Below are 144,179 nucleotides of genomic sequence, written 5' to 3'. Positions count from 1 at the left end.
AATTTAAATCAATGATTAGGCTTGCTAGTATAGTTGTTTAATTGAAGGTTTGTCATGAATCATAATTTAAGTTTCCGTTCGTAAGATTTCTGAGACATAGAAGGGGCTTCCCTTGAAACGTTGTAAGATGAAAATCTGATTCGATGCAATTAAAAATCTCTAAAAACGGTTTATATAAGATAATTAATAACATGCCTCGCGATAGTCAATCATGGCATTTTCCAGGCAAATATATGGAAGTTTATCTGTGTTTGGGGCAATTACGCAACTAGTCAATCATGGTGGTCGAAAACTATTTTCAAACCTCGTCGTAGCTCAAGGTTAGGTCCAGGCCTTTGAGTATTTCTGGAAGTGCTACCCACGGGATAATGGCCAACAATTTTAGTTCTCAGCTTTTTAATATATTATTTTATTAATCATATTCTTTCTTTGACTGTTCGATGGTTTATACTGTATCAGTGGTAGCAATGTGAATTATATTAATATTCAAAACACATACTGTAAGAATCTTAGAATTTTCTTTTTTAATTCATTTAAATATTAATATCTCCTTTAACTCTTTGACTTTTAACATAAGTTCTATATTTATTATTTCTATATATGTTATATTTATATGCCATCATTTTTTTCTTATAAATCTTAATTTAGGATAATTCTATAATTTTGATTTAAAGATTTAAAAATAAAAAAAAAAACAAATTATTCAGCTTTACATTAAACTTTACTTACTTGTAAACCAGTCATCCAAAATTTCTAATTATTTTTCAGCATAATTTAAACCAATAGCATTAACACTACCACAAAATCTATGAATACAACTAGAAACACGGACCACAATTTTTCTATCACTAACTCCGTTGGTATTTACCGATGAAAATATGTCATCGGTATGTACCTAAGAAATCCTAGTTGGAATAGAAGAAATTAAAAAAAAAAAAAAAACAGTACGATGACATGTAAGTTTTTATAGACATTGTTACCGACAAAACTATTGTTAGATTCAAATAGTCAAGCTATACAGTGACATGTCACTTATACTGATAAAATTGCCGATGTATTTATAGACAGAAAAATTATGTTGGTAAATCCATCGGTAATATTTAATATATGACCTAGCCCTCTCCCCTTCCCTATTTTCTTTTTTCTGCACAAAATAATATATATATATAAAAAAAAAAAGTTAAGATCCAAGAGTGTTAGGTCTATCTACAAAGCTAAACTCAACAACCTTGGGTTTGACCGCAACGTTTGGCCCAAAAATAATATTTATAATATTAATTATAATATCAATAATAATATTTTTAATAATAATAATAATATTAAACTTGCATAACCCAAGTTTAAGTGAGTCTACCTACAACGCTAGGTCTTAGAGCTTTGGACGTGGGTCTTGTTAAAAGATCATGTTATGAAAATGTTATAACTAAATAGAAAAAAAATTAATATTATAGAATGAAATTAAAAAAAAAGGTTAATTGAAAAGGAAAAAACAAAGAAAAAAAACAATAAAGCAAAACACTATTCCAATGAATAGTGCTTTGTGAGGAGGGGTACAGTAAAATACCCTTATAAAATCAATAATCTAATGAAAAGTAAACAAAATAAATCACGAAGTTTAATTCTCAATTAAATTGATATTAAAAGATGAAATTGAAAAAAAAAAAACTACCTAAAAAAAGGAAAAAAAATCTAAATCAACCGAGTTAACTCATCAAACCTGAAATCCTTGTCATAAGAGTGTGATAAATATATAGAAAAAAAAAATATTAGCGAAGTAAATTAAACAAAAAAAAGATTAATTTAAAAGAAAAAAACAAAGAAAAAGGCAAAAAAAAAATACAAACCTATAACTAAAAGCATCTGTGTTTCACTGTGGATTTACACAGTGCAATCCATAGTAAAAGGTTGACATCTTTTAGTTATAGTTACTATATTAAAAGATGAAATTGAAAAAAAAATAATGAAGAAAAACAAATATTAATCAACTATGTTAACCAGCCAAACTAGGTTAACTCGTCACACCTGAGATCTATGTCATGAGAGTGTGATAACTAAATAAGAAAACAAATTAATATTAACAAGCTAAATTAAACAAAAAAAATTAATTAAAATGAAAAAAAAAACTATCGGAAGAAAAAAAAAACTAATTATGTAAAAGAAAAAAATATGAATAAACGGGGTTAACCTATCAAATTAGGTAAACCCGTCAAACCTGAGATCTAAGTCATAAAAGTATGATAACTAAATAGAAAAAAAATTTTAATATTAACAAACTAAAGAAAAAAAGGATTAAATGAAACAAAAAAAAAAACAAAAAAAAACCTTATAACTAAAATTGATCAGCCTTTTTAGTGTGGATTGCACAGATAGTGAAAAGGCTGATCAGTTTTAATTATAGATAATAATTAAAATGACAATAACTTTGTCGTATGTTTGCGGCATCGCGGCGAAGAAACATCCACCCTCATAATTTATCTAATAAGGCAAATGTGGGGAGATAAGGAATTCTTTTCTTTTATTAGTGGAAAAATGGAATGGGAGTCGCCACCTAGTATTTTGGTCACTAGAAACCCTAACTGGTCTCAGAGATCGGGTATGGGGACTAGTTACGTAAAGAAAAAGTATTAGCACCCCAAATAAGAGTAATAAGAGTTTATACTATACTTATTTAAAGTACCATTAGTGATCCTCTAACCTTGACATTTGTTTTTTTTTTTATCCTTGTTTAATCCTCACATTAATCTTACATCTCAAAATCCTCTTTATTATTACTATCATTACTACTACTACTACTACTACTACTACTATTATTATTAGTATTACTATTACTACTATTATTATTGTTGTTGTTATTGTTATTATTTATTGTTGTTGTTGTGTTGTTATTATTTATAATTTATATAGTTAACCTCCTTGTGGTTCGATCCTAGTCTTCCCGGGTTATTTATTACTTCGACACTCCTGCATTTAGGAGAAGACATCAATTTTTTGGTCGTGTCAAGTTTTTGATGCCCTTGCCAGGGAAGTAGTTGACAAAAAAAAAAAAACTAACTTACGAATTGTTTTTGCAATTATTAAAACCATTTGACAAAATTGTTATTAGGATGGCAGAGTAAGGAGGAAATTTTATTGACTCTTGAGACACATCTTAGTAAGTATCATCACCAAGGTCTATCAGAATACTTCTTGAAATATTCAGGTTTACAAACTCTCACATTGTTATCACTTGATCATGCTCATCTACTCATTTAACAAGTATTCTTAAACCTTCATTTTCACACACACATTTTAACATATGATTGTGGGTTGCATATTGGATTATTATATTATTTATGTTCTTTTGTTAAAGGTAACAACTAAGGGAAATGGATAGTATATAATTTGTAAAAAAAAATGATGATAATAAAAACATAGATAAGTTTGGTTTCGTAGCCTCCATAACTTAAGCAATTAAGCCTAAAGGGTGTTTTAACCACCTAATACCCTAAAGTCAACTGACTTGGAAGCTATTGGCCTAAAGCTTGTTATATAGGATAAGGAGAAAAACTTAAGGGAATCAAACATTGCACTATCTACGTATCAGTATCTGCAACCTGAGCTTACTAAGCTTGTAAGGGTGTCTCAACACCTAATGCCCTAAGACCAACTGGTTTGGGAGTCATTAGCCGAAAACTCGTTACATGGGTTAAAGATGCATTGTGTTTTAAGTTGTATGTGTATATAAATAAATAAATAAATAAAGAGAAAAAAAATAATAATAATAAAATAATTATCTCAACCTAGGAAAGTTAACCTTAAACATTAGAACATAATATTGTTTTCTTCCAACAAAAACCCCCATCATCTATGTTTTCATACGTTGAACACATAAAAAGAAGGTTTATTAATATCTTGTTTAAGAAATATGAAGCAAAAATATAAATTTAATGAGAGTTTATTTATCTAGATAGATTAATGAAAATTGAATGATGAATGCCTTGCTTTGTGTAATTTGCAAATTATTTTTCTATTTTAACATTTTGATTACTAGGGACTAGTAATAAACTAGTTGGGGCTGTGATTAGTACTCAAAAGTGCATCTTTATCAAGGTTTCATATCATCACTTTGCACTTGAAGTATCAATAACCCCTTAACTAAAACATGTTTTATAATAACATACCTAATAAATATAAGATACATTTAATTTATGGTAAATGTTCATCTTAAATGCAGGCCTATCACATAAATGAAAGGATTGATTGATGAGTTTAAGTATTCAAATTGAAAGGACAAAGAGAGGGCCAAACTTAGAAAATAGATGTTGGTGCAATCCAAACAGGAACATTGTTCGGTAATTGGGTCATATCTCGAGTTCTAGATGTCCAAATGACATCTATTTTTTAGACAGATTCGGTAAGACATAGGCCTACAACTTTCATGTGGAGTTCAAGATTTAAAAAGGCCATTTTCAAGTCCAAATTACAGCAACAATGGAGAAGTCTGAATCAGTCTTGCAGCCCCAACACTGTTCAGTGTTCAACCTATATCTCAAGTTCTAAAAGTCCAAATGACCTTAATTTGTTTCCCTAGAAAGATAATAAAATTTCCTAGAAATTTCATGTGTACAGGTGGTTCCAGTTTTGATGTTAGCAATCATGTTTTATTTAGATAAGAAGAAAAAGATTTTCTCCAAGTCAAGAGTTGGCCACCCACTCAACAATTAGTTATCAAATAAATAGTTTCAAATTTTGGCCTATAAAAGGAGGCATTTGCCATGCATTTAGGCATCTTGGTACTCAGATCAAGATCATGCTCTTGCTCTCTTTCTTTGTATTTTGTAACGTTTAAGTTTTATTTTATGTTATATTAATATCTTGTTTATGCTTTTCATTTCCTTTCCTTTCCTTTACTTATATAACTATGTTCTTTTCTTGTTTATTTATGTTTCTTTCTTTCTTTATGTTTAGCTAAATCTATTATGTCAAGGTGAAAAGGTTACACTAATGATGTAAGAATAAGTATAGTATAAACTCAACATGGACTTTAATGCTTGATACTAATATGTTTTATATTTATTATCTTGCTTACTCTTAATACCTTGCTCATTAAATGGTTAATCTAGATTTGCGTAAACAAACCTTGGTACAACAAATGCTTGGTACTTTCATAGCCCAACCATATGGTATAACCTATACCTATGCTATGAAAAGAACTTGATTTGTTGTTAACATAAGCTATCACCATGAATACCTGATAATATTTACAAGTATTGGTATTACTCAAATAAGATAATTAATGTAATCATGTTAGCAATTTATAATATGATTGGAACCTCCTTTATGTGTGGTTTCCAGTTGAGTAATAAGAGTTTATACTATACTTATTTGAAGTAGCATTAGTGGATCCTCTAACCTTGACATTTGTTTTTTTTATCATTTTTTAATCCTCACATTAATCTTACATCTCAAAGTCCTATTTATTACTACTATTACTAAAAAGACACAAGGTTTCACAAATGAAGGCTCAAATCTAATCTAAGCTTTTTACGGTTGTTCTTAGTTGACCAATTTAGGCGACTCATGCAGGGATCAATGACAGGGATGAAAGATTGTAGTTGGTCAATCAATTGTTGAGTAGTAGCAGTAGAGATTATGATTTGTCGTGCTGAAGATGTTTGAAATTCCTGTTCCACAGCTTAATCAAGAAAAGACAACATTTTATCATAGAAACCATTAACATTTAACAAACCGATAGGTTTATGGTGAATGTGCATTTGGGTCCAAGAGGAAATATGAAAGATCTCTTTCAATGTGCCCAGACCACCTGGTAAGGCAATGAAGGCACCAGCATGGTTAAACATGGCATTCAGTCGATCAGACATTATGGGGACTTATAGTTTCTCTCAAATTGTTTTTCTAATGATGTCCTAATTTGCTAAAGTTTTGGGGACAACCCCCAAAACTTGACTACCTCCTAAAAATGCAGCCATTAACACACCTCCAATTAACCCAAGGCTGCCTCCCCCATACACTAAATGAATCTTTCTCTCAGCTAGTAGCTAACCAAGATGATTTGCTGATTCTAAAAACTCTTTTTCTTTCCCAGGACTGAATCCACCGAAAACACAAATATTTATGATGACTTGAGGAACCTGCCATTTATACACACTTCTATATTTCATGAATGTATGGGTGGAGTAGAAATGAAGGGAAGGAAGAGAAGAATTTATAGATGAGAAATTGAAAATGCAATCATACCACCTATATTTAGGCCATCTGTAGTCTCACACACACACTCTCTTTTTATTAATTATTTATTTTGAAAAAGTATGTGTATGTACATGTAGTTGTGATTATGGCCCACATCTTCCCTTGGTTTTACGTCCAAGAACGGCTTAGACGCCTCTATGGGTCGGGGATAAGCTTCCCATCCAATTTTCTTAAAAACTGGCAAACAGGGTCTTTTTTAGCCAAATTCTCAAGACTAAGTCGAACATTTTCTTTATGTAATTGTGGCCATAAATCATGAATTGCACGATACACATCTCCACTAGGATGCGTCTCAAGGGTCAACAGAAAATTATTTAAAGACCCCTTACTCAAGCCATCCTTAATGAATTGGGTGTGATCTTAGTCGGGATTTTTTATGAAAGAAAAATTATTCAGGATCAAAAAGGGATTGCAAGGGATGTACTTATTTCAGAACGTGAAAGGAATAACAAAGATGGCCTTTCCTCATTTCAAGCGCAAGCAGCTATGATCAATAAACTTTGACCTCATCCAGTATAATGGTTTGGTCTTTGCAAAGATGTATTTCATAAGTCATGAGCAACGAGTTCACTACATACCATTATTCATACATTTAAAAAAAACACATGATTCAAGAGTCATAGGGTAAGGGTGTTTATTCATTTCTCTTTTTCTTTTTAGAGCTTGGTCACCTCTATGAAGGAGTTGCTTGATTCACTTGTCATTTTACAAGTAGAATGCTAAAAATATCATTTTTTAATAAACATCAAATTATTTTCGAAATCAAAATGCAAGATCAATTTTTTTTCAAAACTCCAATAAGGAAACTGCTTTTGGTAAACAAGACGAATTGCGTCTATAAGATCGCACAAGGCTTTAAAGATGTGTTTGTGAGTCTTTATAAGAAAACTCTCTTAGAAAAATGAATAAAGCTTGGTCATAAACACGATTGAATGACTAACTCAATATTTTCATTGAAACTTTGGAAAAGAAGTTCAACAACAAAGAACTTATGACAACATCTTGGGCTATGAATACTGGCATGATAACACAAAAAGGGGCTAAACATTTAGCGATCTTTTCAACAATCAATTGAAATCATATGTAGATCATTCTCGACTTAATATCACCATAGCTTTATCTTCAAGATAGTTGATTTCTGGGAGTCAGATGAAACAATTAGCTATAGAAATGATAAGTGTCTTGGCAACCACCTTCAGTGAAACCATTTTTCTCAGTCAGGTTAGCAATTTTTCCTAACCCAATGGCCTGTTCAATCCTCTCAGCTATAACAACCAGGTCAGTGAAATATTGTGCAGAGCTTTTAACCAAGTATTCAAAGTACGGAGCTTTAAAGGTGTTGGAAAATAAACAAATCATCTCTTTTTCCAACATGGGAGGGTTAACTTGTGCAGCTACCTCACTCCATCTCCGGGCATATTCTCTTATAGACTCCTTGTTGTCATTCTCGATAGCTTGCAAGCTTAACCGATCAGGTCCCACGTCTATATTGAACTTATATTGCCTCATGAAAGCATAACTAAATCCTTCCATTTTTTAACCTTGGTATTGTCCAACCGTATATACCAAGTGAGGGCAGCGCCACTTAAACTGTCTTGAAAGAAATGAATCAGCAGTTTCTCATCCTCAACCATTTTGTTGCAGTATGCTTTGAGATGAGTTATAGGGCATTGAGTTCCCATATATTTGATAAATTCTGGCACTCTAAACTTTTTAGGAATGACAACGTTAGGCACCAAACACATCTCAGCAGCCTTTATAGGATCATATAGGTGAATTCCCTCAAATGCCCTCATCCTTTGCTCTAGGGCAATGAATTTGTTCAGATCATCTTTTTTTACCATCTTGCCTTTTTTATATTCCTTTTCTATAGAATCAATAGTGGATGAAATTCTCGTAGGGTATGCTGGCTGGAAATGCATAGCTTGTTGAAATTCAGATGACACCCTATTTTCCCCCAGATTCTATGGATCGAAATGAGTTACATGAATATCTTCAGGTTGAGCTATAAGTGTGGCTTTTCCGAATTTATTTCTCAAGGCCTGCTCGAGTAAACTAGTAAGCATTGCGACTTCTTCTTTAAGATTGTCCAACTCTTTTTGATGTTGGGCTTCCAACTGGGCTCTTTCTTCATTTTCTATTTTTCTTTTTCTCGAACGAGTGTTATAAATGGGTTTCAATGGGGAACCTATATTTCAACCTGCTAAATGTAAATCATGCAATTATGCAAAAAATGCTGAAGCAATTAAAAAAATATGTATGAAATGCAAACTCGCCCTTCACAGGATGACAACCTAATAGGAAATCCTAATTGTTGAGTGCATCAAAGGGTTGGTCATTATCTAGTTTCAAAGGGTCTCTCGCATGCTCAGTGATCGTCTATGAAAGGTCGATATAAGCCTTACAAGTAGTGTGAAAATAGAAGCCCTGAGTAGTATCAATATCAACCACTTCCAAGTAAACAATCAAGCAAGAGTTGGATGGTTTCACGAGTCTTACCCAGGCTAAAGCATGACAAACCTATAACTCTAGTAATCTAGGTCAAGCCAACCAGAGTCATCATGACAAACTCACAATCTAGGTAATATGATCGAGATAACCCAATAGAAAAGAAAATAAAAAAAAATCACAAAGTTATTTTTTAAAAATAATAATAAAAAAAAAAAAAACAATGTCAACCCATGTTAATTTCTCAAAATCATAACTCGTGCTATTAGACTAGAATCATCTTATCTGGAAAAACCATGAAACTTAATTCTCAATCAATTAAACATTGAAGTATGAAATTGAAAATAAGAATATCAATTATACAAAAAGATTAAAAAAAATTGAAATTAAAATAATAAGTATCAAAATTGAAATACAAAATAAATTTGATAAGGGTGAAATTCAAAATAAAATGCAATTTAACAAAAGGAAAAAAAAAAACATTCAAAAAGAATGAGGATTAAAATTGAAATGAGAGATAAAAAAAAAAAAAAAAAAAGTTCTTTATTGAGGGGTGAATTCAAATACAAAAGGCAATTTAACCAAAGGCAAAAAAAAAAAAAACAATCAAAAGAATAAGAATCAAATAAAAAAAAAATACAAATTAGGTTGAAGGATGAAAATGATAAAAAAAAAATCAAAGCTTTACAAAGAACTGTCATAACCCAATTTTTTGACCATTTTTATTTAAAAAAATTATTATTATTTTATTTATTGAAAAGGATAAAAATGATGATAAAAATAATAATAATGATGAAAAACAAGTAAAATGAAATAAATAAAGAATGAATTAAAATTTGGGTTAAGGGCAACATGATTAGAAGTTTTTGGGTTTAATTAAACTTTTAAATTAATTTAATTAATCCAATCAAGGTTTTAATTGGAGAATTAATAAGTTTTGAGACTTAATTGAACTTGGAATCTAGGGTTTAATTGGAGAATTGATAAGTTTTGAGACTTAATTAAGATTGGAATTAATTTAATTAATGAAATCAAGGGCTTAATTGAAAAATTATCGAAGTATAGGGCTGATTCTGGTAAATGTTGCAAGAAATTAACATCCAGGGACTGTTTTGTAAAATTCACTGAAATGCAGGGGTCCAATTAAAGTTTATCCAAGGGCTTGATTACAAAAATGTCAAAACTGCAAGGACCAAATCATAAATAGCAGCTGAATGGGAAAACGTAGCCGTTTCTTCGACAAAACTGTTCACCGTCTTCTTCCTCCGTTTCATCAGTTTCCAGCCAACGCTTAAGTTTCATCATTGAAGGCGCTTAAAGGGTCGGTTACAGGGCATTTAGGAGGCCGGCCGTTACCACTGATTTTGGCCTTATAAAAGGAGAGGGAATCGCAGCCAACAGGGGGGGATTTTTGGACTGAAAAGGGGACGAAAAACCAGAGAAAAAGGGTAGAACCGAGGGAAGAAAAAGCCATGCACGACAAGGGGGGTGAAGACAGACGAAAAAAAGAAGAGAAGGAAGGAGGAGGAAGACGCAGGGGATTTGAACGAGAAAACCAGAGAGGGGCAGAGGAACGAGCAGAGGAAACCAGCTAGAAAAGAACCGAACAAACCGAAGGAAGGCCAAGAACCAGAGAAGAAAACAGGAGGGACGCAGAGGAAAAAACGAACGCAGGAGACAGGGAAACGAGAGCAAGAAAACAGAGAGAGTGAGCGACTGGAAACAAAAAAAAAAAAACAGGGGACGAACAGGCCAAGAACCGGAGAAGAAAACAGGGGGGCAGAAGACAGAAACAAAAAAAAACACGGAGGAGGTGCGAAAGACGAAACAGGGGGAAGACGGACAGAGTGGAGCACAGAACCGTGGAAACACAGAGGAGGGAGGAATAAACAGAGAAAGACTAAGAGGGGAGGAACGAGCAGGGAAAACCAAAACAGAAGAGAAAAGGGGGGAAGACAGAGGGGGAACGACGATCGGGATCTTCATCTTCACCTCCGGCAGCACCAGAACCAGGTAAGTATTTTCTTCTCTCCTTTGCATTATAATTCACACAGCTACAGTAGCTGTGAATTATAATTCACTTGCTACAGTGGATTATAATTCAATTCTTCTTATTTTCTGTAGTTGAACGTAAAACCCGGTCACTGGGACCCAGCACAAATATAAATAAAAAAATAAAAAATAAAAAAATAGAAAGTATAGAAATAAAATATTTTACATGTTCATAGAAAGAATTTATTTTTATCAACTTATTCACTAATATCAGGATCAGGAAAAAAAAAAAAAAAGAAGAAAATATATTTGATTTTTTTTTTTTTGTGGCTACGAATTTTTACCAACGCCAGAGTTGGAATTATTCGTGGTGGAATTTTTACCAACGCCAGAGTTGAAATTATTTCGAGGTTGGAATTTTTTTACCAACGCTAAAGTTGGAATTATTCGAGATCGAATATTCACTGGCGTCAGAGTCAGGAATATTATAAACAAATCATCATAGCATAAGTGAATAAATGTTTAGCAATTTAAGACAAAATCAGCAATGTAGTTTGCCTTAGATAAAAACGTTTAAGGGGTGATAATATATTCCATTTTACTTAACAGTCCCGTACCAAAGAATCTCTGTTGACCAGTTAGGGTTTCCAGTGATCATAATAGTAGGTGACGACTGCTCAAATAAAAAACATTTTTTCTAAAAGAACAAGATGCCAAAAAATCTTCTTTAAAAAATAATCAAGTATTATTTTTTTTTTAGGGTCGCCTGCAATGTCGGGTGTGACAAAAAACCAAGAACAAAAATTAAAAATCAAAAGAAATAACAACCAAAAATAGAAATCTATATAAGTTAGAAGACAACTCTAAAATTTTGCATGGCCAACAAGAATTTTAAAAGGATGAGAGAGAAAAAAAAAAGTGATAATGGTAACAAAATGTCACCAGGGACAATATATGGTGCCAATAAAAAAAGAGGACATAGCATTGCTTTCAATGACATGATGAAAATGGTATTCAAACTGTCGAGAAGCGTCACACACGACGTTCAAAAAGCATTCGTGCCTTCACACATGCCAACCATTTTTTTTATTATTATTTTTTTTACAAATACCAAATTGCCCCTTAGTTGACCAAACAATAACAAAAAAATTATTGTGAAAAAACAAAAAATCCATTTGAGATAAGTTTTAATTTTTTTAACTTTCAAATGCATTTTTGATAGTTTACTGTTCTTTTTATTTTCTATATTTATGAAAAATACCAAATTTCCCCTAAAATGAACTGTTAATAATGAAAAAAAACCACTGTGAAAATAAATAAGAAAGCCCTTGGATGTTAATTTTAATTTTTTTTACTTTTAAGGATATTTTTTATTTTTTTATTTTGCTTTTAAAATAAAAAATAAAAATTATTTTTCAATCAATTTAAATAATATCTAGTGCGTCTTTGTAGAAAGATATCAACGTCCCAGTATTCAATTTAATATACAAGGAATTCAAGTCAATAAGTAAAATTAAAATGTAAACGATATGATTTAAATAATATGATTATTAATCTTAACTATTGGTTTGGTTGAAAAGATATGTTTTATTCGTTAACTTCATGGATTTATACTTTAGCATACCTTGAATGCACAAAATGCTTCTTTAAAGTGATTTATAAAAGCCATTTAAGCTCGATGGATGTTGTAAAATGGCTTCAGAAACTTTTTACCTTTACCCTTACCATTATTAAATAAATAAATAAAAGCGAACAATGATGCTCAAAGAGCATGAGAAATCTTTTTTTTTTTTTCATAGAAGTAACTCCACTAAAGTTTTTAACGTCCTCCTCCACCACCTTCACCACAACCTCCTCCACCAGCTCCTCCACAAACACCTCCACCAGCTCCAGGAAAGCCCCCCAGACTGTAAATAACTCCACTAAAGTTTTCAACATCCTCCTCCACCACCACCTCCACCAGCTGCTACTCCAGCTGCTGCAGCTGATGCAGCTGCTACTCCAGATCCGGGACTGCTGTGGCCTCCACCTCCGGCTGAATCACTATCACCACATGCGAAAATGACCATGGAAATAATTGACAAGGAAACCACAATCATGCATAACAACAGAAAAGCCTCAGAGGAATCAAGCAGGAATCCTGCTTCTGAATGGACACTGCCTTCATGAACTATGAACTCTCTCGCCATCTTAATTTCCTAAGATATATGCTCCTAACACAAGGCTTGCTATAGCTCTAATATCTTGTTACTAAGACCATTTTATATACAAACTTGCTGGAATATTGAATTGCCTTAATTTGCTTAAGGAAGAGGATAACTTGGTGGACTTGTCAAACGTTTTAGTATTACTAAAACAATTTAATTATATTCAAACTTGGTGGACTGGTCCATGTTTTCAGCAAAAAAGAAACAAAACTCAGATCAATTTTTTTTCTTTTCATTTTCATGTTGAGATGTTATCATTTTCTTCTATTATATTTGTTCAGTACTACCTTCAAAATTTAAATCAATGATTAGGCTTGCTAGTATAGTTGTTTAATTGAAGGTTTGTCATGAATCATAATTTAAGTTTCCGTTCGTAAGATTTCTGAGACATAGAAGGGGCTTCCCTTGAAACGTTGTAAGATGAAAATCTGATTCGATGCAATTAAAAATCTCTAAAAACGGTTTATATAAGATAATTAATAACATGCCTCGCGATAGTCAATCATGGCATTTTCCAGGCAAAATATATGGAAGTTTATCTGTGTTTGGGGCAATTACGCAACTAGTCAATCATGGTGGTCGAAAACTATTTTCAAACCTCGTCGTAGCTCAAGGTTAGGTCCAGGCCTTTGAGTATTTCTGGAAGTGCTACCCACGGGATAATGGCCAACAATTTTAGTTCTCAGCTTTTTAATATATTATTTTATTAATCATATTCTTTCTTTGACTGTTCGGTGGTTTATACTGTATCTGATAAGATTGTTTTGTTACGTATCCGTTGCAAATAAAGCTCCTACTATGTAGGAAGACTTTTTCTTTGTTAGACCATTTCTTTCTGGCTTTCAGTTTCTGTTGTAAGGCTATATAATACCCAAAGCTTTTTATCAATAACACAGTCATTCATCCAGTTTCTTAATTACATAGCTTTATTGTTCTGTTCCTAACAAACTGGTATCAGAGCCCCCACTAGGACTGAGAAAATAAAAGCCGCAGCTTTTTGAGTGATTTGAGTGACTTTTTTTTCAAACACAGAGAGATTGAGAGAGGACGATGACTTCTGAAGGCCATTTTGTGCAACCTTCCATCCCACGTTTTGATGGTCATTATGACCATTGGAGCATGCTCATGGAGAATTTCCTTCGCAGCAAGGAATACTGGAGTCTAATTGAAACTGGTTATGAAGAACCAGCACATGGAGAGCAACCATTATCAGAAGGACGACAGCGAGAGCTAGATGCAGTAAAGCTCAAAGATCTCAAGGCCAAAAACTATCTTTTCCAAGCAATCGATAGAAGTATCCTGGAGATAATTCTGGACAAAGATACCTCCAAGAAGATATGGGATTCTATGAAGACCAAATATGAAGGGAATGCTAGAGTAAAACGTTCCACTCTTCAAGCCCTGCGAAGAGATTTTGAAGTTCTTGAAATGAAGGTTGGTGAAACAATCACAAATTATTTTGCTAGAGTGATGACAGTAGCAAATAAAATGCGAGTCTATGGGGAGATCATGACTGATATCACAATATGTGAAAAAATCCTACGATCCCTCACAGACAAATTTAATTATATTGTCTGTTCTATTGAGGAATCTAGGAACTTGGATACCATCACCATTGATGAACTTCAAAGTTCACTTACTGTACATGAAAAGAAATTTCACAGAGGCAATGGTGTGGAGCAGGCTCTAAAAGTGACAACTGATGACAGAATTTGGGGCAGAGGACGTGGAAGAAATTCTTTCAGAGGAAGAGGACGTGGAAGAGGAGGAGCAGCATTCAACAAAGCTACTGTGGAATGTTATAAATGTCATAATCTTGGACATTTCCAGTATGAATGTCCAAAATGGGATAAAGAAGCAAATTATGCAGAAGTGAATGAAGAATGTGATATGCTGTTAATGTCATATCTTGAGTCACCTGACACCCAACAAATTGATGCTTGGTTTCTTGACTCAGGATGTTCCAACCATATGTGTGGCAATAAAGGTATGTTCACAACTTTGAATGAGAGTTTTGTTCATTCAGTTAAATTGGGAAACAATAGTCGCATGAACGTGATTGGCAAGGGGAGTATTAAGCTGTTTTTAAATGGAATCAGTCATGTTGTCCATGAAGTATATTATGTTCCAGAGCTCAAAAACAATCTTTTGAGCATAGGACAACTTCAAGAACGAGGCTTGGCTATTTTAATTCAAGGAGGAGTCTGTAAAATATATCATCCAGTTAAAGGTCTGATTATTCAGACAGAGATGAGTATAAACAGAATGTTTATACTGCTATCACACACTCCAGTATCTTTGACTGCTCCATCAGAAGGTTGTTTTTATACAAGTTCACCTGACCTTTTCCATCTTTGGCATCGACGATATGGTCACCTGAGTTACAAGGGATTGAAAGCTTTGCAGCACAAAGGGATGGTTCATGGACTTCCTCAGTTTCAAGTCTCAGACACCACGTGTATAAACTGCATTCATGGCAAACAACATCGAGGTATCATTCCAGCAAAGAGTACGTGGAGAGCAAGTCAGCCTTTGGAACTTATTCATGCTGACATATGTGGGCCGATTTCTCCTATTTCAAACAGTGGAAAGAGGTATATTTTATATTTTATTGATGATTTTAGTCGTAAATCATGGGTATACTTGTTGACAGCAAAGAGTGAGGCGCTGCTTTGTTTCCAGTTTTTCAAAAAACTGGTTGAAAAAGAGAAAGCATTCAATATCAAATGTTTACGGACAGATAGAGGGGGAGAATTCACTTCAACTGAATTCACTGACTTTTGTAAAGCAAATGGCATCAAGAGGCAGTTAACCACTGCTTACACACCACAGCAAAACGGGGTGGCCGAAAGGAAAAATAGAACTGTGATGAATATGGTTCGGTCTATGCTGTCTGATAAGCAACTTCCCAAAACATTCTGGCCAGAAGCGGTGAATTGGACATTCTATGTTCTGAATAGATGTCCTACTTTGGCAATGAAGAATGTTACACCGCAAGAGGCATGGAGTGGACAAAAACCTTCTGTTGAGCATTTTTGTATTTTCGGATGCCTCGCCCATGTTCATATACCAGATGTTAAACGAGGTAAATTAGATGATAAAAGTTTTCCTTGTGTTCTATTGGGAGTTAGTGATGAGTCCAAAGGATATAGATTATTTGATCCTATAGCTAAGAAAATAGTTGTGAGCAGGGATGTTATTTTTTAGGAAGATAAACAGTGGGATTGGGATGTGAGTTATGAGGGACAAATCTTATTAGATTTAGAGTGGGGAGACACTGCCGAACATGACAGTGAGGGAGACGATAGTGAGGGAGATGATAGGGTAAATGAAAATGGAGACAGTAGACAAAATGAAGAGAATGCAATAAGAGTAACACGGGGGGGAGAAGAAAATGATACTGAGAGAAGAAACACAGAAACACGGGGAGAGAGTAGTGTATCACAAGGCTGTGATGCACCGGGAGAAAGAAATGAAAATGAGAGAACACACACAAAAACATGGGGAGAGAGTAGTGTATCACGGCAGGGCTGTGAGAGTGAGAGAAATCCTAATGTTGGTTGTGATACGCAGGGCTGTGAGAGTGAGAGAACTCCTAATGTTTTTGTTGATGAGCATGCAGGGAGGGTTTATGAACGAAGAGTAAGACGTCCCCCTTCTTATTTAAGTGACTATGTTACTGCAGATGAGCTGACAGAAGATGAGGCATACATGGTTCAAAATGTTTCAACAGGTGATCCTATTTATTTTGAAGAAGCAGTGAGAGATGAGAAATGGAGGCAAGCTATGGACAGTGAAATTCGTTCCATTGAGAAGAATAAAACATGGTCCTTGAGTGAATTACCTACTGGAGTAAAAACAATTGGCGTCAAATGGGTGTACAAGACCAAATACAATGAACATGGAGAGGTTGATAAACACAAAGCACGCTTAGTAGCTAAAGGCTACTCACAAAAGCATGGCATAGATTACACAGAGGTTTTTGCACCAGTGGCAAGGATGGACACCGTAAGGATGATCATTGCGTTGGCAGCACAAAAGAATTGGAGGATTTTCCAGTTAGACGTCAAGTCAGCATTTCTTTATGGAGAATTGAATGAAGAAGTTTACACTGAGCAACCAAGAGGCTATGAGATGAAAGGTAAGGAACATTTGGTCTACAAACTACATAAAGCATTGTATGGATTAAAATAGGCTCCACGAGCTTGGTTTAGTCGAATTGAGGCACACTTTATCAAGGAGGGTTTTCAGAAGTGCGACAGTGAGCAAACATTGTTCACAAAGAAGAATGGAGCAGGAAAAATCATCATTGTAAGTATTTACGTTGATGATTTAATTTTTACTGGTGATGATAAAGATTTGATGTGTGATTTTAAAAAATCCATGTTGAGAGAGTTTGATATGACTGATTTGGGATGCATGAGATTTTTTCTTGGCATTGAAGTACTTCAAAGAACAGATGGTATTTTCATATATCAAAAAAAATATGCTCTGGAGATTTTGAAGAGATTTGGAATGCTGGATAGCAATGAGGTGAGTACTCCGATTGTTCCAGGTTTTAAGATAAATAAGGATGAGGATGGAATTACAGTGGATGAGACATTCTATAAGCAATTAGTGGGAAGCCTGATGTATCTCACTGCCACAAGACCAGACATGATGTTTGTCACCAGTCTCATAAGCAGATTTATGGCAAAACCAACCGAACTTCATCTACAGGTTGCAAAAAGAGCTCTTCGATATTTAAAAGGGACGGTGAACTATGGTATTCATTACAAGAAAGGTGGAGATGATGGACTTTTTGCTTTCACAGATAGTGATTATGCAGGAGATGTGGAAGATAGAAAAAGCACAAGTGGATATGTGTTTTTGCTGAGTTCAGGTGCTGTAACATGGAGCTCGAAGAAGCAACCTATCGTTACTTTGTCTACTACTGAAGCAGAATTTATAGCAGCTGCAATATGTGCTTGTCAAGCTATATGGATGAAAAGAGTGCTAAGGGAGTTTGAGTACAGTAATGAGACTTGTACTCTAATCAGATGTGATAACAGTTCAACCATTAAATTGTCAAAGAATCCTGTGATGCATGGTCGAAGTAAGCACATTGATGTACGATATCATTTTCTAAGAAATCTCACAAAGGAAGGTTCGATTGCGCTAATTCATTGTGGGAGCAAAGATCAGGTGGCAGATATAATGACCAAACCATTAAAGGTTGATGTCTTTCAGAGGCTTCGAAGCTTAATGGGAGTATGTGAGGTCATAAACTAACTGTTTGATGACAGTAAGTTTCAGGGAGGGATTGATAAGATTGTTTTGTTACGTATCCATTGCAAATAAAGCTCCTACTATGTAGGAAGACTTTTTCTTTGTTAGACCATTTCTTTATGCATGTTACCACTTTCTGTTAGTGCAGTTAGTGGGCTGATTTTCTGGCTTTCAGTTTCTGTTGTAAGGCTATATAATAGCCAAAGCTTTTTATCAATAACACAGTCATTCATCCAGTTTCTTAATTACATAGCTTTATTGTTCTGTTCCTAACAGTATCAGTGGTAGCAATGTGAATTATATTAATATTTAAAATACATACTGTAAGAATCTTATCCTAATTGAAGAATTTTCTTTTTTAATTCATTTAAATATTAATATCTCCTTTAACTCTTTGACTTTTAACATAAGTTCTATATTTATTATTTCTATATATGTTATATTTAAATGCCATCATTTTTTTCTTATAAATCTTAATTTAGGATAATTCTATAATTTTGATTTAAAGATTTAAAAATTAAAAAAAAACAAATTATTCAGCTTTACATTAAACTTTACTTACTTGTAAACCAGTCATCCAAAATTTATAATTATTTTTCAGCATAATTTAAACCAATAGCATTAACACTACCACAAAATCTATGAATACAACTAGAAACATGGACCAAAATTTTTCTATCACTAACTCCGTTGGTATTTACCGATGAAAATATGTCATCGGTATGTACCAAAGAAATCCTAGTTGGAATAGAAGAAATTAAAAAAAAAAAAAAAACAGTACGATGACATGTAAGTTTTTATAGACATTGTTACCGACAAAACTATTGTTAGATTCAAATAGTCAAGCTATACAGTGACATGTCACTTATACCGATAAAATTGCCGATGTATTGATAGACAAAAAAATTATGTTGGTAAATCCATCGGTAATATTTAATATATGACCTAGCCCTCTCCCCTTCCCTATTTTTTTTTTCTGCACAAAAAAATATATATATATATAAAAAAAAAAAGTTAAGATCCAAGAGTGTTAGGTTATCTACAAAGCTAAACTCAACAACCTTGGGTTTGGCCGCAACGTTTGGCCCAAAAATAATATTTATAATATTAATTATAATACCAATAATAATATTTTTTAATAATAATAATAATATTAAACTTGCATAACCCAAGTTTACGTGAGTCTACCTACAACGCTAGGTCTTAGAGCTTTGGACGTGGGTCTTGTTAAAAGATCATGTCATGAAATATTATAACTAAATACTAAAAAAATTAATATTATAGAATGAAATTAAAAAAAAAAAGGTTAATTGAAAAGGAAAAAACAAAGAAAAAAAAACAATAAAGCAAAACACTATTCCAATGAATAGTGCTTTGCGAGGAGGGGTACAGTAAAAATACCTTATAAAATCAATAATCTAATGAAAAGTAAACAAAATAAATCACGAAGTTTAATTCTCAATTAAATTGATATTAAAAAGATGAAATTGAAAAAAAAAACTACCTAAAAAAAGGAAAAAAAAATCTAAATCAACCGAGTTAACTCGTCAAACCTGAAATCCTTGTCATAAGAGTGTGATAAATATATAGAAAAAAAAATATTAGCGAAGTAAATTAAACAAAAAAAAGATTAATTTAAAAGAAAAAAAACAAAGAAAAAGGCAAAAAAAAAAAAAACAAACCTATAACTAAAAGCATCTGTGTTTCACTGTGGATTTACACAGTGCAATCCATAGTAAAAGGTTGACATCTTTTAGTTATAGTTACTATATTAAAAGATGAAATTGAAAAAAAAAAAAACTAATGAAGAAAAACAAATATTAATCAACTATGTTAACCAGCCAAACTAGGTTAACTCGTCTTACCTGAGATTTATGTCATGAGAGTGTGATAACTAAATAAGAAAACAAATTAATATTAACAAGCTAAATTAAACAAAAAAATTAATTAAAATGAAAAAAAAAACTATCGGAAGAAAAAAAAACTAATTATGTAAAAGAAAAAAATATGAATAAACGGGGTTAACCTATCAAATTAGGTAAACCCGTCAAACCTGAGATCTAAGTCATAAAAGTATGATAACTAAATAGAAAAAAAATTTAATATTAACAAACTAAAGAAAAAAAGGATTAATGAAACAGAAAAAAAACAAAAAAAAAACCTTATAACTAAAATTGATCAGCCTTTTTTAGTGTGGATTGCACAGATAGTGAAAAGGCTGATCAGTTTTAATTATAGATAATAATTAAAATGACAATAACTTTGTCGCACGTTTGCGGCATCGCGGCGAAGAAACATCCACCCTCATAATTTATCTAATACGGCAAATGTGGGGAGATAAGGAATTCTTGTCTTTTATTAGTGGAAAAATGGAATGGGAGTCGCCACCTAGTATTTTGGTCACTAGAAACCCTAACTGGTCTCAGAGATCGGGTATGGGGACTAGTTACGTAAAGAAAAAGTATTAGCACCCCAAATAAGAGTAATAAGAGTTTATACTATACTTATTTAAAGTACCATTAGTGATCCTCTAACCTTGACATTTTTTTTTTTTTTTATCCTTGTTTAATCCTCACATTAATCTTACATCTCAAAATCCTCTTTATTATTACTATCATTACTACTACTACTACTATTATTATTAGTATTACTATTACTATTACTATTATTGTTGTTGTTATTGTTGTTATTGTTATTATTGTTGTTGTTGTGTTGTTATTATTTATAATTTATATAGTTAACCTCCTTGTGGTTCGACCCTAGTCTTCCCGGGTTATTTATTACTTCGACACTCCTGCATTTAGAAGACATCAATCTTTTGGTCGTGTCAAGTTTTTGGTGCCCTTGCCAGGGAAGTAGTTGACAAAAAAAAAAAACTAACTTACGAATTGTTTTTGCAATTATTAAAACCATTTGACAAAATTGTTATTAGGATGGCAGAGTAAGGAGGAAATTTTATTGACTCTTGAGACACATCTTAGTAAGTATCATCACCAAGGTCTATCAGAATACTTCTTGAAATATTCAGGTTTACAAACTCTCACATTGTTATCACTTGATCCTGCTCATCTACTCATTTAACAAGTATTCTTAAACCTTCATTTTCACACACACATTTTAACATATGATTGTGGGTTGCATATTGGATTATTATATTATTTATGTTCTTTTGTTAAAGGTTACAACTAAGGGAAATGGATAGTATATAATTTGTAAAAAAAAAATGATGATAATAAAAACATAGATAAGTTTGGTTTCGTAGCCTCCCTAACTTAAGCAATTAAGCCTAAAAGGGTGTTTTAACCACCTAATACCCTAAAGTCAACTGACTTGGAAGCTATTGGCCTAAAGCTTGTTATATAGGATAAGGAGAAAAACTTAAGGGAATCAAACATTGCACTATCTACGTATCAGTATCTGCAACCTGAGTTACTAAGCTTGTAAGGGTGTTTCAACACCTAATGCCCTAAGACCAACTGGTTTGGGAGTCATAAGCCGAAAACTCGTTACATGGGTTAAAGATGCATTGTGTTTTAAGTTGTATGTGTATATAAATAAATAAATAAATAAATAAAGAGAAAAAGAAAATAATAATAATAAAATAATTATCTCAACCTAAGAAAGTTAACCTTAAACATTAGAACATAATATTGTTTTCTTCCAACAAAAACCCCCATCATCTATGTTTTCATATGTTGAACACATAAAAAGAAGGTTTATTAATATCTTGTTTAAGAAATATGAAGCAAAAATATAAATTTAATGAGAGTTTATTTATCTAGATAGATTAATGGAAATTGAATGATGAATGCCTTGCTTTGTGTAATTTGCAAATTATTTTTCTATTTTAACATTTTGATTACTAGGGACTAGTAATAAACTAGTTGGGGCTGTGATTAGTACTCAAAAGTGCATCTTTATCAAGGTTTCATATCATCATTTTGCACTTGAAGTATCAATAACCCCTTAACTAAAGCATGTTTTATAATAACATACCTAATAATATAAGATACATTTAATTTATGGTAAATGTTCATCTTAAATGCATGCCTATCACATAAATGAAAGGATTGATTGATGAGTTTAAGTATTCAAATTGAAAGGACAGGGAGAGGGCCAAACTTAGAAAAGAGATGTTGGTGCAATCCAAACAGGAACATTGTTCGGTAATTGAGTCATATCTCGAGTTCTAGATGTCCAAATGACATCTATTTTTTAGACAGATTCGGTAAGATATAGGCCTATAACTTTCATGTGGAGTTCAAGATTTAAAAAGGCCGTTTTCAAGTCCAAATTACAGCAACAATGGAGAAGTCTGAATCAGTCTTGCAGCCCCAACACTGTTCAGTGTTCAACCTATATCTCAAGTTCTAAAAGTCCAAATGACCTTAATTTGTTTCCCTAGAAAGATAATAAAATTTCCTAGAAATTTCATGTGTACAGGTGGTTCCAGTTCTGATGTTAGCAATCATGTTTTATTTAGATAAGAAGAAAAGGATTTTCTCCAAGTCAAGAGTTGGCCACCCACTCAACAATTAGTTATCAAATAAATAGTTTCAAATTTTGGCCTATAAAAGGAGGCATTTGCCATGCATTTAGGCATCTTGGTACTCAGATCAAGATCATGCTCTTGCTCTCTTTCTTTGTATTTTGTAATGTTTAAGTTTTATTTTATGTTATATTAATATCTTGTTTATGTTTTTCATTTCCTTTCCTTTCCTTTACTTATATAACTATGTTCTTTTCTTGTTTGTTTATGTTTCTTTCTTTCTTTATGTTTAGCTAAATCTATTATGTCAAGGTGAAAAGGTTACACTAATGATGTAAGAATAAGTATAGTATAAACTCAACATGGACTTTAATGCTTGATACTAATATGTTTTATATTTATTATCTTGCTTACTCTTAATACCTTGCTCATTAAATGGTTAATCTAGATTTGTGTAAACAAACCTTGGTACAACAAATGCTTGGTACTTTCATAGCCAACCATATGGTATAACCTATACCTATGCTATGAAAAGAACTTGATTTGTTGTTAACATAAGCTATCACCATGAATACCTGATAATATTTACAAGTATTGGTATTACTCAAATAAGATAATTAATGTAATCATGTTAACAATTTATAATATGATTGGAACCTCCTTTATGTGTGGTTTCCAGTTGAGTAATAAGAGTTTATACTATACTTATTTGAAGTAGCATTAGTGGATCCTCTAACCTTGACATTTGTTTTTTTTATAATTATTTAATCCTCTCATTAATCTTACATCTCAAAGTCCTATTTATTACTACTATTACTAAAAAGACACAAGGTTTCACAAATGAAGGCTCAAATCTAATCTAAGCTTTTTACGGCTGTTCTTAGTTGACCAATTTAGGCGACTCATGCAGGGATCAATGACAGGGATGAAAGATTGTAGTTGGTCAATCAATTGTTGAGTAGTAGCAGTAGAGATTATGATTTGTCGTGCTGAAGATGTTTGAAATTCCTGTTCCATAGCTTAATCAAGAAAAGACAACAATTTATCATAGAAACCATTAACATTTAACAAACCGATAGGTTTATGGTGAATGTGCATTTGGGTCCAAGAGGAAATATGAAAGATCTCTTTCAATGTGCCCAGACCACCTGGTAAGGCAATGAAGGCATCAGCATGGTTAAACATGACATTCAGTCGATCAGACATTATAGGGACTTATAGTTTCTCTCAAATTGTTTTTCTAATGATGTCCTAATTTGCTAAAGTTTTGGGGACAACCCCCAAAACTTGACTACCTCCTAAAAATGCAGCCATTAACACACCTCCAATTAACCCAAGGCTGCCTCCCCCATACACTAAATGAATCTTTCTCTCAGCTGGTAGCTAACCAAGATGATTTGCTGATTCTAAAAACTCTTTTTCTTTCCCAGGACTGAATCCACCGAAAACACAAATATTTATGATGGCTTGAGGAACCTGCCATTTATACACACTTCTATATTTCATGAATGTATGGGTTGAGTAGAAATGAAGGGAAGGAAGAGAAGAATTTATAGATGAGAAATTGAAAATGCAATCATACCACCTATATTTAGGCCATCTGTAGTCTCACACACACTCTCTCTTTTTATTAATTATTTATTTTGAAAAAGTATGTGTATGTACATGTAGTTGTGATTATGGCCCACATCTTCCCTTGGTTTTACGTCCAAGAACGGCTTAAACGCCTCTATAGATCGGGGATAAGCTTCCCATCCAATTTTCTTAAAAACTGGCAAACAAGGTCTTTTTTAGCCAAATTCCCAAGACTAAATCGAACATTTTCTTTATGTAATTGTGGCCATAAATCATGAATTGCACGATACACATCTCCACTAGGATGCGTCTCAAGGGTCAACAGAAAATTATTTAAAGACCCCTTACTCAGGCCATCCTTAATGAATTGGGTGTGATCTTAGTCGGGATTTTTTATGAAAGAAAAATTATTCAGGATCAAAAAGGGATTGCAAGGGATGTACTTATTTCAGAACGTGAAAGGAATAACAAAGATGGCCTTTCCTCATTTCAAGCGCAAGCAGCTATGATCAATAAACTTTGACCTCATCTAGTATAATGGTTTGGTCTTTGCAAAGATGTATTTCATAAGTCATGAGCAACGAGTTCACTACATACCATTATTCATACATTTAAAAAAAAAACACATGATTCAAGAGTCATAGGATAAGGGTGTTTATTCATTTCTCTTTTTCTTTTTAGAGCTTGGTCACCTCTATGGAGTTGCTTGATTCACTTGTCATTTTACAAGTAGAATGCTAAAAATATCATTTTTTAATAAACATCAAATTATTTTCGAAATCAAAATGCAAGATCAATTTTTTTTCAAAACTCCAATAAGGAAACTGCTTTTGGTAAACAAGACGAATTGCGTCTATGAGATCGCACAAGGCTTTAAAGATGTGTTTGTGAGTCTTTATAAGAAAACTCTCTTAGAAAAATGAATAAATCTTGCTCATAAACACGATTGAATGACTAACTCAATATTTTCATTGAAACTTTGGAAAAGAAGTTCAACAACAAAGAACTTATGACAACATCTTGGGCTATGAATACTGGCATGATAACACAAAAAGGGGCTAAACATTTAGCGATCTTTTCAACAATCAATTGAAATCATATGTAGATCATTCTCGACTTAATATCACCATAGCTTTATCTTCAAGATAGTTGATTTCTGGGAGTCAGATGAAACAATTAGCTATAGAAATGATAAGTGTCTTGGCAACCACCTTCAGTGAAACCATTTTTCTCAGTCAGGTTAGCAATTTTTCCTAACCCAATGGTCTGTTCAATCCTCTCAGCTATAACAACCAGGTCAGTGAAATATTGTGCAGAGCTTTTAACCAAGTATTCAAAGTACGGAGCTTTAAAGGTGTTGGAAAATAAACTAATCATCTCTTTTTCCAACATGGGAGGGTTAACTTGTGCAGCTACCTCACTCCATCTTCGGGCATATTCTCTTATAGACTCCTTGTTGTCATTCTCTATAGCTTGCAAGCTTAACCGATCAGGGCCCACGTCTATATTGAACTTATATTGCCTCATGAAAGCATCAACTAAATCCTTCCATTTTTTAACCTTGGTATTGTCCAACCGTATATACCAAGTGAGGGCAGCGCCACTTAAACTGTCTTGAAAGAAATGAATCAGCAGTTTCTCATCCTCAACCATTTTGTTGCAGTATGCTTTGAGATGAGTTATAGGGCATTGAGTTCCCATATATTTGATAAATTCTGGCACTCTAAACTTTTTGGGAATGACAACGTTAGGCACCAAACACATCTCAGCAGCCTTTATAGGATCATATAGGTGAATTCCCTCAAATGCCCTCATCCTTTGCTCTAGGGCAATGAATTTGTTCAGATCATCTTTTTTTACCATCTTGCCTTTTTTATATTCCTTTTCTATAGAATCAATAGTGGATGAAATTCTCGTAGGGTATGCTGGCTGGAAATGCATAGCTTGTTGAAATTCAGATGACACCCTATTTTCCCCCAGATTCTATGGATCGAAATGAGTTACATGAATATCTTCAGGTTGAGCTATAAGTGTGGCTTTTCCGAATTTATTTCTCAAGGCCTGCTCGAGTAAACTAGTAAGCATTGCGACTTCTTCTTTAAGATTGTCCAACTCTTTTTGATGTTGGGCTTCCAACTGGGCTCTTTCTTCATTTTCTATTTTTCTTTTTCTCGAACGAGTGTTATAAATGGGTTTCAATGGGGAACCTATATTTCAACCTGCTAAATGTAAATCATGCAATTATGCAAAAAATACTGAAGCAATTAAAACAATGTGTATGAAATGCAAACTCGCCCTTCACAGGATGACAACCTAATAGGAAATCCTAATTGTTGAGTGCATCAAAGGGTTGGTCATTATCTAGTTTCAAAGGGTCTCTCGCATGCTCAGTGATCGTCTATGAAAGGTCGATATAAGCCTTACAAGTAGTGTGAAAATAGAAGCCCTGAGTAGTATCAATATCAATCACTTTCAAGTAAACAATCAAGCAAGAGTTGGATGGTTTCACAAGTCTTACCCAAGCTAAAGCATGACAAACCTATAACTCTAGTAATCTAGGTCAAGCCAACCAGAGTCATCATGACAAACTCACAATCTAGGTAATATGATCGAGATAACCCAATAGAAAAGAAAATAAAAAAAATCACAAAGTTATTTTTTAAAATAATAATAATAAAAAAAACAATGTCAACCCATGTTAATTTCTCAAAATCATAACTCGTGCTATTAGACTAGAATCATCTTATCTGGAAAAACCATGAAACTTAATTCTCAATCAATTAAACATTGAAGTATGAAATTGAAAATAAGAATATCAATTATACAAAAAGATTAAAAAAATTGAAATTAAAATAATAAGTATCAAAATTGAAATACAAAATAAATTTGATAAGGGTGAAATTCAAAATAAAAATGCAATTTAACAAAAAAAAAAAAAAACATTCAAAAGAATGAGGATTAAAATTGAAATGAGAGATTAAAAAAAAAAAAAAAAAAAAACAAGTTCTTTATTGAGGGGTGAATTCAAATAGAAAAGGCAATTTAACCAAAGGCAAAAAAAAAAAAAAAACAATCAAAAGAATAAGAATCAAATAAAAAAAAATACAAATTAGGTTGAAGGATGAAAATGATAAAAAAAAAAAAAATCAAAGCTTTACAAAAGAACTGTCATAACCCAATTTTTGACCATTTTTATTTTAAAAAATTATTATTATTTTATTTACTGAAAAGGATAAAAATGATGATAAAAAAAATAATAATGATGAAAAACAAGTAAAATGAAATAAATAAAGAATGAATTAAAATTTGGGTTAAGGGCAACATGATTAGAAGTTTTTTGGGTTTAATTAAACTTTTAAATTAATTTAATTAATCCAATCAAGGTTTTAATTGGAGAATTAATAAGTTTTGAGACTTAATTGAACTTGGAATTAATTTAATTAATCCAATTTAGGGTTTAATTGGAGAATTGATAAGTTTTGAGACTTAATTAAGATTGGAATTAATTTAATTAATGAAATCAGGGGCTTAAATGAAAAATTATCAAAGTATAGGGCTGATTCTGGTAAATGTTGCAAGAAATTAACATCCAGGGACTGTTTTGTAAAATTCGCTGAAATGCAGGGGTCCAATTAAAGTTTATCCAAGGGCTTGATTACAAAAATGTCAAAACTGCAAGGACCAAATCATAAATAGCAGCTGAATGGAAAACGTAGCCGTTTCTTCGACAAAACTGTTCACCGTCTTCTTCCTCCGTTTCATCAGTTTCCAGCCAACGCTTAAGTTTCATCATTGAAGGCGCTTAAAGCGTCGGTTACAGGGCATTTAGGAGGCCGGCCGTTACCACTGATTTTGGCCTTATAAAAGGAGAGGGAATCGCAGCCAACAGGGGGGGATTTTTGGACTGAAAAGGGGACGAAAAACCAGAGAAAAAGGGTAGAACCGAGGGAAGAAAAAACCATGCACGACAAGGGGGGTGAAGACAGACGAAAAAAAGAAGAGAAGGAAGGAGGAGGAAGACGCAGGGGATTTGAACGAGAAAACCAGAGAGGGGCAGAGGAACGAGCAGAGGAAACCAGCTAGAAAAGAACCGAACAAACCGAAGGAAGGCCAAGAACCAGAGAAGAAAACAGGAGGGACGCAGAGGAAAAACGAACGCAGGAGACAGGGAACGAGAGCAAGAAAACAGAGAGAGTGAGCGACTGGAAACAAAAAAAAAAAAACAGGGGACGAACAGGCCAAGAACCGGAGAAGAAAACAGGGGGGCAGAAGACAGAAACAAAAAAAAACACAGAGGAGGTGCGAAAGACGAAACAGGGGGAAGACGGACAGAGTGGAGCACAGAACCGTGGAAACACAGAGGAGGGAGGAATAAACAGAGAAAGACTAAGAGGGGGAGGAACGAGCAGGGAAAACCAAAACAGAAGAGAAAAAGGGGGAAGACAGAGGGGGAACGACGATCGGGATCTTCATCTTCGCCTCCGGCAGCACCAGAACCAGGTAAGTATTTTCTTCTCTCCTTTGCATTATAATTCACAGCTACAGTAGCTGTGAATTATAATTCACTTGCTACAGTGAATTATAATTCAATTCTTTCTTATATCTGTAGTTGAACGTAAAACCCGGTCACTGGACCCAGCACAAATATAAATAAAAAAATAAAAAATAAAAAAATAGAAAGTATAGAAATAAAAAATTTTACATGTTCATAGAAAAAATTTATTTTTATCAACTTATTCACTAATATCAAGATCAGGAAAAACAAAAGGAAGAAAATATATTGATTTTTTTTGTGGCTACGAATTTTTACCAACGCCAGAGTTGGAATTATTCGTGGTAGAATTTTTACCAACGTCAGAGTTGAAATTATTCGAGGTTGGAATTTTTACCAACGCTAAAGTTGGAATTATTCGAGATCGAATATTCACTGGCGTCAGAGTCAGGAATATTATAAACAATTCATCATAGCATAAGTGAATAAATGTTTAGCAATTTAAGACAAAATCAGCAATGTAGTTTGCCTTAGGTAAAACGTTTAAGGGGTGATAATATATTTCATTTTACTTAACCAGTCCCGTACCAAAGAATCTCTGTTGACCAGTTAGGGTTTCCAGTGACCATAATAGTAGGTGGCGACTCCTCAAATAAAACATTTTTTCTAAAAGAACAAGATGCCAAAAATCTTCTTTAAAAATAATCAAGTATTATTTTTAGGGTCGCCGTAATGTCGGGTGTGACAAAAACCAACAAAAATTAAAAATCAAAAGAATAACAACCAAAATAGAAATCTACATAAGTTAGAAGACAACTCTAAAATTTTGCATGGCCAACAAGAATTTTAAAATGATGAGAGAGAGAAAAAAAAAAAGTGATAATGGTAACAAAATGTCACCAGGGACAATATATGGTGCCTATAAAAAAAGAGGACATAGCATTGCTTTCAATGACATAATGAAAATGGTATTTAAACTGTCGAGAAGCGTCACACACGACGTTCAAAAAGCATTCGTGCCTTCACACATGCCAACCATTTTTTATTTTTTTATTTTTTTTACAAATACCAAATTGCCCCTTAGTTGATCAAACAATAACAAAAAAATTATTGTGAAAAAACAAAAAATCCATTTGAGATAAGTTTTAATTTTTTTAACTTTCAAATGCATTTTGATAGTTTACTGTTCTTTTTATTTTCTATATTTATGAAAATACCAAATTTCCCCTAAAATGAACTGTTAATAATGAAAAAACCACTGTGAAAATAAATAAAAAAGCCCTTGGATGTTAATTTTTAAATTTTTTTACTTTTAAAGATATTTTTATTTTTTTATTTTGCTTTTAAAATAAAAAATAAAAATTATTTTCAATCAATTTAATAATATCTAGTGCGTCTTTGTAGAAAGATATCAACGTCTCAGTATTCAATTTAATATACAAGGAATTCAAGTCAATAAGTAAAATTAAAATGTAAACGATATGATTTAAATAATATGATTATTAATCTTAACTATTGGTTTGGTTGAAAAGATATATTTTATTCGTTAACTTCATGGATTTATACTTTAGCATACCTTGAATGCACAAAATGCTTCTTTAAAGTGATTTATAAAAGCCATTTAAGCTCGATGGATGTGTAAAATGGCTTCAGAAACTTTTTACCTTTACCCTTACCATTATTAAATAAATAAATAAAAGCGAACAATGATGCTCAGAGAGCATGAGAAATCTTATTTTTTTTTCATAGAAGTAACTCCACTAAAGTTTTTAACGTCCTCCTCCACCACCTTCACCACAACCTCCTCCACCAGCTCCTCCACAAACACCTCCACCAGCTCCAGGAAAGCCCCCCAGACTGCAAATAACTCCACTAAAGTTTTCAACATCCTCCTCCACCACCACCTCCACCAGCTGCTACTCCAGCTGCTGCAGCTGATGCAGCTGCTACTCCAGATCCGGGGGCCCCCTGATGACTGCTGTGGCCTCCACCTCCGGCTGAATCACTATCACCACATGCGAAAATGACCATGGAAATAATTGACAAGGAAACCACAATCATGCATAACAACAGAAAAGCCTCAGAGGAATCAAGCAGGAAGCCTGCTTCTGAATGGACACTGCCTTCATGAACTATGAACTCTCTCGCCATCTTAATTTCCTAAGATATAAGCTCCTAACACAAGGCTTGCTATAGCTCTAATATGTTGTTACTAAGACCATTTTATATACAAACTTGCTGGAATATTCAATTGCCTTTGCTTAAGGAAGAGGATAACTTGGTGGACTTGTCAAACGTTTTAGTATTACTAAAACAATTTATATTCAAACTTGGTGGACTGGTCCATGTTTTCGGCAAAAAGAAACAAAACTCAGATCAATTTTTTTTCTTTTCATTTTCATGTTGAGATGTTATCATTTTCTTCTATTATATTTGTTCAGTACTACCTTCAAAATTTAAACTCGGTGGACTGGTCTTTGTTTTCATTTATATTCAAACTTACTGGACTGGTCTATCATTTTCTTCTTTTATATTTGTTCAATGCTACCTTCAAAATTTAAATCAATGATTAGGCTTACTACTATAGTTGTTTAAATGAAGGCATGTGCTACCAGAAAGCTAGGGGCCGTCCACTCATTGAAGAGTGCATAGCAAGTACCAACATGTTTATTTATAATATGTAATAAATGGTCAACTATAATAATGTCCCCAATAACTTTTAAATTGACAATAAAATCAATATAAAAAAATAAAAAATAAAAAACAATTGACCCAATTGTTGCTTACTGGAAATTTGCTTATAGTATAAAAAACAATTTAAAGAAGGATAAAAATAGAAATCAAAATACAAACTATAGTGTCGTTTTCATTTTTGTTTGAAAAAAATTATTTTAATCCATAAAACCTCAGTTCAAAAATGTTTGGTCCCCTATAGTTTTTGTAATGTATATTTTTATTTTAGATTTTATTTTTTTTAATGGTTTAGTTCTTGAATTTAAAAAGAAGAGAGAAAGCCGCTGAAAATATATATATATATATATATTTATTGGTTAGGAATTTTCATCTTATCAAAAAAAAGTAGATTTGGGGTTGGGAAATTTTTTTTCTTTTGGTTTAATTTTAGGGTTGTTTTGTAGATTGAATAGTGCTTTGAGATTAGAAATAAGTTTAATGTGTTTTTATGATGTTTATCAAGTTTTTTCAAGTGAAAAGAGGTTGAAAATAGGTTTTCAAGGTCTCAAATTCAAATCTTAAATTTTCTACCAGGATCCTGAATTTTCAACCACAAGAGATGATCAAATATCAACCAATAGATAATGGATTATCTACAAATATAAACAATGTATTGTTTATTTTCTTAAAAAAAAACAAAAGACATGACCAATAACATTTCATCTACTTTGAAAAGAGTTAGACTCACGAGCCTTGCTTTCTTTTTATTAGGCCAGATGTTTGTGCTCAACCTCTAAGGCCTAATTGCTTGGACTTTTTTTAACGTAACTTTTTTCAAACTTTTTTTTAAGTCAAAAGGTACTTTTTAAGATTTTGATTAAAATGAACTCAAAATAAAATAATTAAAATAATAAGTATTCATTTTTCCATGATTTTAAATAATATTATAGGTTCTATGGTAATATTAATAATTATTTTTTTAAATTATTATATAACAAATATGCATAAACATTTTAAAGAATGTGCTAATGAATATTTTAATGAAAATAATTTTTTGTTATTTTTTAATATAATTTTTAGTTAATTTTATAATATTACTTAATTTTTTTATCTTTAATCACATACAAAATATCGAGGTATTATTTTATTTTATTTTTTATTAAAAACTTACTTTTAATATTTTGATAGGTTTTTATTTAAAAAAACATTGCTTCTTATTACAAAACATATTTTCCTTATAAAAAATTATTAATACGAAAATATATTTTAAATTGAGAAGATATAGTTTTTCTACTTATTCCAATCATTTAAAATTTTTACAAACCTTTATTTTAATTACCATCCCTTTCATTCAAAAATGTGTTGCTAATAAAAAAACATGTATTTTGTTCAAATCACAAAAGTTACGTGAATGAGAAAAGAACAATTCATCTAACATTTTGTTTTTCAGAATTTAAAACTATTATTTTTCATATAAATATTTATTTTAATTATAAGAAAAAAAAAAGAATAGTAATGAACTATATAGAACTTAGATTGATATATCTGAACCCTCAATGATAACCTTTTCTTAAAATGATGGCGATAAATGTATGAATAACATCTCATCCAAATTGTTTATTAGATTAATAATTTAATATGTTTTTAATTTCTAATTGAGTCAATTTTATCCCCCCCCACACACACAGATATATATATATATATATATATATATATATTATATATATATATATATATATATATATTGAATTTCTAATCTATTTTTCTAAACAAATTTTTAGACTTGGCACCAAAAATAAATCACGTGATTTATATGTAAAAACTTTATGACTTAGAAAGTTAACTACTATTCAAGTATAAATTTATTTTCACATGATTAATTTATTTTCATTGTATTTTAAACCAAATATAGTTGGATATGCAATTGCTGACTAAGACTCTATTTGTTTTTGCATTTTAAAAACGTTTTTGAAAAAATTTGAAATTTGTTTTTATTTTTTTATTTATTTCAAATTATTTTTTATGTGTTTTTAGATCATTTTGATGTAATGATGTTAAAATAATTTTTTTAAAAAATAAAAAAATAACTATTTTAACTCTTGAGAACGAGACTTGGCTTGAATACAGAAAAATTAATTAAGTAATTTTGAGAAAGCAAGGTGGGTTTTTTCATGGGATTTATGTAAGTTGAGGAGTCCTAATTGCCAAGAAACGAGAGTGCTTTCCTGTTTGTGATTTTGTGAACATCATAACTTGTAAGTAGACATTATTGCGTAATATCCTTGCTAATTAATTTTTTGCTCATCACAATGTACATTTAACAAACTTTTGAACTTCGAATTATTTCCGTTGGTTTCCATACTCCTGTACGTATCCTGGCAAAATCGTGCAATGATCCTTCATATTGTTTTTTTTATATATACTACATATACTGTTCTTCATATATTTAATCACCTCCTCTCATTTTTATTATGATTATTTGTGGTATACCTTATTAATGACTTAAATAAATAAAAAAATAGACTAGAAAAATAAAGTTTTCATGGATCGACTACATAGGCACGTGCACTGTCTTCGAAAAACGGAAATGGGCGTATTATGATGTGGTTTTGCGACTGAGGGCGCAGGTACTGGGATTTCAACTGGTATTCTTGGATAGGATTTTTATTATATTTTTATTTTAAAAATAATAATTTAATAAAAAACTTAAATATTTTTAGTCAGGTTCTTATTATTTAATTAATACAAAAAAATAAATATATATAGGGTTAAATTTGAATCGATTTCATAACGGGCTTGATAATATTTTAAAATTTATCTAATTATCCAAAAAACAACTCCCTCATTCGGAAAATTATGATCATGGGGTTTGTAGCTCGCAATGGCTTCATTCATTTAGCAAGAGCATCCTCTAGAAAGCATCATTCTTTCCTGGAACTAGCGTCTTATTCAAGTTTTTTTTTTTTCAAGGGGTGCCTCCGTCTTCAGAGGTTATAAAGGGCTTGAATCCATGCACAGAGGTTATGCCCAAGATCTCTCACATTCCTCTATATATGGTGGGATATCGAATCCACAAATGCAACTAATACTCGGGATGTATTTGTTTTTTTTATTATTTAATCAACTTTTAAAATACTTTTTAAACTATTTTTTATTTGAAAAATATTAATTTAATATTTTTTTTAGATTTTTTATATATTTTAATATGTAAATATATAAAAAAAATATTCTAAAATATTTTCCATTAAAAAATATTCTTACAAGCCACAGCATTATCAAATACACACTCCACCACGCATTTGGGTACTTGAACCGTGATGAAATCTTCATCCTAGCTGTGTATATGACTTGGAATCTTGCATGCCGATAAGTGATTATTGGTGGTTCGTAAATAACATAAACTAGGCAACATATCACATGGCAACCAACAAGTATGGATTTGATCACGTCTTGATCATAAACTGATTTCTACGCGATATTTACTGGTGAAATTAATTAAAAAATATAGGATTGAATTGTGAAGATTGAGTGGGTCAGCTCAGCTAGCAGATGGGATGAATTAATTTACTATATATATAACTCACCTACGGTGCCTTGCCTACAGCGCGAAAGCCATCACCTCTACTTCTAGCTACCTTCCTCATATATATATATATATATATATATATATATATATATATATATATATATATATATATATATGAGGAAGGTAGCTAGAAGTAGAGGTGATGGCTTTCGCGCTGTATCACCTCTACTTCTAGCTACCTTCCCCATTTATAAATAAATAAATTAATAGAGAGGAAATAACTAAATGCCCAACAATTCCACAACTTGAGCTAGCTAGCTTGGTTAGGATCACTCGGTCAATGTTCTTGCAGCCCTACGTACAGAGACGAATGAAGATTCAACGTAACCCTCCTTTTCTTTTGAGGAGATGAGAGAAATATTAGCATCATATTTAAATTGGATGTATCAATTCACTAAATATTGTGCTCCTAATAACCTGGCTGGGTCAGATTGAGCAAATTATATATATATACACGGAGAGAATTCTCTCAACTTTGGCAACTTAATTCAGAAATTAATTCCCGACCTGCCAAACTTATTATGATCAGTCATTAAAATTGCATTTTTTTATTTTTACTATTTGACCCAGCTGCTATGACTTAAATAAAGCATTAGGAAAATAATAATTAGAAATAATTAATGCATGTTTAATGTGTTTTCATCAATTCACTAATTAAAAGATGATCAAGGGGATGAAAGAGAGAGGAAGGGGGAAAACGAAAGTGATGCTGGTGACAAACTGTGTCACCATCAATCACATATGGTGCTTATAAAAATAAAAGTACATAGTATTATTTTTCAATGACACGGTGAAAATGATATCTAGACTGTCAAAAAACATTACACACGTTGTTCAAAAAGCATTGGTACCTTCCACACCTACTAGCTACTTTTTATTTTTATTAATTTTTATTTTTATACAATATCAAATTGCCTCTTAATTGACCAAACAATAACAAAATAAATTATTATGAAAATATGAAAAAACCCCTTAAGACAAGTTTTAATTTTTTAACTTCCAATGGCATTTTGATCGTTCACTATGCTTTTTATTTTCTTATTATTTTCTATATTTATGAAGTTACCAAAAAAATCACTATGAAAATTAAAAAAATCCTTGGACGTTAATTTTAAATTGTTTTTCTTTTAAGGATATTTTTATTGTTTTACTGTGCTTTTAAATAAAATAAAAAATATTTTCTCAATCAATTTAGTAATAACTAATGTGCCTTGTAAAAAGACATTAATATTGTCCCCAATAGTCAATTTAATTTTTTTTGCTTATAAGGGTATTTTTATTGTTTTATTGTGTTTTTAAAATGAAAAATAAAAAATTATTCTCAATTGATTTAGTAATGACTAGTACGCCTTGTAAAAAAATATCAATGTCCCCAGTATTCAATTTAATATACAAGGAATTCAAGTCAATAAGTAAAATTAAAATGTTAATATTATGATTTAAATAATATGATTATTAATCTTAACTATTGGTTTGGTTAAAAACAATTATGTTTTATTCGTTAACTTCATAGATTTATACTTTAGCATACCTTGAATGCACAAAATGCTTCTTTAAAGTGATTTATAAAAGCTATTTAAGCTCAATGGATGTGTAAAATGGCTTGAGAAACTTTATTAATTAAATAAATGAAAGCTAACAATAATGCTCAAAGAGCATGAGAAACCTTAATTTTTTTCCATAGAAATAACTCCACCAAAGTTCTTATCATCCTCCTACACCACCACAATTACCTCCACCACCTCCACCACAATTACCTCCTCCGGCTCCTCCACCACCTCCACCATCTCCAACAATACCACCTCCTCCATAAACACCTCCACCAGTTCCAGAAGAGCCCCCCCCCCCCCCCCCGACCGCCGCGGCGGCCTCCACCTCTGCCTCAACCACTATCACCACATGCGAATATGACCATGGAAATAATTGACAAGGAAACCACAATCATACATAACAACAGAAAAGCCTCAGAGGAATCAAGAAGGAAGCCTGCTTTTGAATGGACACTGCCTTCATGTACTATATATGAACTCTCTCGCCATCTTAATTTCCTGCTCCTAACACAAGGCTTGCTATAGCTCTAATATGTTGTTACTAAGACCATTTTATATACAAACTTGCTGGAATATTCAATTGCCTTTGCTTAAGGAAGAGGATAACTTGGTGGACTTTGTCAAACGTTTTATTATTATTACTGCATGTGGTTTCCTTGTGGTTTCTGGCTTCGATTCTTTTTATGAACTCACATGAAAAAACAAATCAAATTTCAGAAGTTTGACTAGTAGCAAATGAAAATATATATCCAGGTGTAATGCCTTTTACATCAAGCATTTGGGTATCGAATGGGTCTCGATATTTAAGCATTGTTGAGATGTTATCATTTTCTTCTATTATATTTGTTAAATACTACTTTCAAAATTTAAATCAATGATTAGGCTTGCTAGATTATTTGTTTAAATGAAGGTTTGTCATGAATCATAATTTAAGTTTCCGTTTTCAAAAGATAAAGAGGCCTTCCGTTTGCTGACTTGTAGGGTTTATATATATATTTGGTGAATAAGACCAAAAATATAGTAGTTTATGAATAGGACTTCCGGGTTAGATAATTGATTAATCAATTTCTCCTATCAATCTCATTCATTTTATTTAGCCAAGGTGGTTGATATGTTATATTTGATGTTTAATAAGCTAAGGTAACTTATGATTAGTACCTGTAAAAGATCCCTTTTAGTAGAGACTAGTTATATGCCCGCGCGATGCCGCGGGTCAATTATTTTTTGCATTTAAAAAATAATCAAGATCTAAAAGTGTTAGGTTTTTTTGTAAAGTTATACCCAAAAGTCTCAGGTTTGGTTGCAACGCCTGACCCAAGAGTAATATTTATAATATTAATAATAACATTAAATTTGGGTTAAGCCTTAGCATAAAAGTGTCTGGACTGCAATACCAGACCCAATAGCATTGGACGTGGATCTGGCTGCAAGGTTGTGTCATAAAAGTATGATAATTAAATAGATTAGTTAAAAAATAAAAACAAAGAAAAAAATCAACATGAAGAAAAAAAACTAATAAAGAAAAAGAAAAAGAAATGAATTAATTGGGTTAACCCTTCAAATCAGGTTAACCCGTCATACCTTGAATTCGTATCGCGAAAGTTTGATAATTAAAAAGGAAAAAACAAATTAATGGGTTAACCCAGAATTAACTTGGCTAACTCGTCAAACCAGGTTAACCTGTCAAACCTGGAATCCGTGTCATGAAAGTTTGATAACTAAATAGAAAAAAAATTAACATCAACAATTTAAATTAAACGAAAAAAAATAATTTAAAAGGAAAAAAAAAGATAAAAAATTACAGGTTAACTCGTCAAACCAAGTTAACCCGTTAAACTTTGGATCCATGTCATGAATTTCTGGTAACTAAATAAAAAAAAAAAAGCGAACATTAACAAACTGAACTAAACGAAAAAAATTAATTAAAAAGAAAAACAAATTCGGGTTAACTTGTCAATTCATGTTAACATGTTAAACCAGGATCTGTGTCATGAAAGTCTAATAAATAAATAAAAAAAATTAACATTAACAAACTAAATTAAACAAAAAAATTTATGAAAATAAAAATAAATAAAAAAATTGACGGGTCAACCCAGAATTAACTGGGTTCACCCGTGAAACCAGGTTAACCCGTGAAAGTCGGGATATGTGTCTTGAAAGTCTAATAACTAAATAGAAAGAAATTTAACATTAACAAACTAAACTAAACGAAAAAAAAATTAATTTAAAAAGAATAAAAAGCAAAAAAAAAAAATTATAGGTTAACTTGTTAAACCAGATTAACCCGTTAAATCTGAAAAACGTGTGTCATGAAAGTCTAATAACTAAATAGAAAGAAATTTAACATTAACAAACTAAACTAAACAAAAAATAATAATTAAAAAGAATAAAAAGAAAAAACAAATTTAGGTTGACCCGTTAAATCCGGAAAACGTATCATGGAAGTCTGATAACTAAATAAAACAAATTTAACATTAATAAACTAAATTAAACAAAAAAAATTTGTTAAAAGAAAAAAAAGAAAGAAAGAAGCAAAAAAAATAATTTCTCACAAGGCATAAAAAAAACATTAAAAAAAAAAAGATAACTTAAAAAAAAGAAAACCTTGGAATCCGTGTCATGAAAGTTTGATAACTAAATAGAAAAAAAATTAACATCAACAATTTAAATTAAATGAAAAAAATTAATTTAAAAGGAAAAAAAAAGCAAAAAAAAAAATTACAGGTTAACTCGTCAAACCAAGTTAACCCGTTAAACCCTGGATTCGTGTCATGAATGTCTGGTAACTAAATAAAAAAAATAAACATTAACAAACTGAACTAAACGAAAAAAATTAATTAAAAAGAAAAAATAAAAAAAAAAATCCGGGTTAACTCGTCAAATCATGTTAACACATTAAACCCAGGATTTGTGTCATGAAAGTCTAATAACTAAATAAAAAAAATAACATTAACAAACTAAATTAAACAAAAAAAATTTATGAAAATAAAAAAATTGACGGGTCAACCCAGAATTAACTAGGTTCATCTGTGAAACCACGTTAACCCGTGAAACTTGGGATATGTGTCTTGAAAGTCTAATAACTAAATAGAAAGAAATTTAACATTAACAAACTAAACTAAACGAAAAAAATTAATTAAAAAAGAATAAAAAGCAAAAAAAAAACTTATAGGTTAACTTGTCAAACCAGGTTAACACGTTAAATCTGAAAAACATGTGTCATGAAAGTCTAATAACTAAATAGAAAGAAATTTAACATTAACAAACTAAATTAAATGAAAAAAAATTAATTAAAAAGAAAAAAAAATTTAGGTTAACCCGTTAAATCCAGAAACCTATCATGAAAGTCTGATAACTAAATAAAAAAATTTAACATTAATAAACTAAACTAAACAAAAAAATTTTGTTAAAAAGAAAAAAACAAAGGAAGAAGCAAAAAAATAAAATTTCTCAAAAGGCATAAAAAAACAGTAAAAAAAAAAAAAAGATAACTTAAAAAAAAAAAAAGGCGTTGCTGAACAGGGATAGTGTTTTAGTATATTTTACAATGTGGACTCTCTAATGCCTAAGAGCCTATGTATTTTCACTTTTCAAAAGCGTTTTTGTAAAAAAATAATTTTTTTTTGCTTCAAATTAAGTTTTTTTTTCAGATCGTTTTGATCTACTGATGTCAAAAATATTTTTTAAAAAATAAAAAAACATATTATTTTGTTGCATTTCTAGAAAAAAAAAAAAAAAGTACTTTGATAAACAACCACGACAACACTGCACTCCCTAAATAAGTATCTTTTTAGAGAAAGAAAAATAAAATAATATTCTCGAGAGAGATGCTCTAAAAATATATATGTAGTGGAGAATGAAGATTGAAAATATTTGTTTTGAAGGTCTCATTGTGTATGTATAGCTCATTAGTTTTGTTCTGTTGTGAAGAAAATACGTTGGAGTGTAACTTCATTTTCGAGATATTTCGAGTTACATTGTCAACAATATTCCACTCATTTCATCCAATTAAAAGATGGTGATATGGCTGGCCATAAAAGACTTTTAACACATTTAAAAGTCTTGGTGGAGTATGTTGTTACCCAATTTTGGATTCACAAAGATTTTCTTGAATTATTTTATTTCTATTATTATTCATAAAAATCCAAAAAAAATTAAAAAAAAGTTTAAAATTCAAAAATATATTTTTCTCGAGTCAACCGTAGGTCAAACCATGTCGACCAGGGTAAAAAATGAGTTTCGGGCTGTTTCGGGTCAAAAACATCATTTTCGACCAAAATCGGGTTCACCGGGTCAATACGGGTCAAAACCGTCATTTCTGACCAAAACCGAGTTCACCGGGTCAATATGGGTCAAACCATGTCGACCAGGGTAAAAAATGAGTTTCGAGCTGTCTCGGGTCAAAACCATCATTTTCAACCAAAACCCGGTTCATCGGGTCGATACCCATCAAATGTTTTTTTTGGTATTCCATTTTTTTTTTTTCGGTTGAAACGGGCTTTTTCTAATACTGATTTGAATTTTTAGTTTTACTCATGTAAATATTTATTATTATATATAATAAAACAAAATTATGGTAGATAAGTTAGTAGCCGACGGTGCATTATTTCTTCAGAATTTAATGAGTTGTCCCCTGCTCATTGGCTATAAATAGCCACGAGAGCAGAGGGCAAAAAAGGGGGGAGGAAGAAAAGGAAAAAAAAATAAAATCGATTGATACTATTAACATTTTTTTAGTTTTTCTTCGAGAGAGTAGGATATTGTCTTTTAAAAAAAAACAATTTGAAAAATACCAAATATATCCCGACACATCTCGGCCTTTGAAATAATTCAAGATTTGATCCGGTTACGCCACGTCATCAGGTGTACCGAGATTTTGGTGCACCGCGACACACCAGATCACAGATCAGTTCATCCAGATCGTCTGATCAACAGCAGATCTAGCCAATCACAGCCATCTGATCGTTTCATCCGAGATCTAACGGCGCACAGTGTTCCGAGGCACCGGTACACCGTATACGCGTTCACACCGTAAGAAATCTCAGAACATCTCTCTCCTCTCGCCGGCGACTCCCTCTCTCATCCGATCTCCACTTTCCGGCCATCTCAAGCCTCTGCACCACCACAGAAAGGTAGCTACCCTGGTTTAAAGCAAAACCCCGGCGGTTTTCATCGTTTTCGCCGCCTCATCTGGCCGGAAAAAAGGCCGCGATCTTCGTCGGCCACCGAACCTTCAAGTCATTGATTCTCCCTCGTAAGCCATCAACGGACGTCGAGACCACCACCAACAGAATCCTCGACCTCAGATCTACCAGAACCGACCATCGGTGGGCCAGAAATCTCGCCTGAAAAGCTCGCCGCCACCAACAGTAGCCGCGCGTGAGCCACACGCGCTGCCAGTGGCGTTTTCGTAAATTTCCGATAGATCCGAGGGTATTTCAGTATTTTACCTATACTGTGTCACTTAGGTAATTGTTTTTTTTAGATTTCTAACATTTTTTTTATTTTGTATATAAATTTTCTTGCATGTTGTAAAACAAACAAAAAAATAAAATAAAAAAGAAAGGAATAATAACGCGGGTCCAATACCCATCCTATCATGTTATCGTTCGTGGGTCCAAAGCCCAAATCTCAAATATGGGATACCCATTTCTCAACGATATAAAAATAATTTTATAAACAAATACTGTTCGTCGACACGTCTCTTTTTCATAAAAGGACCGATGTCAAAAGTTTAAATACCAATATGGATTATGTCCATAGTTTTTTTTTTTGGTAACTTAGACGTAAATCTCCTTTTTAGGGTTAAACGTCAATATTTTAGACAAGTCTCCTATTTTTAGGGACTGATGTCATTTTTTAACGTGTCTCCTATTTTTAGGGACCGACGTTAACTATTTAAAAAAAAAACAAACAAAATTGCAAATAAGCTCAAAATATAATAGCATTTAAATCAAATAAAAAACACATAAGTAAGGGTAACCTTTCTTTTGAAAGGATGTTTTAAGGGTGGTGTCTACCTTCCCTTAATCATAACTAACCCAGTACCCGAATCTTTGGAACCAGTGTCTAATTTGGGATTTCTAGTTCCCTCAAATTACTAGATGGCGACTCCAATAAAATTTTCATTTCCCCCAATTAAAAAAAAAAATTTGTTAAATAAACAAAAATGAGCGGAGCCGTCGCCCGACGTCGTGTATCGACAAAGTATAGACTTGTTTAATTAAACTTATTTATTGAGAAATAATTCTTCTAAGATTTTATATAAAAATCTATAGAATTGATGGTGTTAAACTCGATCATCTTTTGGGTTTAACCAGTGTCAAACCTAGTGTGCTCGACGCTTGACAGTCATCTCTTGGGTCCGACCAGTGTCAAACCCAGCGTGCTCAAGACTTAGCACATTGCCAAGCCCAATAGCATCTGAGTCATTCCCGAGGTTCGACATACTTCTAATCCCATTCATTTGAATCTAGCTAGTATCAGTTAAGAATTTCATAGCTTTTTATAATACCATTGTTTTTATTGGTATGGAAATTTTAAATTGTGGCGTCTGTGAATTATCCACCTGCTATGACAACTTCTACGATGATAGAGATTGCTGGTAATGAAAGGTTTAGATTTCTACAATGTTTGATTGCATTGAATTTAACATCATTTAATATGAGAGGATATCAACTGGGATGTGTAGATACTAGCCAGTGTGCCCCACAAAAATGAGAAGCTTCTCCTTATCAGACCCTTGAGAACGAGACTTGGCTTGAATACAGAAAAATTAATTAAAGAATTTTGAGAAAGCAAGGTGGGTTTTTGCATGGGATTTATGTAAGTTGTGGAGTCCTAATTCCCAAGAAACGAGAGTGCTTTCCTGTTTGTGATTTTGTGGGGTTTTTTTATGTTTGTTTTTATGGTTAAAAAAATATTTTTGAAATCTTTTGAAATTGTTTTATTTTAAATTAATTTTTTTTATTTTTAAAAATTATTTTAATATGTTAATATTAAAAATAAATTTTAAAAAATAAAAAATATATATTATAATAAAGTGTTAGAAGAATGTGTCACGTAAAATAAATATAAAATTTCAATACCTACAAGGTAGTAGAAAAGTCCTAATTAATGTTTGATAGACAAGTTCAATTTATCTTTATATAATTAGACAAGTTTTTAATACATCAATACATTTCTAATTATGTCTATATTATATTCTTGTATAATATCCAATTCTTCAATATGTTATTTTATCAAGTTTTTTCATCTAATATGATAGAAAGTATATATTTTATTTAAAAAAATCCTCTGTTATGTAAGTATATAATAAATAGATTGCTGAAAATGCTTTTAAAAATAAAAATAAAAAGTTTATAATTACTCAACATGCAATTAAAATTTTAAAAATAAAAATTTTATTTTTTCAATTAAAATTATATTTATGTATATCTTAAAAGCATTTTCATAATGAAAAACAAATTAATTATATCAATTTTTGTGAAATATTTTTGACAGCGTAGGAGAATTGAATATTATACAATGATATAATGATATAAGAAGCATAAGTAGAAATATAGAGACATGTCAAATACTTGCTTAATAACTTAAGTAACTATGAATAAATTGAGTAATTGTTTTATAATTAATTGTTTCATTGATACTCTCACAAAATCTCTTAAAGTTTTTTTCAGTATCGATCGCTCTTGAATAGTTGTCTAAAGCCTGGACAGACAAAAGGCTTATCAGATTGACCCAATTGTTGCTTACTAGCAATTAATTGCTTATAGTATTAAAAACAAGTGAAAGAAGAAGGACAAAAATAAAAATCAAAATAAAAAATATAGTGCCCTTTTCATTTTTGTTTGAAAAACATTATTTTGATCCATAAAAACCTCAGTTCAAAAATGTTTGGTCCTATGGTTTTTGTAATGTACATTTCTATTTTAGACTCTATTTTTTTAATGGTTTAATTCTTAAATTTAAAAAGAAAAAAGAAAGTCGCTGGAAAAAAAAAAAATATATATATATATATATACACACACAAAACAAAATAAGTTGACTGTTGTGTCAATGAACCCATATCCTACCAAGAGGAGTTTCATTATGGTGGTTAGGAATTTTCATCTTATAAAAAAAAAGTAGATTTGGGGTTGGGAATTTTTTTTTTCTTTTGGTTTAATTTTGGGTTTTTGAATAGATTAAATAGTGTTTTGAGGTTAGAAATAAGTTTAATGTGTTTTATGGTGTTTATGAGGTTTTTTAGATAAAAAGAGGTGGAAAATAGATTTTCAAGGTTTCTAACTCATATTCTAAATTTTCAACCAGGATCCTAAATTTTCGACCACAAGAGGTGGCCAAAATATCAACCAATAGATGATGGAGTATCTACAAATATAGACAATGTATTGTTTATTTTCTTTATAAAAAAAAAATGACCAACAACATGCCTTCTACTTTTAAAAAGAGTTAGACTCATGGGCCTTGCTTTCTTTCTATTAGGCCAATTGTTTTTGTTGAACCTCTTAGGCCTACTTGCCTAGGTTTTTTTGTAAGTAGCATTTTTTATTTTTTATTTTTTATGTCAAAAAAGTACTTTTTAGACTTTGATTAAAATGAACTCAAAATAAAATAATTAAAATAATAATTATTCATTTTTCCATGGTTTTAAATAATATTATAGGTTCCATGGTAATATTAATACTTTTTTTCATTATTATATAACAAATATGCAGAAACATTTAAGAATGTGCTAATGAATATTTAATGAAAATAATTTTTTGTTATTTTTAATATATTTTTAGTTAATTTTATAATATTACTTAATTTTTTTTTATCTTTAATAACGTACAAAATATCGAGGCATTATTTATTATTTTTTTATTAAAACTTACTTTTAAGATTTTTATAGGTTTTTATTTAAAAAAACATTGCTTCTTATTACAAAACATATTTTCCTTATAAAAAAAAATTATTAATAATAAAATATATTTTAAATTGAGAAGATATAGTTTTTCTACTTATTTCAATCATTTAAAATTTTTACAAACCTTTATTTTAATTACTATCCCCTTTCATTCAAAAATGTGCTGTTAACAAAAAGACATATATTTTGTTCAAATCAAAAAAGTTACATGAATGAGAAAAGAATAATTCATCTAACTTTTTTTTTTCAGAATTTAAACTATTGTTTTTCATATAAATATTTATTTTAATTATAAGAAAAAAAATAAATAAAAAATGAATAGTAATGAACTATATAGAACTTAGATTGATGTATATGAACCTCAACAACAACCTTTTCTTAGAATCATGTCACGATACAGGCATGAATAACATCTCTTCCAAATTGTTTATTAGATTAACAGTTTAATATGTTGTTATATAATGAAGTATTTTTATAATATGTTTTTAATTTCTAATTGAATCAATTTTATCCATATATATATATATATATATTGAATTTCTAAGGAAATTTTTAGACTTGACCACCATAATAAATTACATGATTTGTATGTAAAAATTACAGTGATTTGGAACTTAAATTTATTTTCACATGATTAATTTATTTTTATTGTATCTTAAACCAAATATAGCTGGATGTACAACTGCTGACTAAGACTCTGTTTATTTTTGTGTTTAAAACATGTTTTTGAAAAAAAATTGAAAATTTTTTATTTTATAATTTGTTTCAAATTAATATTTTTTTAGGTTTTTTAGATCATTTTGATATACTGATGTTAAAAATAATTTTAAAAAAATAAAAATATATAATTTCAAATAAAAAATAATTTAAAAAATAATTGTAATGATACTCTCACCATGCTCTCAGTATATAATTTCACTCAAAGTTTTGTTTGCCAAAAAACAAAAGCCCAGAAAACGGCTAGGATATTTCAGGCCTCTTGCGTGTGTCATGGACCAACATGAGGCTAGCCCATGCGGTTCCACTTCATTTGGGTTCGCTAATTGGTGTATGAAATCCAAGCCTAGATTGGTTGGTTCAACATTATTCTTTTTTATTAATCTCCAAGTCAAGCTTCCACAGCTGAACAACAAAGACAGAGTGAAAGAGAGCGCCATGGAAAATATAGTGTTTAGAAATGGGATGGTAGTTACTTTTTTAAAATATTTTTTATTTAAAAATATATTAAAATTATTATTTTTTATTTTTAAAAAAAATATTTTTAATATTAATACTTTAATGTTAAATTAAAAAAAATAAACATAAAACATAATTTGCATGCGTTATCAAATGGTGTCTTTTAGTTTGGTGACCATCTATCATCTATCTCTTCGTTTGAAGTGACAGAGACCTAATTAATTATGCCCTTTCTAGTCATGGTTCAAGGTGGGTTGAATGACAAAAATACCACCTTTGGCAGGTATCCTTGCATGATATGGTTGGCTATAGGTTCAACTAGCCACTCTGCCTGAATGCTTCGGCGTGGTAGTCTTTAAATTTTATTTTTATTTAATTTTATAGCAATTAAAATAAATATCTGTAAGGAAAATAAATATATTTTTCTTCTTATTCAATTTTTTATTTGAAAAATACACATATTTTTATTAGTAATATGTTTGTTGAATAAAAACTAGAAGTAATTAAAATAAATATTCATAAAAAATTCAAATAAGTTGATTTAAGGATGAAAAAAATATCTTTTCAATTAAAACCTCCCTTTTTTTATTCATGTATTTCTTATCTTTTTTAAAAAAAAATTTATCACATGCATTTCTTAAAAAAAAAAAAAAAAAAAGCTTATCTGAAAAAACAAGTTTTAATTAAAAAAAACATAACTTGATAATTTTAACATGATTGTAGAAAAAAAAAAGAATAAAATCATGTAAGAAATTTACAATAAAAAATATCAAAATAAATATTTTATTCTCATTAAATATTAAATATTTATGAGAAAACGTTTTTAAATGTTTTGCATATTAGATTCATATATAATATAATTCACAATGTAATTGTTATTATTACCATAAAAGGTTGTAATTTTATATGAAAAGTATGGCATAATTAGACAATTTTTTAAAATATTATTTATAGTTAATTTTATTTTAAATTAAACACATAAATTAAAAGGTCATTTAAAAAGAAGCTAGGCACTTGGATATGGAAGGACGGGCTTGTATACCTAATCTTTAAAAAGAAAAAAAAAAACAACTTACATGTTTAGGCTTGAAAGGCCACGCCCACGTATCTATCTTTAAAAGAAAAAATGAATGACACATTATCCTTCAAAGAGTTTTTTTTATATAAGATGGACAGCACGTCGACCACCTGGTCAAATAACATATTATTAACTTGTGTATTTTCTGGTCATCTCATGTCATAAAAAAGTTAAGGTATAAGTTTTTGGGCTATAAAAACCTCTTTTTTTTTTCATATGAAAACACCTTAAACAAATATTATGAACCTTGATAAATTTATTTTTAATTCCAAAACACCTTCTAATTAATTTAAAAATTTAAAATCAAAACGAATAAAAAAAAACATCTCGAGCCCTAGTCTCCCTGTTCTAACATGGTTAAAGAACAAAACTACCTCCAATGAACTTTACTATTCAGGTGAACTCGTTGATACACGGATTAATTTTTTTGTGGCTAGAATATTGTTACTCGAAACCTTTCTCTTTCCCTTTTATTTTTTTGATAACTTTATTTCTCCTTGTTAACATTAGACGACTTAACACATAAAAAAAAATTAAGAACTGAAATATAAATTCCAAACCAAATATGAAAAAGTTCAAAAAATTCAAAAACCTAAACACATTTCCACGAGCCTAAAAATTGTGTTTTGAATTGAAACGTGCAATTAAGTTATGACAGTCTCGTTTCTATTCCTTATATGTTAAGAAATATTTTTTTCTAACACTTTGCAAACATTGAATAAGTAATCAAATAATTATAAGTATGAAAAAACTTAAATGAACAAGTTATTAGGTTACGAAAAAAAAAAAACCCTTTTAAAGAACTCTTTAGAAAATAAAAAACCCAAAAGGCAGATTATATTGGTTTTTTTGGTGGATTGTCACCGACAACCTTTGTTTTTTGTTTTTTTTTTTTCTCTCTCCTCTCTTGATATTCATACTAACCATTTAAAATTCAGGGTAGTCCCCTTAGTTATGCATATTTGAGTGTCAGTTCTCATTTTTTTTATTTATAATTTTTGTCCTTGATTTTTTTGTAAGTTTTAGTTTTTTTCAATCTCATCATTTAATTTATTTTTTAAAATTTTGGTTTTGATTCTTTTTATTTCATAATTTTTTTCTCACCATTTCTATATACTTTCAATTGTTTTTAATTTCATCATTTGATAAAAAAAAATTAATTTGTTATTTTTTTAAAAAAATCTAGTCATCTTTCTTTTGGTGGTTTTTTCTTTTAATTATTTTGTGAACTTGATTTTTCTATTAAATTTAACTTTTCAATCCAAAATTATTCATATTCTCATTTGTTTTTATTTTTAAATTTAATCCTCATTCTTTTAATTATAATTTTTACTTTTAAATGCTTTTGTATAATTGAATTTTTTTGTTCAATTTCATCGTTCGAGATTTGATTTTTTGAAAACTAGGCTTCATGATTTTTCTAGGTTTGATGCTTCTGATCAAATGGCTTGGATTACAAGTTTTATAAGCTAACACGGGCAAACTTGTTTTTTGGACTTATTTTCTTTTTTGATCTCATTACTTGACATTAACCTTCTTTTTTTTTTTTTTACAAAATAGGCTCATGGTTTTCTTCGTTTTTGTTTTTATTGGGTTATCTCGATCTCATGACCTAACTTGTAGGTTTGGGGTGTTAACCTGAACGGATTCACACATTCTTCTCTTTCTTTTCTATTTTTTTGCTTTTAATTACTCTTTTTTTAGATCCTTTTGTGAGGTTGATTTTTTTTTTAAAAAAAATTTATTCTTCAATATTTGATTTTTGAGAATTAAGCTTCGTTTTTTTCTGTATTTGATGTTTTCATTTAAATGACTTAGGTCGTAGGTTTTATAAGCTAACAATGGTTTTTTTTTTAAATAAAAAAAAATTGGGTAATGATTTTCTTCATTTAACTTGATCGTGGGTGTGACAGGTTGACCTGGGTGGGCTCGAACCTTTTTTTTTTTCTTCTTATAATTGCTATTTTTTATCCTTTTTGTATGGTTGATTATTTTTTTCAATTTCATCCTTTAATTTTTGATTGATGAAAAATTGAACTTCGAGGTTTTTTCAAATTTGGTGATTCTAGTCAAATGAATTGGGTCATGAGCTTAATAAGTGAATATGGGTTGACATCGTATTTTTTTTTTTTGTTGGGAATTAAGCTTTTTAATTGAGTCAGGGTCTAAGATTTCTTAAGTTATGATTTCAAAAGATTAACCCGAGTCTAAGTGATTCACCTAGGTTTACTTGGTTTTTAATATTATTAAATTTCAGTTGTTTTTTTATGTTACTAAATTAACCAAACTTATTAAAACCAATTCACTAAAGACTTGAGTCTTGAATTTCTTTTACTTCTTTAGAAATCCTAGCATCGCCTTAACTTTGTTCTTCTTATGTTTGGAAAAATTGGCATGGCTTGTAGTGTTACGTTGACCACCAATATAAGTTTAATCGAGTAATTTTTTTTGTTTTTTTTATTTTTATCTTTAATATTTGGTTTATTATAATTGGGCTTTTTAATTTGTCTTGATATGAATTTCATGGTTTTATCACGATCACGGGTTTACAAGTTCACTATTGGTAGCCTAGATTGATCCATTTTGCTGCCATTTAAATATTTCTTTTAAAGAATATATTATCTAATATATCACTATTTAATTATTTTAAAAGTGTTACACATCAAATTTTTGACTTCCTAACATTATAACATTTTTTTTAGGCTGAAAAACATGAACCAACTTAGCGTGTGCCAAAAAGCTACTTCTATGCTAATATTTGAAAGTCAATAAAGCCTTACGCAAGATGCAACATGATTGGTTGGAAATAAACCATTTAAATTAACTAGACTTACCATCATTTTACATTTCAAATTAGAGACTCGTATATCATTAAGCTTTATACGTTCTTAAACATGCCAATCTTATCCTAATCATGTTCCGGAAAGAATCATTCCTCTCATGGCAGAGCAGTTTTTTTATTTTTATTTTTTAATCAGTACTCCAAAGTTTGGTTAAGTCAATAATATTAAAATAATTTAAAAGCAATAAAACATATTAATTTTTTTTAAAAATACTTTTCAAAATAAAATTAAAACGCGAAAACAACCGTTTCCTAATCTTAAAAAAAAAAACAAGAATATATCACAGCTGCATGTGTTCATCATATACAGGTTACCTTGAAGGGTTATTGTGTCTATATATATATATATATATAAAAAAGTGGCTCTAGAAGATCCCAGCGTCTTCGAATTTTACTACATTCCAAGGGAGAGAAAGCTGCTTCCTTTTTTTCTACAGGAGAACAACTCTACAATTTGTTGGCATGATACTTGAGTGGATTATGACAGTCTATTACATGACATGCTTTGATTATAGTCATTATCAATTGTTTTTTTTTTTAAAAAAAAACTTATTAATTAGATACCTCCAGCCATGCAGAAACAACAAACTAGAACAACTAATAAAGAATTTTAGGTGGACTAAACAGGTTTTTTATAGATTAAAATATTAGGGGTACGTATACCAAAGAATAATGAATAACCAATCAATATAAATCTACTCCTTTGCAAACTATAAGTTAGAGTTGTAGTTCTAGTTTTATATTTTTGATGTTATTAATATATTGAACAGAGACATCATTCATTTGAATGATTTGAGTCAGATTAGAAAGAAATTGAGGGTGAGTTGAAGATAACTTTTAAAATATAAGATAGTTTGCATGAGTAGATGGTTATGATATGTAAGTTGTTCAATGCACCTAGTACCTTCATGAAATTTATGTACAATGTTTTGAGAGTATTTATGGGCATATTAGTATTTTACTTTGATGGCATTATGATTTTATAGCCCATTTCTAAAATCACACTTGGAGCATATATGGACTATTTATGACACTCTAAAGTGTGAACAATTATTAATAAAATATTAAGAAGTGCATGTTCTTTACTAATAATATTTCTTTTTAAAGATTTGTAGTATCTGTTGATGGTGTGTAAGTAGATAGCAAAAGATAACAATAATTATAGATTGGACCATTATAAAATTATTCATGATGTCAAAAGTTTCCATAAGCAAGCACATATTTTTATAGGTAGTTCATCCATAATTTTAATGCATTAATTATACTTATTATCGAGTGCCTTAAAGGTCATCTTTTCCAATGAAAAAAAAAGTAAACTTTTAGTAAAGCAAAAGATAATTATAGCTTTTATACTAGCCTTTCTTGACTTTGATAAGCATTTTGAGATGAATAGTAATGCCTCGAGTATGAGGGTTAAGAGTTTCCTTAGATAAGAGGAACATCCTATGGATTTTTTAGTGAGAAGTTGATGAACTCTAAATAGAACTATTTTGTTTATGATTTGGGGTTCTATGCCATTATGTACTTATTAAAGCATTGTTGACACTACTTAGCGAAGAAGGATTTTATACTTTTTGTATCACTCATCTCTACCTCAATAAAACAATTCATTTGCATAAAATTCCTAGATTTATTACTTATGACCAAGTTACTAAATTCACGAGAAAATTTTAAAAAAATTTATAGGGTGAATTGAAAACTTAATTGAATTTTAGTAGTGCTTACTATCCTCAAAGAGGTGGATATATAAAAGTGATAAATCACATCTTAAAGAATCTATTATAAAGTCTAGTAGGAAACAATCTAAAGTAATGGGATATGACTTTAATAAAAATAGATTTTGATTTAAACATGTCAATGAATCATACTACTTAATCAAGTACTTTTAAGACTGTGTGTGTACATAATTTATGAGGTTTGCTTAAGACACTTATTCCTTATATTAGACATGTGGGTGCCATGGTGAAAACATGACAAACAATCTTTTTATAGGGTGTATGATTAGGTCAGATAAGAAATTTATGACTATACTACAAGGTACAAAACACAAGAAGATAACTATCACAAAAAAAGCCATTTTTAAAATAGGTGGCTTGGTATAAGCAATGCTTACTCTTAATAGGTTTTTTACGAGGGAGTATAACAATTTTAGGAAAGGAAAATAGGTCATTTGTGAGGTGCTATAAGAGATCAACTACCATGTTCATTGACTTTATCTTTCCAGTCATTTGAATATTTCTAATGTTTTCAATGTTTAACATTTATCTCTTCGTTTAGTGGATGACAAAAAAATTTGAAGATTAGTTTTCTCTGACTCAAAGAGACTAATATAAAAGGTTTTGATTAATTGGATTTGAATTTATTATAATTGGATCATGTGGATAGTGTAGTAGATATGTATTTGGATTGTATGGACAAGTCTAAGCTCAAAATAGATTTGGTAATGCCAAATGAAATGTCTGATAAGCATACTGGTAACTTAAAATTCAACTATTAGATCAAATTTAAGTTTTTCAAGAAGGTTTTACATGCTTTGTTTTATAAGATAAGGGCCTAGCTAATTTAGCATTCTTCCTTTAACATTGTTATACACTTGAAGCAAAAAAAGAAAAAGGAGTTGCAAAGCTTTGATTAGACAACCATAAGATTAAAGCAAACACAATTTGAAATCAAGGATGAGTTTTTTCAACCTACGGTGACTAATGCATGAGCTTTTATTTAGGTATTTGTTTTCTTATTTAGTTTATAAATTTTATTTTCTTTAGCTATTTCTTTTTAATTCATTTAAGATTGTAAATTTTTTTATTTAGTTTAGGCCTTGACTAATATAAATAAAGTTATTTAATTTGTATTTCAACAAACTTTGATGATTTAATAAATAGATTATTCTCTTTCTCTCTTAGAGATTTAGCATCTAGGATTTTTCTTATGCTATTTTCATTTAACCTTCCTAATTTTTCTATCAATCCTTATGAATCAAGTTTTCAACGACGTCATTTCTCAAACCTCTTCAACAAAGGAGGGTGGGGCAGGCACTCCTGCCTTGTGAAAGCAACAAAAAAACAGCCGCTGGAGTGCTCGCTTTTATTACCTTATCCTTCGACGCATCTACGAATCATTATCCGTTGCGAATGATGTTTGGCCACGTTAAGAATCTGGACACGGTGGCGACGAACTGCGATTTTTGGCAGTTTGTCCCAGAACTATTTAGAGCTGTGGATCTCAGGATTCATCAGTTGGTGGAGGGATGAGTTTTTTTTTTTTTTTTAATTAATATGAGTATTCAATGATCATTTTAACCGTATTTTTTAATTAATACTATAAATTCTGATGTTAAATCATATAAAATTTAAATAATTTTGAGATTTATAAGACTCCAACTAATGACTTTTAAAGAAATAAATTTAAAATTTGACCAGTTAAGTTATATCCTTTAAATTATAGTAATGATTATTTTTTAAAATATTTTTTATTTGAAAATATATTAAAATAATATTTAATTTTTTATTATTTTAAAAATTATTTTTGACATTACATATTAAAATAATCTAAAAATATAAAAAATATATTTATTTAAAAAAAAATCAGCACTGAGTTGAGAAAAGCGTAGTCATTCAGAACGTAATTTTAATAATCTAAAATATAAAAAAATATGTTTTTCTTTTCTTTTCTGTCCACAAATAAGAGAATAAACATACTATTCTCAGATAAGAAGGGGAAAAAAACAGAAAACACATAAGGGGCATTTTGTCAATTTCTTTCTCTTTTTCTTCTCACTTTACACGGAGCATCCATGTCACTGAAATTCACACCCAAATAAATAATAAGGCTATTTTTTAAAATATTTTTTATTTAAAGATGTATTAAAATATAATTTTTATTTTTTTAAAAATTATTTTTGATATTAATATATAAAAAAAATAAAAAAAATAATTTTAAATAAAAAAAAATTAAAATTTTATATAAAATCTATTTGGATTAATGTTCCAAATGTCGCATTTATTATCAAATTGAAGTGACAGTGATAACAATGAAAAGAACAATTTGGTGTTTAAACTAAGTGAACGTGTCTAATCTGACAGAATGTTATTTATGACCATTCAATTAAAAAAATATTATTTAAATATATTTTTTAAATAAAAAATACTTTAAATTACAGTACTGATACAATTCGAACAGTAATTTCAAGTGTCAAAGTTTCAAGGGTTAAGAGCACCCACCATGACCTTGACTCATCACTGACAAAAATATTTTGGTTTTCAAGGACACACACACCACCCTATTTACTTCATCTACAGTACTCACAAGTCCATACAGAGCGAAGATCAACAATCACCAGAACCACCTTCCCTCTCTCTGTCTCTCTCTCTCTCTCTGTTGTCCCATGTCAATTTTTCAACACGAAAGATGTATGGGTTCTTTGACATTTTGTGAATTGTGGTGGAAAATGGCTATAGGACCCACTTGCAAAAGTTGAAAATGTTGTCGTTAATAATTCTACGGACTATACTACCCCACCCGGCCCTTTGATTTGATTTCCTCTATCTCTCTCTCTCTCTCTCTCTCTCAGCGCATATAAAAATTGCGAGTTTCAAGGAAGGTTAGACAGCATATAACTATATTATATGATCAAAAATTCCGAAAAAATTTACACTATTGGCATTTTTTGCTCCCCCTTTAGCCTGGATTTGAGTAGGATTCAATTCAAGTACTTTTCTTTTTTTGGGTCTCTCTCTTTCTATTATTAACTTCCCTATTGCAACACTACTTTTGTTTTGTCAGTGAAAAGTCTGACGTGTTTTTTGTTTTCGCAGGATTGGTTGCTGTTGAAGAGATGATGGAAAGTATGGCTTTTTGTGCCATGTGATTCCTTTTTCGATGATTCTGTATTCATGGGAATTGGTTTCTGTAACTGATCTTGGATTCATCAGATTCTATTGTTTCTCCAGATTCTTAATTTGTTTCAGGTGAAGTTCTGTCTGGAACTTATGTTTTACTGTTTCAGCATAGCTTAGACAGCTGTGCCATGTAATCTCTGTATGATTGCAAGATGAGGTTGGAGATCTTTATCCATGAAGAATTTAAATTTCTTTTCTCTGTTGATAGTATTGATGCTGGGCGCGTTGGGGTGAGATATGAGGGACGAATGATTACATCATATATGAATTTGGCTAAAATTTGTAATCATGGAGAGTGATACTGCATTACCTATATATTGTCATGAATTCCCATTTCTCTTGATTGGATTGAGGTCCTTTTCGTTTCCTTGATGTAATTGATATCTTTTTATTCATTTGGTGGGCTTGATTATAGTTCCTCTTTAGCTTGATGCCTGCCATGCTCGGTTGAATTGCTGCCTCTGAATTTTGAAATTCGAAGGCATCTGTGAAGTATGCTCCAAGTTGCTACTACCATTTCAGACGCCTGCTCATTACAAGCCTTTTATTTACCCTGTTAAATAATATTCATTTATTCATCCTTTGATTGATATATTCATTCTCAACCAATTGTTCTAAGAACTTGTAATAATTGTATATTGAATAATGAATGAGTTTGTTGTAAGTAATGTATTAAATACTTACTTCCTTTCCTTTCTTATCCCAAATTCTTTGCGGCACTCATGAATTATTCAAAAGACCAAAATTCACCAGCCTGCTACCGAAAAACCTATTGCACTATGGATTGGTGGACCAAGGTTCTCGAAGGTTCTAGCAGTAGAGGGCACTATCCTGGGAGATATGGAGAAGATAGGTATTGGGATGAGCCTCGCCGATCAGTGGTAATCACAGTCTTTGTACTTTTATAATTGTTCTCCTTTGCTTATGCTTGTTCATGGTATGATGCTACCCTAGTCTTTCTGGCTGGAGCTGGTTGGTTGTATAAATGTTGTGTGAAAAGATGGGATTTTGTAATCTTCTTGCAAAACTATATACTGGCACTTTTCTCTTAAAAGTTTGTTCTAATTTTTTTTCCTGAGCTAACTGTATGTCATGGACAACTTGAGGCAGGATGATTTATCGGATTTTGACAATGAAGAAATCGAATGTGCTATTGCACTTTCCCTTTCCGAAGAAGATCAAAAAGGAAAAAAAGTAATTGGTAAGTTGCAAAGCTGTTAGAATTGATTAGGTTGTTACTCCCATTTTTTATTTGAAAACATATATTGATTGTGCAACATGACAGTTGACCCAATGTTTCAAGCAGCTTTGTACAAGATATCAGATAGAAGTACCAAAATGAAGAGAAACAAAATGGTTATAGTTTAATTAGGTTCTTTTGCATACCATATTTTATTTCTATACCAGGCAATATAAGCTGAATTTGACATCAATTCATATGATGATGTTTTGGTCAATTACGCCTACAGTTTACACAAATGAAAAGATTTCATCGCAGACAACAAATCACTTTAAAGGTTTCATAAAAATGATAATATAGTCCTCGTCATCTTAAATAACCGTGACTGGTTTCATTCATAAAATTCATAGTCAGCCAAGACAGAAATATTCATCCTGTCTTATGTATATACTGATGATAGATTGTGTCAGTTATGCACCCATGCTGTTATCCAGTTCATTCTCTAATTATCAAGTAAAAAACTTTATTTCAACCAGAGGAAGATAATGAGTCTGAACTGTCAGAGGAATATTACAAGCCCCACCAGCCAGAGGAGGATGTCACAGCTCAATTGGAAGAAGATGAGCAACTTGCCAAAGCTATTCAAGAAAGTTTAAGTTTGGAGTCTTCTCCTCGAGCTCGATATGACGGTGGAAATCTAGTTCCACCTTATCCATTTTCATCTGGTAACAGGTAACTGTGGTTGTGTGGAACAACCATTTTTCTGCATTCAAATATGTCACATGCATTCCAATCAGATTTCAAAAGGATAAATATTTATTCCTTCTCTTAAAAGATCCTTTCAGTAAAGTGATTGTTTTGTTGTCATGGTAACCGAAGTGCAGTGACATGAGATGAAACACACCATTAATTTACAGGATCAACTTGTAGAATATTATGTTGTATCTATTATGTTAGCCAGACATTTGAGCTTGCATCTTTCTATCAAAGAGACAAAATGAAGTTAGTTAAGAAAACATTGGGGTGCTTTATATTCTTATAACATGGAATTGCATGTTAATATCTTTCAGATACGATGTCTCTTGCCTGTTCTTTAAAATTGTTTTTGCATATCACAGTTCAGAGACACCACATGGACAATCTGATCTGATTGTTGAAAATTTATTGCTCATAGGATCTGTGCTGGGTGCAACACTGAGATTGGGCATGGGCAGTTTTTGAGTTGCATGGGCGGTGTTTGGCATCCTGATTGTTTTTGTTGCAATGCTTGCAATCTGCCAATTGCTGATTATGAGGTTTAAATCTGAATCTCATTCTAGTGAATTGATACTTTTGTCTGGAATTGATGGCAGTGATCATGAGGTCTTAACTAATGTCTTTTATTTTGGTTGATTATCAAGAGATTGGTGTATGTTTACTAACCCTCAAATTCATTCTTGTAATAGTTTTCAATGTCTGGGAATCGTCCGTATCACAAATCTTGTTATAGGAAGCAGCATCATCCAAGATGCGATGTTTGCAACAAATTTGTAAGTTTTTATATGACAGAAACACAGCAATACCTTGTGCTGGTTTAGTATTGTGCTTGAATACATTCGATTGGATGAAGGCTTTGTTGAGTAGATGAACAATGAAGCTAAGCCATTGCAAACCAGATTAAGGTTGCAATCTAACCGGACTAACTTCATAAACCCTCATTGCACCCATCTTGTTAGCCAAAGAAGATTCAGCTTTCGTTGGTAAAGTTGTTGAAGGGTGCCCTTTTTGTCAAAATTGGGCTGATGCTGCTAAATTCAGCAATCCTTTTGCTCAACTATTGGATGTGCTAGTTGTATATCCAAAATAAATAAATGATGATTAGAGAGTCACTGGAATTATCTATGATATTCTTTCTTTTGCTGCGTACTTTTTCAAACTGAGTAATCACCTATTATTTGTGCACCTCATCTAGTGAAGAAATAGCCTCATACCAGATATTTTTGTTGAAAAAAAGAATAGAGGTACGGTTGAATTTGGGTCTGTAATGTATAAAGAACAAGTGAACAAATTTTAAGGGGTCAATTTATGCCTTATTGTTTTGCATATTTTGAGATGGAACAAAAATCATCTCGACTTCAATAATCTGGGTTGGTGTGCTAGATGCACATATTTCTTTTACCAGGTAATGAACATTGATAGTAATATCCTAATAATTTTGTGGTTTAGTATTCTCCATCTGCCATTAAAACTCAATTTGCCTGTCGTATTATTTATGAGCGCATTTTATGTTAGCTTATAAAGGTCATAGGCTGACAGATGCCTTGGCGTGTTGTGTCATTGACCAACCTTGTGGGTAGTGTCATTTACATTTGCCATGTGGCATTGTGATACATTTTGCTGTCTGCTAAAGTAGCTGGCTACAGCATATTTTTTTATTCTAACATTTCTGGGATAATGGGATTTACAATATGATTTTTTCTCTAATTTCAATCATATATCATCTACAATCAGCCAAAAAAAAAAAAAAAACAGAGAGTTAATTAACTACTATTCCATCATATTTCCTTATTCATGGTGACCTTAAAATCTTTCTTCCCATTCCCTTTTGTACAGATTCCTACAAATTCAGCTGGGCTCATTGAGTATAGGGCTCATCCATTCTGGCTACAGAAATACTGTCCCTCACATGAGCGTGATAGGACTCCTCGTTGCTGTAGTTGTGAGAGAATGGAGGTCAGTTGAAAGAATTTGAATCAACCTTTCTGCTGTCCAAAACCAAAGTGGAGGGAGGGGGATAAAGAAGCTTAGAAAGAAAATGTAAATTGTAGTTTTCTGAAAAATGGTTTGAATTTTATAATAATATTTTTTCCCATGCCATGCAGCCTAGGGACACTAGATATATATCGCTTGATGATGGCAGGAAGCTATGTCTAGAGTGTCTAGACTCTGCAATAATGGATACTCATGAATGCCAACCTCTTTACTTTGAAATTCGAGAATTTTATGAAGGTTTAAATATGAAGGTCGAGCAGGAAATTCCTCTGCTTTTGGTTGAGAGACCAGCCCTGAATGAGGCTATGGAAGGAGAAAAGAATGTAAGGCTGATGCATCGAGACCATCAATAATTAAGCCTTTTGTTTTGTTATATTTTTTTATGGTTTTATTTTCAATTTTTACATTTTCGTGGTCAGGGTCATCATCACTTGCCTGAAACCAGAGGACTCTGCTTGTCAGAAGAACAAACTGTTACCACTGTAACTTCTCGTCACAAGTCCTACATAAGCTAGTGTTTGGTTTCTTAAAGGTGTCTGTTTATAGATTGAAATTGTATATTTATTTGACCCCAATTACCAGGTTTTGAGGAGGCCAAGGATTGGGGCAGGATACCGTTTCATAGACATAAGAACAGAACCTTATAGGCTAAGCCGTAGGTGTGAAGTAACTGCAATTCTGATTCTGTATGGCCTTCCCAGGTAGTATCATCTATTTGTTTTGATCACTCATCAAATTCATCATCATTCATGGTATTTGAGAATTTTCAAGCATGCATCCTTTACATTCCATACATACAGGTTGTTGACGGGTTCAATTTTGGCTCATGAGATGATGCATGCTTGGCTTCGACTTAAAGGTTTGCCCATCCTATGACATACATGATCTTGTCAAGTATTTCCTTCGTTTTTATTTATTTACTTTCATATGATCAGCTAAGAAGTACAAATGTTGTCTTTGGCAGGTTATCCCAACCTACGTCCAGAGGTTGAAGAAGGCATATGCCAGGTCCTGGCTCATATGTGGCTAGATTCTGAGATATATTCTAGTTCGGGAGGTGAAGGTGCTTCGTCGTCATCCTCACCATCGTCAAAGAAAGGGCCGCGATCTGACTCTGAGAAGAAACTTGGTGAGTTTTTCAAACACCAGATCGAGTCAGATACATCGCCAGCTTATGGAGAAGGTTTCAGGATAGGTAACAAGGCAGTGCTGAAATATGGCCTCAGGACAACCCTTGACCATATTCAGATGACAGGAACCTTTCCTGTCTGATCTACTGATTGATAGTTATAGCAATAATTGGTATTTTCTCACACAAATACCTCACCCCATACGATATTAAACTTGTATACTATCTAAAGTTAAAAACCCACAAAAAGGAATACACCAGGAGACTTCATATATAATCATATTGCTTCCGTGCAACTGCTGCAAAACGCTTAAAGGTGGGCACCACATGGATAGCATTTTATGACAAGCTATTGAATCTCCTCAAAATATTGAATATATTAGAATGTGTATACCTCCTTTTTTTGTTTTCTTTACAACATTTCCCTACAATCCATTGTTCATTTTGAAGCAGCTTGTTTATATTAGTTACATGACTCAGTCCGGCACTTTGTACAAGAAACTGAATTAAGTGGTTGGTTTGTGAAATTTCCGTTTTGTCAAGGGAAGGCTTTCTATTTTCTTCTCCGCATATAGTTGTCATTGTGGAACTTCTATTATACATTTTTTTTTTTAATCTTGACTATTTTTTATTTTATTTTATTTGGAACATGGGAATTTTTTTAAATCTTTATTCCTCTCTCCTTACAAAAAATAAAAATAAAAATAAAAATAAACTCTTTGTTTTATGACCTTCAACTATGATAAGGTTGGCGTTCAATGTACAACCAAACATTTTGGATTCCCATTTGAAAGGTTATGATCTGCGCAAGAATCTATGGAGGAATTGAAGAAGCAGACAGTTGCATCTTGAAGCAATCATGATGACGATTAAAGCATAGGGAGCAGAGCAGGAACCAGTTCAGGAATCAAAATCCAGTTCTTCAGGCGATGGCTTGATTCCCACACCATGAACAGATGGTGAGAATCCTTCGTCCTTACCTGAATCCACCAGGTCTGCTTATAATGTTCCTATACCTAGGATTAATCTTCAATTCTTTAATGGTGAAAGTCCTAGAGTGGATATGTAAGTGCAAGAAAAATTAGAAGATGAATTTGATTTCTGTTAATTAATATGTAGAGATTGCTTCTATGTATTTAGAGGGAAAGGCTGAAATTTGGTTTCGAGGATTTGTTATAGGGAGTGATGTTGGAAATTGGGAGGAGATTGTGAGTGAGATATGTAGAAGGTTTGGTAGCAGAAATGATATGGCAGAGGAGTTTTAACAAACTGGCACAGGAGAAGGATGTTGAAGATTTTATAAAAAAGTTTGAAGAACTTAATCCTTACTTATCAAAGGCTAATTTCATCTCTAGTTTTATAAGTGGACTCAAAGAGCTTAAAATCTTGAAACCTACTTTAAATCAAGTTTTTGATGAAGCTAAATGGCAGGAAGAGTATTTTTTTCCATGGCTGGAAAGAATAAGTTTGTTTCGGGTATGGGAGATGAATGCAAAGAAAGCGCGGGGAGAGGGAAATGATGTGTTTGGTGACGTGGATGAGGGAAATGGAGATGGCGACTTAGTTGATTCTGGTATGGCGGTGGGGGATATTGTTTGATTTTGTTAAGATGAATCTTTCTTTTAAGAAAGAAGGAAGAATGATTGAGTTGAAGGGCATTTCTGATGAGGTGAAATTACAAATGATGTCAGCAGGTAAGGTTTCCAAGAACCTTACAGACAAGATTTGTAAATTTTGAGCTCAAATTTTCTTAATCATAAGCCATGAGGAGTCTGTTATCAAAGCCTGTCATCATCATCATGAGATTTGTGCTTTGTTAGCTGAATAAATTGATGTGTTTGCTAAACATACTCAGCTGCCTCCAGCTAGGAAACATGATCATGGAATTCAATTGTTATCAGATGCCAAACTTGTGAATGCAAGACCATATAGTTTTGAAGGATGAGATTGAGAGGTTGGCGGCTAACTCGCATTTGAGAATGCAGTTGAAATTATATATTATAAAATAATATAAATCATATCTTGAGATTTTATTTAATAGTTTAAGTTATTGTGTATAATTGGTTATTTGACACGGTATTATAGAGTATTGATGACTAAGCGATTATGATTTTAAATTTTATTATTTTTATTTATTTGATAAAAAATAAGCATATGATAATATGAGTGGAAGTTTCAAATTTAATGAGTTTTTATTTAAAGGAATATGTTAAAAAAATAATTTTAATTATATATTAAAAAATGGTAGTACAAAACCAATATTAGAAATTTTCAAACTTGAACCTCACCTGAAGTTACTTTATCATTGCCATCCTACCGAGAGTGCTTGCTTTTATTACCTTATCGTTTGTTGACGCATTCACGAATCATTATCCGTTGCGAATGATGTTTGGGCCAAGTTAAGAATCTGGACAAAGGTGGCAATGAACTGTGAATTTTGGCAGTTTGTCTCAATTATTTCGAGCTGCGGATCTTAGGATTCAAAGTTGGAGGAGGGGTGTGGGGTTTTTTTGTTTTTTTTAATGAGGTGACGGTTATTTTTTATTTTTTAAAAAAATATTTTTAATATAAATATATTAAAATAATTAAAAAATATTAAAAATATAATTTAAAGTAAAACTAAAAACAAACAGTGCCACAAATGTCCTCCGAACCCTTTTATTGAAGATAGAAAGCACAGATTCACGTAATGAATCTGAGTTTGAAGCTAGCTCAAGGATTGAAAAAAAAATGTCAGCACTGAGTTGAGAATAGCATAGTCATTCAGAACGTAATTTTAAACATGCTATTCTCATATAAGAAGGGGAAAAAAACATATCAGGCACGTTGTCAATTTCTTTCTTTCTTTCTCACTTGAAACGGAGAGCATCCATGTCACTGAAATTCACACCCTACATTCGTGATGATTTTGGTGTGTTTGTGAATACTGTAGTGGTTATTTTTTAAAATATTTTTTATTGTATTAAAATATAATTTTTAAAAAAAAAATTATATTTGATATTAATATATAAAAAATATAAAAAAATAATTTAAACAAAAAAATTAATTTTCTATAGAACTCTATCTGGAGCAGTGTTCCCAAATGGTCCATTTTTAGTATCAAATTGAATTGATAGTGATAATAAGGAAAAGAACAATTTGGTGTCTAATCCAAGTGAACATTATTGATGGCCATTCAAGTAAGTGGGTGTTTGTTTATATGATTGCTTCTGCTTTTGAAGCAAACCACAAAAAACAAGTGTTTGGTAACTGCGGAAATGTGATTTATTTCATGAGGGACCCATCATGTTTTGCGTTTTGAATGCAGGTCAGCAAATATGCAGTTGTTTGGGAGTGCTTTTCAAAAGCACTTCCGAAAAAATTTGAAAATTTTTTATTTTTTATTTTTGCTTTAAATTAATATGTTTTTGATGTTTTCAAATTATTTTGATGTGCTGATCTAAAAAATAATTTAAAAAAAAATAAAAAAAAAAAATATTATTGGCATGCTTTTCTAAATAAAAAGCACTTTGAAAAGCAACAGCAACTACACTCCCAAACACCCTCGACTTTGCCTCCATACACAGTAAGTTGTTCACTTTTGTAAAAAGACTGTTCACTTATGTGTATAGTGTCAATTGTTATGATTGGGAAAGAGAAGTTTACCTGTGCTGGAGATGAAGCAAATGGATATGGTGCACTCTGGACAATGCCTCTTATTTTGCCTTTAGTTTTTTTTTTTCCCTGATTCTTTCTATTCTGTTGCTTTCTTTTTTTTTGTTCTGGATTGTCCTCTCTCTCTCTCTCTCTCTACTGGTTTCGATCCTCTGTTTTTTTTTCTTCTTCATCTGTGTTTCTTTTCTGATTTGTTGTTCAAAGGGGGAGAGCTGAGGGGGCTGGTATACTTGGAGGCAAAGCTGGTGCTCGTGCGTTGGCTGACCAGTGCTTTCCTCTCTCTGTTTCTATTTTTCCTTCGCTTACTCTCCGATCTTCCTTCCCTAGGTCTTTTTTTTTTTTGTCCTTTTGTTCTCATATGTTTGCTTGTCCTCCCTTTCGCCTTCTGTGTGTATCGTTCACTCCCTGTGTTCTGTGTGTCCACTTTGTGTCTATCCCTTGTTCTTGTTTTTGTTCGTCCTCTGTTTATCCCCGAGGTCCTTTCTATTATCTTTCCCTTTGTTTTTGTTCTTCGTTTGTGCCTCGGTAATGGCATGCATTGTGGGGGTGAGAAGGATGTTACCATGATTTTCTGCAGTTTCCACTAAATCGGGATGAAGGAGATGAACAGTTTGCTTTGAAATGGCATCGTTTTGAGCTGAAGCAGTCGATCTTCAATTTGGCCACTGGAATTATGATATCTTGCAATCAGACCCTTATTCATGAAAAATTCTTTTTAAAAAAATTTTTTTGGCCCCTGGATCAATTTCAATTTTTAATTGTGTTTTATTCAAAAAAAAAATAAAAATTAGAAGGAGATCACTTGATGACGTAGCAATTACAAAATTTGATCGCAATTCTAATTTTGTTCGTGATGATATTTTACCTGATGTTGTTGCGTACTTAAGAAACCAAAGAAACTGTAGTCTGGATGGATTTCATATGTAATGCAATTGTAGATAGTTTAATGGAACAATAAAAAATATTTGATATAAGTATTATTTATTTCATGATGTAATAGCAGTAATTAAATCTATAATATTTAAATTAAAAACCATTAATATATATATATATATATATACCTCAATTTGAAAAGAATTTTTTTAACTAAACACATTAAATTACTTTTTATTCAACCTCAATTTCAACCACAGTTTTAACCAAACACTTATAAATACCAAACCAACCTTAACTAAAAGCACTTTTTGTAAAACAATTTTTTTTTAAACTACAACCACAAAAGCTACAACAATACTAAACACACTCCTAGAAAGTGTATTGAAATGTGGTTGGCTAGTGTTAAAAAATAATAATTTTAATTATTTTTTTAAAATTATATTTTTATATTTATAAATTATTTTAATATGTTGATATTAAAAATAAAATTTTTAAAATATTATTTATATATATTTTTTAAATAAAAAATACTTTAAAAAGTTAATATAATTCTACAGACTAAAAACTGATAAGAAACCATTCTAAACACACTAAAAACCGATAAGAAAATTACAAATGAAATGCGTTAAAACATTTTAAATTTGCAGGTGCTCCTTTTGTTAGGGATGATCATTTTTTGTTTGATTCGGTTTTTATCCAAAAAAAAACCAAACCAAAATAAAAACTAAAACCGAACCAAAACCAACCCCAAAATCGAAAAAACCTATATGTGAATTTTTGATGCCCAATTTCCTCATTAGTTACTTGCATCATGGCTGCTGGTCTAGCACTTCCTGTTAACTCAATTGCAGTGTGGTCCATGGATTGTTTAACCTCAACAGATCTCATAGAAGATGTAAAACAGGATTTTGGCCCTAAAGACTGGAGATAAAACAAAATAATCAGATCTGTTTGCACCTTTATGAAATAAAGAAGAAGAAGAAGAAAGGTAAAAGATAATATCAATCAAAAACTCACAACTCACCTTTGTAATATAATCTAGAATTGCTTCATCAGAAATCTTGTTTCCATCACCTCATCAACAAAAACCCATCACCTAAAAACAAAAGGAAAGGAGAGGAAATTGATGCCTACCCATTAATGCTTCTGTGATGTACTCGTACTGAACGAAAGAACTTGTCCTATAGACTAACATATTTTGGAGAGGCTAGAGGGAGAGGTGAGAAGTACTGGGGCGAGTGCTCTGGTTAGGGACCTTTTTTTTTTAGCCTCTAGTAGTCTGTTAGGATTAGGCGAGAGGGGGGCAAAAGTTTCCATTTACACCAGTGGTGGTTAGGGACCTTTTTTTTTAACCTGTTCAGTCTGGTCTGGGTTAATAGATTTCTGCATTATAAAACCAAAAACCAAACCAAATCGGGATTTTTTAAAAAATATTTTAATTTATTTAATTGATTTTTTTCTCGGTTTGATTTTTTCAGTTAATTTTTTGTCGGTTTTCTCGGTTTATCAGTTTTTTTGAACACCCCTACCTTTTGTTGCCATTCCTAAACAACTATTTTTCATCGTGAAATTCAATAAAAATAAATAAATCTAAGCAACACATATCTAAACATAAAATCAATCTCCCTATAGTTTTGAAACCCGACCCGGTGGTTGACCCGGTCTAATGATTAGGTCACGGGTCAAATGGGTTGATCAGGGTCGACAAAAAAAAAAAAAACAAAACAACACCTATAGAAAACACCTAACTAGTTACAATGCAACACTTATATAAACCAAATTTAAATTTTAAACCAACAATATAAATTTAATTTAATATTCAAAACATAAACCAAATATAAAATATTTAAAACAAAACATTCAACAACATAAATTCATGATTGTCATAATTTATAAAAAGGAATATAATTTCAAGTCAAATCATATACTTTTATTAAATATTCAATCTCTATAATTACCCCATGATTTATGATTGCCATATCCAAAAGCTGCCTGATATCCTAATATGCAATGTGCACCAATTATCATACTAACACATAAACACAAAATGCAAAGCAACAACTATGCATCTATAAGCAATTCACTAAAATGGGGACGATGATTCCATATGAAATGATAACAACATATAAGCAACTAGAGAGGAAGAAGATTTAAGAATACTTTCTGAATGCTGGCAGAAGATATGATGGAATAGTTTCAAAAACAGATTAAGGCTATAAAAACTGAAGAAAAAAAATGTAAAATGAAGCAACCATACATATATTATAACCAATCAAGGCACAAGATGAGTAGTATCCAAGCATCTTGAACATTGTAGCTCCCATAAAATTCAAATCAATCGAGAAAAACCCCTAACAAGTTTTTGAATTTCAACATGAATTAGCATCATATAAAAAATTGTCAAAGAATGCAGAATCAAGTCAATTAGCTAGTAGGGTACATACCTACAAGTTCTTTGTTCACAAAAACAAGTGTTGCATGCCCTAAAGTATCAATGTTCAAAATGTTCAATTTCAAAAGGAATAGATATAAGTTTAACTGATAATTCAAGTTTGCCAGGTTACCAAGATGTCATCAATTATTAGTACACACAAGAACCAACAACATTGTAGAAAAGAACATAAAAAACCTTAATCAACATTATATATATATATATATAGACACACACACACACTAAACTAGGATAATTAATTTATGTTCTTAATCAACATTACAAATTCGCTATTTTTTTAGCCAAACCTCACTACAAATCAAAGTCAACAATAGAAACCCATGTGAAAATAAAATAAACAACATTAATAGAAATGGACATAAACCTCCTCTTGATGCCATTGTTTCGAAGAATAGAAGATAGTAATCTTTTCTTATCTCTCTTTATATCTCCCTCCTCGCAGAGATTATGTCCAGAACCAAGTTTCTTGATCTAGGTGTTCATAAATTTTGTAACTTAACAAGTTTCTTGATCCAGGTGTTTTAAAAAATCCTACTTGTCCTCAAAAATCAAGAATACAATTGAAATAATTCATCATTATCTTTATCCAAGATGATTCAACCCTGTCAATTTACTCAAAGATATGCATGTAAAAACCTTAAATAAAGACATGCAAAAAAAAAAAAAAAGAACAGAGAAACATACTTGTTGGTGTGAACTGCGAATGAATCGATGTATAGATTAAGAACTGCAAGTTCAAAAAAAGGAAAAGAATAAAGAAAAGAGAGAGTGAAAGAAGAAGATTCCTGAAGAGAAACAAGAGTCTAACCTTATTAAAATCGCTTTTCCTTTATTGATCAAGAGTCTTTTGCTCCTCTGCTCTTCGCGATTGAAATTGCTTTTTCTTTAACTAGGTTTTCTCTTTGTTTGCAATTCTGCTCTTCGTCTTCATCATTTTGGCTTTTTAAAAGGCCAAAATGACATCGTTTCACGTCTTAATATATATATATATATAAAGAGGCCGGGTCTCGGCCAAGTTTACTTGGGTCGCCCGGGTTCCGAGTTGACCTGTCAGGTCGACCGAGTTTTGCCGAGCCAACTTCCCTGCAAGTTTTTACTTAGACCTGGATCGGTCCTAGGCCTAGATCGGCCGAGTCAAGGGTCGCTCGTCGGGCCAGTCCAAATTTCAAAACTATGAATCTCCCGTAAAAAATATTGCAAATGAAATTGCAAGAATAAAAAAGAAAAACATGGCTTGTAAATTTTAAGAGGCAAGATCTTATTGTTGTAGAAAAGTGGCAGTGTTACAACTTACAAGGGTTAAGAGCACCCACCATGACCTTGACTCATCACTGACAAAATATTTTGGTATACAAGTACACACACCACCCTATTCAACTTCTACAGTGCTCACAAGTCCATACAGAGCGAAGATCAACAATCACCAGAACCACCTTCCCCCACCATCCCCCACCATCCCTCTCTCTCTCTCTTCCCATGCCATTTTTTCAACAAGAAAGATATATGGGTTCTTTGACATTTTGTGAATTGTGGTGGAAAATGGCTATAGGACCCCCTTGCAAAAGTAGAAAATGTTGTCGGTAATAATTCTACGGACTATACCACCCCACCCGGCCCTTTGATTTGATTTCCTCTCTCTCTCTCTCTCTCTCTCTCTCTCTCAGCGCATATAAAAATTGCGAGTTTCAAGGAAGGTTAGACAACATGTAACTATAGTATGTGATAAAAAATTCCGAAAAAGCTCACACTATTGGCTTTCTTTGCTCCCCCTTCAGCCTGGATTTGAGTAGGATTCAATTCAAGTACTTTTCTTATTTTGGGTCTCTCTCTTTCTATTTTCGCGCTTTCTGTGAAATGTTATTATCTTCACTATTGCAATACTACTTTTGTTTTGTCAAAGTGAAAAGTCTGAAGTGTTTTTTGTTTTTGCAGGATTGGTTGCTGCTGAAGAGATGATGGAAAGTATGGCTTTTTGTGTCATGTGATTCCTTTTTCGATGATTCTGTATTCATGGGAATTGGTTTCTGTAACTGATCCTGGATTCATCAGATTCTATTGTTTCTCCAGATTCTTAATTTGTTTCAGGTGAAGTTCTGTCTGAAACTTATGTTTTACTGTTTTAGCATAGCTTAGACAGCTGTGCCATGTAATCTCTGTATGATTGCAAGATGAGGTTGGAGAACTTTATCCATGAAGAATTGAATTTCTTTTTTCTGTTGATAGTATTGATGCTGGGCGCGTTGGGGTGAGATATGAGGGACGAATGATTACATCATATATGAATTTGGCTAAAACTTGTAATCATGGAGAGTGATACTGCATTGCCTATTTATTGTCATGAATTCCTATTTCTCTTGATTGGATTGACGTCCTTTTCGTTTCCTTAATCTAATTGATATCTTTTTATTCATTTGGTGAGCTTAATTATAGTTCCTCTTTAGCCTGATGCCTGCCATGCTCGGTTGAATTGCTGCCTCTGAATTTTGAAATTCGAAGGCATCTGTGAAGTATGCTCCAAGTTGCTACTACCATTTCAGACGCCTGCTCATTACAAGCCTTTTATTTACCCTGTTAAATAATATTCATTTATTCATCTCTTTGATTGATATATTCATTGTCAACCAATTGTTCTAAGAACTTGTAATAATTGTATATTGAATAATGAATGAGTTTGTTGTAAGTGATGTATTAAATACTTACTTCATTTCCTTTCTTATCCCAAATTCTTTGTGGCGCTCATGAATTATTCAAAAGACCAAAATTCACCAGCCTGCTACCGAAAAACCTATTGCACTATGGATTGGTGGACCAAGGTTCTCGAAGGTTCTAGCAGTAGAGGGCACTATCCTGGGAGATATGGAGAAGATAGGTATTGGGATGAGCCTCGCCGATCAGTGGTAATCACAGTCTTTGTACTTTTATAATTGTTCTCCTTTGCTTATGCTTGTCCATGGTATGATGCTAGCCTAGTCTTTCTGGCTGGAGCTGGTTGGTTGTATAAAAGTTGTGTGAAAAGATGGGATGATGTAATCTTCTTGCAAAACTATATACTGGCACTTTTCTCTTAAAAGTTTGTTCTAATTTTTTTTCCTGAGCTAACTGTATGTCATGGACAACTCGAGGCAGGATGATTTATCGAATTTTGACAATGAAGAAATCGAATGTGCTATTGCACTTTCCCTTTCCGTAGAAGATCAAAAAGGAAAAAAAGTAATTGGTAAGTTGCAAAGCTGTTAGAATTGATTAGGTTGTTACTCCCATTTTTTATTTGAAAACTTATATTGACTGTGCAACATGACTGTTGACCCAATGTTTCAAGCAGCTTTGTACAAGATATTAGATAGAAGTACCAAAATGAAGAGAAACAAAATGGTTATAGTTTAATTATGTTCTTTTTCATACCATATTTTATTTCAATACCGGGCAATATAAACTGAATTTCACAACAATTCATATGATGGTGTTTTGGTCAATTACGCCTACAGTTTACACAAATAAAAAGATTTCATCGCAGACAACAAATCACTTTAAAGGTTTCATAAAAATGATAATATAGTCCTCGTCATCTTAAATAACCGTGACTGGTTTCATTCATAAAATTCATGGTCAGCCAAGACAGAAATATTCATCCTTTCATATGTATATACTGATGATAGATTGTGTTAGTTATGCACCCATGCTGTTATCCAGTTCATTCTTTAATTATCAAGTAAAAAACTTTATATCAACCAGAGGAACATAATGAGTCTGAACAGTCCGAGGAATATTACAAATGTGACAGCTCAATTGGAAGAAGATGAGCAACTTGCCAAAGCTATTCAAGAAAGTGTAAGTTTGGAGTCTCCTCCTCGAGCTCGATATGATGGTGGAAATCTAGTTCCACCTTATCCATTTTCATCTGGTTACAGGTAACTGTGGTCTTGTGGAACAGCCATTTGTCTGCATTCAAATAATGTAACATGCATTCCAATCAGATTTCAAAAGGATAAATATTTATTCCTTCTCTTAAAAGATCCTTTCAGTAAAGTGATTGTTTTGTTGTCATGCTAACCGAAGTGCAGTGACATGAGATGAAACACCATTAGTTTACAGGATCAACTTGTAGAATATTATGTTGTCTCTATTATGTTAGCCAGGCATTTGAGCTTGCATCTTTCTATCAAAGAGACAAAATGAAGTTAGTTAAGAAAACATTGGGGGTGCTTTATATTCTTATAACACGGAATTGCATGTTAATATCTTTCAGATACGATGTCTCTTGCCTGTTCTTTAAAATTGTTTCTGCATATCACAGTTCAGAGACACCACATGGAAAATCTAATCTGATTGTTGAAAATTTATTGCTCATAGGATCTGTGCTGGGTGCAACACTGAGATTGGGCATGGGCAGTTTTTGAGTTACGTGGGCGGTGTTTGGCATCCTGATTGTTTTTGTTGCAATGCTTGCAATCTGCCAATTACTGATTATGATGAGGTTTAAATCTGAATCTTAGTCTAGTGAATTGATACTTTTGTCTGGAATTGATGGCAGTGATCATGAGCTCTTAACTAATGTCTTTTATTTTGGTTGAGTATCAAGAGATTGTTGTATGTTTACTAACCCTCAAATTCATTCTTGTAATAGTTTTCAATGTCTGGGAATCGTCCGTATCACGAATCTTGTTATAGGAAGCAGGATCATCCAAGATGTGATGTGTGCAACAAATTTGTAAGTTTTTATATGACAGAAACACAACAATACCTTCTGCTGGTTTAGTATTGTGCTTGAATACGTTCGATTGGATGAAGGCTTTGTTGAGTAGATGAACAATGAAGCTAAGCCATTGAAAACCAGATTAAGTTTGCAATCTAACCGGACTAACTTCATAAACCCTCATTGCACCCATCTTGTTAGCCAAAGAAGATTCAGCTTTTGTTGGTAAAGTTGTTGAAGGGTGCCTTTTTTTGTCAAAATTGAGCTGATGCTGCTAAATTCAGCAAACCTTTCGCTCAACTATTGGTGTGCTAGTTGTATATCCAAAATAAATAAATGATGATTAGAGAGTCACTGGAATTATCTCTGATATTCTTTCTTTTGCTTCGTACTTTTTCAAACCGAGTAATCACCTAATATTTTGTGCACCTCATCTAGTGATGAAATAGCCTGATACCAGATATTTTTGTTGAAAAAAAGGATAGAGGTACGTTGAATTTGGGTCTGTAATGTATAAAGAATAAGTGAACAAATTTTAAGGGGTCAATTTATGCCATATTGTTTTGCTTATTTTGAGATGGAACAAAAATCATCTCGACTTCAATAATCTGGGTTGATGTGCTAGATGCACGCATTTCTTTTCCCAGGTAGTGAACATTGATAGTAATATCCTAGTAATTTTGTGGTTTAGTATTCTCCAGCTGCCATTAAAGCTCAATTTGCCTGTCGTATTATTTATGAGCGCATTTTGTGTTAGCTTATAAAGGTCATAGGCTGACAGATGCCTTGGCGTGTTGTGTCATTGACCAACCTTGTGGGTAGTGTCATTTAACCTTGGATTTGCCATGTGGCATTGTGATACATTTTGCTGTCTGCTAAAGTAGCTGGCTACAGCATATTTCTTTATTCTAACATTTCTGGGATAATGGGATTTACAATATGATTTTTTCTCTAATTTTAATCATATATCATCTACAATAAGCCAAAAAAAAAAAAAAAAGAGTTAATTGACTACTATTCCATCATATTTCCTTGATTCATGTTGACCTTAAAATCTTTCTTCCCATTCCCTTTTGTCAGATTCCTACAAATTCAGCTGGGCTCATTGAGTGTAGGGGTCATCCTTTCTGGCTACGACAATACTGTCCCTCACATGAGCGTGATAGGACTCCTCGTTGCTGTAGTTGTGAGAGAATGGAGGTCAGTTGAAAGAATTTGAATCAACCTTTCTGCTGTCCAAAACCAAAGTGAAGGGAGGGGGATAAAGAAGCTTAGAAAGAAAATGTAAATTGTGGTTTTCTGAAAAATGGTTTGAATTTTATAATAATATTTTTTCCCATGCCATGCAGCCTAGGGACACTAGATATATATCGCTTGATGATGGCAGGAAGCTATGTCTAGAGTGTCTAGACTCTGCAATAATGGATACTCATGAATGCCAACCTCTTTACCTTGAAATTCGAAAATTTTATGAAGGTTTAAATATGAAGGTCAAGCAGGAAATTCCTTTACTTTTGGTTGAGAGACCAGCCCTGAATGAGGCTATGGAAGGAGAAAAGAATGTAAGGCTGATGCATCGAGACCATCAATAATTAAGCCTTTTGTTTTGTTATATTTTTTTATGGTTTTATTTTCAATTTTTACAATTTCATGGTCAGGGTCATCATCACTTACCTGAAACCAGAGGACTCTGCTTGTCGGAAGAACAAACTGTTACCACTGTAATTTCTCGTCACAAGTCCTACATAAGCTAGTGTTTGGTTTCTTAAAGGTGTTTGTTTATAGATTGAAATTGTATATTTATTTCACCCCAATTAGCAGGTTTTGAGGAGAACAAGGATTGGGGCAGGATACCCTTTCATAGACATAAGAACAGAGCCTTATAGGCTAAGCCCTAGGTGTGAAGTAACTGCAATTCTCATTCTGTATGGCCTTCCCAGGTACTATCATGTATTTGTGTTGATCACTCATCAAATTCATCATCATTCATGATATTTGAGAATTTTCAAGTATGCATCCTTTACATTCCATACATACAGGTTGTTGACGGGTTCAATTTTGGCTCATGAGATGATGCATGCTTGGCTTCGACTTAAAGGTTTGCCCATCCTATGACATACATGATCTTGTCAAGTATTTCCTTCGTTTTTATTTATTTACTTTCATATGGTCAGCTAAGAAGTGCAAATGTTGTCTTTGACAGGTTATCCCAACCTACGTCCAGAGGTCGAAGAAGGCATATGCCAGGTCCTGGCTCATATGTGGCTAGATTCTGAGATATATTCTAGTTCGGGGGGTGAAGGTGCTTCGTCATCATCATCATCTTCACCATCATCAAAGAATGGGCCGCGATCTGACTTTGAGAAGAAACTTGGTGAGTTTTTCAAACACCAGATCGAGTCAGATACATCGCCAGCTTATGGAGAAGGTTTCAGGATAGGTAACAAGGCAGTGCTGAAATATGGCCTCGGGACAACCCTTGACCATATTCAGATGACAGGAACCTTTCCTGTCTGATCTACTGATTGATAGTTATAGCAATAATTGGTATTTTCTCTCACAAATACCTCACCCCTACGATATTAAGCTTTTACTATCTAAAGTAAAAAACCCACAAAAAGGTATGCACCAGGAGACTTCATATATAATAATATTGCTTCCGTGCAACTGCTGCAAAACTCTTAAAGGTGGGCAGCACATGGATAGCATTTTATGACAAGCTATTGAATCTCATCAAAATATTGAATATATTAGAATGTGTATACCTCCTTTTTTGGTTTTCTTTACAACATTTCCCTACTATCCATTGTTCATTTTGAAGCAGCTTGTTTATATTAGTTACATGACTCAGTCAGGCACTTTGTACAAGAAACTGAATTAAATGGTTGGTTTGTGAAATTTCCATTTTGTTAAGGGATGGGTTTCTATTTTCTTCTCCGCATATAGTTGTCATTGTAATACTTCTATTATACATTGTTTTTTAATCTTTACTATTTTTTATTTTATTTTATTTGGAACATGGGAATTTTTTTAAAATCTTTATTCCTCTCTCATTACAAAAAAGAAAAAGAAAAAAAGAAACTCTTTGTTTTATGACCTTTTGTAGGCTTTCAATGTACAACTTTTGTCTTCAAGGAGACAACCAAACATTTTGGATTTCCAATTGAAAGATTATGATCTCTGAAAGAATCTATAGAGGAATTGAAGAAGCAGACGGTTGCATTTTGAAGCAATGATGTGTTAGAAAGATTGAAATTGGTTTTCGGTTTGAATGCCTCTCAATGGAGGTTTGCTTTTCTTTAAATAGTTAGAATTCTTCTTATTTATAGTCTAATTATTAATTACATGTATCATTTTCTCTATCAAATCATTCGAAATCCCTAACATTGCTCCACTAACCATATAATTCCTTAACATTGCTCTACCAACCATAAAGATCATGTAAATATAAATTATTGCTATATCTATAATATTGCTTAATTTGGTAACATCCCCCCTCAAATTGATGTTGATCGTTCAAGAAGTATCAATTTGTCAATAATTAATTTATGACGGTGACGAGAGAGAACCTTGGTAAATATATCAGCAGTTTGATGTTCGGTGGAAATGTGAGGAAGAGTAATCTCTTAACGAACAAGTGCTTCACGAATGGAATGACAATCCATCTCAATATGCTTGGTGTGCTCATGGAAAACAGGATTGACAACAATTTGAATAGCACTGGTGTTATCAACATAAAGAGTTGGAGTAAGCTGTGGAACATGAAGTTCACCTAATAGCCCTTGAAGCCATGTAATTTCAGAATAGGCAGATGACATGGCTCTATATTCAAACTTGGCAAATGACTTTGAGACACGTGCTTGCTTTTTACTCTTCCAATAAATAAGAGAATTGACAAGAAACATGCACCAACCTGAAACAGAACGACGAGTATTTGAACAACCAGCCCAATTAGCATCACTATAAGCCTCCAATTGTAAAGAAGTCCCTGAAGAAAAGAACAAACCACGACCAGATGTCCCTTTAAGATATCGAAGAAGACGACGGACAACGACTAAGTGGGTTTGGCAAGGAGCCTGCATAAACTAACTAACCTGCTGTACAAAAAATGAGATATCAGGTCAGGTAATAATCAATAATTTAAACTTCCTACCAACTGTCGATACATTGAGGGATCAGGCAATAGATCACCATTCTCATGATGTAGCTTCAAGTTGACCTTCATAGGTGTAAGAACTGAGTTAGCATCTGCAAGTCCAGCTAAGGAAAGAAGCTCCTGGGTATACTTATATTGATGCAAAAGTATGCCAGTTGGATAATGTTGGGCCTCAAGACCAAGAAAATACTACAGTGGACCAAGATCTTTCATATGAAAGGAAGATTTGAGTTGTTGCTAAAGCTACTCAATCAACTGTAAATCAGATCCTGTTATCACAATATCATCGACATACATAAGAAATAGAACAATCCCAATATCAGTCTTGTGAAAGAAGAGAGAGTAGTCATACTGGCTCTACGTGAAGGTGAAATCCAAAAGAGTAGTACGAAATTTCTCAAACCATGCCTACGGTGCTTGCTTCAAACCATATAAAGATCGCTTTAAGTGACAAACCTCAGTAGAAGAGGAAGAAAACAAATCAGGAGAAGGAGTCATGTAAAGCTCTTCCTGCAAATCACCATGTAGAAAAGCATTCTTCACATCCATCTAACAAAGCGACCATCCTTTCAAGATAGCAATAGCCATAACAATACAAATAGTAGTCATTTTGGCCATAGGAGCAAATGTTTCCTTATAATCTAGGCCATATTGTTGTCGGTTTTCGAGTGCCACTAGTCGAGCTTTATATCGGTCAAGAGATCTATTGGCACCCATCTTAATGGTGTATACCTATTTGCATCCAATAGGTTTTACCCCAGAGGGACAAGGAATAATGTCTCAAGTATGATTATCTTGAAGAGCCTGAAGTTCATCTTGCATAGCTTATTGTCAACACTCTTGAATAGAGGCCTTAAAATAAGATTTAGGCACAAAAATAGTATTAATATTGGTTTGAAGAGTAGAATGTGAGAAGCCATACCTATTTAGAGGTTGTGAAACCCGAGTGGACTGTTGAGGCTCTTGTAAAACATGATCAGATGTTGGTTCAGGAGTATAAAGAGGCATTGGGTGACGTCGTTGATGGACAATTTTTGGCTTAAAACGATTAACAGTAGTAAACACATCATCAAAAGAAGGAAGCAACGTAGAAGAAGAAACAAATTTTCCATGAGACGGAAATAAATACCGATTTTCAAAGAAAACCACATTTCGTGAAATGCGAATCTTGTTATTATTCGCATCATAACATACAAATCCTTTATGGGAATTACTATAGCCTAGAAAACAATCTTGTGGCGTTCGATGGGAGGTAAGTGAACAAAGCAAATGTAACAAAAAATATGAAGAGAATTATAGTTAGGAGGGACTCCAAACAAATGAAAATATAGAGAATCAAGATTTAAGGTTTGAGAAGGCAAACGATTAATCAAATAGACAGCTATAGATAAAGCTTCTACCCAAAATCGAGGAGGTACAAAAGATTCAAGTAGTAAAGTACAAATAACTTCTAAAAGATGTCGATTCTTACGCTCGACGACTCTGTTCTGTTGAGAAGTGTAATGACATGAACGTTGAGAGATAATACCCTTTTGCTGTAGGAAGGATTGAAAGTCACGAGACATGTATTCTCCTCCAGAATTGGAATGTAAGATCTTAATTTGGTAGAAAATTGTGTCTCTACAAAAGTAGCAAAGGTTTGAAAAATAGAAAACACATCAACTTTAGAATGAAGGAAATAGACCAAGGTGAATCGACTATAGTCATCAATGAATGTTACAAAATATCTATACTACGCATGAGAAAGAACAAGACTCATACCCCGAACATCTGTATGAATAATTTCAAAACAGGCAAAAGCCCGACTTTCTTGCATAGAAAATGATAAGGATTTGCTTTTACCAAGTTTATAAGAAGTACAATCAAAAGCCAAATAGGAGGAAAACTCATGTATATTATTCAAATTGCCACTTTTAACAAGATGTTTCAAAATAACAGAATTAGGATGTCCTAATTTTCTATGCCAAAGATGACTAGTACTGGTAATAGAAGAACAACCCAAAGATACTGAATGAGGTATAGAAAAGACTAAAGAGGAAAAAGACGTCCTATTTTAGGCGAAGTTGCTACTACTTGTCTCGATACTTGATCTTGCACACGACAAGAACGATGGTGAAAATGAAAGGAATAATCATTTTCTACCAATTAGGCAACAAAGATTGAATTGGCAAATAAGTCAGGAGACACAAAAACATTGGTAAATACAGACCCTAGATTGCCAATGGTAGTAATAAGAATAGTATGACCATCAACTATTTGAATATTTTGCTCACCATTATACTTTCAAACATCCTGTAGTGCTTTAAAATTGTCAGTCATGTGATTGGAAGCCGCATAATCAATTAACTAAGGAGAGGGGAGTAGTTGTGTCTTACCTTGAAGTCCAGGATTAGAAAGAGCGAAAACTATTAGAGGGGAGTAGTTATGTCTTACCTTGAAGTCCAGGAGTAGAAAGAGCGGAAACTATTATCTGTTGGACATGCTCTGGTGTAAGAGCAGAAGAAGACCTCGGGATAGCTGGTTGATTTAGAGGCGTGGTCATAAAATTGGACTGGTCAATAGTATACAAGGCATGGGCAAATCAATTTTGAGGTCGTATATGACAATCCTTAATAATGTGACCTTCATTTTTGCAGTAATTGCAGAACTTCTTACTGCAATTCTTTGCTATATGCCTAAACTCCTTTCAACTGTAGCATTGTGGCGAGGATTTGAATCTACCTTTTCCTTGAGTTGCATAGGCTTATATTGAATATCTCAGTACTGACAGTGTCTTGGGCAATGCCATGTTATGAGGCAAGATGTTGTTCCTTGCGCAGAAACTCTCCCAAGCACTCATCCAAGGTTGGAATAGGTTTGCGGTTAATCAAACTAGCGCGTACACTCTTAAATTTTGGATGAAGTTTCATTAAGAATTGGTCTCATTTACTTTTGTTATGGACCGCTTGTACTGCTCCCAATGCTTCATTTGGAACCTTAGATCGCACCAACCCAAAATAATCACTCCATAAATTTAGGAAACCTGAATAATACTGCTTAATTGTCTGATTCCTTTGGTGATAATTTCCAATGTCCAACTCTAATTTGAACTTTCGAGCAGAGTTATCTTGATGATACATTCGTCGAAGTAAATCCCACATTTCATTAGTTGTATTGAAGGAACGAAGATTATTGACCATATGAGGTTTACTAGAACTCAACAACCATAAAAAAACATTAGCATCCTTGCTTTCCTAAAATCCTAGTTCTATAGGATCAGTTGGAACCATAAAGGATCCATCCAAATGACTCCATAATTCTTTTCCTTTAACAAACATCCAAAACTAAAATTCCCAAGAAGAGTAATTCTTGCCATTCATGAGAACAATGAAAGTTCTCTCTTTTGACATGACTAAGAAACCACAACAACCTCAAAAAATAAACAAGATTAATGAAAACACTAATGCCACAAACAAGATGTTGGTACAATTCAGCTCAAGCAGAAGAACTTTCAAAAAAATGAACTGAATCAGCCCACAAACCAAGATAATAATTTTTCACAACTCTAGAAATTTAAGCTAGGAGCTCTGATACCATGTTAGAAAGATTGAAATTGGTTTTCAGTTTGAATGCCTCTCAATGGAGGTTTGCCTCTCTTTAAATATTTAAAATTCTTCCTATTTACAACCTAATTATTAATTACATGGATGATTTTCTCTATCAAACCATTCAAAACCCCTAACATTGCTCTACCAACCACAAAGATCCTATAAATATAAATTATTGCTATATATACAATATTGCCTAATTTGGTAACATTATAATGATGATTAAAGCATAGGGAGCAGAGCAGGAACTAGTTCAGGAATCAAAATCCAAGTCTTCAGGCGATGGCTTGATTCCCACATCATGAACAGATGATGAGAATCCTTCGTCCTTACGTGAATCCACCAGGTTTGCTTATAATGTTTCTATACCTAGGATTAATCTTCAATTATTTAATGGTGAAAATCCTAGAGTGGATATGTAAGTGCAAGAAAAATTTCAAGATGAATTTTATTTCTATTAATTAATATATAGAGATTGCTTCCATGTATTTAGAGGGAAAGGCTGAAATTTGGTTTTGAGGATTTGTTGTAGGGACTGATGTTGGAAATTAGGAAGAGATATGTAGAAGGTTTGGTAGCAGAAATGATATGGTAGAGGAGTTTAACAAACTTACACAGGAGAAGGATGTTGAAGATTTAACAAAGTTGCACAAGAGAAGGATGTTGAAGATTATATAAAAAAGTTTGAAGAACTTAATCTTTAATGATTTTGATGTTAATCCTTACTTATCAAAGGCTTAGTTCATCTCTAGTTTTATAAGTGGACTTAAAGAGTTTAAAATCTTGAAACCTACTTCTTTAAATCAAGTCTTTGATGAAGCTAAATGGCAAGAAGAGTATTTTTTCCATGGTTAAAAAGAATAAGTTTGTTTTAGTATGGGAGATGAATGCAATGAAAGCTCGAGAAAAGGGAAATGATGTGTTTGGTGATGTGGATAAGGGAAATGGAGATGGTGACTTAGTTGATTCTGGTATGAGGGTAAGGGGTGATATTGTTTGATTTTGTTAAGATTAATCTTTCTTTAAAGAAAGAAGGAAGAATGATTGAGTTGAAGGGAATTTTTGATGAAGTGAAATTACTAATGATGTCTAGATAAGGTTTCTAAGAACCTTACAGTTAAGATTTGTATATTTTTAGCTCAAATTTTCTTAAACACAAGCCATAAGGAGTTTGTTACCAAAGCCTATCATCATCATGAGATTTGTGTTTTGTTAGCTAAATAAATTGATGTGTTTGCTAAACATACTTAGCTGCCTCTGACTAGGAAACATGATCATGAAATTCATTTATGATCAGATGCCAAACCTATGAATGTAAGACCATATAGTCTTGAAGGATGAGATTGAGAGGTTGGTGGCCAAGGTAGCATTTGAGAACGCAGTTGAAATCATATGTTAAAGAATAATATAAATCATATCTTGAGATCTCATCTAATAGTTTAAGCTATTGGGTATAATTGGTTATTTGACATGATATTAGAGTTTTGATGACTAAGTGGTTATGAGTTCGAATTTCATCACTTTTATTTATTTGATAAAAATTAAGTACAAAATAGTTTGAGTCTGTATAAGTTTCAAGTCTATTCAAGGGGGTGTGTTAGAAAATAATTTTAAACATATATTGAAAAATGGTAGGATAAAGAACTAGTACGAGAAACTTACAAACTTGAACCATCACCTAAAGTTACTTCGTTAGTGCCATCATACATTGAGTGTGTAGACAGATTTACAAGATCACTTGTAATGTTATACAAAGCTTTTGAATCAAGAAGCCAGGGTTTATGTATAACATTGAATGTCTGAACTATTGCAGTATTAGAATTGAGTTGAGAAAAAGTCTTTGTGATATGTCCTAGTTGATCACAAATTTGACATCGAGGTTGATAGCGACAATTGAATCTGTTGGACCAACCTAATCATTTGAGTCCAACAATTGTCTTGTTGAGAATTAATTTGAGAGCAGGGCTGTCCATTTTGTTTATTAAAGTGTCATGTAGAGTAATTGTTATTTGAACCCTGTTTCGTTCAATTGGTGTAATCTGTCGAGACTAGAGACAACAAGTTGTTGTGTTGTGGCTTCCAAGCAATGTAGATAGGTTTCATGACCTATCGAGAGATCATGCAATTCCTTAAAAGTTAAGGATCATGCAAAAAATGCTTTGAAAAGAAACTGCTATTATATTCCTAAACACCCTCTAAATTGTTTACGAATGGTATTATCCAACTAAACAAAAGTCCTTTTGCCTTTCATATGTTGCTTGTTAAAAAGAAAGATAATGCTTGAAGGCTTTTGTTGATTTTAGATAGTTAAATGACATTAAGTTACTAATTCCACTCATTGATGATTTGCTAGATGAGCTTAGCTGGGCACATTTTTTTTTTAAGATTGATATTAGAGTTGGATATAAATATGAATGAGTGAAGCTGATTCAGAACCTTTCAAGGTGACTATGGATTCAGAGTAATGCCTTTTGTATTTACAAATGCTCAAACAACATTTCAAGTCATCTTAGTTTATAATTGTTCTACACTAAATATTCCATATTTAGCATCTCAAGATTATACTAAATATTTTGAGAAGAGAACGATTGTAAGCTAAGCAATCTAAATGCTCAAGAACAGGCTAACTATTTAGGGTGTATTATTTATGGTTATGGGTAGCCACTGATCCAAAGAATACAGTCTATGAAGGCTCATTTCCTTTGTAGACTTGCCAGGATGGTGGCACTGAGGTATAAAGAGCGAGTTTACATCGGAAGCAATGCAGATTTGAACAGGCTAACACTGTTTTTTTTTTTTTTTTTTAAAAATTTAATTAGTTTTTTTTTAATGTTTTTAAATTATTTTGATATATATATCAAAAATAAGTTTTTAAAAATAAAAAAATTATTATTTTAATATATTTTAAAACAAAATATATTTTAAAAAATAACCATTATAACAATACTAAATTAAAGAGACCTACCATTCAATTTGTTTCAAGTTAATACAAACGAAATAGTCTATAAAAAACACTCAAAGAAAAAAATGGTAGGATGCTGAGTCCAGTTGGACAGTGTCCTCATTAGGAGGACTATTTTTCATATGCATGATTTGAAAGGATTGCACGCAACTACTAGTCATTCCAACTATACCAATTATGCTACGTTACATGTACGATTTTCATGTTAATTTTTAACATAAGAAAAAAAAATTTACATTTTCGGATATGATAGAATTTTTTTTTAAAAAATATATCAAATGAAAAATAAAAAATAATTATTAACACTAATTAAATACTAAAGCAATGAACTAACCTTCTTAATAATAATAAAAAACAGATAAAAATATAAATATTTTACTCTAGTTTTTCTTTATATTTTATACATTTTTATTTATAAATTTTCATTTATTTTATCTTCCATCTTGTTCTAGTTGTTAAGAACAAATGTTTTTCATTTTTTATAAATAAATAATGCAAATATAATTTATTTATATAAAATAGAAGAGGAAAAATTAAAGTTAAATTAAACATAACGAAATAAACAAAAAAAATCAAAATTAAAACATAAAATTCAAAAAAATATAAAAAAATAATAAGAATTATCATACAGAAAAATTAGTGCTCAAAATGCAATTTTGAAAGATCTGATGGTCCATTAAATGACACAGTGGCTATCTTAGAGAAAGTTATTCGTAGAATTATTTGTAAGAAGCCGAGCCCGATCCAACAATTGAATCTCCTATTATCATAGTTTTAAAGAGTTAATCAATCTTAACAATTTTAGATCTTTTCTTAGATTTAAATCTATTATACTAGTCTATAAAGCCCAACTACCTCATTCTTTATAGGTTATGGAGCACCCAAAACTCATTCTTCAACTTATTTTTTTACTTGAAAATACTCAAAAACACCATAGAAATATCAATAAATCCATTTTCAACAAAAAAAACACTCTCTGATAACTCTAAAAAGCAAAAGTTAGATAAATAAAAAAAAAATTATGACTTTCTATTTACCTTTTTTTAGTATGGTTAGAAAGAAATACAACCTCCATTGAATTACCCTTCCAAAGGATAGCCAAGTTAAAAAACCAAGTTTACTTTTCGTGGTGGCTATAATATGGCTAGCTAATTATTTTCTCTTTCTTTATTTTTTTTTGATGACTTTTTCTCTTTTCTTTCAATATCTAGGAACTGAAACATGAAAAAAAAAATTAAAATTTGAATTCTAAATATAAAATGCTAAAATAATAGGGATGAAATAATATATAAGCTAAAATTTAAGAATCAAAGTGAAGTTTTCCAAGTCAAAATGAAAAGGGGTATTGTTTTTATTCTTTATTTTTTTTAATTACAACAAAAAATTCTATTTTGTAAAATTTATCTCTAATTTATCATAGAAATATTTTTTGACACAAAGCGAAAGAAATCTCAACACATTAAACCATATTTATATAATTTGGGATGGTAAAATTGCAAATAAATAAAGTGAGGTGACTAAAATGAAAAAAAAGTCTGGATGAATAGTGAATATCCTTGTTCATCCCCCCCTAGAAGGTAAGTTTCTTTTTCTTTTTATTATTGTTTTCACTATTATTATTATTGCATAAAATAAAGCAGACTCTGAGGTGCATCCGTGCATGGCTCGAGTCACTCGATTACTAGACTTGTACTGCATAATTGCTATTTGCGAAATGCTCTGTCGTTTAAGCCCTATCACGTATCACCTCACCACAACAACATTTGAAAAGGGTCCTTTATTTAACTCGAGTCTTGGCGGGAATTTATTTTAAGTTAACAACCAAAACCAGCACTAATCTACAACCGTTTCTTCATCAAGAACATGACGTTCTATGTTTCCGACTAATGCACACTAGATGTTTGATATATTAACACAGTGAACTCCAGTTCACATTTTCCTTGAAATCTCACACACTTGCAATGAATATCACTCGTCTTTCGCGTGCCATAATCCCCTTCAACCATCAAATTCGCTACTTTGTTAGAGACCCATTTCCTAACAAGCTCACCCATTACCTCCGCCGTGCCGAGCTAATTAATTCAATTAGACTTGTTCTTCGTTCAAACAATCCCAATTCACTCCAAACCATCATCAATACTCGTCTTTTGGACACTTTTGTGGTCACTCAGGCTCTGCGTTCTGCTCCTAATGCTGATGCCGCTCTTTCTTTTGTTGATTCATTAAAGAAAGTAGATAATACAGCGCATCTTTCCCTGCATCAAAGTACCCTCCATGCGCTGGCCACGGTGCTAGCCAGGTGGCAGCGGGGTTTGGAACTGAAAGCTTTGATTGGTGAAATTAATGAGGGGAAATATGGTAATGTTCGCTTTAGTTTTATGAATCTTATGCAATGGTATGCTGCCACTGGAGATCTAGAGGCAGTTTTAGATGTTTGGAAGCAGTATAGAAACGGTGATAAGCGTGTGTGTACTGAGTCATATAATATTGTTATGGGTTTGTATGCTCAGAAGGGGAGGGATTGTGATGCTGTAAGGGTTTTTTATAGGATGATTCATGAAGGGGCAATTCCGAATTCTAGAACATATACAGTTATGATTGAGCATCTTGTTAATTCGGGGAAATTGGATCCAGCAATTGAAATTTTTAGTGTATTGCCGTTAATGAGGATTAAACGAACTTTAAAGCAGTATTTGGTTTTGGTGGAAGGTTTTGTGGGTTTGGAACGGTTTGATGGAGTTAGAACTTTGCTTGATGAAATGCGGGCTGATGGGAAGTTTCCTGGCCGAGCCATGCGTAAGGCCCTACAGTGTTTGCAGGAGGCAGGGTTCGTTGAGGAGACAGAAGAGTTTCTCAAGGAAATGTTTCCGGACGAGAGAATAAAGAGTATAAGCAATTGTTGGGATATCAGTTTTGATGAGGATGGTGATGAGGATGAGGATGGTGATGGGGATGAGGATGAGGATGAGGATGAAAACCATGGTGGTGCTTTTGCAGACATACATGAAGTTCGGTTGAAACCATGGTTGGACCCCAGAGCTTTGGCTAAGGCCTTGAATAAATGGAGCCCTGATGTGGTGTCCGCATTGGAGGATGCGAAATTTGTTTGGACCACTCGGTTGGTTTGGAAAGTTCTTAGAAACATTAATTCACCAGAAACAGCTTGGGATTTCTTCTGTTGGGTTGCTTATCAGCCGGGATTCACCCATGATGTTTATACAGTACAACGGATGATGACACTTTTAGCGAAACATGGAAAGGTTGAATTGGTTGATCAACTCATAAACAAGATAAGAAGTGAGGGAATGAGGTTGCCTTTTAGCACCATCAGATTGATTATTGACTTCTGTGGTATTTCAAAGAATGCCGATGCTGCTCTAAAGGTCTTCCGCGAGGACAGAGCACTCTGTGGTCCCATAACAAAATATAATCTGATGCTTTTGTATTCATCTCTCATACGAACATTGACCAAGTGCAAGAGAGATTCTGATGCCATTGATGTGCTTGAAGAGATGATTTTATGTGGGATATGCCCAGATATTCAGACATTTTCTGGATTGATGCATCACTTTGCATCGCAAGGAGATATTAAAACCGTGCAGAAACTGTTAACAATAGTTCGGCAGAGCGATGTAGAACCAGATGCTTACATGTACAAAGTATTGATCCAAGCTTATTGCAAATGTGATAGAGCTGCTCTTGCATGGAGGATTTTTGAAGACATGAAGAACTCAAATTTGTTACCTGATGTTGCAACAAAAGATTTGCTTGTGAAGAGTCTCTGGAGGGAAGGCAAGCTGAAAGAGGCTGCCACTGTAGAAGAAAGCTGCGACGGAATAAATTCTGTCCTTCCACTTAAACAGCATGGCCATAAATGGACAGTGAGCTCTGCGGATCTCGCAAAAATCTATAATCTCTATTCAAACAGTTTTAAGTTGAGCAATGGCCACTAGCTAGTGTTTGCTATGGATTAAGAAAATAAGCAGGGGTCACTTTAAAAACCGTATATTTGCATTCAATTATATCATAATATTATAGGAAAAAAATGCCTTCTTCCTTTTGCTCTTCATCTGGATTTGAATTTATTAGTGTATCATCCTTCCCTTGTGACTACAAAAACAAATGGAGTTCGAAATTTTTTTTACCTGATAGATTATGTCTAGATGAGTTGCTGGTAAATGAACAGAAATGACCCGAACAGGTCATTCCTCATTAATTCCTGTGGTACTGCTTGTAGTCAACTGGATCAATTCAAATGCGACTGCGTAAATCTTGATTCTGACACTCGTTTTTGAGCTTTGTTATTATGCTGAACAAGGGCACTGCACTCAACTTTTTTGATTTTTTCCCCTTCCCCTCCTTTTGTATTGATATCGGGATGAAGTTTCCGCAGAGAACCACTATGAACAGCAGTTACTGGGTGCATTTCAGTCTCTTCTTGCACAACTTCGTTTCTTCCCAGCAGTAAACTAATGAGCCACACGTGAGTTTTCTCTACACTGACTTTTCTTTGGTTATTACCATTAACACACTTTCATTTTGAAAAAGAAAATGGAATTCATATTCTTCCATGCATTTTTGAAGCTATGATAGTTTAGGGAAGAGAGAATACTGTGCGTCTCTCTCTTCCCCTTTCTCAAGCCACTCAAGGATAAATGTGAAAGAGATAATTGATCCTTTGATTTGGTCGCAAATTTCAGACTGGAAAATCCTTTCGTTTGCGCTCTGTGTCTTTTTTATGCTGTCTGTTGTGATTATTTTGCAACAAATGTAATCCAACTTGATAGGATATTTCTGACAACTCAGGCAGCGTGGAGGCAGTTTTGTGGACAGACCAGCTGAGTTGATTCTACAGAGCTTACTTTATTAGTCAGACTCTGATGCTACAGTAGAGAAAAAGTTTTTAAAATTCATCTGTGCAAACAATCCTTCCTGACTAGAGGAGCCATCAAATTAGTTGTTCACTAAACATTGGCCCTCTGACTTCCATGGGCTTTTGTCATGATTGATTCCTTTTGGTGTATTAACTTGTCAGCCAATAATATAATGTGTATTTTAGGCCAAATTGTTTTATTTTTTTTATTTTTTATCATGTCTACATCAAGGAGAAGATAACCAAGAGAATCATTCAAATCAAAGCTAAAGACAAGGCCTCTTGTGTATTCATTAGAATAAAACCTCCAGGCTAACAATGATGATTAGCTTTTCTATCAACCTTAAGCGACACTTGGCGAATTACGTTTTTATTTAGTTCATCTGACAGCTTCTTTCAAAATCTGAATCATCCAAGCTTATGTTCATGGCAATATCTTTGCTCCCCTTCTTTTCCACACAAGCTCTTCTTCTCTTGATCCTTTTATTTTCCTCCACCTATGTCACCTCACAAGCACCACCTGCCTCAAACTTTTCATGTCCTGTTGATTCACCTACCACATGCTCTACATATTTCACTTACCTTGCCCGGCCACCAAATTTCTTGGACCTCGGAAACATTTCTGATCTATTTGGGGTCACTCGTAAAGAAATAGCAGCTGCAAGCAACCTGGAGTCTGTGGACATCCCATTATTTCCAAATCAACTTTTGCTTGTACCTAAACCTTGTGGTTGCACCGGTAACCTATCTTTTGCCAATATCACTTACCAAATCCAGCAAGGTGATAGCATCTACTTGGTTTCGACTACTTCATTTGAGAACCTCACCCGTTGGCAAGAGGTGGAAGCTTTGAACCCCAGTCTGACTCGAACCCTCTTGCATGCTGGTGACAAGGTTATATTTCCTTTGTTCTGTAAGTGCCCTTCAAAAACTCATTTGGAGAGCGGAATTGCTTATCTCATTACTTATGTGTGGCAACCTAGTGATGATCTCACTAAAGTTGCTGCTAAACTTAATGCCTCTGAACGTAGCATTGTGATTGAAAACAACTATGTGAACTTTACTGCTGCAGTCTATCTCCCGGTATTGATCCCTGTGTCCCATTTGCCAGTTCTCTCTCAGCAATACCCCTCTCCTGAAAGAAGAGAATCCAGGAATCGTTGGATCCTCATTGTTGCTGCAAGCATTGCAAGCGCTCTTTTGATCTTCCTTTTGATTGCTTTTCTGGCCCATAAACGTTGTTCATATAAGAGAACTAAAGCTTTGGATCGCACTGGATCTTGTTTGGAGACCAGCGATCTCAATCAAACAAAGGAACTTACAAAACTGGAGAGTTTTGAGGCAAAGATCACACCAGATAAGCTGCTTCCAGGGGTTTCAGGCTATCTGGGCAAGCCGATCATTTATGAGGTTAAAGAGATCATGGAGGGAACGATGGATCTAAATGAACATTATAAGATAGGAGGATCAGTATATAGGGCCAAAATCAATGGCCGGGTCTTGGCAGTGAAGAAAACCAAGGATGATGTCACAGAAGAACTAAAGATTTTGCAGAAAGTCAGTCATGCAAGTCTGGTTAAACTAATGGGGATGTCATCTGGATTTGACAGAGAAGGAAATCGCTTCTTGGTCTATGAATATGCAGAAAATGGGTCGCTGGAAAAGTGGTTGCATCCCATCTCTGATACTTCCTCAAGCTCTGCGGGTTTCCTCACTTGGAGTCAAAGGTTACATGTAGCACTAGATGTGGCCAATGGCCTGCAATACATGCATGAACACACTCAACCAAGCATCGTTCACAAGGATATTCGAACAACTAATATTCTTCTCGATTCCACAATTCGGGCGAAAATAGCAAATTTCTCAATGGCTAGACCTGCCACAGACTCATTGATGCCTAAAGTTGATGTATTTGATTATGGAGTTGTTTTGTTACAATTGCTTTCTGGAAAGAAGGCCATGGTAACCAAAGAAAATGGCGAGATTGTTCTGCTGTGCAAGGAAATCAAAGCCGTCTTGGAAATTGAAGAGAAAAGAGAAGAGAGTCTAAGAAAGTGGATGGATCCCTACTTGGAGAGGTTTTATCCCATTGATAGTGCTCTAAGCTTGGCAACCTTGGCAAGGTTGTGCACTCTGGAGCAGTCTTCAGAAAGGCCAAGCATGGCAGAAATTGTCTTTAACCTCACAGTTCTCACTCAGTCATCTCCTGAGACATTTGAAAGATGGACATCTGGGATGGAAACAGAAAATTTTACTCGACTCATCAGCCCTGTCACAGCTCGTTGATTTAGCATAGAAGTAACTGGGCTGACCAGTCCAAGTAGATCTCCTACATCCAATTCATGCAATGAAAATCAGTGTACATTCGCAATCTTTCAGTTTAAGTTATGGATGGTTTTATAGTGTGAATAGAGCAATGTTTAACCTCATAATGAGTTTATATTCTGGCTTATTTTCAATCTATAACATAGTAGAACTGTATAGTAAAAGTACATATGCTACTGCATCTGGCAATCGAACACTATATAGTCAACATTTACATCAGAAATTGACCCCCCTCCACAAATATGGTTCTGGTTTCTGTACATCAACTTGAATCTTCAAAAGTGAGGAGACTATTTCACCCATACCTGGTCTACTTTCTGGTTCTTGTTCCAAGCAGTCTAGACTCAACTTCACCAGTCGCTTCTGATAGTGGATAGTGAATTATGGTTTGAGAGCTTGAAGGTTCATTTGACAGTGGAATAAGAATAGTGGTAAAAGGAAAAACAGTTGGATTATCTTCAGTGAACCCATTTGCATAGGTTACACTGTTTGTGCTCGCATTGAATCTCCTACTGACATTACGAACTTCATCACCCCAACTGACCAAGTAACTTAATAGATACTTTGTGCCATTTTTGGTTTGATTGCTTGTAGGACAAGCACATCTAAGTGGCACCTGCAGTTTCATACCAATATCCAAGCCAAATTCGCTGTAATTGTTTTCGTGAATAAGAGAGCTACAAGTTGCTAAACCCTCATAAGTGTAGTTGGAAATTGTAAAATATGTATCATAATTACTTGGAATTGTGCAAGAGGTGTTGGCCTGATAGTATTTCCCTGAGCAGGAGCAAAGTACAGGAGCTATTACCTCTTTATCTGTTGGGAAGACAGCTGAGCTTGAGAAATTGTTGATGCGAGCAAGCTCAAGTGGGTCTGCAGACAGGAGGTTTGAAATACTAGAGATTGTGTTATAAGGAGGCTGAGATTTGTAGATGAGAAAGGCTTGGCAGGATCGATTCTTGCCGTTGCAGGTGTAGAGAAAAGCTGGAGATGGACCCGTTGCATCGCTGTTATCACAATCCATGACTGCGTTTCCTGAATAATTTTGTTGGGCATGGAGATTTGGAGATAAATAGAACAAAAATAGGAGACTCAGAAGAAGCTGATTCATGTTGGATGACACATTTCAAAAGACTTGCTGATGTGAAAAATTGAACTGAGAGAGTGTGAACTTTGAAACTCAGCTTCACTGGATTCATTAGTAACATTAAATAATTTTTTTGTCTATATCAGCTTGGCAGAAGGTGTTTCTAAGAATATCAACTTTTATATGGAAGGTATATGGGGTCTTAAGGCATTAAATTGAGACCAAATCAATTACAAATAATTGAAAACAGGAAAAATCTTCGAAGCCCGTTGCCTTTTTCTTCAATTTCTGTAGTATTTTATCAGGTTCATGACATTCGCAGCAGGCAAGAGGTTGCAGAGAAATTAGAATAACTCGAGAATACAGTGCATTCTCTTGAATCAATAAACAATTCCAAATACTTTTGATTTATATGATAGGAAACAGCTTTCACTACCAAGGTAGGTAGCAGTGTTATCAGGTAAATGACTTCAACAGTTCATCTGGTTACCTGTTCCATCCTACCCTGAATGGGCTAGGAATAACAAGAAGTTGCTGCTAGAAATTGGAAACTGCATCTGTGCCATTTGATTCCAATTTTAATTCTTATCCATAACGCAGAAGAACCTTTCAATAACAAGTTAGGTCGTGAATCTGATGGATCTCCTATGCAACAATCTTAATTCATCCTGTCTTAAGAATTACTGGTAGCCATCTTCCCGGTTGACTTAAATCTAAAGACAACCATGGATGAAATTTAAAATTTTACATAGATATATTTAGCTTGTTTCGACTATGATCATAGAATTTATAGACTAATGATTTCAAATGTCGCTACACTGAAAAATATAATAATTGCGGTTCCTACTTTGTAATACATCTCATCTTTACAAACTTAAGCTATTAGATGGAAACCAGAAATGAATGGTGAACAAAACGTTGAGAAAACGAAAGAGTAATTGATGAAAGAATTCACTTAGGTTTCTAACTAGAGATATGATAGCCAGATACATTGCTAGACAACTCCCAGGCTAGCGAAGTAGTCAAAATTCTTGAGAGAGACTGCACGATTTCATCCATGGTCGGGCGATCTCCTGGGTTTTTGTTTAAGCAACTATCAATCAATCTGACCACTAAAACAGCAAGTCCTGAAGGATAGCTCTCATGCAGTGAAGGATCAATGAGTTGCTTCAAACTCTCCTCCTGCCTATCTTCCTCAGATAGAGCACCATTTAAAACATCTGATAAGTTCCTGTTTTCCTCAGTGTGTAAAGCAGCAACTTCTTTCCCGGTAATTATCTCCAGAGTGAGAATCCCAAATGCATAGACATCAAGCTTTGAGGAGACAACTCCATTTTCCAAGTACTCAGGAGCCATGTAACCTTTTGTCCCAACAATGTGCCTTGTCAAAGCAAATTCACCATCCAGGCCACCTGTTGACCTTGCCAGGGAAAAGTTTGCAATTTTAGCCCTTAAATCACTGTCAAGAAGAATGTTGCTGCTCTTTATATCCTTGTGGACATGCGGATAGTTAGTGAAACTATGTAGATAATTAAGTCCCATGGCGACATCGGAAGCAATCTGTATTCTTTTTGTCCAACTTAAAAACTTCCCTTCATTGCTTCTATCATAAATCCAATCACTCAATTGTCCATTAGCAGCATACTCGTAAACCAGGTACCATTGACCACCATTGAAACAAACCCCGGAGAGGCGAATTAGATTAGAATGGTTGATCTTATTCAATAATTCTATCTCTTTAGACACGTCTCCATTCATCTTCTTAATGGCAGCAAAGTCACCATTGATTAGGCCACGATAAACAGACCCTTTGATCCAACAGCTAGGACTGAAGTTATCAGTTGCAGCTTTCAGATCTTCAAACTTGTAGACTTTGATGGATTGAGCTATAGCGGATATACTCTCGGAAAGCTCCTGAGATTCTTCATCCAACTTCTTGTTGAGTGGTTTCTCATGTGCCTCAAAGCTTTGCGATTCGATAACTGGACCGGGTTGCTTCTTACTTTTACGGGACAACATGAAGAAAATAATGGTTCCAATGACTATTGTAAGAGCAATTCCTCCAACAACCCCAACCACAACATAAAGCCATGTTTTCTTTGAGCTTTTTTCAGGGTTTGGAGATGGTGATGGTGGTGAAGATGAAGCTGGAGGTGGTGGTGGCACTACAGTTTGAGAACTTGTTGGCGTGCTTTGTAAAGGAATTAGGAGTGTTGTGGAGGGAAAAATGGTGGGATTTTGCTCAGGGAGTCCATTAGCCTCGAAAATTCTCCCAGTATCTGCGCCAAATTGTTCACTAATAACTGTAACTGTATCTCCCGGTATGATTATGTAACTTAAGAGATACCTTATACCTAAATCACTCTGGTTCTTTGTGGGACAGGCACATCTAAGAGGAACAGTGAGTGTTTCACCGCTAAGTATACCGTTAGTTCGCGTACTTTTTTGATTCCGGAGAGCTTGACAGGTTGAGAGGCCTTGATAGGTGTTATTAGCAATCAACAAAAGATTATCGTTCGGTTGAGCAATATAAGATGCGTTTGCCTGAGAGTACTCGCCTGAACATGAGCAGTTTACTGGAACTATCACCATCTGGTTTGATGGGAATGATGTGGTCTCAGAAACTGAATTTACTTCAGAGAGCTGAGATGGGTCAGATCCTAAAAGGGTAGATATGGAGGCAACAGTGTTGTAAGGAGGCTGGGATCTGAAGATGAGATAAGCTTGGCAGCTCTTGTTTAGGGCGTTGCAAGAATACCCAAGAGCAGAATTTTCTGTGTTGTCACAATTTGTCGTACCTTTCCCTACATATGGTTGCTGAGCTTGAATCAAAGAACTGCAACAAACAATAAAGAGAACAAAAGAAGAAACAACAGAAAGGCAGCTCATGTCGAATCGGGAACGATTTAAGGAGAAACAATAGGAATGGGCTATGTATTCAGGCAAGGCAGAGGTGTAGCGTGAGGAACTTGTTCCTTTTCCTTTGAAGAAAGATTCTTAATAACAACTACTTATGAGGAGGTATTAAATCATGCAAGTGGTCTGACCATCCTATCTCTTTCCACAAAGTGAAAACGAGGAGGTATTAAATCATGGAGGTGGTCTTCAAAAACATAGTTACTGTTCCATCAATTATTGACCTAGTCTATCCCTTCACCTTCCAACTAAGACAAAATCAAAAGAAAAACGAGTTCAAGAAGAAGAAGCAACCTCTGAGTTTAACTTTGAACAGATAATAGCATCCAGGTCAGTGGACAAATTTGCACGCAATTCCAACAAATTAACAATAATCAAGGAAGCAGGAAGGCCAACTGAAAAGTCTTTGCATTTTACTTTTTTAAAAAAAAAACGGTGACCAAGTAAAAGTCCCAATGGTGGCTGTTGACTGGTGGAAAACAACAGTTGATTGCTTAATCAATCTATAAGCCAAGCCCAGCAGTATCAAACACTTTGTACAGTTACAGTCCACACAGTCCCTGTAACCAAAAAAAAAAAAAACGGTGACCAAGTAAAAGTCCCAACGGTGGCTTTTGACTTGTGGAAAACATCAGTTGATTGCTTAATCAATCTATAAGCCAAGCCCAGCAGTATCAAACACTGTGTACAGTTGCAGTCCACACAGTCCTGTTAAAAAAAAATTAAAAAAAAACTTATTAAATCAGGTGAACTCGAAAACCTAGCATTTATAAACATAAAAATAAGATAATTTAATAGAAAGAAAAATAGTAAAATATATATGAAGAATGAGATTTAAATAAATCAATTTAAAAAAAATACAAAAATGATACCACATTAATTTTTGAAACTTAGTGATCCTAGTCGAACGCGGGGCTAAACTAATAGAAAGCAAACCATAAAAAAAAAAACTCCAAAAAAAAGAGATAAAAAATAAGAAAAAATAACTTAAAAAAATAAAAGAAAAAACCAACTAAATCCGAGAAAATCTTTTAAACCTAATATAATTTCTAAAACTTGTAACTCATGAAATCTTGGATTTGGATTCATTCAAGCAAATTAATTCTCAACCAATTTAATTTTAAATAATAAAATCAGTAAAAATATTTTTATAAAAAATCTTGCAAAAACTAACAACAAAAAGAAATAATTTTACTGTGAAAAAATCTAATTACATGTAAAATTTTAAAAGCAATTGTATAATGAAGAAAAGATAACTTGGCCTCCATTATTTAGTTCAATGTTTTTGTTTTTCAAGGGAAAATTTATAATTATACTATTACAATAAATAATTTTTGTTTTTTTTAAACAAAATTTATAATTATACTATCGCAATAAATAGTGTTATAAGTCTTGCTTCTTAAGAGTTGTAAAATGACGAACAAGTTATTAAAAATGCTATGGAAAATGACAAGAAAGATATAAAATTAAAGACCGTCTTCTTGTACAAAGATATATTTAAAGCAACAATCACATTATATAATGTTTTCTTGTAATACGATAATACCACACACAGCTTCTTAATTATATATATATATATATATATATATATATAAAGATTATTAATTTGTATATCAACTGGGATCTACGAGTTTTTTTTAATATATTATCTTATAAATTTAATGAATTATTTAGGATACAACATTAAAAAAAAACTATTTAATTGAGGTTATTAATTTATCAATGTATGTAAAGTTGTAAACAATCCAAGGCACGGGATTTATGCAGCTCAAGTCCAACGGAAATGGTAAAGAAAATCATTCCCATTGATGAGCCTAAGTTGCGTGATTTTAGCTGGAAAGAAATGTCTTTTCGATCCGGCAGAAGTCATTTCCATCAAATCTTTTTTTTTTTTTAGATCTGATAAAATCCCATTTCTTGAACAATGTATTTTATTAGTCTAGATAATCGGGTAAAACTCTGACTATTTTAAATTCTTACAAAAAATATATATTTTATCTTGAACTCGAGATTTATTATGCAGATTTCAAACTCTTTATCATCGCTTTGGAGACCATTTCCACCAAATCCCTAACCATAGATGCAGGATTGTAAAGGAGAAGAAGAAGGAAAACCGCATTCAGAATTCCTGCGTCCTGCAATTTCTCGAATCTTCATTACGACAAACAAAATTCCAATCAGAAGACAAGAAATACATACCACCAGCAATGCTGTTACGCAATCCATCTACCAGCCAGTTGGGCACGATGACAGATGCTATAAACCTAGAAACTGCAGTGCATTAGCAGCAAGTATCGTTCTTGAGACACACAAATTTAACAGTCAAATATACCATATCCTAAGGATGAAATAATCATCGTATATATTCTAGAATAACGCAACCTGGAAAAGGTTTCAGGAAGGAATAGGTTCGCCGCGATAGCAAGCCAGGAACCACATTGTCCTCTGAGTAAAAACAATATTGCTGCTTTAAAGTGAATTTAGTGGCAGAAAAGATGCACATTAATCAAATATATATGGTTTTGATACTAGGCAAGCACCTTGAAATTTTGAACATGCCCGTCGGGGAAACTTGTGAGCAGATAGAATACAAGAAGAGTAGCTTGCATTAACGATCTCCCCGTCCTGTTCGATTCAGGATCAACAAGAATCTGTTTGGTAAAGGCAAAAACATTCCGATTGCTTGAATCTGTAAACAGTTGTTTGCTTCTGTTGGATGAGAATGATGAAAAGTTTTCATGACGGTAATGTTTATAATTCCTCGTGATTCGAAGCATTTCCAAGGTATGCTATCCTTTTTTAAGAATAAATGAGCGCTGCCTAGCTAGTTGCTTAAACTTTGATAGCCCTTTGAAGAGCATCATCGTGATAAAATCCAACAAGATTATTTCTAATCTACCATATAAAAGTGTGGCACAGACAATGCAGGTTTTTTTTTTTTTTTTTTTATTGGCACAAGCAATGAATTCTCCAATACTATTCAGTGCACTCAGTACTAAGCCAAGAAAGAAGAGCAACCAGAAAAGGATTTTCCGTTGTTAATATAAAAAAAATTATACATATACATTCCATTGTTAATTCGTTGCTAAATGAGCAACAAAACTATTCCGTCGCTTAAACTTGATGCTACTAGCTTCTTCTTTTTTAGTAGTGATAAAAACACCAATCTAGAGCTTCGCCAGATAATAAAAAAAAAAAAAAAGGAGAGAAAAAAAAATAGTGACTATGAGTAATTAATAGAAGAAGAAACACACGAATGAAAGCTTTTGAGAAGGAGCTTTGTTAAGAGAGGAGATAATCTAAATTAAGAGAATCTCTTAAGAAAAAATTAATGGTCACCAAAACTCCTAACACTATTCATTAAAATAGTATAATGGTAAAATTAGTTGTTAGCCATTAAATCTTTTAACTTAATATTGGAGGCAAGATAATGTTTTTACTATAATACAAATGTTTTTTTTATAAATTATATGGAGTTGGATTGATCATTTCATTTCTTTGCATAGTAAAACTACTAATTTAATTATTGTTTAAAAAGTTATAATGCCTATCATTAAGGGGCATTGTGGTCTTTTTAGTTTTTTTTATATAGTATAATTACTTTAATAATCTTAAAAACAAAATCAACATAACTCTCATAAGGGTTTTTTTTAATCATTTTATATTGATTTTATTGTAAATTTAAAGGTTAATCTGGGTATTATTATTATTATTATTATTATTATTATTATTATTATTAAAAAAAAAAAATCCTATGCACTAGCGTTTGGACGACCCTCACACTGTTTAGGTGGCATGTGTGGACTATCTAACTAGTCTGAATGATGTTTGGAAGGTCTTGATGTCCTCGATGTAATTAGACGGTGTATGCCCCTAACACATTTTGGGTTTGGCGACAACATCAATTTCTCTCTCTCTCTCTCCCCCCCCCCTTGAATTTAACGCCAGTCCCTTTAAAAAATAAACTAGCCCTTGAAATTTATTTCTCCTTCATATTTTATACATGTCCTTTTGATTACTATTTTTTTTAATTTTAAATGATTTATAAAATTACAAATATTTTTAAATTTCACCCTTTATCATATATTAATCTATAAATAATCTATTAAATTATAAATATTTTTCAATTTCACCCCCTATGATTCTTTAATCTTTTAAACTTGCTTCTTATTCTTGTGATTGTTATTTTTTTTTATTTGGTATACTTTTAAAATTAATTTTTTTTCTTATAATTTCATCATTCTTGAGTTTTTTTCCTACCAAATTTTATCCCCATTCTTTTTGTTGCTATATTTTTTTTGTTTTCACAAGCTTTTTATTAATATTTTTTCAATTATTTCATCTTTTAAAATTAAATTTGTTGGGAATTATTTCATTTTTTCAATAAAAAATTGATTTATTTCAATTTTATCATTCAAACTTGTTTTTATGCTTTTTTCCCTATAAGGTTATCTTAATCTTATAACTATGATCATGGACTTTTCGAGTTCACTTAGTTTAACAATGATTTTTCTTGTTTTTTTTTAATATTGTTTTACAGTTTCATCCTTCACTATTTGATTGTTTGATAATCTAGATAAACTTAGGTCTGATTCTTTTTATTTAAATTACCAATTAAACTAATGACTCGGGTCTTAGATTTTTTACCTTAACATTTTTTTTTACACCAAAGAAAAAATTTGCCTAGTCTGTGATGGAATACGAGTAACAAATCTACTAATTAACTAAATCAGTATTGGAAAAGTCAAAACCACATTGGGACATCATTAATTCCCCAATTCTAACCAAAAGCAATATATGTTTTAATAAAGTATTGTGTCGTGAGTCGACAAAAATAAATATTATCATAGAAAAAAAATAAAGCTTAGCTCTAAGTTTTCCCTACTAAAGTTCTCATTTTATCATAGAAGATATCTGAGCAATCTTTCCATGAAAAGGGTAAAAATAAGAAAAAGATTCGACCATTAGATTGACTGATGCAGGAGATTTTTCTATGACATGTAACCTTATGATAACTAATATAACTTTTGATCTGAGAATTGAAACGAGCTGAAATGTTTCTAGGAGATTCTAAAGGCCTAATTTCTTATAGGGTTAGTATTTCATAATAATTAGAGATTGTAAAATTATTCAAATAAGGCCCAAAAATAATTGTTTAGGAATTGCCATATTTTTTCTAGTTGATGATTTTTTTTCCTTTTTGATTTAGACATTTTTTATTTTTTTTTTTCTGTTTTTTTATGATGTTTTGCCTATTACAGATAAAGTTGTTTAGCTTGTATTTCAACAAATTACTTTAAGAGAAAATATTCAATAATAAAAATTCAAATTAAGGTTTTGTATGGAGACCCTATTCTACTAAATTTTGTGTTGCCTATTCTTGCTAATATTTCTTGTGTTTTTTTTTTTTTCATCTATTTTAGTTGATATTAGAGCTATGTATTGGTCGTATTAGAGCTTTACACTAATTGGTATCAAAGCTTTGCATTAGTTGGTATCTGAACACAACAATTCCTAATTGTTAGTTGTTATGTGTTGTTGAATAATTATGGTTGAAAAAATGTGATCACATAATAGAACAAGCTCATGTAGGATAGGATCATAAAGTTCTTTCTTGAGAAAAACATGTTTAGGAACTACTGATAGAAAACATTTACATACATGTTTTAGAATTGACTCATCAATTAATGGTGATAAAATTACATAGATAATTTGAAGAATTATCTCGTTTCTTAATGGAGATAAAGAAGAGAAAGCAAGTGGATCGTGAGAAGAGTGATTATAAATTCATGGCTAATTTGAAAACTTGTTTTAGAAGTATATATAAAAATAAGTTAACTTTTTTATTAGGATGATTACGATATTGAAACTAATATTTTTTTTTTTTATGATTCTAGATCATTTGTGTATTGAAATTAACCACCAAAACTCAAGTAGAATGAGGAAGATGATGCTAAAATAGAAAATTTTGATGCATACATCTTTGTTCATGATGACATTGAGTATGTAAAAGTTTTTTATGCTAAAATAAAAAGATGACTTTTTATGAATCATATTGTAGAGGAAGTGTCTCATACGTGCTTGAGGAGAATTCTAGTATTGATAGGGTCAAAATTAATATCCTTGTTTTTTAAATAAAAGGTTTGAAGTAGAGTCCAATAGTTATCCTAGTGGAGAAACCACCACACATGTTGTTAGTGATGATATAAAATATACATAAGTGTTTGGTTATTATAGTACTAAGTCTTTGGTTAAGTTAGATTTTGAGAAGGTTGTTGTAGGAATTGTTACATATAGTTTTCAATGTAATTTTATGGTTGAATTTGTTGTTAAGAAGGATGAGCATGTTGTTGGTAGGTATAATATTTCTAACAAAAAGGTTGAGCATGTAAAAGATCAAAAACTTTTTTATGGATAGCCATGAGATCGAAGCAAAAGTGTTTTAAATTCAAGGACGAGTTCTTTTCAACTTAAGAAAAGTACTGATATATGATATGTTTTTTTACATAATGTACAACTTTATGTTAACAAACAAAACTTTTGAACTAACCATTGAATCAAACTCAAATTTCATTAAAAGATTTTAGAGGCTATGTTTATTATAGAGCTAAAACTTTATAGTAATAAAACAAATCATAAAATCCTTCGAATAAGGCACATAGTTAACTATTTGGGAATTCTCATGTTTTTCTGGTTGATGAATGATTATTTTTTTAATATTTTGTTTATAATTATTTTATTATTTTTTTGGATTTGTTTAGGATTTTTTTAGTATAAATAGGATTACTTAGATTCTCTATTTGAGTAAACCACTTGAAAAAAATTCAATAATAAAAATTTGAATTAAGATTTTGTGAAGAGACCTATTTTACTAAATTTTATGTTGCTTATTCTTGTTATTATTTTTTTTATTGTTTTTATCTATAGAAGATGGAATAAAAGCTCTACATCAATTGATATAATAGCGTTCTGCGTCAGGCAATAACCAGTTTGGTTGCATGTATCAACTACCCTTTTTACGGTGAAATATCGATGAGACAAGCTTGTGGATGGTTCCTAGAATACATTAGTTGATGAAGAAGCCAGAGATGATTTTAATGCAGATTTTCAACACATCATGCTTGAATGAAAAAATTGTCTCATCATGAAATAAAACATGGCGTGCAATGAGCATCTATTCGCATGACCCGTCAGTGTCAGCATTTTCACAAAACCATTTTATTCATGAGTTCAAGGGCACATTATTTTATAAATAGTACCTAATTTTGAAATAATTTGACAAGCCCACGAAATTCAGCACCCAAACATTTAAATTTTATTTTGAAATTGCAAAGAAAAATTCAAACAAGTTGCATTTAAAATCAAGTCAAAAGAAGCTGAACTCACTTTATCAGTACATCACTGAAAATCAAGTGAAAGGAAGCTGAACACTCACTTTATCAGTAGCTAGATCCTATTGACGACTGACTCGAATTATTTAAAGGACAGGGCTAACATCGAATACTAATAGATGAGCTGGACTTGCATGAAGGTAATAATTTGACAAATAATCTTGAATTGTGGATGAACATTAAACATATGATGACATAAGTCGGGAGGGACACATTCAGCAATCAACCCGAGGACATGGACAAGACTAGACAAAGCATGTAATCCATCCTTGACTTGTAAAAATGAACTTTCATGATTTGTTTTTTTATTAACATGACAGTTTGTATATATTTTAATTAATTTTATAAATTTTAAAATTAATAATTATATAAATTTTTAATAGTTTATGAAATTGAAAATGATAATTTTTAGAAAATAAAACTAGAGTTTGATTAATTGAACTATATTCTTCTGAATTAAATTTATGTGATTCTTATTTAATATAGAAGTGGTTTTTTTTTTTTTTTTAATGTTTTATGTACCAATAGCAACACAATATACAAGAAATTATAAATCAAGATACGATCAAGATAATATTGTGAAAGCCCCTTTGATACATGGGATACAGCAGGGCAAGAAAGATACCATAGCTTGGCTCCTATGTACTATCGCGGTGCAGCAGCAGCAGCAGCTATTGTGTATGATATTTCCAGCATGGTAAGCATCTTTCAAGCTCTTGGGGTTTGTTCTTGGTAATTTGCTTCTCACTCGAATATTAAGTTGGAACGATAAGAAAAATATGAAGCCGGTTCATCGATCGAGGAAGATTAATGTCCACTGTATTTTTGAAGTTCAAGACACAATGGATTTATCAACGAGCTTTAGAATAAGAAAATGATCCTTTACCAAAAATAAATAGGATAAGAAAATGGTAAAAAATAAATGGTTAAAATCAAACATACTTTATCCTTTATTTCCACGATTGGTTCTGCTTTGCGCGACAGGCATAACTCTAAGGTTGTTTGGCCACTATTCTTTTGACTCACGCCAACAAGGGATTCCCAAATTACAAGGAAAAAGAGAGAACATTCATGAAGATCTAGGTAACTGAATTTTATTTTATTTTTGTAGACATTATTTACAAATTCAGATTTCAAATCAAGCCATCATTTGATTAAACTCATGAAAATCAAGAACTCCATTACCATCAATATCAAAAACATGAATCATGGCTACGCAGTCATCATAAGACTTTGCATCTCCTAGTCGATGCAGCATCCTTTGCAGGCCCTTTGGTGTTATGTACCCCGATCCCTTCTCCATTTCAAACATCTCAAAGGCCGTTTTGAGATCATCATCATAATCATTAGGCTCCCTCTTCATAAGCCTCAAAAAGTCTTGGAAGTCCAACATGTTGTCCTGGTCTGCATCAAGATCGTTGATCGCTGATTGTGCCTCTTCATGTGACATGTACTCCCCTATGGATCTAAAGTATGCCCTAAGCTCTAGGGCTGAGATCCTTCCATCACCATCACTATCGAAATGACGAAAAACTTCTTTTAGCTCATCTTCTCTAGCTCTATCCTTTTTTGGTGTATGTGGGGACGTGAGGGAGTTAGGAGAGCTTAATGTTGAACTAGACTTTGATCTACGACGATGGAGACTTAACCTCAGACCCTTGTTAGTGAACCACTTAGATGATTTTGAAACTCTATCAGTCGCCATAAGAGAAGTGAAAACGAAAAATATATATATTTACAAAGCACCTACAGGACGTCTACTGGCATGCAAGGGTTTATATAGATAGGAGAAAGCAAACAGCACATTTATTTTGACAAAATGGCTTTCAGAAGAGGGAAATTGCAACGAAATTGCAGAGCAGAAAAGATAAATGACAATGTATGATATTTCCGGGGAAGGAAATTTCACGGCAACTTCCTAAAGGGGTCCCAAAATTGATTGATCACTGTCCTTATATATATTTTTGTAACTTTCACGCTCTATATAGAGTGTTAAACACTTACCATACCATAGTGAGTATATTTCCATATTCTCTTTTCCATCTTGCTTTCTTTTTACAAAGTAAACAAAATCCTCCTAAAAATAACCAGATTTGATCTCATCAGATCCTCCATATTTTGAGATCGAATATTACATGCATAATTAATTGCGTAGGATGGGGAAAATTTTTTTTGACTTAGCATCTTATTTTATGATCTCACTTGAAGAGTTTTGAAAAACTAGTTTGTTTCACTTTAAATGTGAGATTAAGATATATTTATAGAGTTTACATAATATTATGATGCAGTAGATATAAACAAATCATGATTACGACCGAAAATAATTTAAAATAAAGCTAGGTAATCTTATCCTTATCCTTTTATTTTGAGTTGAAATCTTATTGTTGAGTTTTAAATGCAAAGTTATTATTTTCATCAGATTTTGCTATATTCGTATTTGCATGATTTTTTTGTAGCTAATCTAATACGCCTCCGCAAGTGGAATAGGAGGAGATGGACGTTCAACTTGTCTCGTAAGAACATGAAACATGTAGCTAGAAAAGGCTTTGTCAGAGCATTAACAATTTGATCTTTGGAGTACAAAAAATTAATTAATAGATTGTTAGTTGCTACCTAGTATCTAACAAAATGATACTAAATAGATATGTGTTTGGTCATTAACTGGAAGACAAGATTGGCAATAACATAGGTAGCATCAATGTTATCACACTATAACGTAGGAGCTTGCTTAAGATTGATACCAAGTTCAAACAGTAGTGAACGAACCTAAATAATCTCAATTGTTGTGTTGGTAATGGCATGGTACTCCCCTTGTATACTAGACCAAGGTATTGATTTTTATTTATATGAACTCCATGAGATGATGTTAGGGCCAAAATAAAGATAATCACTAATGGTTGAGCACAACGATCATTGATTAGTACTTAAAAGTGCATATTTATCAAGGTTTTATATCATCATTTTGCACTTAAAATATCAATAACTCTTTAACTAAAGCATGTTTTATAATAACAAGTCTAATACTATAAAATGCCCTAATATATGGTAAATGTTCATCTTAAATGCAGGCCTATCACATAAATCAAAGGATTGATTGATGAATTCAACTACTGAAATTTGTGAAGATAAAGAGAGGGTGAAACTTAGAAAAGAGATGTTGGTGCAGTCTAAACTAGAACACTGTTCGGTAATTGGGTCATATCTCGAGTTCTAGATGTCCAAATGATCTCAAGTTTTTACACAGATTCAGTAAGACATAGGCCTACAACTTTCATGTTTTCATCAAGATCTAAGAAGGCCGTTTTCAAGTCCAAATTATAGCAACAATGGAGAAGTTCGAATCTGTCCTGCAGCCCGAACACTGTTCAGTGTTTGGCCTATATCTAGAGTTCTAGAAGTTCAAATGACCTCCATTTTTTTTTTCTGGAAAGCCGAGTCAATTTCCTACAACTTTCATGTTTTCTAGAGGACCCAATTCGGATGGTAGTAGTTTTGTTTTATTCAGACAAGAAGATAAGGATTTTCACCAAGTCAAAAGTTGGTCACCCACTCAACAATTAGTCATCAAATCAATAATTTCGAATTTTGGCCTATAAAATGAGGCATTTGCCATGCATTTGGGAGCTTGGTTGTTCAGATCAAATTCATGCTCTTTATTTATCTCTTTATATTTTTTTTATAATTTTTAAGTTTTCCTTTCATTAATATCTTGTTTATGCTTTTCATTTCCTTTCCTTTCGTTAGTTAACTTGTATCTTATTTATGTTTTTGTTTTGTTTATTTATGTTTCTCTTCTTCATTATGTTTAGCTAAGTTTATTATGTCAAGATGAAAAGGTTACACTAATGGTGTAAGAATAAGTATAGTGTAAACTCAACATGGACCTTAATGTTTAATATTAATATGTCTTATCTTTTTATCTTACTAATTCTTAATACCTTGCTTGTTAAATGGTTAATCTAGATTTGTGTTGTATAACACTTGGTACAACAAATGCTTGGCACTCTCATAGCCCAACCGTATGGTATTACCTACACTTGAGCTATGAAAAAAACTTGATTTGTTGTTAACATCAGTTAATATCATGAATTCCTGATAATATTTAAAAGTTTGGTGTTATGTAAATAAGATAATTAATATGATCATGTTAATAGTTTATAATGAGTTATTAATGACAAATCATCCGATTGGAACCTCCTTCATGTGTGGTTTCCAAATTGAGTAATAAGAGTTTATACTATATTTGTTTGAAATACCATTGGTGGATCCTCTAACCTTGACATTTATTTTTATCATTGTTTAATCCTTACATTAATCTTTCATCTCAAAGTTCTCATTAATTTCTTCATCTTCTTCTTTCATTACTACTACTACTACTACTACTAGTATTATTATTATTATTATTATTATTTACATTCTGTTTATATTATATAATCTTTTCATAAACTCGGTATATAGGTTGGAAACCTGTGACCCGATTTTTTATATCATTCTCAGGTATAACAACGCCACGTACTGGGTATTATTATTATTATTATTATTATTATTATTATTATTATTATTATTATTACTATTATATTATTGTTTTTGTTGTTGTTCTATTGTTATTTATAATTTATACAATTAACCTCTTTGTGGTTCAACCCTGATCTTGCCGGGTTATTTATTACTTCGACACTCCTGCATTTGGGAGAAGACATCAATCTCTTGGTCGTGTCAAGTTTTTGGCGCTGTTTTCGAGGAGGTAAATTCTTGTACAAATTATAATATTTATTTTGTTTTCTCTTTTCACTTTTCTTGTATCTAACTTTGTTTCTTTTATTTTGTTTTTTTTTTCTTTTGTTTTCTTCTTCCTTTTATTCTCTTTCTACACATGCATGAGTGTTTGGTCACGTACATTAAGTGATAGATTTTGTAGGGTATCCTCATCATTTTCAGAAAATATGGCCGAAGAAGATAACCAGTCACTTCATAATGAGAATAATGAGAATAACCGTGTTAGGACACTTAGAGACCATATGAATCCCACAAGAACAAGTGCACCCTCATGCATAGTTTACCCTCCTGATGCATCCCATTTTAATTTTAAGCCAGGTATTATTCAACTTTTACCTTCTTTTCATGGTTTAGATCTAGAAAATCCATACTTGCATTTAAGGGAATTTGAGGAGGTCTGTAATACCTATAATGACTCAAATTGTAGCATGAGCACCATTAGATTAAAGCTTTTTTCTTTTTCATTAAAAGATAAAGCTAAAACATGGCTATAAAATTTGAGACTAGGATCTATTCATGCTTGGGATGAAATGCAACAACAATTTTTAAAGAAGTTTTTTCCATCTCATAGAACCAACTCTTTCAAAAGACAAATCACCACTTTCACTCAAAAATCAAGTGAAACATTTTACCAATGTTGGGATAGGTATCGAGACTTGCTTAATACTTGCCCTCATCATGGTTTTGAAACATGGAGATTGGTTTCACAATTTTATGAAGGGTTAACACCTAAAGATAGGCAAATGGTTGAATTGATATGCAATGAAACTTTTGAAGATAAAGACCTTAATGAAGCAATGGAGTACCTAGACTTGCTAGCTGAAAATGCATAAAATTGGGACACTACGGGCACTTATGAGGCACCAAGTAAAACTCAACCTCATACATCTAGTGGAGGTATGTATAACCTTAGGGATGATCATGACCTCCAAGAAAAGTTTGCATCTTTAGCTAGAAAAGTCGAGGCACTAAAATTGAAAAAGAGTGGTCAATTAAAATCTGTTCAAGACATTGTGTGTGAAATCTGTGAAACAAATAAACATGCAACCAATGATTGTCCAACTTTGCCTTCTTTCAAGGAATGCCTCCATGAAGAAGCCCATGCTTTAAACAGTTTCCAAAGGCCCAATCATAACCCATCCTCGCAAACATACAATCCTGGTTAGAGAAATCACCCAAATTTTAGTTGGAAGAGTGATAACAATAAAGCACAAACTTCACAACCACCGTTTCAAGCACACCATAATTTCCAAAATTCTCATGGATATGCACCTCCTTATGCTCCACCTCCTAGAAGAAATCTTGAGGAAACATTGCATGTATTCATTGAAAAGCAAGAGGCAATCAACACTCAACTTGCTCAAGGCATGACAGATTTTAAAGATACTCTTGCAAAGTTAACATCTGCTCTCAGTTTTTAAGAGAAAGGTAAGTTTCCATCTCAACCACAGCAAAATCCGAAGGGGCAATACAATGCAAATGCAAGTAGTTTCGGAAGCCAACATATAGATCAAGTCAAATCAGTCATCACTCTTCGCAGTGGTAAGGTTATTGAAAAACCCACTCTTGAACCTTATGAGAAAGATGATGAGTCAATCTCTAAGGGTAAGGAAGGGGTTGAATTTGAACATTGTGAAGAAAGACTGATTATCCGCCAACACTTCCATTTCCTCATGCCATGACCAAACAAAGGAAAGTCAATCACAATTCTAAAATCCTTAAAATTTTCAAACAGGTAAGGATCAATATACCTTTGTTGGATGTTATTAAACAGGTACCTTCCTATGTTAAATTTTTGAAAGATCTATGCACTGTGAAGAGAAAATTGAATGTGAAAAAGAAAGCCTTTTTAGCCGAACAAGTAAGTGCAATTCTTCAGAACAATAATGCTTTGAAATATAAATACCCTGGTTGTCCTACCATTTCTTGCTTTATTGGAGAACATAAAATTGAAAGAGCCTTACTTGATCTTGGAGCTAGTGTGAATTTACTTCCATATTCAGTTTTTCAGAGTCTCAATCTAGGTGAGTTACAACCAACTTCTGTAACTCTTTTACTTACTGATAGATCTGTAAAAGTGCCTACAAGAATAATTGAAGATGTGTTAGTACAAGTCGATAAATTCATTTATCTTATGGATTTTATTGTCTTGGACACACAACCTGTTGAAGTATGTAATTCATTTCCTGTTATTTTAGGGCGTCCGTTTCTTGCAACTTCTAATACATTGATTAATTGTAGGAATGGACTCATGAAGTTATCTTTTGAAAATATGACATTGGAGATGAATATTTTCAACATTTGCAAGCAACCTGGAGATGATAATGATTTACAAGAAGTAGATCATATTGAAGAATTAGTTCATGATCAACTTGAATCTACTTTGAGTAAAATTAAGTTGGATGAATCTGAAAATTTGCAAATGATTTATTCTCAGGAAGAAATCACGGATAAAAAAGACACCAAAAATGTTGATGCTAATCTTTTTTCAAGAGTGACAACAGATTTGACATCTGATATCCCGCCAATCGATGATTACTTTCCTGACAAATCCTTACTTTCTCTTAGTTCAATGCCTTGGTTTGCTAAAAATATCAATTTTCTTGTTTCGGCAGATTTTCCAGCTCACTAGAGTACTGAAGACAAAGGAAAGTTTTTGAACGAAGTGAAGAAATTTTATTGGGATGACCCTAACTTATTCAAATATTGTCCTGATCAAAAATTTCAAAGATGCATTCCTGACAATGAGGTAAGTAGTGTCATTAAACTTTGTCATTCTGAAGCATGTGGGAGTCAATTCTCATCAAGAAAGATGACTGCAAAAATCTTACAAAAAGGATTTTATTGGCCCATCATGTTCAAGGACACGCATGCATTCTGCGAAACTTGTGAAAATTGTCAAAAAGTTGATATTGGTCAAAAAGTTTTGCTTTATAATTCTCGACTCCATTTATTTCCTGAAAAAATAAGATCAAGATGGAGTGGTCCATTTATTTTGAAACATGTGTATCCTTATGGGGCCCTTGATATTGAGAATTCAAAGAATAACAATGTTTTGAAGGTAAATGGACATCGTTTGAAAGCTTACTTTGATGAGTTTCCTGGTGAAAATGAATCCATTGGTTTGAATGATCTTTTAGATAAAGGTTGATTATTTTGTTTTTCTCACCTTTTTTTTTTTTGTGTTCCTTTTTGGTGTGACTTTTGTTTTGCTAGTTTCTCTCACCTCGGTCAAATGGCGGATAACGGTACTCCGTGACTTTTAAGTCGGTTTTTTCAGTTTCCCATGATAACTAATATCTGTGTATATATCTGTGTAATTCTTTGCTCTTTCTCCTTTCTTTGAATCTGTCCCCCAATTCTCAGTCGAAAATGGACACCACTCTTGAAAAATTGAAAAAGTATTTTCCCGCTCTGCCTCAGAATGCGATTATAAAAATTTACCGTGCTAGGTGTGAAAGATTGAGGTTGTTAATGAACCATGGAATTCTTGAAGATATTCGTTGGTTGATTGAAGCAAAGGTCCGGTTATCAGGTGAGTCCTCCAATTCTTTCATTTCACACATGCCTGGAACAAGTAAAAGCACTTTTACAAAGAAACGTCGTGCAAAACGACTGAAAGTTTGTCATAGATGTGCCAGATGGACTTGTAATGCGACATGTTGTTCTTTAGGAATAGTATCTGTAAACCGTGAAGATAAAATACAATTCATTAAGGATGGCCTAAGTAAGGGGTCTTTAGATAATCTTCTATTGACTCTTGAGACACACCCTAGTGGAGATGTGCATCGTGCAATTTATGATTTATGGCCACAATTCCATAAAGAACATGCTCGACATAGTCTTAGGAATCTAACTATATAAAAAAAGACCCTGTTTGCTAGTTTTTAAGAAAATTGAATGGGAAGCCTATCCTCGACCCATAGAGGGTGTTTAAGCCGTTCTTGGACGTAAAACCAAGGAAAGATGTGAGCCACAATCACAACTACCTGTACATCCACATGTTTTTTTTTTTCAAAAAAAAGGGGAGAAAGAGAGAGAGACTCCAACTGGCTTCCATATACGTGATATGATGGCATTTTCTTTTTCTCATCTATAAAACCTTCTTCTTCTTCCCTTCATTTCTACTTAACCCATACATTCATCAAATACAGAAGTGTGTAGAAATGGCAGGTTCCTCAAGTCATCACATAAACAATATTTGTGTTTTCGGTGGATCCAGTCCTAGGAAAGAAAAAGAGTTTTTAGAATCAGCAAATCATCTTGGTCAGGTACTAGCTGAGCGAAAGATTCATTTAGTGTATGGAGGAGGCAGCCTTGGGTTAATGGGGGGAGTGTCAATAGCTGCATCTTTAAGAGGCAGTCAAGTTTTAGGGGTTGTCCCCAAAGCTTTAGCACAAGGGGACATTATTGAAAAAAAATTGGAGAGGAATTATAGGTCCCTACAATGTCTGATCGACTGAATGCAATGTTTAACCATGCTGATGCCTTCATTGCCTTACCAGGTGGTCTGGGCATATTGGAAGAGATCTTTCATATTTCCTCTTGGGCCCAACTGCACATTCACCATAAACCCATAGGTTTGTTAAATGTTAACGATTTTTATGATAAGTTGTTATCTTTTCTTGATCATGCTGTGGAACAGGAATTTCTAACATCTTCAGCACGACAAATCATAATCTCTGCTGCTATTGTTGAACAATTGATTGACCAATTACAATCTTTCATCCCTGTAATTAATCCCTCTATGAGTTGCATAAATTGGTCAACTAAGGAAAGCCGTAAAAAGTTTAGATTAGATTTGAGCCTTCATTTGTAAAAACTTTGTGTCTTTTGGTTTTATTATTGTGTTTTGTTGTTTCTTATATTTGCTTAAGTGTGTTTCAGGTTTGTCAGTATTCGTTATTTCAGGTGATGTCTTCTATACTCTATCTTTCTACCTTAAGACATTGAGGACAATGTCTCATTTTGGTTGGGGGGAAAGGGTAGTAGTTGATATTAAAAAAAAAAAAAAAAACCTGTGTTTTCTATTTCATAAACTATTTGCAAAACTGTTGTTACTAGGATGGCAGAGTAAAAGGAGTTCTTTTGTTAAAGTGACTCTTGAGATGCGTCTTAGTAAACGTTCTTAACAGGGTTTATCAGAATACTTCTTGAAATATTCAAGTTTACAAACTCTCGTATTTGTAGCACTTGATTCTACTCATATGCTCATTTAACAAGTATTTTTAAATCTTCATTTTCACACACACACTTTAACATATGATTGTGGGTTGCACATTGGATTATTACATTATTTATGTTTTTTTATTAAAGGTAACAACTAAGGGAAATGGATAGTACATAATTTGCAAAAAAAAAACAAACAAACAAACAATGATAATAAAAAGGTAGATAAGTTTGGTTTTGTAGCCTCCCTAACCTAAACAATTAAGCCCGAAGGGATGTCTTAACACTTAATACCCTAAAGTCAACTCACTTGGGAGTTATTGGCCCAACGCTTGTTACATGGGTTGAGGAGAAAAGCTTAAGAGAATCAAACACTGCACTACCTACGTATTAGTATCTGCAACCCGAGTTGCTAAGCTCGTAGGGGTGTCTCAACACCTAATGCCCTAAGACCAACTGGTCTGGGAGTCATTAGCCTAAAACTCGTTACATGGGTTAAAGATACATTGTGTTTCAAGTTGTATGTGTATATAAATAAATAAAAAGAGAAAAATAATAATAATCCCAACCTAAGGAAGTTAGCCTTAAATATTAGAACAAAAATTTGTTTTTCTTCCAAGTAAAGCCCCATAACTATATGTTGATATTTTAAGCATAAAAGAAAGGTTTAGTAATATCTTGTTTAAGAGGTATTGAGCAGATATATGAATTTAATGAGAGTTTGTTTATCAGAATAAATTAAAGTAAGTTGAATGATGAATGCCTTCCTTTATGGAATTTGCAAATTGTTTTTCTATTTTAACGCTTTGATTACTATGGACTAGTAATAAGCTGGTTGGGGGGGGTGATTAGTACTTAAAAGTGCATATTTATCAAGGTTTTATATCATCATTTTGCACTTAAAGTATCAATAACTCCTTAACTAAAGCATATTTTATAATAACAAGTCTAATACTATAAAATGCCCTAATATATGGTAAATGTTCATCTTAAATACAGGCCTATCACATAAATCAAAGGATTGATTGATGAATTCAACTACTGAAATTTATGAAGATAAAGAGAGGGTGAAACTTAGAAAAGAGATGTTGGTGCAGTCCAAACTAGAACGTTGTTCGGTAATTGGGTCATATCTCGAGTTCTAGATGTCCAAATGACCTCAAATTTTTACACAGATTCAGTAAGACATAGGCCTACAACTTTCATGTTTTCATCAAGATCTAAGAAGGCCTTTTTCAAGTCCAAATTATAGCAACAATAGCGAAGTTCGAATCTGTCCTGCAGCCCGAACACTGTTCAGTGTTTGGCCCATATCTAGAGTTCCAGAAATCCAAATGACCTCCATTTTTTGTTCCCGAAAATCATATTAAATAAGATAATTAATATGATCATGTTAATAATTTATAATGAGCTATTAATGACAAATTATCTGATTGGAACCTCCTTCATGTGTGGTTTCCAAATTGAGTAATAAGAGTTTATACTATATTTGTTTGAAATACCATTGGTGGATCCTCTAACCTTGACATTTGTTTTTATCATTGTTTAAACCTTACATTAATCTTTCATCTCAAAGTTCTCATTAATTTCTTCATCTTCTTCTTTTATTATTATTAGTACTACTACTACTACTACTACTACTACTACTACTACTACTACTAGTATTATTATTATTATTATTATTATTATTATTATTATTATTATTATTTACATTTTGTTTATATTATATAATATATATCTTTGATCTTTTCATAAACTCGGTATATAGGCTGGAAACCTGTGACCCGATCTTTTAGATCATTTTCAGGTATAACAACGCTACGTACTGAGTATTATTATTATTATTATTATTATTATTACTATTATTGTTTTTGTTGTTGTTCTATTGTTATTTATAATTTATACAATTAACCTCTCTGTGGTTCGACCCTGGTCTTGCCGGGTTATTTATTACTTCGACACTCCTGCACTTGAGAGAAGACATCAATCTTTTGGTCGAGTCAATCATCAAGACACCTTGCCCAGTTAAAGTCTAAGAAGGCTTCAAGAGCGTGGGACTTGGATTGACGAAGAATTAAACTATGAGAAATAGCATGCCAAAGTTATCGAAGTACTCTTTTCACAACAATACAATGATTAGTTATTGGATGATGTATGAATTGATAAAAAATTTCTTATAAAATATACAATGTGAAAACGAGTAAAGCTAAGATATAGGAGTGAGCCAACAATACTCCTATAGAGCATGAGATTTGACAATAAATTCTTATTGTGCTATGTAAGAGTTGCAATAGCAGACATGGGAGACGTAACTCCTTTGGCAATCAATATGTTGGACTTGAGGACAAGATCGCAAATATAGTTTTATTCAATGAAGAATAAACCATTTATTGTGAAGTAAACTTTCACCCCCATGAATAAATATAATGAGCCAAGGTCCTTAAAATGTAGTTTGTAACATTTTGATTAAGTTGGCAATGAGAGTTGGATTCAAACTCGTGATAATTATATCATCCATATAAATCAAAATGTATATTGGAGATAGGCCTATATTGATGATAGGCTTTTGGTAAATATAAATAAAGATGTGTTCGGTAATTTGAACCTGTAAAGCCCATGCCAAGTAATTTGGAATTGACCATTGAAACCAAACATGTGGTGCATGCATCAGTCCATAAAAAGACTTGTGTTAATGTCATACATGATTTGAAAAGTCAGGATGTTTGAAACATGATGGTTGAACTATGTAGACATCTATATCAATAAAGCCATGGAGGAAGGCATTTTTAATGTCTAGTTGTTGAATGGTCCAATTTGAAGAGACAATTATTAAGAGAATTAAACGGGTCATAATTGGTTTAATTATAAGACTAAAAGTCTCACTAAAGTAAAATATTTCATGCAGTTGGTATCCCATGGTTACTAAACGAGCTTCATACCTTTTAAAGAAAACCATCAACAAGAGAACCATTAGCCTTCTTTTTTATTTGAAACATCTATTTACAGCCAACGAGTTTATGGTAGGTTCGGGAGGAACAAGTACCATGTTCCATTTTGTAATAAAACTAAAAATTATTCATTCATAGTTTTACATTATTCAAGAAGTATAGGAGCTATAGTTTAAGATATAGGTTCAGTAGTTGATGTAGGTTCATCTATTAGACTTTTTAGTATTAGGCCAACTAAATTTAATGTTGTTGTAGTGTGATTGGATATGATTTGTGTAAAATAGGCTCTAGAAAGATAGGTTCTGGTTCCATATGAATGTAGATTGGGCTTGTAGATATTAGACTTTGACTTTGTTTATATGTAGTGTCTTATGATGCATGAGGTAAGGGCAAGTTCTATTGGATTGAATACTGAATCAAGGATTAGTAAGGGCAGGTTCTGAGAGTTAGGAGTTCCTGAAAAAGTAAATCTTTCATAGAACGAGGGATTCTCCATTACTTGAGTTAGTATTTGTGAAGAAAAAAAATATGATGTATAGAAAAAAAAATTAAAAGTATGTTGTTTGCATATCAGGGCTTAACCTCTATGCATCTGGGCTCAAAGTTGTTTTTTACTTGATGAGACCGGGTGTGTCTATACACCAAAAGGAAAACCATGTTGGTTGCTTAAATGGACAACCTCATTGGTCACCCAAACGAGCAACTATGTTTAGCCTATGGTGACTAGAACGGCCTAATTTATTTTTTTGTTACCCCCCTTAAATGTTTCAAAAAAGGTGTTCAAAACATTGAACTTAGTTGGGGACAAAAACATACAAATGTTACTTGTAAATCTGTGCAACAATATTATCATGGCGAGGTCCGTGTTTTGTGGCAAGAATCAGCGTATTTTGTATTTCTTCATTTAAATTTTATCCAACATTTTTAAGAAGGATGCTTAATTTTTTTGGAGACAATTAGTCATGAGACCTAGAGTTAAGTGGTTATGGGAGCCCTGATACACGCTTGGAGATTCAATGGAAATTTTTTCATGGAGGTTAGGAGTTATAGAGACTACGTGGGAGACTAAATAGATTTCATAGAGATTTTTCATGAACAAATAGTACTATTTTATTGAAAAATCAAAAGATGAAGATATTAATCTTTAGATACAATCCAGGGATTATTGTATTCATAAACTAGTGGAGGTATCATCTGGATATCAATCATTCTTTCTCTTTTTTAGTGTGTGACACTATTTAGTATCATGCTCATTATCGCTATGAAATAGAAAAAAATTATAGGATTCATCATGTTTGCGTTGTTTTTCATAGGAGGAGGATATCATACAAGTTATTTCAATTTGTAGCAACTAGCACCTTAATTTGTTTGGTGGTTAAAAGTATAATGATAAATTTAAAGAATGCTAGGAGATCATGTATATGCCAATTGATTATTTTTTATGGTGTAGTTGGAGGGTGTATAACCTTTCCCACAAGGAATAGTTTTATACTCCACTAATTAAAGATTTTATGGTGATGAGTTCAGGAAGTCTTTTCATGTTGAGCATTTTTTCATCGAACCTTTTGAAGTAGGCCTTAATGTCCATATCTTCTCATTATGTGATAAGAAAGAGCTTTTTGGTGCTCTTTTAGGCACGTTAAAGCAAAAGATGATCTTAGATCTAAGATCACAAAAGTGAAGAATATAGCCCATGCTTTAGGTTATAGTACCATACATGTGCAAATTCATGAAGTGTTATTGGAAGAATTTTGCATAAAGAATCAGTCTTTTGTCATAAGCTCTAAAATGTTTCTCACATTTTATACATGCTCCCCAAGGATTTGTGACTCTCACATAATTGTTTATAATGGTTTTTGCATAGACATACTCTTTAAGGAGTCAAGAGTGGAGGATTATGTGATAAAGTGTAGATTCTCTTGCTAAGTTTTGTTTTTGCTGATGAACTTATGGAGTTATAAAGCTTGTGTTATGCCTAGGTCTTTTTCTATTGAGTAAGTGAGATGATGGAGATTGATGGCGAGTGGATCGTTTTGACCTAGCTCTTTTGAAATGTAAGAGTTCAAGTGTTACTCACTTATATTTCATTATTCATTGTCTCTTCATGGAATTGCAATCATTTTTGCAAACTTGGTGAGGCATTCATGGGAGTTTATTGTTGTTGAGTATGAGGCTGAGTGAAAAGATACAGTTACATTGTTGTGACAACATCATTGAGTAACTGCACCAAGTTGGAGAGTTATTAGAGACATGGAGAGCTAGAGTCCTTGTGGTGGTAGGGAGATCAATCACTCTCCTTTGTACTAGAGTGTCGTCGATCATGTAAAGAGTTTTTGAAAAAAGGTGAAAGTGAATTACCTAACTTTTTATTCAATTTTCTACAGATGGCATCACTAATAAAGACATGAAAAAAAAAACTCATAAAGAATGTTTGTGCTTTTTATGGTTTGCTATAAAATTAGGCCTTGTGACTTAGGAATTCATGAAAAATAAGTTTCTCATGAAATGATAGCTCTTAGATGCTTTAGTTAGTACTTATGGAGAATAAGAAGGTGATTTATAAAAAAAGAAAATTAAAATTATATTGTGTGTACCTGGATTTAACCTTTGATTATCTAAAGTCCAAAGTTGGTTTATACTTAGTAAGAACAAGTGTATTTATACATTAGTTTAGGATTTCATCGTAGAGAAAGAAATCATATCATTAACCAACCAAGTTTACTCATTAGTGTGAGCTTGGGTTATGTGCCTGGTATGTGTGGAGGAGAAGATAGTGTGCTAATGGAACAAGGTATATTTATTTTTATTAGCCATCATATGATAGGCATAGTAGACAAGTAACTATTAATGATAAATATGATGTTTTGTCCTACAAATCTTATGTATGTAAGACAGAAAAAATATGTGCTACAAGTAAAATTATCATATAATAATTCATAGAATTATACATAAAAGTGTGTGCCATGTAGATTTATTTGTTAAAAAGAAGAGAAGAAAAAAAATATTTGAGAGAGGAAAGTGGGTTGGTTAATGGTTTGGCGACTTGTAAGATCGAGTAACCTAAAAATAGTGCAACCATGCTAGTCTCCATGGCTAGCCCATGGAGACCAGCAAGGCCATTCGTATAGGCTTGGCCCATGGTGACCAATAGAGCCCAGATTCTCTTTTGTTTGGCCCATCAAATTCACTACCAAAAAATTTGAAAAACATTGACAAAATATTTTAAACATGTTCAGGCATAAATTTTATCAGTATTTTAATTGTCGATGGAAACCTATTATCAAAAAGTATATCATCAAGGATTTTCTTTTTGTTTGTATCTCCATCGAAAATTTCACATAATGATGGAACATGCAATGAAATATTCACGCTAAAAAATTAGAATTTTTTACTCATTTTCGATCGAAAACTCCGTCAACAACTAATTTATCATAAAATTTATCATTACTTATTCTATCAAGAAATCCTAAATATTCTATAATGATAAAATTGTAGGAAGATCTGTGTATTGTAAAGAGAAAATTGAATGTGAAAAAGAAAGTCTTTTTAGCCGAACAAGTAAGTATCATTCTTCAAAATAATAATGCTTTGAAATATAAAGACCTTGGTTGTTGATTAGTACTTAAAAGTGCATATTTATCAAGGTTTTATATCATCATTTTGCACTTGAAGTATCAATAACTCATTAACTAAAGCATGTTTTATAATAACAAGTATATCATCAAGGATTTTCTTTTTGTCTGTAACTCCTTAACAAGTGCATATTATAAAATTCACTACCAAGGTCTAGATTTGTGTTTTATAACACTTGATACAACAAATTCTTGGCACTCTCATAGCTCAACCGTATGGTATTACCTACACCTGTGCTATGAAAGGAACTTGATTTGTTGTTAACATAAGTTAGCATCATGAATTTCTGACAATATTTAAAAGTTTGGTGTTACTTAAATAAGATAATTAATATGATCATGTTAACAATTTATAATGAGCTATTAATGACAAATCATACGATTGGAACCTCCTTCGTGTGTGGTTTCCAGTTGAGTAATAAGAGTTTATACTATACTTGTTTGAAATATCATTTGTGGATCCTCTAACCTTGACACTTGTCTTTATCATTGTTTAATTTTCATATTGATCTTCCATCTTAAAATTCTCATCAACTTCTTCCTCTTCCTCTTCTTTATTATTATTATTACTATTATTATTATTATTATTATTGTTATTATTATTGTTGTTGTATTATTGTTATTTATAATTTATATAATTAACCTCCCTGTAGTTCAACCCCGGTCTTGCCGAGTTATTTATTACTTCGACACTCCTACACTTGGGAGAAGACATCAATCTTTTGGTTGTGTCATGTCTCATCACCTAATGCCTTAAGAGCAATTGGTCTGGGAGACATTAGTCGAAAGCTCATTACATGGGTTAAAGATGCATTATGTTTTAAGTTATATGTATATGTTAAAAAAAAAAAAAAAAAGATAATAATCTCAACCCAAGGAAGTTAACCTTCCACGTAAAGCCCCATAACTATATGTTGATATTTTGAGCACAAAAGAAAGGTTTATTAATATCTTGTTTAAGAGGTATTGAGCAGATATATGAATTTAATAAGAGTTTGTTTATCTAGATAGATTAATGGAAGTTGAATGATAAATGCCTTGCTTTGTGGAATTTGCAAATTATTTTTTCTATTTTAACGCTTGATTACTAGGGACTAGTAATAAGTTGGTTGGGGGGTGTGATTAGTACTTAAAAGTGCATTTTTATCAAGGTTTTATATCATTATTTTGCACTTGAAGTATCAATAACTCCTTAACTAAAGCATGTTTTATAATAACATATCTAATAATATAAGATACCTTTAATTTATGGTAAATGTTCATCTTAAATGCAGGCCTATCACATAAATGAAAAGATTGATTTATGAGTTCAAGTATTGAAATTGAAAGGACAAAGAGAGGGCCAAACTTAGAAAAGAGATGTTGGTAGAGTTCAAACTGGAACACTATTTGGTAATTGGATCATATCTAGAGTTGTAGATCTCGAATTTAGAACTACTTTATATGGATGGAAAGGTAAGACATAGGTCTACAACTTTGATATGGAGTCCAAGATTTAGAAAGACTGTTTTCAAGTCCAAATTATAGCAACAACGGAGAAGTCTGAATTTGTCCTGCAGCCCAAACATTGTTCAGTGTTCAACCCATATCTCGAGTTCTAGAACTTTCATAAGTATAGGTGGACCCAGTTCTGATGCTAGAAATGACATTTTATTCAGACAAGAAGATAAGGATTTTCACCAAGTCAAGAGTTGGCCACCCACTCAATAATTAACATCAAATCAATAGTTCCAAATTTTAGCCTATAAAAGGAGGCATTTGTCATGCATTTAGGGGCTTGGTTGTTCAGATCAAGAGCTTGCTCTTGCTCTTGCTCTTGCTCTCTCTCTTTATATTTTTTGTAATTCTTAAGTTTTGCTTTCATTAATATATTGTTTATGCTTTTCATTTCCTTTCCTTTACTTAGTTAACTTGTATCTTATTTATGTTCTTCTTTTGTTTATTTATGTTTCTCTTTTTCATTATGTTTAGCTAAGTTTATTATGTCAAGGTGAAAAGGTTACACTAATGGTGTAAGAATAAGTATGGTGTAATCTCAACATGGACCTTAATGTTTAATATTAACATGTCTTATCTTTTTATCTTACTAGTTCTTAATACCTTACTTGTTAAATGGTTAATCTAGATTTGTGTTGTATAACACTTGGTACAACAAATGCTTGGCACTCTCATAGCCCAACCGTATGGTATTACCTACACCTATGCTATGAAAGGAACTTGATTTGTTGTTAACATAAGTTAGCATAATGAATTCCTGACAATAGTTGAAAGTTTGATGTTACTTAAATAAGATAATCAATATGATCATGTTAACAATTTATAATGAGCTATTAATGACAAATCATCCGATTGGAACCTTCCTTGTGTGTAGTTTCCAGTTGAATAATAAGAGTTTATACTATACTTGTTTGAAATACCATTAGTGGATCTTTTAACATTGACATTTATTTTTATCATTGTTTAATCCTTATATTAATCTTTCATCTCAAAGTTCTCAGCAACTTCTTTTTCTTTTATTATTATTATTATTATTATTATTACTATTATTGTTGTTGTTATTGTTGTTGTTGTTGTTGTTGTATTATTGTTGTCTATAATTTATACAATTAACCTCCTTGTGGTTCGACCCCGGTCTTGCCGGGTTATTTATTACTTCAACACTCTTACACTTGGGAGAAGACATCAATCTTTTTTTCGTGTCAATCAGCAGATCTAAATGATCTAAAAAAACAAAAAAGAAAACTTAATTTGAAGCAACAAATATTTATTTTTTTACAAAAACACTTTTGAAAAGCGAAAATAAACAGGCTCTTAGGCATTAGAGAGTCCCCACCTCTAACAAAAGAGATCTTTTACAGGTACTAGTCACAAGCCATCTTAATTTATTAAGCACCAAATATAACTTATCAACCACCTTGGCTAAAGAAAAGCATGTCACTCGTGCGACGTCTGTTGGTGATTTTTTGTTTGCTTGCTTGATTTGTTGGGAGTCACCACCTAGCATTTAATTGAGGGTTACTAGGAAACTTGAATATACTGGTCTTATTATAAATTCATAGGTAAGGGACTGGTTGTGGTTAGGGAAGGTATTAGCACTCCTAACACACCCTACCTGAGGTAAGCTGCTTCGTGACTTTGATGTGTTAAAGAAGTTTTAAAAATTGTCTTTTCATTGGATATTAGAAATACAACTTACGTGTAAGTTCATAATCCTTAACCGTGAGCAAATCAAAATATTAAATTCTTCTTTATTATTTGCAAGTTTATCATAAAAAAAATCCATAAAAAATACAAACAACACATTCACTTTCACTATATTTTTTTCTTTTTTTATATTTTACATCCACACTACAAATTATAAAAAATTTAAAACTAAACAAAAATTACTTTAAACAATTTAAAATTTATAAAAATAGCCCCTAAAAATCTAGGAATTGGAGGAACAGTGGCGGCGCATGGAGAAGACGCACTGCCGCAAGAAACTCCACAAGACGGGGCTATCTGGAACAGCTTCCTCCCCTCTTCACTTTCCTGCTGGCGGTGAGAATCCTCATCACCTACAAAAAGGAGAAAAATACACAAATGGCAGTTGATTTTATTTCTTTCCTTTTTAGATCTGTTTCGGTCTCTTTTTGGATCTGCTTTACGGCAAATCTATTTCTTTTGCTCATCATCTTTTTTGTTCCATGTATCGGCCATAAGGAGGAGGAACGGATAAGAGAGGGATGTCGCTGTTGGAGGCAATGAACTAGGTTTGTTGCCGATCAGTTGAAGGAGATGACAAAGAGAGTGGGTCTGTCTTGGTTGGTCTATGGTCATTGTTGTTGAGGAGATCAAAGAAGAAGACGCTGCTGAGGGGAAGGCTTCGATATTGTTGGAGATGAAGAGATTGGGAAGATCTGTTTGGGTTATGTGGGAGAAAGACAAAGGATATGGTGAGGAGGGAATGTCTATAGAAGTGGGGTCTTTGGGTGGCTGGTTTGAGGGAGAAGGAGCAGCCGAAGGGAAAAGGTTAGGGGGTGATCGCCTGCTTGAAGAGGGAGAGTCGATTTTCTAGTTTAGGTGAGCGGCTAGTGTTTTGTTTAGGTCAGCGGCCATAGAGATGAAGCGGGGAGTGACAGCAAAAAAAAGAAACCAAAAGCCTGGGGGGTGTGACTTCTCTTTGCTGGGTAAAAAAATTAGGTTTAGGTTTTTTTTTTTTTATGCCCTCAAATTTGCAAAATTTCCCCCTCACTTTTGTGTGTGTTAAAGGCTACTATTTATATGCAAAATATTGTTTGGTCTCCAAACTTGGTCCCTCAACTTCTTTTTTTTTTTGTAAATTTGATTTTTCTTATTTTTTTTGGATTTTTCATATCAACAATGACTCAAATGAGGAAAATCATTGATTTTAAAAATAACGCGTGAAAAGTCAAACACATTAAAAAAAACCTTTAAAAATTTAAATTCTTTTGAGTCGATGCTGAAAAAGCTAAAAACGATGCAAATATATTAAAAAATATAATTTTTTTTGGATTTTCGTTGTCTTTTGCTATTTTTGGATTTTTCAAAATTTTTATCAAATAGGTAGGTCAAAAATTAGGTAACAATAGATGCTCCCTCTTTACAATGCTTACGAAGCAAAACTCCTCAATGTTTTACATAGTAAGCTTTGTAAAGAAAAGAAAAGGAATATGATCTCATTATCTTGAACGACCTACCCCTTTTGAAGAAAAGTGGTCTATTTTCAAGGGCGACCAGCCCACACACTGACACTAGTATATTTTCACGGGTGACCTACCCATACAAACTCACACTAGTTTATTTTTACGGGTGACCTGCCCACGCAGAAAAAAAAAAAAAAAAAAAAAAAGGAGTGGTCTCATTGTAATGGGTGACCTACCCAGGTGAAAGAAATGTCTCACTGTAATAAGTGACCTACCCAAATAAAAAAAAACATGGAGAATGGTCTCATTGTAATGGGTGATCTATAAAAAAAAAAAAGATGATCTCATTGTAATGGGTGACCTACCTAAGTGGAAAAAGGAAAGAGTGGTCTCATTGTAATGGGTAACCTACCCGGGTGGAAGAATAACCTCATTGTAATGGGTGACCTACCCAAATAAAAAAAAAAACATGGAGAATTGATCACGTTGTAATGGATGACCTACCCAGAAAAATATTGGTCTCATTGTAATTGGTGACCTACCAAAGGAAAAAGGAAAGAGTGATCTCATTATAATGGGTGACCTACCCGAGTGGAAGAATCACCTCATTGTAATAGGTGACCTACCCAAAAAAAATATTGGTCTCATTTTAATGGGTGACCTACCCCAATGGAAGAATGACCTCATTGTAATGGGTGACCTACCTAGATAAAAAAAAACGTGGAGAATTGATCGTGTTGTAATGGGTGACCTATCCAAGTGGAAGAATGACCTTATTGTAATGGGTGACCTACCCAGAAAAATATCGGTCTCATTGTAATGAGTGACCTCCCAATAAAAAAGGAAAGAGTAAAGGCTCAAAGGCGCATTCGAAAAGAGGTAGGGTTAAAAAACACACTACCTGACATGACCAAAAGATTAATGTCTTCTCCCAAGTGCAGGAATGTCGTAGTAATAAATAACCCAGCAAGACCAGGGTTGAACCACAGGAATGTTAATTGTATAAATTATAGACAACAATATTACAACAACAATAATAACAATAATAGTAATAGTAATAATAATAGTAATAATAATAATAATAATAAAGAAGAAGAAGAAGAAGAAGAAGAAGTTGCTGAGAACTTTGAGATGGAGATTAATGTAAGGATTAAACACTGATAAAAACAAATGTCAAGGTTAGAGGATCCACTAATTGTATTTCAAACAAGTATATTATAAACGCTTATTACTCAACTGGAAACCACACATAAAGGAGGTTCCAATCAGATGATTTGTCATTAATAGCTCATTATAAATTATTAACATCATATTAATTATCTTATTTAAGTAACACCAAACTTTTAAATATTGTCAGAAATTCATGATGCTAACTTATGTTAACAACAAATCAAGTTCCTTTCATAGCACAGGTGTAGGTAATACCATACGGTTGGGCTATGAGAGTGCCAAGCATTTGTTGTATCAAGTGTTAACAAGCAAGGTATTAAGAATTAGTAAGATAAAAAGATAAGACATGTTAATATTAAACATTAAGGTCCATGTTGAGTTTACACCATACTTATTCTTACACCATTAGTGTAATCTTTTCACCTTGACATAATCAACTTAGCTAAACATAATGAAAAAGAGAAACATAAATAAACAGAATAAGAACATAAATAAAATACAAGTTAACTAAGTAAAGGAGAGGAAATGAAAAGCATAAACAAGATATTAATGAAAGCAAAACTTAAAAATTACAAAAAAAAAATATAAAGAGAGAGAGCAAGAGTAAGCTTTTGATATGAACAACCAAGCCCTTAAATGCATGGCAAATGCCTCCTTTTATAAGTTAAAATTTAGAACTATTGATTTGATGACTAATTGTTGAGTGGGTGGCCAACTCTTGACTTGATGAAAATCCTTAACTTCTTGTCTGAATAACATGTCATTTCTAGCATCAGAACTGGGTCCACCTATGCTTATAAAAGTTATAGGAAATTGTCTTAGCTTTCCAAGAAAAAAAATTGAGGTCATTTGGACTTCTAGAACTCGAGATATGGGCTGAACACTGAACAGTGTCTGGGCTGCAAGACAAATTCAGACTTCTCCGTTGTTGCTATAATTTGGACTTGAAAACGGCCTTCTTAGATCTTAGCTTCCACATGAACGTTGAAGGTCTATGTCTTACTGAATCTGTGTAAACATTTGAGATCATTTGGACATCTAGAACTCGAGATATGAACCAATTACCAAACAGTTTTCCAGTTTGGACTGCACCAACATCTCTTTTCTAAGTTTGGCCATCTCTTTGTCCTTTCAATTTCAATACTTGAACTCATCAATTAATCCTTTGATTTATATGATAGGCCTCCATTTAAGATAAACATTTACCATAAATTAAAGGTATCTTATATTATTAGGTATGTTATTATAAAACATGATTTAGTTAAGGAGTTATTGATACTTCAACTGCAAAATGATGATATAAAACCTTGATAAATATCACTTTTAAGTACTAATAACACCCCCCCAACCAGCTTATTACTAGTCCCTAGTAATCAAAGCGTTAAAATAGAAGAAAAACAATATGCAAGTTCCACAAAGCAAGGCATTCATCATTTAACTTCCATTAATCTATCCAGATAAACAAACTCTCATTAAATTCATATATCTGCTCAATACCTTTTAAACAAGGTATTAATAAACCTTTCTTTTGTGCTTAAAATATCAACATATTGTTATGGGGCTTTACTTGGAAGAAAACAAAATTTTTGTTCTAATGTTTAAGGTTAACTTCCTTGGGTTAGGATTATTATCTTTTTCTTTTTCTTTTTAAATATATATACATATAACTTAAAACACAATGCATCTTTAACCCATGTAACGAGCTTTCGGCTAATGACTCCCAGACCAGTTGGTCTGAGGGCATTTGGTGTTGAGACACCACTACGAGCTTAGTAACTTGGGTTGCAGATACTGATATGTAAATAGTGCAATGTTTGATTCCCATGTAACAAGTGTTAGGCCAATATCTCCCAAGTCAGTTGACTTTAGGGTATTAAGTGTTAAAACACCCCTTCGGGCTTAATTGCTTAGGTTAGAGAGGCTACAAAACCAAACTTATCTACGTTTTTATTATTTTTTTGTTGTTTTTTTTTTACAAATTATATACTATCATTTTCCCTTAGTTGTTACCTTTAACAAAAGAACAAAAATAATGTAATAATTCAATGTGCAACCACAATCATATGTTAAAATGTGTGTGTGAAAATAAAGATTTAAGAATACTTGTTAAATGAGCATATGAGCAGAATCAAGTGATAACAATACAAGAGTTTGTAAACCTGAATATTTCAAGAAGTATTCTGATAGACCTTGTTAAGAATATTTACTAAGATGCATCTCAAGAGTCACTTTAATAAAAGAACTCATTTTACTCTGTCATCCTAGTAACAATAGTTTTGCAAATAGTATATGAAATAAAAACACAGTTGGTTTTTTTTAAAAAAAAAAAATATCAACTACTACCCTTTCCCCCCTAACCAAAATAAGACATTGTCCTCAATGTGCTAAAGTAGAAAGATAAAGTATAGAAGACATCACCTAAAATAGCAAACACTGACAAACCTGAAACACACTTAAAAAAATATAAGAAAAAACAAAACACAATAATAAAACCAAAAGACACAAATTTTTTACAAACACAAGCTCAAATTCAATCTAATCTTTTTACAGCTTTCCTTAGTTGACCAATTTATGCAACTCATGGAGGGATCAATTACAGGCATGAAAGATTGTAGTTGCTCAATCAATTGTTTAGCAGTAGCAACAGAGATTATGATTTGTCGTGCCGAAGATGTTAGAAATTCCTGCTCCACAACATGATCAATAAAAGACAACAACTTATCATAAAAACCATTAACATTTAAAAGACCTATGGATTTATGGTGAATGTGCAGTTGGGCCCAAGAGGAAATATGAAAGATCTCTTCCAATGTGCCCAGACCACTGGTAAGGCTATGAAGGCATCAACATGGTTAAACATTGCATTCATTCGATCAGACATTGTGAGGACCTGTAATTCCTCTCCAATTGTTTTTCCAATGATGTCCCCTTGTGTTAAAGCTTTAGGGACAACCCCCAAAACTTGACTACCTCTTAAAAATACAGCTTTTGACACTCCCCCCATTAACCCAAGGCTGCCTCCTCCATACACTAAATGAATCTTTCTCTCAGCTAGTACCTGACCAAGATGATTTGTTGATTCTAAAAACTATTTTTCTTTCCCAAGACTGGATCCACCGAAAACACCTATATTGTTTATGTGATGACTTGAGGAACTTGCCATTTCTACATACTTCTATATTTGATGAATGTATGGGTTGAGTAGAAATGAAGGGAAGGAATAGAAGAATTTATAGATGAGAAATTGAAAATCCAATCATACCACCTATATGTAGGCCAGTTGTAGTCTTACTCTCTCTCTCTCTCTTTATTTATTTATTTATTTTGAAAAAACACGCGTATGTACAGGTAGTTATGATTGTGGCTCACATCTTTCCTTAGTTTTATGTTCAAGAACGGCTTAAACGCCCTCTATGGGTCGGGGATAGGCTTCCCATCCAGTTTTCTTAAAAACTAGCAAACAGGGTCTTTTTTTGTCAAATTCTCAAAACTAAGTCGAGCATGTTCTTTATGGAATTGTGGCCATAAATCATGAATTGCACGATGCACATCTCCACTAGGGTGCGTCTCAAGAGTCAATAGAAGATTATCTAAAGACCCCTTACTCAGGCCATCCTTAATGAATTGTATTTTATCCTCACGGTTTACAGATACCATTCCTAAAGAACGACATGTCGTATTACAAGTCCAACTGGCATATCTGTGACAGACTTTCAGTTGTTTTGCATGACGTTTTTTCGCAAAAGTGCTTTTACCTGTTCTTGGCATGTGTTAAATGAAAGAATTGGACTCATCTGATAATCAGACATTTGCTTCAATCAGCCAGCGAATATCTTCAGGAATTCCATGGTTCATTAACAATCTCAATCTTGCACATTTAGCACGGTAAATTTTTATAATCGCATTCTAAGGCAGAGTGGGAAAATATTTTTTCAATTTTTCAAGAGTGGTATCCATTTTCAAATGAGAATTGGAGGAGAGATTCAAAGAAAGGAGAAAGAGCAAAGAATTGCACAAATATATACACAGATATCAGTTATCATGGGAAACTGAAAGAACCGACTTAAGAGTCACGGAGTATCGTTATTCGTCATTTAACCGGGGTGAGAGACTAGCAAAACAAAAGTCACACAAAAACAATATGAGAAAAAGAATCAATCTTTATATACAGGATCACCCAATTCAATAAAGTCATTTTCAACTGAAAAATTATCAAAATAAACTTTCAAACGATGGTCATTTACCTTAAAAACATTACCATTCTTTGGATTTTGATATCACAGGCCCCATATGGATACACATGTTTCACAATAAAAGGACCGCTCCATCTTGATCTTAGTTTTCCAGGAAATAAATGGAGTCGAGAATTATAAAGCAAGACTTTTTTACCAACATTAAATGTTTTTCTTAGTATTTTCTTGTCATGAAACTCTTTGATTCTTGCATTATAAATTCTTGAATTGTCATATGCATCGTTTCTTATTTTCTCAAGCTCATTTATTTGCAATTTTCACAACTGACTAGCATCATCAAGGTTTGAATTGAAAGCTTTAATAGCCCAATAAGCTTTATGTTCAATTTCCAAAGGCAAGTGACAAGGTTTTTCATAGACTAGTCTATAAGGCGACATACCTAATGATGTTTTATAAGCAGTTCGATAAGCCAAAAGTGCATCATTAAGTCTTAAAGACCAGTTTTTTCGATTAGGGTTCACTATTTTCTCCAAGATCTGTTTGATCTCCTTATTAGCAAGGTCTACCTGTCCACTCGTCTAAGAGTGATAAGGGGTGGGAACTTTGTGTGTGATTCCATGTATTCATTAAAGACTTAAATGGCTTGTTGCAGAAATGTGTTCCACCATCACTTATCATCGCTTGAGGGATTCAAAATCGACTTAAAATGTTTTCTTTCAAAAAATTTATCATTATTTTATGATCATTGTTTCAACTTAGAATTGCCTCTATCCATTTTGAAACATAATCTACTGCGACTAATATGTACAAGAAACCAAATGATGGAGGAAATGGACCCATAAAATCTATACCCTAACAGCCAAAGATCTCAATAACAAGAATAGGATTTAAAAGCATCATGTGACATTTTGAAATAGATCCCAACTTTTGATAATTTTCACAAGTCTTGTAGAATGCATATGAGTCCTTGAACATGGTGGGCCAGTAAAATCCACTTTGTAAGATTTTTGCAGTTGTCTTTCTTGATGAGAAATGACCCCCACATGCCTCAGAATGACAAAATTTAATGACGCTACTTACCTCATTATCAGGGATGCATCTTCAAAATATTTGATCAGGACAATATTTGAATAAATAAAGGTCATCCCAATAAAAGTTCTTCACTTCATTCAAGAACTTTCTTTTGTCTTGGGTACTCCATTGCTTCATTAGGGTCTTTATCTTCAAAAGTTCCATTACACATCAATTCAACCATTTGCCTATCTTTAGGTTTAACCCTTCATAAAATTATGAAACCAATCTCCATGTTTCAAAACCATGATGAGGGCAAGTATTAAGCAAGTTTCGATACCTATCCCAACATTGGTAAAATATTTCACCTGGTTTTCGAGTGAAAATGGTGATTTGTCTTTTGAAAGAGTTGGATATGTGAGATGGAAAAAATTTCTTTAAAAATTATTGTTGCATTTCATCCTAAGCACGAATGGATCCTGACTTAAGATTCTGTAGCCATGTTTTAGCTTTATCTTTTAATGAAAAAGGAAAAAAGCTTTAATCTAATGGTATTCATGCTACAATTTAAGTCATTATAGGTGTTACAAACCTCCTCAAATTCCCTTAAATGCAAGTATGCATTTTCTAGATCTGAGCCATGAAAAGAAGGTAAAAGTTGAATAATGTCTGGCTTAAAATTAAAATGGGATGCATCAAGAGGGAAAACTATGCATGAGGGTGCACTTGTTCTTGTGGGATTCATGTGGTCTCATTATTCTCATTATGAAGTGACTGGTTATCTTCTTTGGCCATATTTTTTGAAAATGATTAGGATACCCTACAAAGTCTATCACTTAATGCACGTGATCAAATTCTCATGCACGTGTAAGAAGAGAGTAAAAGGAAGAAAAGAAAAGAGAAGAACAAGAAACAAAACAAAACAAAAGAAACAAGAGTTAGATAAAATGAAAAGTGAAAAGAGAAACTAAAATAAATACTATAATTTGTACAAGAATTTACCTCCCCGGCAATGGTGTCTAAAACTTGACACGACCAAAAGATTGATGTCTTGTCCCAAGTGCAGGAGTGTCGAAGTAATAAATAACCCGGCAAGACCAAAGTCGAACCATATAGAGGTTAATTGTATAAATTATAGACAACAAATTACAACAACACTAATAATAATAATAATAATAATAATAATAATGAAGAAGAAGAAGAAGAAGAAGTTGGTGAGAACTTTAAGATGGAAGATTAATGTAAGGATTAAACACTGATAAAAACAAATGTTTAGGTTAGAGGATCCACTAATGGTATTTCAAACAAGTATAGTATAAACTCTTATTACTCAACTGGAAACTACACACAAAGGAGGTTCCAATCGAATGATTTGTCATTAATAGCTCATTATAAATTATTAACATGCTCATATTAATTATCTTATTTAAGTAACACCAAACTTTTAAATATTGTCAGGAATTCATGATGCTAACTTATGTTAACAACAAATCAAGTTTCTTTCATAGCACAGGTGTAGGTAATACCATACGGTTGAGAATTTTCTTTTATGCCCCCCAATGGGCACTTTCAATAGTTTTTTTTTTTTTATCTCTTGCACTTGTCCCTAGTGTAGGGTGTGATCCTAGCTAAGGTTCTTCCTACAAGAAACTTTACTAGGCTCAAAAAGGATTGCAAGGGATATATTTTACCATCGTGAAAAGATTATCAAATATAGCCTTTCTTCATTCCAAACTCATGCATTTAGGATCAGTAAGCCTTGCTTTCATGCGAGTATGTAAAGTGATTTCTCATTATTCATTCAAATAAAACTCAATTTTAGAGTCACCTCATGGTGTTTTTTTTTTTTTTTCAGGATTTTTCAGGTTTTCTAGGTGTAAGGTTACCTTTCTAAGGGATTACTTGAATTTTCAGAACTTGTTTGCTTGGACAAACACGAACATGATTTCTGTTTTTTTACTAAACTTTGAATTCCAAAAAATCCTTGTGAACATGTGCGATCATGCATAGTTTTGGAAGAAAAAGGAAACACACAAAAAAAAAAATTGGCACAATAGTTTCATGCTTAAAGGTTATGCTCAATGTGTTATTTGCATGAAACAACAACAAAAATAAAGGCATGTCATGAACACAGAAAAACACATGATCTTATTAACAAGAAAGGCTCATTTGACTGAGAAAATCTTGTGACATTATAAGCTTACTAACAAGACTGAAACAGGTTGAAATAAAAAATCAAGAAGCTTTCAAGGCATGATCAAACAGAAATAGTTATTTTTGGATAAAATAAGAACAGGCTCCAATTTGCAACTATGGTGCAATTCCCCTTCGGTCAGCCTTCCCATAAAAGCTTTTACAGAAATGATGGATTGTGTTGAGGCTCTTGACCATGTTTGCCCCCAATTTCTTCGGGCTGAGTCGTTGTTAGGTTTTGAACAAAGATGATAGGTCAGTTGGAAGGAACTTCCCTAAAGTTATTTTTCAGTATTTGCTCGAGGAAGCTAGAGGCGAGACATGCTTGTCTTCAGAAACTCCAACTCTTCTTGAAAATGGACGTTACGGTGAGCATGCTCTTCAACTTTCATGTTTCTCGCTCAAAGTTGGGTATTGTAGACTCGTAAGGGACCTACTTTTCATCCCGGTGCATGCATAATAAATGTATGAACATGTAATCTATATGATGAACTCACCCTTCAAGAGGTGATATATGATCGTAACTCTTGAATGATGAAACAAGAATCTTGATTATTTCCCAAACTCTACAATGAAAATTTTCTAAGTGACGGTCATTTTGTCACTCACAAGTTTTGAGTTCAAGATGCTTCAAGAAGGGTTTCCCCTGATGTAAATAAAGATAGCACATACAACCTAAGGACAAGTTCTATTCATTATGTGAACATGTGTAGGTTTTCTACCTGGTCTCAAAAGGGTCTTAAATCTGCCTAGTGACAATCTTCGTAAAGACAGTATAGGGGCGTTGCGAGAAATGATTAAGGCACATATACCCACCATTACCAAGCAGGCACTTAAATATGAGTTGAGTGTTTCACACATTTGAACCTTGACCAATAGTCATATGGCAGATCGCTACTTTCCCACCTAACCTAGAAGCTTGTGTGTGCTTTCAAAAATAAATACATATGATGCATGAGACAATTCTACAAAATGCATAGATAAAAAAAAATAAGATAAAAATAAAAAAACTTAAACACATCAAATACACAAAGCTTAGTCCAATATTGTCAGAAACAGTACCTTCCCCAGCGAAGTCGTTATTCTGTTGCACGTCACTCACCCGACGTCTGTTGGCGATTTTTTGTTTGCTTGCTTGATTCGTTGGGAGTCGCCACCTAGTATTTAATTGAGAGTTACTAGGAAACCCGAATGTACTGGTCTTATCAGAGATTCACGTCTAAAAGGTAAGTTGAGGTAAGCTACTTCATAGCTTTGATGAATTAAAGAAGTTTTAAAAATTTTATCTTTTCATCAGATATTAAAAATACAACTTACGTGTAAGTTCATAATCCTTAACCATGAGCAAATCAAAATATTAAATTCTTCTTTATTTTTTGCAATTTTATCATTAAAAAAAACATCCATAAAAAATATAAACAACACATTCACTTTCACTATATTTTTTCTTTTTTACATCCACACTACAAATTATAAAAAAATTTAAAACTAAACAAAAATTACGTTAAACAATTTAAAATTTACAAAAATAGCCCCTAAAAAATCCAAGAATTGCAAGGAAGGCCTTTTGGAAATGCAGGAACAGTGGCGGCATGTCTTCTCCAGGCGCCACTGCCACTGCAGCGAATGGGTTCACGCGTCGCCGCAAGAAACTCCACGGGACGAGGTAATCCGAAATGGCTTCCTCCCCTCTTCACTTTCCTGCCAGCGATGAGAATCTCCGTCACCTGCAAAAGGGAGAAAAATACACAAACGACAGTTGATTTCATTTATTTCTTTTTTAGATCTGTTTCGGTCTCTTTTTGGATCTTTTTGGATCTGCTTCACAACATATCTGTTTCTTTTGTTTGTCTTCTTCTCTTTTGTTCCATGCACCAGCCACAAGGAGGAGGAACGGACAAGAGAGGGATGTCGCTGCTGGAGGCAATGAGCTGGGTCTGCTATAGACCGGTTGAAGGAGATGACGAAGAGAGTGGGTTTGTCTTGGCTGGTCTATGGGCATTGTTGTTTAGAAGACCGAAGGAAAAGAAGACGCTACTAAAGGGAAGGCTTTGATGTTGATGGAGATGAAGAGATTGAGGAAGATCGGTCTGGATTCTGTTGGAGAAAGACAGATAGAACCAATATATGTTTTTGGATTTTCATTGTTTTTTGCTATTTTTGGATTTTTAAAAAATTTTATCAAATAGATGGATCAAAAATTGGGTAACAACAATGAGATTAATAGAACCAATTGATTAACCAATTATCTAACCCGGAAATCCTATTCCTAGATTACTTGGATTTTTTTTGGTCTTCTTCACCAAATATATATATATATATATATATATATATTAAAAAACCCTACAATATTATGATTCTTGACAAACCTTCATTTAAACAACTTACTAGTAAGCCTAATCATTGATTTAAATTTTGAAGATAGTATTTAACAAATATAATAGAAGAAAATGATAACATCTCAACATGAGAATGAAAAAATAAATAAATAAATTGTTCTGAGTTTTGTTTCATTGATCATTCACAGGTATCGATAAGCGTCAATGCTTAAATATGTAGACCCATTCGATAACAAATGGTTGGTGTAAAAGACATTAAACCTGGATATTTTCATTTGCTACTAGCCAAACTTTTGAAATTGAATCGATACCAAATGGTTGGTGTAAAAGACATTAAACCTGGATATTTTCATTTGCTACTAGCCAAACTTTTGAAATTGAATCGATACCAAATGGTTGGTGTAAAAGACATTAAACCTAGATATGTTCATTTCCTTAAGCAAAACGTTTGACAAATCCACCAAGTTATCCTCTTCCTTAAGCAAACGCAATTGAATATTCCAGCAAGTTTGTATATAAAATGGTTTTAGTAACAACATAATAGAGCTACAGCAAGCCTTGTGTTAGCAGCATATATCTTAGGAAATTAAGATGGCGACAGAGTTCATACTTCATGAAGGCAGTGTCCATTCAGAAGTAGGCTTCCTGCTTGATTCCTCTGAGGCTTTTCTGTTGTTATGCATGATTGTTGTTTCCTTGTCAATTATTTCCATGGTCCTATTCGCATGTGGTGATAGTGGTTCAGGCGGAGGTGGAGGCCGCCCCAGCGGTCAGGGGGGCTTTACTGGAGCTGGTGGAGTTGTTGCTGGAGGAGGTGGTTGTGGCGGAGGTGGCGGAGGTGGCGGAGGTGGTTGTGGTGGAGGTGGTGGTTAAAAACTTTAGTGGAGTTATTTGCAGTCGGGGGGGCTTTCCTGGAGCTGGTGGAGGTGTTTGTGGAGGAGGTGGTGGAGGAGGATGTTAAGCACTTTAGTGGAGTTATTTCTATGGAAAAAAATTAAGATTTCTCATGCTCTTTGAGCATTAGTGTTAGCTGTCATTTATGTATTTAATAAAGTTTCTCAAACCATTTTACACATCCATCGAGCTTAAATAGCTTTTATAAATCACTTTAAAGAAGCATCTTGTGCATTCAAGGTATGCTATAGTATAAATCTATGAAGTTAACGAATAAAACATATATTTTTTAACCAAACCAATAGTTAAGATTAATAATCACATTATTTAAATCATATCGTTTACATTTTAATGTTACTTATTGACTTGAATTCCTTGTATCCTATTATAGCTTGGTTTAATTCTTAACATTAACAAAACCAAAATACCGTAAATATATATCCATTTACACTATTAATTGAAATAGCATATCAATGTTTTTGCCCTTCAAACAAAAACATATTAAATTGATTATTGGGGACATTAATGTCTTTTTACAAGGCACACTAATTATTACTAAATTGATTGAGAATACATTTTTTTTTCATTTTAAAACATAGTGAAACAATAAAAATACCTTTAAAAGCAAATAATTAAAAATTAAGGTCTGAGGATTTTTTTTAATTTTCACAGTGATTTTTTTTGTTATCAATCATTCAGCTTAGGACAATTTTGGTATTTTCATAAATATAAAAATAATAAGAAGATAAAAAGCATAGTGAACAATCAAAATGCCCTTGAAAGTTAAAAAATTAAAACTTGTCTCAAGGGATTTTTTTTATATTTTCACAATAATTTATTTTGTTATTATTTGGTCAACTAAGAGGCAATTTGATATTTGCATAAAAATAGAAATTAAACAAAAATAAAAAGTGGCTGGCGGGTGTGGAAGGCACCAATGCTTTATGAACAACGTGTGTAATGCTTCTCGATAGTCTAGATACCATTTTCGCTTTGTCAATGAAAACAATGCTATGTCCTCTTTTTTTATAGGCACCATATGTGGTTGATGGCAACACAGTTTGTCACCAACATCACTTTTGTTTTTTCTCTTTTCTTTCTTTTTAATCCCTTTGAAATTTGTGCTGACCATGCAAAATTTTAGAGATGTCCTCTAACTTATGGAGATTTCTACTTCGGTCCTTATTCTTTTGATTTTTAATTTTGATTTTTGGCTCTTTTGTAAAACTTTGATTTTTTTATCAATTTCATCATTCAATCCTAATTTGTGTTTTTTTTTATTTGATCTTCATACTTTTAATTGCTTTTTATTTGCCTTTTGTTAAATTGCCTTTTATTTTCAAATTCACCCCTAAATAAAAAAAATTTGTTAAAAAGTATAAAATAGATGGGAAGATTCCAACGAAATTAAAAACAGAATTGCCTTTATGTTGGCGATTTCATCGACATTTTCACTATTATTTTTTTAGGTTTGTTGTTATAATTCCCAAGCCAACGAAACAACAAAAACAAAAACAACAACAACAACAACAAGCCAATAATTGTTCATATTAAACCCATAAAAACAACAAAAAATACTTGTGCAATGATTGAAACAATGAGCTAAGATCCAAAAAATATACTACAAAATTATCTAATAAATATGAATATAAAGCATTAATAAAGCACTAACAAATTTTTTATGCATTTCCAATTTATTACACAATGAAAGGTCACATCAAATCAATTCAACACTTTTTAATTATAATCCTCCTCTTCATTTTTTTTGTAACCCATTTTTGGGTCCCCACACAAAAAAAATAAGATACAAAAAAAAAAAAAAAAATAGCATCAAAAAAATATAACAGTGAAAAGAGAATCCCAAAGCACCCTAAAAATGCTTAAAAATTGATTGAGGATGTTCAAAATATAAAAATTAAAATTTGACGGTATATCATTGATTGATGAGAGCCCTGTTGACAAAGAAAATTCAATTTGAGGAAGAAAAGTCCAAAATCAAAAGTTTATGGACTCAATTAAATTTTATGGGAGGTTTAATTGAATTTATAGAGGTTTTAATTGCAAGAAAAATTGATTTTGGAGTTAATTTGGGCTTTAATTGGAAGAAATTAAAGTTCTGGGTCAAATTATAATTTTTAAAAGTTAATTTGGTCAAATCAGGGGCTTAATTGCATAAATATTGAAGTTTAATGGCCAATTAGGGACTTAATTGAAGAAATCCGAGACCAAGGACCAAAATGCAAAACGCGAGCAAATTGAAGGCATGATTTTGAATCTGACTAATTTTGGCGCCAAAATCCATTTAATGAAACAGCGTGTTTTGGGAAAAACAGCGTCGTTTCATGTACTGTTCACAAAAAAAAAAAAAAATGCCCAAAACGGTGCCGTTTTGAACGGCACTGTAACCTTTGTTCTTCCCCTAGACGCACAAAGCAGGGGAAGAAGAAGATTTTTTCTTCCTCAGTCACCGCCACCGACTCCTTCCAAAAAGACGCCGACCCGACCCCTCCACATGAAAAGCTTTCCATGTGCTAAAGTTAGGGGACAAGAGCTATCCCTAGGGTGGTAGAGGGGCGGCTGAACATATAGAGGAGAACAAAAAATAGAAGAGAGAAGAGAAGAAAAGGAAAGAAAAAAAAAAAAAAAAAAAAAAAAAAAACAATGTTTTAGCATGTATTTTGGCTTTAATAACCAGTTTATTAAAGTTAAGATAATATTAGCCAAAATTTCAAAAACAACAAAAAATTTTATTTTGTTTGATTTTAGTATCAGGGATTACGAATTTATACATAAAACGTATTCCCGATATTAAAAAGATATTTTCTTTTGACGACTTAGAATAGTTAGGTTTTTACCCGATAAGATACAAATCTCCTTACAGAGAAGGACTTTTCTTGAACCATAAACTGACCGACAATTAGAAACCACAACAGGACTTTAAATTTTATCAGACAAAACAATGCAGCTTACCTTAGGTAGGGCGTAGTTAGGGTGCTAATACCTTCCCTTTACGCAACCAGTCTTCGTACCCGATCTTTGAGACCAGTCAAGGTTCCTAGTGACCAGAATACTAGGTAACGACTCGCAGTCTATATTTTACTAATAAGAGACAAGAATTCTTTTTCTTACCATATTTGCCAGGAATAATCCATATTTCATATTTTTCCTTAAGGGTGGACGATCGTCGCGACACCACATACATGCAACAATTTTCATCATTGTCATGTTCAACATCATTTTCTTCATTAAATTCAAGATCGGTCTCATCATCTTCATCTATTTTAAGATTTATCTCAACATCTTTATCTACGTCGATATGTTTACCGGTAATCAATATTACATTTAACTCATCAAAATCAATATCAAGATATGTATTTTGATTGCCTTGAAAATTTAGATTTTCTAACTCAGTAGATTTAGCTACTCAATATGGATCAATTAACTCATCCTTTTGAAATACATTATCACCCTTAATTACTTCATCGTTATCATATTCTACTACTAGAACACAAATCCTAGGTTTTGTTCTGACAACAAATAACCAATCAACTCTATTATGATCATTTATAAAGGAATAGGTGTATGTATAATAAACTTGTTGGTATTTTTTTGAAAAAATAAAAACATAATTGATGTTGTGAAGTTTAACTCTATTATTAATTTTGACCAAACCATGGTGAGGATCAACTCTAATTCCTCCGTCAATATCATACTAATAACATTTGAATAAAAATAATGTATCTTGCGACCTATGATATCGCAATTCAATCACCTCTTCTAACTTGTTATAATCATCAACTTTAAACTCATTGAAATTTGAACCCTTTACATAATCCCCTATATTATATGTCTTTCTACTTTTACCGTATTATTTAGTATGAAAGACATATATATCGATGAAATATCCATTATAACATTAGACTTTTCTTTTAGGATCTCAAGAAAAGAATTTTAATCTACCAGCATTAACTTCCATGTTAAATACCTGGTTAAAGTTAACAATTATCAATGCTTAAAGAAAAACATAAATAATTCTAAATTTAGGAGTTATGAATTATTAAACACATATTCACGTGATTTAAAACACATATATGTGTTTTAAAACACGTGAAACATTATTTATCTTGTAATTGGAAAAGTTGAGCTTCACTAACATTTGAATTTTGTAATAATAATAATTTAAAATGTTGCTTACAAGGAATTTACTTAAATTTTTTTTTATAAAAGAATATAAGAGAAAATGATTCCAAACTATATAATTTTGCCTACAAGGAATTTCACTAACTTGTGCTTCATTATAAATTTTTCAGCATCGAAGTTATCTTTTAGCTTATTCCTTTAGAGTAACATGTTTTTTCCCCATTCAATAATCTAATAATAATCGGCCTCACTCAGCCCTTAATGTAACATGATGGTAAACACATGTTTAATGATCAACAAATTATTGTGAATTGTGCACTCATCTCATAAATGTTCATTAAAATCTTTTAAAAATTCAAAAAAAAAAAATTGCTATATCTATATTTGGTTCTTCATCTATAGAGATTTTACATGAAGCTTTACTTAAATAAACTTAATTCATCATCATTGCATCTATCACCATACTTCTACAAGGATTTTAATTGTCATTCACACGTTGCTAGAATTAGAAGTTTGGCTAACCATTATTTCTAACATGGTTTTGTAAGGAGCATAGGATTTTCTGTATGCAAGCCAATTTAAGTATTTCTTGATGAACCATTTTTAAGTAAACACAACGTTATAATATTTTTGTGTAACTTTTTATTTTTACACTTCACATATAGACATCTAATTTTACATTCACTAATATTCTTTGGATTATAAAGTACAAAATTAAAACCCTCAACCACTTCAAGATAATCTTGCTTATACACCCCTTCCCTTGACTCTTAATATATATAAGAATGATAATCAATTACTTATGAAACCTATATAGAGTATTGATTACAACATTTATTAATAATATAACTATCAATAACAAATTTAATTTTTTTTATTAAAATTGAATTCACAATCCAATATCTATCAAACACTTCATATGTTGAACTACATTAAATCCTAATTGGTTATCAATTCCACACAAATTTAATTTTTCATCAAAATTTCAATTAAACAATAAAATTGGCGAAAACAAATAATTGGTGCCCTACTAATTACCCCATTGTTTATTAAATTTAAACCTATTCAACCTAAATTAATACCTTTTAACCTTTTTATTCTTATCAATTTCACAAAAATCAATTTTCCCCAAGGTTTTAACTTAACAATAAAATTGACAGAATATAATTGGTACTCATTAAATTACCCATCATTTCTTCAACACACCTAAATTATAAAACCAAATTCAATTTCATCATGTGATAAATAAAATCAATTTCTTCCAAATCTCAAACAAACCCTAAAATACAAATCATACATTAATACAAAAAAATTATCTAGGGAAAGACTTTAAAACACTTAAATAAACAAGTAAACTACAACTACTACAAACAAACGTTAATAAATTAACTTGAAATATAAATGAGTTATAAATAAAAAAAAAACATGTGATTTTGTTTACTTGGTGAAGTGAAGTTTGATAATAAATGAAACCAAGAGAGAGAAACCAACGCTACTAACAAATAGGTGGTTGGATTTGGGAAGGGGTTGCTGGATTTGCTAATTAATTAGGAGAGAGGGGGTTGTTGTTTTGAAAGAGAATAAAGAAGAAGAGCATGGTTACGAGAAGAGGAACTATTGAGTTTTAATTCATTTAAAATCGACAATGAAATACCATCAGTAATTTTATCAACATTACTAACATGTTAAATTGCCGAGTAAGTTTTTATTTATTTTTTTCTATCAAAAAGTTTTAATTCATTTAAAATTATCAATGAAATACCATCGGCAATTTCATCATTATTTTCATTAGAAATTATTGGTGTGAATATTTCATCGTTATTTTATCAAAATATTTTTTGTTGGTATTTTTATTGTTTTTTTTTTTTTGATTTTTTTTATAGTGATTACCTCTCATTCTTTGATCTCTTAGCACGAAGTTGAAGAAAACAAGAGAATATGAAAGATCACTCTAAATTCTTTATCCGTTTTAAATTCGACCATCAAATATTGACCATCAATTCGACCATCAAATGTGTGTTTGGTATTGCGGTAGCTTTTGTGGTTGTTGTTTGAAAAAAGTTGTTTTATAAAAAGTACTTTTAGTTGAGGTTGGTTTGAAAAAATAGGTGTTTGGTTAAAACTGTGGTTAAAATTGAGGTTGAAGAAAAAGTAGTTTAATGTGTTTGGTTAAAAAAATGCTTTTCAAATTGAGGTTATAAAATAATTATATATATATATATATACTAATTATTTTTAATTTAAATATTGTAAATTTAATTACTGTTATTACATCATAAAATAAATAATATTGATATCAATTTTATTTTATTATTTCATTAAACTATGTGCAATGTCATCACATACGAAATCTATCCAATAAGGACTATATTTTTTCATGGTTTCTTAAACGCGCAATAACAAAAACTGAATCTTTTATTACGTCATCAAGCGATCTCCTTCTAATTTTTTGAATAGTACACAATTAAAATAAAAATAAAAACTAAATTTTTTTTTTACTAGGCCGGACCCGGCAATAACATAAATGGAATTGCGATCAAATTTCACAAATGTTATGTCATTATGCGATATCCTTCTAATTTATGTAGTATTATTAAATAATATTAAGTACTAGTTTTTCGAGTAAAACACAATTTAAAAAAAAAAATCAACAATTTCATTATGTACAAAAATTCATTCGACAATAACTACAGTTATCATGATTTTTCCTGCGTGCAATAAAATTAAGTAAAATATTATCAGGAATAAAATTGAGATTGCAGTACGAATAAATTTAATTTACCTTAAAACTAATTATATATATATATATATATATATATATATATATATTTCACGTGAACAATACGAGTGCAATTAATTAACTGTACTAGTTTTTCAGGAAAAAAAAAACTTTGCGTACTAGTTCTTTGCGTACTAGTTTTTCAAAAAAAAAAAAAATTGTTCACTCAGTGAACAGTGCGTAGTGGAGCATGGCTCCACTGTTAAAGTTAGGTCAGTCAAAACCTGCGGTGCAGCCTCAAATATTAGTGGGCCCTACCAACAAAATACCCTTTTTTTTCTTTAACCAAACACTAGGTAGTGTGGCTGCGGGCAGCCACACTACCAAACAGCCACTAAGTACGTATGATTTCATCATAATTTCAGCTCATTACACTTGCCAATGACGTAGACAGACTATATTCATGATTCCCCATCACAGATCTTGCTATATTTGAATTACTCTTATTAGACAATTAAGTTGACTCACAATATTGATAATCGAGCATCTTTTACATTAGTCTATGCCTACTGATTAAAATAGAAATAGATCATATGAGCAAAAATAATTAATTCCAAGTCTATTTATAATCCCCATGAGTTGACTCCAAAACCCCATAATTTCAGCCAGAATGCAGCCGAGGCGCCAAAGATCTCGCAGGCACAGGAACTAGATCGTCGGGGACACCTGGAGAAGAGATAAATTAGACAGAAGAACAACAGCTTCTATATATTAGCATTAATCACTGTTGGTTTCTGGAACATAAGATTGATCTATTAGCCAGCTAGTTTTGATTTTAAATTAATACTTCTATTTAGGGCAGCTTGTTTTTATATTTTAAAAGTATTTTTTATTTTTTTTAATTTCAAATTAATAAATTTTTTATATTTTCAGATTTATTTATGTACTAATATTAAAATTAATTTTTTAAAAAATAAAATATTATTTTAATATATTTTTAAATAAAAAATTATTTAAAAAACAATAATCACCACATTCTTCAAATCTTATTTAATTCTTGATCACACAATGATTATGAGCCGATATATACTACAAATAAATTTAAAAGAATTATTAATTTTTTTAAATTAATATTTTTTAATATTTTTATATTTATTTAATATATTAATATCAAAATTAATTTTTTAAAATAAAATATTATTTTAATATATTTTTAAATAAAAAATATTTTATATCCAGTACCACAATAATTACGAGCCGATCCATCCTACCATGTGAACTAAAAACCTCAAGTAGGTAGCTAGGATAGTTCCACATCTAACCGCTTGGATGTCCCCACGTTAATAATTAGTGGTTTCTTGCATGCTAGTTAGTACGTACTAGTTATGGCTTCTATGATTTTAACGTTTTTTGCATTTTAGGTTTTTTTAACATAACTCACCGACAGCTATCTGTTCTTTGCCTTGTCATGTTAGTTTTCTGGGCTATGGAAAGTTGAAAACCTGTTATTCTTTTTTTTTTTTTTTTCTAGTAGTTCATTTTAGGGGGAAAATGACTTCGTGGTTCTTTGAGGATAATGTTCTTGACTTGGTCTGAATCCATTGATGGCCGGTATGCTAGAGAAATAAATCCGATCAATACCATAAATTTTAATTTCAAAATATTTTGACAAAACGATCTGAATATTTTATGATGCTATGATTGGTTGCGAAACTTGAAAGGTTGATTGAGTAAATCAACGACAAGATCTGAACATTTTGGTTTCAAGAATTTATTATTACAGCTACACCCATAGATTTTCAAGAACACAAGCACAAATAACTGCCTTTGCATATAAGGAAGAGTATGTAACATCCCATGAACATTAATAAGGAAAATAAAGTATCAAGAGAACACATCTGCAATGGCTGGATATATACTGGATGCGACTGAGACTGATTAGATGAAGAAATGCAAGGAAATGATATGCAAATATCACATTAAATCTAGAATAACTCAAGATCTTGGACGAGATAAGATTTATTTCATTTTATTTTGTTTTTCAAAATGATATAATTAAGATGTATTGATCATTCCATTTAAAAAACTGAGTGAAATTAATAACTTTAATCAATATAAACGATGCACTTGAATTTTAAATATATTTTTTTATTACTGTTGGATGTATTTTGGGTCCATCTCGTTGTACAATCTACATTGGTGGGTCGAAATTATATTGATGTGTTACATTATTTGGTCAAACACAATCAGTACTGTTTGGCTTTGACCAGAGGAAAGACCTCAAAAAGAAAAGGAAAAAGAAAAAGCACATCAAATAAAGCTGTGATGAAAATAACTACACTGCATCTATTGTAGGAGTATCCAATCACAAAATGAAGAAATGCTGTCCAAGGAGAAGTTATTATTATTATTATTGTTATTATTATTATAGGACTGGGATCTGCGCGTCCATATATTTTCTACATCTTCTGTATTTGGAACCATATGAAATAAACATCCGGGAGAAAAAATCCTTATCAAAATAATAAGAAAAAACAACCTTCTATATCTAATTTAAATCCCGATCCATATATATAGTTTTATTGGTCTGACAAAACTCGCTTTCCTTTCTACTCTATCATATATATATATATATAGGAGTAGCTTTTTCATAACGAGAACGATAAATATCAAGGTATATAGATAATAATTTTATGTTATAAAACATGGATAATAATAATATATATTAAGTTGATTTACAATTTATTATATATATATATATATAACAACTTGTAAATCAAACTTAATATTTATTATTATATGTATACGAGTATGCGCGCACTTGAATCAAATTTAAGCTATTCAGTACAACTTGCATCACATATCATTAATTATTTAAAAATA

The 144,179-nt window shown here is 32.3% G+C and overlaps 7 protein-coding genes across 11 annotated transcripts; 4 read left to right on the top strand and 3 right to left on the bottom strand.

Moving 5' to 3' along the window:
* The first annotated feature begins 54,903 nt into the window (after window positions 1-54,903).
* Window positions 54,904-61,064, top strand: LOC118029791 (protein DA1-related 1-like). 5 transcript variants are annotated; one of them, XM_073409462.1, is made up of 14 exons: window positions 55,088-55,244; window positions 55,351-55,503; window positions 55,850-55,926; window positions 56,173-56,315; window positions 56,545-56,635; window positions 57,151-57,346; window positions 57,789-57,909; window positions 58,060-58,143; window positions 59,207-59,326; window positions 59,476-59,688; window positions 59,785-59,847; window positions 59,948-60,066; window positions 60,166-60,224; window positions 60,330-61,064. In XM_073409462.1, the coding sequence occupies exons 4-14, from the start codon at window positions 56,214-56,216 to the stop codon at window positions 60,635-60,637; spliced, it is 1,476 nt and encodes a 491-aa protein (XP_073265563.1). In that variant the 5' UTR covers window positions 55,088-55,244; window positions 55,351-55,503; window positions 55,850-55,926; window positions 56,173-56,213; the 3' UTR covers window positions 60,638-61,064. The 5 variants fall into 5 exon arrangements, with proteins under 5 accessions (XP_034889618.1, XP_073265563.1, XP_034889616.1 ...); XM_035033727.2 differs by lacking the exon at window positions 55,850-55,926 and having other exon boundaries at window positions 54,904-55,136; XM_035033725.2 differs by lacking the exon at window positions 55,850-55,926 and having other exon boundaries at window positions 55,089-55,244.
* Window positions 61,065-68,862: 7,798 nt separating this feature from the next.
* Window positions 68,863-75,082, top strand: LOC118029793 (protein DA1-related 1-like). The gene is given in 14 exon segments (XM_035033728.2): window positions 68,863-69,278; window positions 69,409-69,561; window positions 70,231-70,373; window positions 70,603-70,693; window positions 71,209-71,248; window positions 71,250-71,384; window positions 71,827-71,950; window positions 72,101-72,184; window positions 73,250-73,369; window positions 73,519-73,731; window positions 73,828-73,890; window positions 73,991-74,109; window positions 74,209-74,267; window positions 74,373-75,082. Coding segments are annotated over 12 exon segments (1,464 nt in total). The 5' UTR covers window positions 68,863-69,278; window positions 69,409-69,561; window positions 70,231-70,271; the 3' UTR covers window positions 74,687-75,082.
* A 9,431-nt stretch (window positions 75,083-84,513) lies between these two features.
* LOC118030020 (pentatricopeptide repeat-containing protein At5g66631) lies at window positions 84,514-87,416 on the top strand. The gene has a single exon (XM_035034045.2). It carries the CDS (start codon window positions 84,836-84,838, stop codon window positions 86,825-86,827), a length of 1,992 nt encoding a protein of 663 aa, XP_034889936.1. The 5' UTR covers window positions 84,514-84,835; the 3' UTR covers window positions 86,828-87,416.
* Window positions 87,417-87,445: 29 nt separating this feature from the next.
* Window positions 87,446-90,300, top strand: LOC118029977 (serine/threonine receptor-like kinase NFP). The gene has a single exon (XM_035033980.2). It carries the CDS (start codon window positions 88,168-88,170, stop codon window positions 90,031-90,033), a length of 1,866 nt encoding a protein of 621 aa, XP_034889871.1. The 5' UTR covers window positions 87,446-88,167; the 3' UTR covers window positions 90,034-90,300.
* An 82-nt stretch (window positions 90,301-90,382) lies between these two features.
* Window positions 90,383-91,096, bottom strand: LOC118030044 (lysM domain receptor-like kinase 4). Its single transcript, XM_035034071.1, has one exon. The coding sequence runs from the start codon at window positions 91,094-91,096 to the stop codon at window positions 90,383-90,385; it is 714 nt and encodes a 237-aa protein (XP_034889962.1).
* Window positions 91,097-91,934: 838 nt separating this feature from the next.
* LOC118029976 (lysM domain receptor-like kinase 4) lies at window positions 91,935-94,407 on the bottom strand. The gene has a single exon (XM_035033979.2). The coding sequence runs from the start codon at window positions 94,046-94,048 to the stop codon at window positions 92,123-92,125; it is 1,926 nt and encodes a 641-aa protein (XP_034889870.1). The 5' UTR covers window positions 94,049-94,407; the 3' UTR covers window positions 91,935-92,122.
* Window positions 94,408-102,544: 8,137 nt separating this feature from the next.
* Window positions 102,545-103,282, bottom strand: LOC118030030 (probable calcium-binding protein CML41). Its single transcript, XM_035034055.2, has one exon. The coding sequence runs from the start codon at window positions 103,169-103,171 to the stop codon at window positions 102,605-102,607; it is 567 nt and encodes a 188-aa protein (XP_034889946.1). The 5' UTR covers window positions 103,172-103,282; the 3' UTR covers window positions 102,545-102,604.
* Between the last annotated feature and the right edge of the window lie 40,897 nt (window positions 103,283-144,179).

This window comes from Populus alba, chromosome 5, assembly GCF_005239225.2.
Source record: "Populus alba chromosome 5, ASM523922v2, whole genome shotgun sequence".
In the NCBI taxonomy this organism is placed as follows: domain Eukaryota; kingdom Viridiplantae; phylum Streptophyta; class Magnoliopsida; order Malpighiales; family Salicaceae; genus Populus; species Populus alba.
This window is presented reverse-complemented; position numbering and strand designations above follow the sequence as displayed.

Coding starts and splice junctions, on each gene's coding strand:
- LOC118029791 (XM_035033727.2), top strand. CDS start 56,214: ATGGATTGGTGGACCAAGGTTCTCGAAGGTTCTAGCAGTAGAGGGCAC. Junction 59,848..59,947: donor AAGAACAAACTGTTACCACT/GTAACTTCTCGT, acceptor CCCAATTACCAG/GTTTTGAGGAGGCCAAGGAT. Junction 60,225..60,329: donor TGCTTGGCTTCGACTTAAAG/GTTTGCCCATCC, acceptor TGTCTTTGGCAG/GTTATCCCAACCTACGTCCA.
- LOC118030020 (XM_035034045.2), top strand. CDS start 84,836: ATGAATATCACTCGTCTTTCGCGTGCCATAATCCCCTTCAACCATCAA.
- LOC118029977 (XM_035033980.2), top strand. CDS start 88,168: ATGTTCATGGCAATATCTTTGCTCCCCTTCTTTTCCACACAAGCTCTT.
- LOC118030044 (XM_035034071.1), bottom strand. CDS start 91,096: ATGGATTGTGATAACAGCGATGCAACGGGTCCATCTCCAGCTTTTCTC.
- LOC118029976 (XM_035033979.2), bottom strand. CDS start 94,048: ATGAGCTGCCTTTCTGTTGTTTCTTCTTTTGTTCTCTTTATTGTTTGT.
- LOC118030030 (XM_035034055.2), bottom strand. CDS start 103,171: ATGGCGACTGATAGAGTTTCAAAATCATCTAAGTGGTTCACTAACAAG.